Source organism: Oncorhynchus masou, chromosome 14 (assembly GCF_036934945.1).
Source record: "Oncorhynchus masou masou isolate Uvic2021 chromosome 14, UVic_Omas_1.1, whole genome shotgun sequence".
In the NCBI taxonomy this organism is placed as follows: Eukaryota; Metazoa; Chordata; class Actinopteri; order Salmoniformes; family Salmonidae; genus Oncorhynchus; species Oncorhynchus masou.
In genome coordinates this window covers 9,116,765-9,242,590 of record NC_088225.1, presented here as the reverse complement: position 1 = coordinate 9,242,590, position 125,826 = coordinate 9,116,765, and the positions used below count along the sequence as shown (strand labels likewise).

Below are 125,826 nucleotides of genomic sequence, written 5' to 3'. Positions count from 1 at the left end.
TATCTGTACAGGGCTATTCTAGAAATGATACATGCTATATTCACAATATTTAGGGATCATGAAAGAATACAAACTTTGAAGAACAATAGTTCATGTTAAATGGCTTGTCAAGAACTGTCAAGGTTGTTCATGATCCAATCTTATATTATCAGTTGAAAGGCCACCAGTGTTGACCCAGGGCCACCTCCACCTCAAGCCCAGACCTGCAATATTGGCGAACAGTGTCCCTTGTCCAAGTAACTATACATTCCAGATCTATCATATTACCCCTTTGATTATTTTTGACAGCACCAAACATTTCACAGTATCCACGTCAGTCCAGAACCGTCTCTTCTTTCAACAGACACATAATTCTGGTGTAAACTATCAAATGAATTTGTACCGCGCCATATTCCTATAACAACATTAGTGTTACGAAGACCTATTTCTTAAACATGCCGTAAGTGTTGTTCCTCCTTTTCTTTCACATATGTATTACACGTTGACTATAAAAGCTTCGTAGTCTAAAAGGACGAACTGGACATTTAGGCATCATGTTAAGGACATACAGAGTCATTTTGTAGACGATAGTGACCGTGACCAGACAGGGAGGAGAGGGGGGCTATATAGGGACACTCCTGTTGTCATGGTAAAATGGCTCTCAGGAAACTGGACAGCAAATAAGAGATGGAGATGAGTATAACAGACGGACCACACTCTGTGAATTATATTAGCATATTTCAGGTAAGTGGTTGTGTAGGTTTATTGTGTGGTTGATGTGCAGAAGAAGAAGTATAATCGAAGTTTAACACACACAGGCTCATGTCACCTACTTGCAACCATGAGTACCAGAAGGCCAGTTTTATGGAGAACATCAGCAGGGGGCACTGTGAAACCTGCATGACCCGGCAATGTCTCAATCAGTCCCTCTTGTACATTATTAGCCTAACATAGGTGCATAACAAATTTCTTCAGTTACTCTAGGTCCAATATAACCTTGGAGCAGAAAAGCGAGATCTTATTGACAGTACTGTTCATTGATTATGATCTGACATGGGGTTCAACATTCTTGTTTCAGTGTTCTCCTTTTTGTCCATTCCAATTCTGTACACAGATTCAGTCATATCCAAGTAAACACCTTACAGATGGGATGGACAATCTGAGCTGTTAACTTGAGCTTGCGGTTGACCAATGGGAGGTTACCATGGTCCTTCTCTCTCCCCTGCTGAGAGAGAGAGAGAGAGAGAGAGAGAGAGAGAGAGAGAGAGAGAGAGAGAGAGAGAGAGAGAGAGAGAGAGAGAGAGAGAGAGAGAGAGACATTGAGAAGGGCAGACACAGGAAAACCTGGCTCCCTGTAGAGGAAAGGCTGTGCAACCACTGCACCACAGCAGAACCTGAGACGGATTTGTATTTCCTGACTAAATATAAAACAATTGGAGAGTGTCATTTCCCCAAAATTTGAAACCCTTATTCAAGGTTTCAAAGACCTCTCTGATGAGAGTAGACTACCCATCCTGTTAGGGGAGGACGCAGAGAGCTGTGGGTTGGCAGCACACTACATTGCTGCCTGCCATAAGTTGAGGGACAGTGTCTGACAGACCAATCAACCTGCACATGCACTCTACTGTATGCGTATTGTTATTGTTGAATGTATGGTTATTTTGACACTTGGTTACTGTTGTCCCATTGACAATTTTATTCTCATTTTTATTTTTATATTGTAAATATCCAAAACAAGTACATTGTTACATCATGGCAATAAAGCAAATTGAGAGAGAGAGAGAGATGCGTAGTCCAGGATAGTTGGTGCTGCTATATAAGAAAGGGGGGGGGGGGGCAACTTGAGTGTGGACAGGTCCTGACCCTTATGCCAGATCAAGCCCCCATGATTACCACTACACAAAGACCCCTCTCTCAGCCATGGGATGGACAGATTCAAATGCTAAAGAGTTACTCAATCAAGTATTAATATGATCTGAATAGGGGTATTGAACAATACCTCAGAAACAATGCTCTGAATTAGTTTGAAGGTCGGAGGTCAGCATTCTCATCAAGTATCCACGCCCCATACTACATTTTTTTAGTAAGAGCACTCAATCATTTGGCCAAATTGTGTGCTTGATGGTGTAGTGTGTGTGTCCTTGTGACTGAAATCTGTTGTTTTTTTATCCTTTATTTAACCAGGCAAGTCAGTTAAGAACAAATTCTTATTTTCAATGACGGCCTGGGAACAGTGGGTTAACTGCCTGTTCAGGGGCAGAACGACAGATTTGTACCTTGTCAGCTCGGGGGTTTGAACTCGCAACCTTCAGGTTACTAGTCCAACGCTCTAACCACTAGGCTACCCTGCTCTCTGGAAGACAGTATCAAAATGTCAAAAATGAAGGTCTGTTGGAATAAGGCATTCATACTAGGCTTTACTCATACTTTCACCAAGCACTACTACTTCAAAAGGGCTTTTCCAGTCTGTGGTGATGAGGGAGATCTTGGCTGATGTAAATGTGCTTGTTGCATTTTCTATTTTTTGATTTGTTATTTCACCTTTATTTAACCAGGTAGGCCAGTTGAGAACAAGTTCTCATTTACAACTGCGACCTGACCAAGATAAAGCAAAGCAGTGCGACACAAACAACAACACAGAGTTACACATGGAATAAACAAACTTACAGTCAATAACACAATAGAAAAAAGTATATGTACAGTGTGTGCAAATGGTGTAAACATCACCAATACTTGCACACAATGTTCTTCACCCTGTCTATTTAGGTCAGAATGGTCTCCAGGTATCTCTCTCTCTCCCTCTCCCTCTCTTTCCCATTGCAGCATTAACGAGAGCCTAGCCACAAGTCTCATCTCTCCCTCAGCTCTCTCATTAAGCAGCTGCCTAATGAGCTCTGGCCCCTAGGGACTCCCAGGGTCCCCTGGTACCTGATAGCCCTTCCTGAGATACCAACCATGCTCCTACCCACAGTGTAGCTTCTTCTCTCTGAGGTCTCATGCCCGTCGTCTGGTTTTAGATGAAAAAAAGCCTTCGGACTCCAAAAAGAAAAAGAAAAAGCTTTTTATAACATTGCCGTCCAACAGGATGAGGTTTTTCTGTTTTTCTGTGAAAATGTACATTTGTCTGATTAATGCACTTCAACACCTGCAATATGCCTGCTTTCATCAGGTATTAAGTACGATGGCGGCTTACTGTGCGTGCTCTGCTTGTGTGTATGTGCGAGATAACGGCCCATAATGGGTCTGCCACCATAGACCTATGCCTCTCAAAGCAGGGAAGGAGAAAACCCAGGAGAAGGATTGTGTTCCACTGTTGATCCAGCATGAATATTTAAAGTAGCGCTGATGGAGAGGAGAGGGTACCCTTCTCTCACCTGGAGGAACTGAGGCTTCTGGGAGCTGCACACACAGCACCTGCTGTGCCTCATGGCCAATCACAATAGGCAGGCAGATGTACTGCATGTTTGATCAACAGTCTGCCGGGGACAGGTGTAGTCCCAGCTACAGTAATTACACCGCTTTTAATGAATCCCACCGATCTCTTCTGCAAGAGAGGCCACCGTTGGCAGTATCTTGATCAATGGTGTTACGGACTGGTGTGTGGCTTTTTACATCTTTTGTTTGCCTCTATCATTTCTGCAATGTATTAAAATCTGCGTGATTTTACATTTAAAATGTTGTTGTTAGTGGTTGAGAAGTGTTCCACATTATGAGCTTTGTTATTCAGTATATATACAGTATAGTCCGGTTAAAAATGTTTTGGGAATGCCAGTTACATAAAACGTTTTCAAAAGCGGAATAGTCCTTCCAGGAAGTCATTCCAACCTTTAAACAGGTCTGCTTCTACTGTCTGATCCTTGTTCTTTTCATTGGTCAATATTGACTACTGATTGTTAGTCTGATTAGTAAAAGAGAGAGATTATTGTGTTGATTATGATGATGTCCTAAGAGGAGAGCAGGTGAGAGAGATTCTCCTCCCCGTCAAATCTCCTCCAGCATACATACACACATCCCTCCATCCAGACAGCTGATTAGGGGAGCTCCCAGTGCGGTCAGCTGGCCCCAGGCCTTGGGAAGGAGGGTGTAGTGTTACCCTGTATTAACCAGTTAGGTGGCCCAGGGTGCCAGATGCCAGGCTTCATAAAACAAGGAGCAGCTAATCAAGTAAGACTCTCTTCAAGACCCAGACAATCCCTGCAATGTAAACCCACCTTCTTATTCATCAGGAAAGCTGTGAGGAGAGGGAAATAGAAAAGAGGACTGAGCATCTGCGCTTACAAACACAAACACACACACACACACACAGCACACAACTCAAATGAACACATTCATTTATTGGTGACTGCACTGATGTGGCAGAAAATACTTTCTTATAATGATCGATAGATTTGCAAGAGCTAATTCCTGAGTGGCGCAGCGGTCTAAAGCACTGCATCTCAGTGTTAGAGGCATCACTACAGGCACCCTGGTTCGAATCCAGGCTGTATCACAACTGGCTTTGATTGGGAGTCCCATAGGGCGGCGCACAATTGGCCCAGTGTCATCCGGGTTTAGCCGGTGTAGGCATAGTAAATAGTAAATAAGAATTTGTTCTTAACTGACTTGCCTGGTTAAATAATAATAATAATCAACATGCTGTGTTCTGGGGATGCAAGTTATTGACGGACCCACCTCTCCACCACTCATTCTCTTCTTTCCTCAGTCTGGTCTGGAGTGGAGGCTGTTGTTTGGTGTTCATTATTGATGATAATCCACATTCCCCATAGGGATAGAGCAGACCCACAGCAGGTGGAGGTGGGGCACTTAACCCTAATTGCTCCTGTAAGTTGCTCTGGATAAGAGCATCTGCTAAAAGACTAAAATGTAACATAAATGATGATGACTAAGGATCACCTGACCAGAGGTTCTCAAACAGACGTAAAGATGATGTTTCACCACCAGCCTGTCACCTCACCTTGGGCTGCAGGATTCTCTGACCAATTGGACCCCTCTTTTGTTTAGACATCAATGGTCAGATATCCTGCTGATGCACTGAGATTGGGAGATGTTCAAACTGGACTATCTATAGGGCCAAGGATGAGACCAAATCTAGTCAGACCAAATCTAAAGGAGACAATCCTTTCACCCCCTTTCTCAGAGGGGCCCAAGTTAATTACAGCCTCAACAGGAGAACTATCTGACAGATCTGTGACCTCTGACCTTTACCTTGCTGCCCATCAAAGCAAGAGGGCACACTGCATGACCCCAGCTGCGTGTTGGTGTATACACAGAGAGATCTAGAACATAGCTATATTAAAAATGGCATTAAGCCCATGCTGTGGTTTTATTTTCTGTCCGGAGTCCTCAGGGGTGAGACATGCTCCCACTACCGTTTCATATAAGGAATCAACTGCTTTCTGAACTTGTGAACCACCACTGCAGGACACCACAGAGGCTCTTCCATGTTCCTGGGTGAATAATAGAACAGGAATGCCACTTCCAATAATTCTTTACCACAACAGATTGGATTATCACTCATTGGGCCTATTTAGTTCCCCTCACATTAAAGAGATGCTGTTTGGGAATTAAGTGGTTTATTCATGGGTGTTATCATTCCAGCATTCCAAGTCCTTTCCTTGTATAGTTCCTTTCACACACATGCATCCTTCTACCTTCTCCTTAAATGTACTTGAAAAGTTTCAACCTGCCTCTGTTCTCAATACACTCACGATTTGAGTGAAGAAAAAACAAAGTACTGTCGTATATACTACAGTTTTCTTTTTACTACCGTATTTATACTATAGTTAACTGTAAATACCACAGAATTCACTGTAGTGTTTTTGCACAAAACACTACAGTGAATACTATAGTAAAGTCGACAAAATACTTCAGTGAATACTATAGTATTTATAGCATAGTATAGACAAAGACAGAACAGCATGTTTTAGAAACTATGCGGTATAGATGCAGTAAAGAGGTCAATGGAAGTCAACCAAAACAATGGAAATGCCATGTAAACGTGTAGTGGGAAGATGCCATGGGGGAAAAAGCCCGAATCTCCTCATTGCCCCCAGCAATATTAGCCTACATTTAGCCTATTGTTTATACATATATGTGTATTTCACGCTATATTGAGGTAAAAATGGGAGTATATCGTTTGTATGGATGTGTCACGTTCTGACCTTCGTTCTTTTGTTATGTCTTTGTTTAAGTATGGTCAGGGCGTGAGTTGGGTGGGCTGTCTATGTTAGAAAACTATGATTTGCTATTTCTGTGTTTGGCCTGGTATGGTTCTCAATCAGAGGCAGCTGTCAATCGTTGTCCCTGATTGAGAACCATATTTAGGTAGCCTGTTTTCTATTGTGTTTCGTGGGTGATTATTTTCTGTCTTTGTGTATGTCACCAAACAGGACTGTTTCGTTTCATTCTCGTTTATCGTTTTGTTGTTTTGTTCGAGTATTCATTTTCATTAAAAGGCATAATGAATACTTACCACGCTGCACCTTGGTCCTCCTCTCTTTCTCCCAACGACGAACGTTACAGGATGTCAACCCCAATATATGTTCATCTTGTCATCATCAATCATATGCATTACAGTTCAAAACAACTTTGACTACCAGCATCGATATCTGTATAGTAGCTATGGTAAAAGCTATGGTATAAGCTATGGTAAAAGCTTATACTTATGGGAGTTAGCATTTAGCAGTCACTTCTTCTAAACCTGAACAGGGACAACTTCTAAATGTTATGCAGCGAAAACAGCCAAATATATCCACATCGGACTTTAGGAACCACATCAAATTGTATTGGTCACATACATATACAGTTGAAGTCGGAAGTTTACATACACTTAGGTTGGAGTCATTGAAACTTGTTTTTCAACCACTCCACACATTTCTTGTTGACAAACTATAGGTTTGGCAAGTTGGTTAGGACATCTACTTTGTGTATGACACAAGTAATTTTTTCCAACAATTGTTTACAGACATATTATTTCACTTATAATTCACTGTATCACAATTCCAGTGGTTCAGAAGTTTACATACACTAAGTTAATTGTGCCTTTAAACAGTTTGGAAAATTGGCTTTAGAAGATTCTGATTGACATAATTTGAGTCAATTGGAGGTGTACCTGTGGATGTATTTCAAGGCCTACCTTCACTCAGTGCCTCTTTGCTTGACATCATGGGAAAATCAAAAGAAATCAGCCAAGACCACAGAAAAAACTGTAGACCTCCACAAGTCTGGTGGAGGTCTACAATGGACAATTTCCGAACACCTGAAGGTACCACGTTCATCTGTACAAACAATAGTACGCAAGTATAAACACCATGGGACCACGCAGCCGTCATACCACTCAGGAAGGAGAAGCGTTCTGTGACAGCATCATGTTGTGGGGGTGTATGTAAACTTCCCACTTCAACTGTATTTGGCAGATGTTATTGTGTGTGTAGTGAAATGCTTCTGGGTCTCTTACAAGACATCAATCATGACGGATTTGATGAATATCCACTTTTTTAAAATATAATGTGTTTAATTTTCCCCAATCCAGCTCCCTTCTATCCCTCACGGTCTGCATTCCATTGACCGCCTAACAACCTCTTAACTACAGTATTTTTTCATGTGGGAGACCACATAACTTCATAGAGGAAGTTAATGAAAGACCATTGGATATTAAACCATTATTCCCAACCATGCTTTGTCTTTGTCACGTTCGTTAGTATAGATGGATCAAGGCGCAGCGTACGTAGAGTTCCACATATTTATAGACAGTGAAACTTAGAAAAAACAAAACAATAAAGAATAAACGAAACGTGACGACAATGCAGTGCGAACATGAACAATATCCCATAACCCACAGGTGGAAAAAATGCTACTTAAGTATTAAATTAAGCCTAGAACCCCACATAGAAATAAATAACTAGACTAAAACCCCTAGTCACGCCCGACCTACTCTACCATAGAAAATACAGGCTCTCTATGGTCAGGACGTGACAGTAAGGTGCGGACTCTGACCGCAAAACCTGAAACAAAAAAGGGATAGTTAGGGGGGGTGTCTAGTGTTGGTGGCGGTTCTGGCGTGGGGCGAAGTACCCACTTGTCCGCCAGCTTCGGAGACGGCTCTGGTGCGGGACGAAGTATCCGCTCATCCTGCGGATCCAGCCAAGGCTGAACACCATGCTTAGACTGGGCATCAGCGCAGGGGAAGGCTCCAACCATGGAGCTGGAGGTTCCAGACCATTGACTGTCGCAGGAGGTTGCGGACCGTGGACCGTCTCAGGAGGTTCCGGACCGGGAACTGTCGCTGGAATTCTGGACTGGGGAGGCGCCCTGGAGGCATGATGCGTGGGGCCGGCACAGGTTGCGCCAGACTGGTGACACGCACTTCAGGGCGAGTGAGAGGAGCAGGCACAGGACATACCTGACTGGGAAGGCGCACTTCAGGGCGAGTGCGAGGAGCAGGCACAGGACGTACTGGGCTGTGGAGGTGCACTGGAGGTCTGGAGCTTAGAGCTGGCACAACGTGTTTTGGACAGATGACAACCTTCACATGGAAAGTGCGGAGAGCTGGCACAGGACGCACTGGGCTGTGAAGGCACATTGGAGACACTTTGTCAGAACCGCTACACATTGTACCGTAACGTTAACACACTTCGCACGGCAAGTGCGAGGATCTGGCACAGGACGTACTGGGCTGTGAAGACGCAGTGGAGACCTGGTGCGTATAGCCGGTATCAATTGTACTGGAACTTTAACACACTTCTCAGGACGAGTACAGGGAGCTGACTCAGGTGGCACTAAACTGACAACACGTTCCTTAGGGCAAACCCTGGATGGGTGACCAGATGCTGCTGGAAGTGGTGTTGGAGGGCCAGTAGGAGGCACTCTTTCCTCTGGTCTAAAAAATACCCCAATGCCCCAGGCCAGTGATTGGGGACACTGCCTTGTGTAGAGTGCCGTCTTTCGGATGGGACGTTAAACGGGTATCCTGACTCTCTGCGGTCATTAAAGATCCCATGGCACTTATCGTAAGAGTAGGGGTGTTAACCCCGGTGTCCTGGCTAAATTCCCAATCTGGCCATCAAACCATCACCTAATAATCCCCAGTTTACAATTGACTCATTCATCCCCCTCCTCTCCCCTGTAACTATTCCCCAGGTTGTTGCTGCAAATGACAATGTGTTCTCAGTCCAGGATCCCTTCCCATACAGGATCTCCTCCCAAGTCCAGGATCCCTTCCCATCCAGGATCTCCTCCCAAGTCCAGGATCTCCTCCCAAGTCCAGGATCCCTTCCCATACAGGATCTCCTCCCAAGTCCAGGATCCCTTCCCATACAGGATCTCCTCCCAAGTCCAGGATCCCTTCCCATCCAGGATCTCCTCCCAAGTCCAGGATCCCTTCCCATACAGGATCTCCTCCCAAGTCCAGGATCCCTTCCCATACAGGATCTCCTCCCAAGTCCAGGATCCCTTCCCATACAGGATCTCCTCCCAAGTCCAGGATCCCTTCCCAAGTCCAGGATCTCCTCCCAAGTCCAGGATCCCTTCCCATACAGGATCTCCTCCCAAGTCCAGGATCCCTTCCCATACAGGATCTCCTCCCAAGTCCAGGATCCCTTCCCATCCAGGATCTCCTCCCAAGTCCAGGATCCCTTCCCATACAGGATCCCTTCCCATCCAGGATCTCCTCCCAAGTCCAGGATCCCTTCCCATACAGGATCCCTTCCCATACAGGATCTCCTCCCAAGTCCAGGATACTTCCTCCTCCTGGGCACACTGCTTGGTCCTTTGTTGATGGGATATTCTGTTACGTTCGTTAGTATAGACGGATCAAGGCGTAGAGTTCCACATATTTATAGACAGTGAAACTTAGAAAAAACAAAACAATAAGGAATAAACAAAACGTGACGACTATGCAGTGCGACCAGGCAACTAAACATAAATAATATCCCATAACCCACAGGTGGAAAAATTGCTACTTAAGTATGATCCCCAATTAGAGACAACGATTACCAGCTGCCTCTAATTGGGAATCATACAAATCACCAACACAGAAAATTAAACCTAGAACCCCACATAGAAATAAATAACTAGACTAAAACCCCTAGTCACGCCCTGACCTACTCTACCATAGAAAATACAGGCTTTCTATGGTCAGGACGTGACAGTCTTTGAGAGAAAAAAATCCAATTTTCTTGTGTTCCTGTGAAGATTCCAGTCACAAACAGTAGACAACTTGGTCTGCAGTCTGGTTGTCAAAACAGCATGGTAAAAACAAATGATGTATTTTTCTATGTTTAGATTGTCTTTCTTTCTGGAGGATGTCATTGATCAGTCAGCCCAAGTCAGAATTGGGAATGGACCGTGGAAATGAAATGACCATGGGAATGAGATAAGTCTGTTTAACCCCTAATGTGACAGATACGAGACAGTCATCCCACTTGAAAAAAAAAAACGGATCTCTTTTGTGTGTCGAATATCAATCATGACCTTTGGTCTCCCAAAAGATTTTTAAGTAAAGCCGAGAATGTAAAAGTTGGAACTTGTCAGGATTCTCCTATCATAATGTATACAGTACAACAGTGATAATTAAAGACATATCTATAACCATGCTCAAGAGTATAGAAATATATTTAGAATGATGTTTTAAACTCAGCAGAGCTGTGCATTAGGACAGAGGTTTACTTGACTAATGCAAGGCACTATGCAGTCAGATGCAGCTCCTCATCCCCTTATCTACTCTGGTTTCACACACATCTGAAGGAGATGGATCCCCAGACGTCTCTCCGCCACACAAAGACTTCCACTTGGTTTGGATGAAGATGCAGGGAACAATGAGAAGCAATCATTCTCAGAGTGAATGGACTCTGGGGATTGGGGACCACTTGTTTAATAATAGGTATGTCAGGTTGGGACTGTTTGTATAGACGTAAAAGAAACATACACAGAACAACCCATTGAGATTTCAGTCCGTCCCCACTCTGTGTTGTGCTTTCTACTGTATATCACTGGAAAGACTAATAAAAACCAACATGATTTGTTTTGTTCATGTATTGTGTACATGAGTGAACCCATCAGTATCAGTTCACCCTTTGTTTCAGCTCCTCCTTGGCTGTCCTGTGCCCCCCAGCAGTCAGCTCCTCCTTGGCTGTCCTGTGCCCCCCAGCAGTCAGCTCCTCCTTGGCTGTCCTGTGCCCCCCAGCAGTCAGCTCCTCCTTGGCTGTCCTGTGCCCCCCAGCAGTCAGCTCCTCCTTGGCTGTCCTGTGCCCCCCAGCAGTCAGCTCCTCCTTGGCTGTCCTGTGCCCCCCAGCAGTCAGCTCCTCCTTGGCTGTCCTGTGCCCCCCAGCAGTCAGCTCCTCCTTGGCTGTCCTGTGCCCCCCAGCAGTCAGCTCCTCCTTGGCTGTCCTGTGCCCCCCAGCAGTCAGCTCCTCCTTGGCTGTCCTGTGCCCCCCAGCAGTCAGCTCCTCCTTGGCTGTCCTGTGCCCCCAGCAGTCAGCTTCTCCTTGGCTGTCCTGTGCCCCCCAGCAGTCAGCTCCTGTAATCAGCAGTACCAGGAGGACATAAAGCAGACAGGGTCAGGGTGAATTGACTGCCCTGCTTGTTCACCCTGACAGATCTGCATGTTGGGCCGACAGTGTGCCACAGTTCCTTGTTTGAATAGAGCCCCATGGTTCAGCCTGCAGGGAGATAAGTCTATCAGGGCAGCTCAGGAGGGTTGGCTTCGACACCAGACAAAACGTTTGTCCAGGGGGGGAATGTTAGATTTGAGCTCACCACCCAGCTGTACCTTCCATTAGATTGTCTAGAACGTAAACTGTCGTAAGGTCCACAAGCTGTGGTGTGGTTCAGTTTGAGTTTAAGTGATGTGCAGATTGGCCATGGACCTCAGGATGACCCAACCTACCTACACATCCAACTGGTTTATGTTTACTCAGAACTGCATAATAACACAATGGCCCCTGCATGCCCAGACCTGCTCCACCACCTCCACCTGACCTGACTCTTCCTTAACACCTGCTTCTGGGCTGCTCATGTTCAGGGTGACGATTACAAAAACATTAGACTTTCACAGACAGACCAAGTTGCACCATGGTTATTAGTCCAGTGGGTCTGGCCATTTTATGAAGATTCGACAAGCTCAGACATGCCTGAGGGAAATATATACTTTTTTTCTGTTGTGAAAGAGAAAGAGGTTACCTTCATTATAACATGGGGCAAGAGAAGGAGGGAAATGTTCAGAACGGGTCACACACACACACGCACACGCACACGCACACGCACACACACACACACACACACACACACACACACACACACACACACACACACACACACACACACACACCAAGCAAATGATTATTTTGATCCTGGAATAACTTCTCCACCATGAGTGGAATTGAATGGGCACTGCTACAATACCTCATCACGCTCTATCGCTAATGGATCCTCCTCTGGAAATGGAATTTGGATTTGTTGGGAAAAAAACTCCTTGAGGGAACTGAAAGAAATGTTTCATCTTGCAGAGATGGAAGTGTGTTCTTCTGCCCTGCTGGGTGAAGTGCTTTGTTTTGTACCATCCATTTCAGAATGAAATGAGCGACCTGGGCTTAGGCAGGCTGGTCCTCATAAGACGAAGGTTCAGTAGTGTATGGTGAGAGGGTGTAGGTAGGGGATAGAGATAGGACAGTTCATTCCTGATAGAGTAGAATAATATTTGTCTGTCTACATACATTAACAATAGATCATCCAGTATAGCTAAGCAATAAGGCACGAGGGGGTGTGGTATATGGCCAATATACCACGGCTAAGGGCTGTTCTTAGGCACAACGTATTGCAGAGTGCCTGGACACAGCCCTTAGCCGTGGTATACTGGCCATGTACCACAAATCCCGGAGGTGCCTTATTGCTATTAAAAACAACATAATTAGAGCAGTAAAAAAAAATGATTTTGGTCCTACCTGTGGTATATGGTCTGATATACTAGCGCTGTCAGCCAATCAGCATTCAGGGCTTGAACCACACAGTTTATAATGAGATTTATACAACGGGTGGGCCTGATCCTGAATGCTGATTGGTTAAAACCTATTCCAGCCAGTGTGTATTCCAGAAGTTAACACCTATTTACTCTGTTCCATCTTTTTCCTATCTTTAGGAAGATCATATAAACTACATCATGAAATAATGTATTTTTAAGTCCACTAGATTTATTTAATTAATGCATTATTTACAGCCTTTTAATGAATAATTCAATAATTCATCACCCCATTCATCACATGTACATTTAGATAAACTTACTGCCAAAGAGATGACCATCTATGCAGAAAAAGTGATTCAGTATTTTCATATTTTAACTGTATTACTTGAATCATACATAAAACATCCTTTACATAACATACCCTTACAACCATGGCTATACTAATGTTAGGTAATCCTGAGCCTTTTTAGAATATCTACTAATGGAAAGAATATAAAAAATCATCATAAAGTTTTACAGTTGAAGACTTTCAGAGTATAATGTAGCATGCTAGACAGCCAGCAAACTGTCATGGCACAACTCTGTCTTGCATTATGTCTGATCTGATTGCCCACAAAATACTGATTATGAAATTATATTATATAAATATGTGAAGAGTTCCAAAACACTATATACACACATTTTTCACATTTGTTTTTTCATCAGAAATGATTTCTTATCCTTCATGTGTGTGTAAAATATCAAATTGCCACCGGTCTAATGTCCATTGCTCATGTTTCTTGGCCGAAGCAAATCTCTTCTTCTTATTGGTGTACTTTAGTAGTGGTTTCTTTGCAGCAATTTGTGCATGAAGGCCTGATTCACACAGTCTCCTCTGAACAGTTGATTTTGAGATGTGTCTGTTACTTAAACTCAGTGAAGCATTTATCTGGGCTGCAATTTCTGAGGCTGGTAACTCTAATGAACTTATCCTCTGCAGCAGAGGTAACTCTGGGCTTTCCATTCCTGTGGCGGTCTTCATGCGAGCCAGTTTCATCATAGCGCTTGATGGTTTTTGCGACTGCACTTGAAGAAACTTTCAAAGTTCTTGACATTTTCCAGATTGACTGATCTTCATGTCTTGAATTAATGATGGACTGTCGTTTCTCTTCGCTTATTTGAGCTGTTCTTGCCATAATATGGACTTGATCTTTTACCAAATAGGGCAATCTTCTGTATACCACCCCTACCTTGTCACAACACAGCTGATTGGCTCAAACGCATTAAGAAGGAAAGAAATTTCACAAATTAACTTTTACGAAGGCACACCTGTTAATTGAAATGCATTTCAGGCGACTACCACAAGAAGCTGGTTGAAAGAATGCCAAGACTGTGCAAATCTGTTATCAAGGCAAAAGGTGGCTATTTGAAGAATATAAAATATATTTTGATTTGTTTAACACTTTTTTGGTTACTACACGATTCCATATGTGTTATTTCATAGTTTTGATGTCTTCACTATTATTCTAAAATGTAGAAAATAGTAAAAAATAAAGAAAAACCCTTGAATGAGTAGGTGTTCTAAAACTTTTGACAAGTAGTGTAAAGATTTTTTGGAATAAAACCCTTCATGTAAAACGAAGTGGTTGCTAATTAGGATAGATTTGTTTTGTTCTATAACAGACATTCAATACTACAAGAAAAACAGCATGTTTGTTTCATAGATGCAAACAATCACAAAACAAATAGAAAATGCACATTAAAAAACACAGTAAATGTGACTTAGATGTTTCTCCGGATAAATCCATAATGCTAATGTAGCAAAACAGTAGTCTATTGGTCCTCTGGCCTCCTGCTGGACTGCTTGTTCAGTATTGGGGCTGGTGCTGGGTGAGGGTGTCACATATAAGACTCTGCCGTCCCCCATGGCTGCATCTCAGTGAAGAAGCCTTCACAGAAGCTGAGACTATGGTCCAGGGTGATAGGCACTTCCTGCACCTCCTCTTTCAGCTCCTCCCAGGGGTGCCTCTGCTGCTCATCAGGAAACAGTGTCGGCTCCTCAAAGTGCTGTGGGTGGACCGCCAAAGGGAGCGGCTGCTGCAGCCCAGTCAGGTTGAGGTGTTGCTGGATCTCCTCCATGCTGTAGCAGCCCATGGTGGTCACCTCCATGTACCTGCAGGCCTGCTGGTGGTCCCGGTCAGCCCCTCCGCTGCACCACCTCCCCAGGTGCCAGGCCCGGCCTTGATCCTGCTGGGAGAGCTCCACCTTACAGCCCAGGGAGTTCAGAGCTAAGTTAATGTCTAGATCCTCAAAGTTATTGCTGCTCCCATTCAGAACATCGTCAAACACCATGGCCCAGTCTAGTTCACCCTTTAGTGCCTCTGGTTCCATGAGATCCGGTGTCAACCGTGGTGACTTATGGACTGTCTCCCACTTTGTGCCACCAAGTTTGCATCTGTTCCCAGCACCTGCTCCTCTGTGGGACACTGTGTAGTGGGCCGGGGGGAAATGCTGGTGGTACTCCTGGGTTTTTCGGTTACGGGATGATCCTTGGGTTTTGTTGTGTCTCTGGGTGTTGAAATGGATGGCTGACATCCGCTTGCGCTTGAAGACTCCATTGACAAACATGTCTGCGTACTGAGGGTCAATCTGCCAGAATCCCCCTTTTCCTGGTTCATTCTTCTGCCTGGGAACCTTCATGAAGCACTTGTTGAGTGACAGGTTATGACGGATAGAGTTCTGAGGAGAGAATAGAATGTAGTTCATGAAAAGATGAGCTAACTGACAGCAGTCTTATTAAAGATTATCTGTCATTAGTTGCTGGATCGTCATAATGTTATAACTAATGATGTATATATAAATCATTGGTTATAACATGTCAAATGTGCATCGTCAGGACAAGGTAATGAAAATTTAAGTTCAGTGTACTCCTGAATCATACAGTCCCCATCACAGAGATGCCAAGAAAATCAAACAAAGTCAATCATTTAACTTGTCTAATAAAACTACCCATTTTGAATGGTGAGCGAGCGTTGCGTCTTTTTTTGTCCAATGATGTCTTCCCATTTTTAGGTTGCATCTCTACTCACGTTTGTTGAGCACCTTCTACTTATTTCCCCCCCCCAAAAATCAAACATTAAATAACCCACGATGACATCAATGATAAACATATATAATCATGATAGGCCTAGAACATATTTTCCATACAACATCAAAATAAATACTGTATCTCTGAGGGATTAGTTGCATGCAATCACCCACCCATCTCTCTCCCCCTGTGTTGTGTACCTCTCTCAGGTTCGATCAATAATGTAGAAGACAGACTGAGTCACTAACCTGCCAGCTGGTCTCAGCGTATCTGTAGTAGCAGAAGTTCTCTGTGATCCAGTTATAGATAGCAGACAGTGTGATCTTGTTCTTCTTGCCGGCCTGCATGGCCATGCAGATCAGTGTGGCGTAGGAGTAGGGAGGCTTCACCTCGTGGTTGGTATTGAAGTCTACCTCCTCCAGGGACTTGGCTGGCACAGTGATCTGGTGGTGGTTGTTGGTCACTGTCGGTTGAAGTGAGTAGTAACTAGTCCTGTTGGCTGAGGCACTGGAGGTGATGGGGCTGCCTGCACTCTGAGGCATGCCGGAGGCTGCAGTGTCCCCAGCAGGTGGACTGGAGGGGGAGTCGGAGCCCTGAGGGTGCAGGTGGCTGGGCTGAGGCAGCTGGTACGGCTGGCAAGTGGAGCCCGGTAGGCTTTCTAGACTGACACTGACTATGGTGAAGTCCTGGAGCCATTGGAGGCTGGTGAGACTGTCATCCAGGTGCACTGCACCATTCACATTGTCTTGGTCTTCTGGGTGAAGCTTCATCCATTTCTCCTTGAATCTGGTGGCAATCTCCTGACTTCGTAGTACTGGCATTGTAAAGTGTCCCTGTTAATAAATTCCCACAAAATATTGGTGTGATCTCACTCAACTGCATTATAATCTCATAAAAATAAAAGAACAGTGGCCATTCATTCATAAAGAAGTATTAGCAAAAGCAGTACATTTACCTTGGTCTTGGTGTACTCCGCAGTACAGCTTGAATGATCAGCTCCACTGTTCTCATATGGTACCCAAACCTCTTACACGTTATTGCGATGTCTGTACAGATGGCTTGGAGAGAAACTGCTATCTAAACATGTAAAGCCAAGACTTCATTTGCAAAAGCAGCCTTTATGTTTCCACATTCGTTCAGATCCTGTCGATGTGTGATAATAATCCCACAACGGCGAGGGGCAGATCAGAACATACTGAGGGACAGACAGAAAAGACCGCCTTGAGTTTTAATAGCCCTAAACAAATAGCAGGTCGCTGATTGGCTCCGTGGTTTTCAGGTTTCGCCTTTGTTTCTACGGCTCGCTGCATGCGTGCATATACAGGGAAAATGTGTTAAATCAGCGAAAACAAACAGAATGTAATTACACAGAATATTATATGTAATATGTTTTACCTAATTAATCAGAAACAAAGTGGCTTCCGACTGTCATGAATACGTTGTGCATTCATGAATTGTAAGAAGAATGAGTTTTGATTTAAAAACTGAAGTGCAGTTTTGTTACTAAGGGTCTTCTGTAGGCTATTAGACAGTTAATGATACATAATATTTCAAATATATCCTGAATAATTGTAGATAATGAATACATCCTTAGTTAATTGTAAAACAGCCACATTTTGGAGTATTTTGTTTTTTACAACTGTGATGTGACTTTAACTACACATGGTCGATATTTGAATTGACTTTTGATTAATTCCTCGTTTTATAGACATTGAAGACATACATGTTACAATTAATGGCAATGTGTGTAGTTGAAACTGCGAGCATACTCTCTCTGGGATGAAATTGGGTAATTCTGGCTTTGACATGATATATTAGCGACATCTACTGGTTATTGTCGATGTTAGGTTCTCGAATTTGCTGTATCCGTTTTTTAATCCGTAGGTATACCCAGCTGACAGGGAAACTATGATTCCGTTAAAATGAATATGATCATTGTAGAAAACTCCATCACAGTTACTCTTTCTCTGGTCCTTAGAGTCTGGGACACAGGCTCACAAACTCTGTCTTTCTAACTCAGGGTGTCAAACTCATTTTGCCCCGCGGATCGCATTCGCGCACTCGGTCTTCGACGATGTCCGGAAGACGCACTAAAATGTCTTATATTTCCTCGCCATCAGAAATTGGACTAAAATAGTTCTCTCTCCATCATTTTTTGAATTGTATATACTCCCTGACTGTCTATCTTTAATTTAGATTATTATTAACGAGTTGGACACAGTCAAGAAACTGTATGAAGGTATTGTAGGTCCATTATTGTCTCTATATGGTTTTAGTCATACATACACTACATGACCTAAAGTATGTGAACACCTGCTCGTCAAACATCTCATTCCAAAATCATGGGCATTACTATGGAGTTGGTCACCCTTTGCTGATATAACAGCCTCCACTCTTCTGGGAATGCTTTCCACTAGATGTTGGAACATTGCTGCCGGGACTTGATTCCATTCAGCCACAAGAGCATTAGTGAGGTCGGACACTGATATTAGGAGATTAGGCCTGGCTTGCAGTAGGTGTTCCAATTCATCCCAAAGGTGTTCGATGGGTTTTTAGTCAGGGCTCTGTGCAGGTCAGTCAAGTTCTTCCACACCGATCTCAACAAACTATTTCTGTATCAACCTCGCTTTGTGGACAGGGGATTGTCATTCTGAAACAGAAAAGGGCATTCCGCAAACTGTTGCCACAACGTTGGAAGCACAGAATTGTCTAGAATATCATTGTATGCGGTATCATTAATATTTACCTTCACTGGAACTAAGTGGCCTAGCCCAAACCATGAAAACAGCCCTAGACCATTATTCCTCTTCCACCAAACTTTACAGTTGGCACTATGCATTGGGGCAGGTAGCATTCTCCTTGCATCCGCCAAACCCAGATTCATGTGTCAGACTACCAGATGATGAAGAGTGATTCATCACTCCAGAGAACGCGTTTCCACTGCTCCAGAGTCCAATGGTGACGAGCTTTACACCACTCCAGCCAATGCTTGGCATTGCGCATGATGATCTTAGGCTTGTGTGCGGCTGCTCGGGACAAACAGTTCTTGTGCTGATGTTGCTTCCAGAGGCCGTTTGGAACTCGGTAGTGAGTGTTGCAACCTTGGACAGATGATTTTTACGGGCTACACGCTTCAGCATTTGGCATTCCTGTTCTGTGAGCTTGTGTGGCCTACCACTTCGCTGCTGAGCTCCTAGATGTTTCCACTTCGCAATAACAGCACCTACAGTTGACCAGGGCAGCTATAGCAGGGCAGAAATTTGACTAACTGACTTGTTGGAAAGATGGAATCTTATGATGGTGCCACGTTGAAAGTCACTGAGCTCATCAATATGGCACTTCTATTGCCAATGTTTTGTATAGAGATTGCATGGCTGTGTGCTCGATTTTATACACCTGTCAGCAAGGAGTATGGCTGAAATAGCCAAATCCACTAATTTGAAGGGTTGTTCAGATACTTTTGTATATACAGTACCAGTCAAAAGTTTGGACACACCTACTCATTCATGGGTTTTTCTTTATTCTTACTAGTTTCTACATTGTAGAATAATAGTGAAGACATCAAAACTAAGAAATAAAACATGTGGAATCATGTAGCAACCAAAAAAGTTTAAAAAATATATAAAATATATTTTATATTCGAGATTCTTCAAAGTAGCCACCCTTTGCCTTGATGACAACTTTGCACATGCTTGGTATTCTCTCAACCAGCTTCATGAGGTAGTGTCACGTTCGTTGTAACGAGGAGACCAAGGCGCAGCGTGACATTCCTCTTATTAAAGGAAGAACACTTAAACTAACAACACAACCATGATGCTATAAACACCGGTGCTGACACGGGCAACTAATACATGGACAATAACCCACAAAATACCCAAGGAATACGGCTACCTAAATATAGTCCCCAATCAGAGACAACGATAAACAGCTGCCTCTGATTGAGAACCAATCTAGGCAACCATAGACATAAAACATCTAGACTAGAAACAACCCCATATACATACAAAAACTCTAGACAGGACAAAACATATATATCACCCTCGTCACACCCTGACCTAACCAAAATAATAAAGAAAACAAAGAATACTAAGGTCAGGGCGTGACAGGTAGTCACCTGGAATGCATTTCAATTAACAAGTGTGCCTTCTTAAAAGTTAATTTGTGGAATTTCTTTCCTTTTTAAATGCGTTTGAGCTAATCAGTTGTGTTGTGACAAGGTAGGGTTGGTATATAGAATATAGCCCTATTTGGTAAAAGACCAAGTCCATATTAAGGCAAGAACAGCTAAAATAAGCAAAGAGAAACGACAGTCCATCATTACTCTCAGACATGAAAGCCAGTCCATGCAGAAAATGTCAAGAACTTTCAAAGTTTCTTCAAGTGCAGTCGCAAAAACCATCGAGCGCTATGATGAAACTGGCTCTAATGAGGACCGCCACAGAAATGGAAGACCCAGAGTTACCACTGCTGCAGAGGATAAGTTCATTAGAGTTACCAGCCTTAGAAATTGCAGCCCAAATAAATGCTTTTTAAATTTAACTAGGCAAGTCAGTAAATAACAAATTCTTATTTACAATGACAGCCTACAGGGGTTAACTGCCTTGTTCAGGGGGAGAGCAACAGATTGTTACCTTGTCAGCTCAGGTATTCAATCCATCAACCTTTCAGTTACTGGCCCAACACTCTAACCACTAGGCTACCTGCTGCTTCACAGAGTTCAAGTAACAGACACATCTCAACATCAACTGTTCAGAGGAGACTGCGTGAATCAGGCCTTTGTGGTTTAATTGCTGCAAAGTGCAAATAAGCCTCAACTAAAGCACACCATTAAGAAGAAGAGACTTGCTTGGACCAAGAAACACGAGCCATGGACATTAGACTGGTGGAAATCTGTCCTTTGGTCTCATGAGTCGAAATGTGAGATTTTTGGTTCCAACCGTCAAGTCTTTGTCAGATCGCGGAGTAGGTGGACGCATGATCTTCGCATGTGTGGTTCCCACCATGAAGCATGGAGGAGGTGTGATGGTGCTTTGCTGGTGACACTGTCTGTGCTTTATTTAGAATTCAAGGCACACTTCACCAGCATGGATAACCCACAGCGTTCTGCAGTGATACGCCACCACATCTGGTTTCACTTAGTGGGACTAACATTTGTTTTTCAACAGCACAATGACTCAACACACCTCCAGGCGGTGTAAGGGCTATTTTGACCAAGAAGGAGAGTGATGGAGTGCTGCATTAGATGACCTGGCCTCCACAATCACCCGACCTCAATCCAATTGAGATGGTATGGGATGAGTTGGAGCGCAGAATGACGGAAAAGCAGCCAACAAGTGCTCAGCATATGTGGGAACTCCTTCAAGATTGTTGGAAAAGCATTCCTGGTGAAGCTGGTTGAGAGAATGCCACAAGTGTGCAAAGCTGTCATCAAGGCAAAGGGTGGCTAACTTTGAAGAATCTAAAATCTATTTAGAATTGTTTAACACTTTTTTGGTTACTACATTATTCCATATGTGTAATTTCATAGTCTTGATCTCTCACTATTATTCTGCTATGTAGAAAATAATAAAATCCCTTGAATGAGTAGGTGTGTCCAAACTTTTGACTGGTACTGTATATATAATATATACACATTTCATTTCAACTTGTAGGACTATGCATAGGGTGAATTTGGGAAAGAGTGGGACAAGATATAAACTGGGACAGATTAATCCTGATTCCTTTATTTCTTGGTCTGACAAAAGAACATTTAAACTATTGTTACTAAAAGCTAAATTAAATCACTTAATTGGTGACATCATGGAGGGGCAGAGAAAGCAAACAGGAAGCTCACCCCGGGAAGCACACGGTAAAATCAGTGACATGGCTTCTCTGTTTTGTTGTTTAGGTTATAAAACAGTCCTACATAATGCACTGTGCCGAATGTTGACGTAAATGTGAATACTATGTACTGGTACATCAAAATACATAAAGTTGCCAATATTATCTTTCAATTTTGAAATTGTCATGTTTGTTGTCCGGCTTTACCAACCATAGCTAGCTAAAGTAGCACAGAATGAAGTGGACTTTTCTAATGGAGGAGAGAGAACCAGTTTACATTAGGGACCACCTGTATTTAGGTTAGGCTCTGGTTCTTGTAGTACTATATCCTGTTTATTATTACTGTTATTTCTGTCATTCAGAAAGCAGGACACTTTGCGTTTTCGTCTTCTGTAACGTCTTCAGACACCTATAAAACATATCGGCCCAACATGATACATTTCTGAAATCCTCAAATGTTTCCTAATCACACAAAATTGAATCGTCATTGAAGTACAATTAGGACTATAATAATGGTGTCAAAGTCGACCAAATGCGAACTGAAAATATGGTCATGCCTCCTGTGAATATGAAATCAACAGTCGTTTTTTTTTGTGTGATTACGAAACATCTGTAGGATTTCAGAAATGTGTCAAGTGTTGGGCTAATATGTTGAATAGATGTCGAAAGAGGTTACAGAAGATGGAAATGCAAAGTGTCCCACTTTTTTCCGAATTCACCCTAAATGGTCATCACAGGTCAAGCATGAGACATGCAGTTAAAACCAGAAGTGTTCAACATTACATTTATTTAATTGTTATTCACATGCGGCTATAGGCTACACATGTAGGATCTTAATTTGAGCAAGTTTGCTACAGCAGGAAAATAATCCTGCAGCAACAGGACATTTTAATTATGTGGATTATAATGAATGGGACATTTCTGTAGGGGTTGATACATTTTTAGTTAGTGCAAATCTAGTCTGATATTTTAAAATAGAAATGACAAACTTTAGAAGCCTTTTTAAACCTTGAATACACTACAAATTGGCATTTCCTGCTGTGAAGGAAAATTCTCAGTAACAGAATATTGATCAAATGAAGATCCTACATCTGTACACAGGGACAGACAGATATTGATAGAGTTATGAATCACTAAATGTGGTGTTGTCCTGGATACCAGGTCAATAATTGTGAGAAACAAGAACAAGGCACAAGTGTATCATCAAAGTTAACATGACTCATCATTAATCAATGACACATGACATGAACAGTGTTAATCCGAAACAGATTGGATAGTTTTACACCCCTCTACAACAAAACTCACAAGCAAAAGATAACCTAATGTTTAAGATGCAATGTCTCAAGATGTTGCATAAGTAAAATGGTTGAGAAGCATTTAGTTTATTCCCCCTGGGAATTTTTTTAGAACACATACAATACAGACCATATAACAACCAAGTCTACTCATAATGTAGTTAATTTTTAGATTAAATGTATCAATATATGGATTTAACATAATTGTAATTGCTGAACAGTTGGTTTTAATAACAATTAGGTTTCTTTAAAAATATTTAACGAACCATTGAGAATGCAAAGAAATGTCATACTTTTACAGCTCTGTATATCAGCCAATGGGAATAAAAACCTCCTAGACTACGTGCTCATACAGCTGTATATCCTGAAACAGTTTCATCACAAGAACACCAAAAATGCAACAAGCAGCAGCCATATCTGTTTAGTTGAAGGCACATAGATCTATATGTATGGTGCTACATCTACAGGGAAGTCAGACACTGCAAGTCATGGAACTTGAGCAAGGCAACGACTATGCCAGGATGACAAGCCACAATATAGCTACAGAAATATGCCACGTCTACAAATAACACACTTTGTGCTATACAGTCAGCATCGCGTATTGGCTTGTTGCAGGCTCTATCTATCTTTGTGTTCAGCTGTTCGGGTGTAAAGCTGGACTCTGTCACTAAAAATCGATCAGCTAAATGTGAGATACTGTGCATGTAGCTGTAACTACTAATCGCCTTATTTGAATCCCCAGATGTTCTTCTATAATACACAAATATACAATTTTGCAAATTAATCTACACAATTTTCTAGTACAGGTACAATATATAAGATATCACATAATTCAGTATAAAAAACAAACAAATGCAGATATTTACCGTTGAAGACAACTTGAAATGAAATGCCTCAATTTGACTTGCTATGACAGGGGAATTCACCATTTCAAAGTAAAATGAATGAATCCTCAAAACCTTTAAAAAAAATGACACCATTCAATTATGTCATGTTTAGATCATGTCAAATGTCCACTGAAATGTTTCAAAGTTTGCTTTCAAAAACGTTTCATATCATACAAGCACCAAGAAATAACAGTTAAAAAAAGTTATTAGTTTAGATGAATACAACATGAATGGTATTAATGCTCTCTAAAACAATTAGTGTCAAGCAGTAATTTGAATAGAGTAAACTGAAAGTGAGTGTGCTTCTAGTACTACCATATGATGGTAGTCATACTCAACCACTGGAATCATGCAACGTCCGCCACTGCATCACAACCCCATCCAGAATGGATAAACAATTACACACTCCTAACTGTATGTATGCAAAGCAATCTAATTAAGGACTTGTTGTTTTTTATTAAGGTATAGTATGGTTTTAGTAAATCCTTGCAATGACCACCACAAACACATTTTGAATCAATGCTTGTTATGGCATGAATCGGTGACCAAAGTAGGAGAGAGGTCTTCTACAAGACCCAAGGGGACTGGATCATGGGGGAGGGATGGGCTTGGGAGGAGACCATGGCTAAGTCCCAATTATTCATCCTTTAGACTAAATGTGCACTTTCACACTCCCCGTCATGGATTTAAAAGCATTGGATTGGTGTAATTATTGACTGGAGGGAGTTTCCACCAAAGTGAATTGGGACTCAGCCAGAGAGGGAAAACCGTTGGGTCCAGAGGTTAGGGGTCAAATTGCTCATCCTCCATGTGAAGGCTACTGGGGGGACACAGGAGGGGCTGGCTGGAGCAGTTGGTACTCTGACTCTTCAGGCTCTCTGATGACCCTGTGGACACAAGGAGCATGATCCAATTAAACAAGAGGAGCTCTTACTCCAGTGAAATAAATCTAAACATTTGCATACTTATCAATACAAACTTGCTGTCTATTTGCATGATAAACAGAGTTACAACCTGCAGCAGATTATTAACCAACTGTCCTGAATCTGACAGATAGCGAGGAATCGGTTTCTCCGAAGCAACGAGACAGAAAAGCAGATAGGTAAAGACAGGACAGAGAAGTCCTACATACCACATTTATTCCTCCACACCAATAGAGCAGGCATCAGGACCTAGAGCTGGCCATAGCAAGGCCAGGTAAAGGGACAGGGCAGGGAATAAGGAAACAGAGAAGAACAAACAGCACACAGGTTAGATGCAAAGCTGGGGGACTGAAAGCCTGGGAGAATAAAGAGAAAAGGAGCCAAAAGGTATTATACGTGCAATCAAAAATGTATGTTAACAATTGGTTTGAGCCTTAAAGACATGCTCTGGTACTTTGGCAACTAGTAAGTATTTTTTAAGGTTCCTATTTTTTGCGTGTTAATGTGTAGTTCATACATAATCTATGAGCAGAACTAGCCAAGAAATCCCTAGTTTGACTGTTTTCTGGAAGCTGTGCAGCGCCATTTTCCCTACATTTACCCCCACATGGGCCAGCCCCCGAGCAATTAAAGTTTCAGCCAATGATCTTCAGCCTGCCAAGGGAGTGATGGCTAGCAACACGCACACAGTAGACAGAGAGAGACATGATGCACATATGTGACAGAGTACGCAATTTTCTGGGGCCACTTTTGGCTCGTGGGCGCTACTTTCAGAACTACTTGCTAAAAAGTATACAAAAGAACCAGAGAATATCTTTAATATCCACACAAACATACACAATTGTGCACAGATACGCGCAGGCCTGGGCCTTGTGTTATTATTAGCTTACCTGGCAGAGACAGGTCCCCTGGCGGGTCACTCTCTGTTTTAGTCAGGCTGCTGTGTTCACTGCTGTAGTCCTGAAGGATCTCTCGCTCTCCTCCAGAGTGCAGCCTGTCCTCTGTACCACCCACGACAGGAGGGAGAGACAAGGTCACAACATGCAACAAGACCTAAATGTCCTTATACTGGTTTGCAATGTACCCTGGTAGGTATTTCAAGTCATTATTTGGAGAGGTCACCTACTCAAACTTGATGTAGACTGGACCGTTAACTACGTGCATTCAGAGCATGACAGAACTCACCATCATCTGGGGAGATGGACTCCGGTACATCCTCGGCTGCAGTGGCCTCGGTGGGAGCAGGGCTGCTGGAGAGCAGTGTGTGAGGCTGGGCGTCCGACATCTCAGACAGCTTCTCCTCATCCTCCTCCTGGATGGGTGATGAGGGCGACCTCAGGGTGCTGCGGGGGTGAAACACTTACAATGAGGTGACATTGATAACAAACAAAAAAACATTTACAACCGACGTGAAGCTTTATAATATACAGACTGCACTCTGTACTGTTGTCCTAGTAAATTTATTTTCTGCAGGTTGGCAAGGCACAACAATGTCAACTGGATGGATTGCCAAGTACATGCCATATAATCAGTTTGTAGCATGGTGCTGGATACAGAAGATGACCTCGAGCAGCAGCTCACCACAACATAAGGACACTCTTTATTCTGACCCTGGGCCAAGCTGTTACACAAAATGATGAGCAATCAATCCAGAGTCAAACCCAATGTCAACAAGCAAATCCATCCAGGGCAGTTAATCTGTCAGGGCTATTAACTCCACACTAAAACTAAATCATTCAAAATGGCATATGCTCCAAGTTAGAGACAGTTCAAATCAAATGGTAATGGTGTGAAGAATTACAGTAGCAGGCAGCTGGACTGTAGAGAGCAGCACTGTGAGACTTTAGCTCACTTCAGTTCCTCCCCCTTCTTCCTAAAGTGTGCACTGATTCACCCTACCTCAAAAGATTTCAAAGCATTGGATTGGTTTAAATATTTGCTGGAGGGAGGTTCCACCATCTTCTCTTACACCTGTCCATTACTTTTAAATCCATGAGGTGGAGTGTAGTGTACGAGTGCACACTTCAGGGAGATGGTCCATCTCAGATGGAGGAGAAAGTGAACTGAGCTTGTTACTACCCTTGTGTCTCAGGATTACCTGTCAGGTGACTTGCTGACCTTGCCCTTCTGCAGGCCCCCGTCCCCGGAGTGTTCTGGGGAGCCCAGCGGCCGGCCCTCCCCTACCAGGCTCCCAGAGAAGTTAATATCATCGTAGAGGGGGGCGGGGGGGATGGAGGGGGACACAGAGTGCAGGCCGTTCAGGGCCTCCAGCAGAGAGATGGGCTCAAAGCCTGGGGGAACCGAGTCTGAGCTCTGGAGAGACGCACACGCAGAAAGACTGCTCATATCTTCACTAGTCATTCACAGTCATTTATTAAAGGCTTTGTAACTGCATCGTGATGGAGTTGAGTTTCGTTAAATACAAGTATAAAAAGAAACAATCCTTGTCACAAATTATGTCATGTATTAACAACAAATGCCTGGGTCGTGTGCCCCGTACCGAGTGCTCATCATGGTCCATGGTCTGAGCCAGTACAGGGCTGAAAGACACAGGGGACAGCGGCCCAGGCTTCTTTCTCACAGCTCTGATCTGCAGCAAGGCTCGGAAGGCTGGGGAGAGAGACAGACCAAACACTGATTACACTACACACTATCAAATGGGACTGCATCTTCACTAAAATGTCAACTTTACAGCATTTTCCTTAAATCAGCTCAGTCTACACAGGGCATTCATCTCCACGTCCATTAGGTGTCTCTCTCGCTGAGCTCTGAAACATGGCAGCCTGGCAAGTCTATTTCCTGTTAGCTAAGGCATGAAATCCCAGTTGGAAGCCTATTGGAAACAAACTAGCGTCGCTCCTTACGCAGTCTGCAGATAGGACAGTTGTTGGCCTGGTAACGCAGGGTGTCAGCACAGGAGTTGCAGAGACACAGGTGTCTGCAGGGCAGAATGATGGTGTCTCGGAGGTCTGACAGACAAACAACACACTCATTGCTGTTGTCACTGTTCTCATCCTCCGATGGCTGCAGAGAACCAAAAAACAAGAGTGTTGTTAAGAGTGATGAACATGTAGAAAAAAATAGACTACCCAAACCAACAGTCTGAAAACCTACAGCAAAATGAGACATTTCTGATAGATTCAGGTGTGGTTACACCTCTATAATGTAAAAATGTGTTGCTTTCCAACAGCCTTTGTAATTTCATGTTAAATAAATCTACTGTATGCATCTACAAAAGTTGTTCCTGGTGAGTTCTAGAACAACCTTGGTCTCTTGGTTGTTTTTGTTTTCAATTCCATAGATCTCCTGCAGCAGGTAGCTCACACGATCCACCTATAACAGAGCGCACACATGGTAACACGTGGCCAAGGACAGAGAACGATGGGAGGAACACATTGTAGCCTTATGTCCCATAGAGAATAAAGAGGACGTAAGCACACATGCTCATAAATGTATGTGTTGTAAATTAACATGTTTTTGTTATTCAGGCATTTGTATTTTGAATAATCGACTAATATAATAGAGAAGGCATGGATTAACCTGGATAAACTTACAATTTGCTTCTGCTTCAGAGGCTTGACGGAGAAACTGCCATCCACATGCTTGAAAGGATAAATGGTGTTTACTTCACATATTTCATAATGTGTGAAAACAGAACTTCATGACATCAGACGCGGGATGCAAATTTGAGTCAAATTCAAACACTGTCCTCTTCCACTCAATCGACACAATGAGTTACTTACTCTCTCAAAGGCTGCCAGCAGCACATGTGCATGTCCCAAGCAATCTGGAAAAGGACAAACACTAATTCATAAGGGATTACTGTACTCTGTGCATACAGTGTCTAATCTAGCACCTGCTATTGTGGTAGAGCGGAGAGACAGTTGCCAACTAAGTTTGTTAAGTCAGTCTTGAGGTGATATATGGAGCGCATTACATTAACATCAGCGTCAACCGTTTGGACCACCTACCATCCCCTTCATCCACCACAGCTTGGATCACCATGGGGAAAACACCCCGGTCCAGGTCAAAGTTCAGCTGTAAAGATAAAATAAATGGTGACAACAGATGAGTTTATCAACTGTGAGCTGGTGACATCACTCCACAGGATTGAGTGCTGCAGCCCAAATATACTCACATCCTCCTCCTTCCAGTCGGTGAAATCGATTTTGAAAGAAGGTAGGGAGAAATGTTGGCTCACACCCCTCTTATAGTGTACAGTCTCAGAAACCAGGGCTGGGCCCTTTGGGTTGTACCTACACAAGACAGAAACAGTGATGTCAATATCTTATCAATACAAAAACTATCAACGTTAATTTAGTATAGCGGAAATATAAGATGTTCTTTATCAGATCTCTTGTTGAGAGCTCTTTCTTCGACCACAAATAATGAAAAACAGCATTAGGCCTAACTAAAATCCATTTCCGAATTTTCCCTCTTAAATTTGTCAATGGAAAAGCTCAATAAAAAAACCATGCAAAAAAAGGCAGAAAAACACATCCATCCACTCACATAATGACCTCAGCATAAACTATTATATTAATTCCCTCTTCAAATGACATGCGTATCCATGGAGACAGGCGGTTGCTAAGGACCCATTGTATCTCTCCCAGTATGCTTTTTGGAGACTAGCATTCTATGCTGTATATTGGCCACTATCATAAGATGTTCTTATACAATGTGTCTTTAAAGTGAATAAAACAATTTCACTGCAGAAACAGAGAAAAGGCATGGATTTAATTTCAAATGAGAAATGTAAAATGCTGAATTTGATTTAGTTAGCAAGAGAGCAAGAGACAGTGGAAGAAAATATGTATTTCTAATTAGTGAATGACTTAGAAATAGCATATTGATGCTAAACATAGTCTATTATGTAAATGAAAAGGTTTCTGAATCAGACTCTTACACACATTGCCATCCCATTGGTGAATTCCTCAAAAGCTTGGCAATACAGGGTGATAGCCACACGAGCATCAGCGTCAAATGTGAACTCCACACCATACAGAACCTTTGGCTTCCCTCCTTCCTCTACTGGAGCATCAGTGTCATCTTTGTACCTAGTAGTCAAGCAGACAAACAAAACAATGGTAAGCTAGCTTTTTCAAGTGGCCAATTTCAAAAGTACATAACTTTGATACTGAAGCTATGATTAAGTTAACAACAACAAATCCCTCATGCACCACACTTATGAAAGCATGTCGATATCAAATGAAACATAGGCCTAAACAAGTACAGTGAATAGATGTTAAGCTAAGCTCAATCAGCCAGGATTCTTGACCTGAATCACTTGACAATGAAAACCACTAAGAAAAATAAACGAGGTAAGGTTAGTCTGAAGACTACTCGCTGTAGAATATGGTGGTGTTTTTCCTCACCTGACCAAGCGCAGGGAGTCCTTTCTGATATTGACCAGACTTCTCAGGGTCTTCACAGGCTCATGGGGTGCCGGGGTCACATACGGAAACTAAGCAAAGGTGAGACATGACAACTAGTCTAAGAAAAGAACAGCCCAATGCAGATACACTTCAAATGCTTTAGCCTCACCAATAACATGGGGGATGTGAATCAAGGACTACTCCTAAACTTCCACTTCAACTAATATGCCTAATAGGCTGTACATGTTACTTCTCTGTCTGCAGCTTGCAAGGTGCAAAACTTAACAACATAGCTAAGAATCTTTACCAATGTATAGCGAACTTGTAGGTCCTTACTTGTACAGGCCTATTTCCAAGGAAGTTCAGATCCATGTTTTCTCCAAATAGGTAACCCTCTGGATGTGGAGTGTCAAATTTCTCCCCTCCCATGAAAAAATGGCTGGCAAAGTAATTCCCTTAAAAAAAATAGAAGTATGTGACGAGATTAGAATCAGGATAAAATCAGGATGGAAGGCCCATCTTTAATCAGGACAATATCAGGACACTGATGTACAACTCATCTCTGCCTCATCAAATAAACATCTCACCACGACTGAATATCAACCAATTACCCATTTACAGCGTTCACGTGTAACGTTAGGCCTATAATGTTGGGAACTGATGATGTCAGTTTAACTGACGTTAGCTATAGTTCGAGTTTTAGCGTTACAATCCAAATTAATAGCTATATTTACCCGATTTCGGTGGAAATCTGTACGCAGAATTCGCCTGGATATCAATATCCTCAACGCCAGCGATTCTCCGGCTAAGAATCGACCCCATCTTCCCTTGTTGTTGCTAGCTAGCTAATTAGCTACAGACTTGGTTAACTACTAACGTTACTAGCCCCTACGCTAGTGTATTTATCGTCCAAGGGACCGTTTTGTAACACGTTTTAGACTTTCTTCGATATTACACAGCCACTTATATATATCCAACTGTGTACCTGTCAAGAATAACGATATAACCAAGGATAACTGTCCGCTAAAGAAAATAAACACAAGTTTCTAGCCAAAAGCCATCTGATGTGTGATACGTCAAACTACATGGTGTTAGGGACTTGTAGTTCTTTCTGTCACCGACCTACTTACTGATCGACCCTCCCCATCGCTCTGATTTGCGCTCTCGTGCTGCCGATCAAAGGGGCGCTCAGGACACTGAACATAGTTCATACAGTAAATATTTGGGTTTTTACTGCGGACTGTGCTGTCTTCATGGTCGATGAGAGGAAAGGCTAATGCAAGGGAGAATAACCTCAAGGACTGAGCACCAACCCAAGGGGAAAGGTTTAGAATAGCCCGCTTATGCAAATATGGATGATCTAAAGCACCAAGTTATGATAAATCAGTTCGTCCTGACTGCTGGATGCGCGGCAGACCAAGCGAAACAGCTTCTACAAGCGGCACATTGGCAGTTCGAGGTATGGGAACCTTTTCTTGTTGACAATGGGTTTGGTGCATGGAAGATAGATCAGTTACAGAGATCAGTCTGTGTCTGTTTCTCAGAGTCATTAATTAAATACATCTAATTAATACAGTAATGCCAATCATTTGTAAAATAATCTGGTTAACTTTACAACATCCCAGTAGGCTAATGCTATTATGCAATGAAAATGTAGCTAACTATGGTGTTCAGCAGCCTACTGGCACAATGTAACATTTTCACAGCATATAGTATAATATCAATTTAGGTTGTATCTGTCTGCAATAGGCTATCATATGTGTAATGCACACTGGACTGTTGCTTATTGACACATATATTTTATTTTTCAATAGACTGCATTAAGTGCCTTTTTTCAAGAAACCAATATTCCATACAGTCACCATCATCAAATGGTAAGTATAGAAAACCTACAGTATCATTGTTAACAATGAATAATTTATGTATTATTATTATTATTACATTATGATGATGATTATTGCCACATCTATGATTCTATTTATATTCATGCCCTTGTCGTCCGTGTCCGCCATGTTGTACCGACACACAAGCCTGACAAAAATAAACACACGTTGGCCACGTTGTTCATAGTGCCATGTCATGTACTGTAGCATATTACTTACTGTTTTATTTCACATGAACGGTGACATGATAGGCTGCTATGTTTCTAATACTTATAGTCGGCAAATGAAGTCATGTGAGTTATGGATGATTTGTACTGCTACTATACTTTTTCTTGAATCGAAGCCTTGAAAATGTGTCTTGTGGGAGAGGGTGGTTCCAGAAAAAGTGAACATTGTTTTAGTAAAGAAAAAAAAGGTCAAAATAAATAAATAAAATGATTTCAGTGCTACGGCACTTATGATACATACTATACAAAACATACAGTTGAAGTCGGAAGTTTAGCCAAATACATTTAAACTCAGTTTTTCACAATTCCCGACATGTAATCCGAGTAAAAATTCCCTGTTTTAGGTCAGTTGGGATCACCACTTTATTTTAAGAATGTGAAATGTCAGAATAATAGTTGAGAGAATTATTTATTTCAGTTTTTATTTCTTTCATCACATTCCCAGCGGACAGAAGTTTACATACACTCAATTAGTATTTGGTACCATTGCCTTTAAATTGTTTAACTTGGGTCAAACGTTTCTGGTAGCCTTCAACAAGCTTCCCACAATAAGTTGGGTGAAGCAAAGCACCCCAACAACACGATGCTGCCTCCCCTGTGGTTCACGGTTGGGATGGTGTTCTTCGGCTTGCCTCACCCTTTTCCCTCCAAACATAACAACGGTCATTATGGCCAAACAGTTCTATTTTTATTTAATCAGACCAGAGGACATTTCTCCAAAAAGTACGATCTTCGTCGCCATGTGCAGTTGCAAACCGTAGTCTGGCTTTTCTATGGCGTTCTTCCTTGCTGAGCGGTCTTTCAGGTTATGTCAATATTGGACTCGTTTTACTGTGGATATAGATATTTTTGTACCTGTTTCCTCCAGCATCTTCACAAGGTCCTTCACAAGGCTGTTGTTCTGGGATTGATTTGCACTTTTCACACCAAAGTACATTCATCTCTAGGAGACAGAACGCGTCTCCTTCCTGAGCGTTATGGCCTGGTCCCATGGTGTTGATACTTGCATACTATTGTTTGTACAGATGAATGTGGTACCTTCAGGCCTTTTGGAAATTGCTCCCAAGGATGAACCAGACTTGTAGAGGTCTACAATTTTTTTTCTGAGGTCTTGGCTGATTTCTTTTGATTTTCCCACGATGTCAAGCAAAGAGGCACTGTGTTTGAAGGTAGGCCTTGAAATACATCCCCAGGTACACCTCCAATTAGCCTATCAGAATCTTCTAAAGCCATGACATCATTTTCTGGAATTTCCCAAACTGTTTATTAAAGGCACTGTCAATTTATATGTGTATGTAAACTTCTGACCCACTGGAATTATGATACAGTGAATTATAAGTGAAATAATCTGTCTGTAAACAATTGTTGGAACAATTTCTTGTGTCATGCACAAAGTAGATGTCCTAATCGACTTGCCAAAACTATAGTTTGTTAACAAGAAATTTGTGGAGTGGTTGAAAAACAAGTTTTAATGACTCCAACCTAAGTGTATGTAAACTTCCGACTTCAACTGTACATACATTGTTTTTTAATGACAGTGTTAAAATCTTGACACATGTATAACAGGACATTAGCACAGTTTATTCTAGGCCATTTGTCATATAGATTTTCCATTTGGCCAATAGATTTCCTCCTTCGAAATAGCATCTGGGTTCATGAGCAATAAGAAATCAGTTTATTTAGGTCTAGAACCTAAACCTAGAACCTCTCATAACCTACCACTGGGTCTGCCATTTCCCAATGATCTCATCCTGCTCCTATTTTCAATTTTTTTTCATTTTCAAACTGATGAAAATAAACAGGATGTGGGCAGACATTAAATTAGATAAGAAGCAGTGACATTGGCAATACATCTGGCGTGGTCTGTTTACATTAGGGGTTGGCTGTCAGGCGTGGCATAAGGTTAAGTTGAGCCCCTTTCATTGACAATTGGTTGACAGGTTAACTACGGTGCAGTATTTGCCCACTGTGTTCTTAAACAGACCAGCGCAGAAAGGCCAAGCGTAGGAGAGGCCCGATGCACATGTAACATGAGGAGACATCTCAAGCTGGGGAGTGAGGTTACGAAATGAACTCTGTTACACCCACGGCTATTAAAGGAAGTGTTTTTGAAAGTGCTGTAAGGTATTGTTTCTGTTGTCAGTAGTGGTTGTGTTGTTATGAAGAGCACCGTGACCTTGGTTTAAAATGACACTTGTCACTTGAACAAGTTGACATGACAAACCAGCACCCGTATATTAATCTATCCCTGGCTGTATAATAACAACAAGGGACTGTGTTGGGTTAATTATTGACTCACTCTATGGTTGCTCATTGACCTGTTTGTGTTGGAGGTTGGTGAGATTGATTTGTTGATACAGGACACAGTAATGTAAGCTGTGTATCACGTGACACGTGATGTTTGAATTTCCTTTCGTTCATCTCGTTGGACAGTTGACCACGTACATGGAAACAGACATTGTGTAGGGTGACTGTGAGTTAGTGAAACAGCTCTGAAAAAGGTGCAGCCTCGCTAAAGACAGATTACCCATGATGCCCTCAACAATTTTATCTTGTAGATCACACGATGGAGGTCAGTGTTGAAATTCAACGTGCTTATGGGATGTTACATCCACAGATGATTACGTCCCTCATGATTGAAATGCACATAGGGGTTTTTAAGGCTCATAAGGCATAGGCTGGTGGCAATATTGTAGACGTGTGGCTTATCACAATGTCCCAGTCAATGTCTAGGATGCCAGGAGGTCTGTGGCAGTCATGAATCGAGTTAGTTAAAGAGTCTTCATAACATCGTCCAAAAGAAACAGCTTTTGTAAACTGTACTACTACCCTTGTTTTTCATATTTGGGATGGCTATTAGACGTTTAGTGTCTACATTTAGATGTGCTCTGATGCGGGATATACTTTTGAAAAGAAAATGTGTCTGTTTACAAGCCCTTTGAACAATGGTAGAGTAGACTGCCTGGTGTACAATAGCACATTTGTTTCAAATGGACAATGCTGGTTGGTAGGATGCAGGGCTTTAGTACAGTGTACAGTTTGCCATTGTTTATTCTGAGCCACAAATATGGTAAACTGACAATAAACAATAGGAAAAGGGATGAGAAAGACCACACTCTCTAAAACAAGCTCTCATGTACTGTTTCCCTGGCTGCAGCTGCTATTACAGGATCCATCCCTATCAAACAGGACTGTTTCTATAGCAACTTTGCAGCTCCAGATGAGAAAATACACGGTCGGTCTCCTGTGTGTTTATGTGTACAGAGCCAGCTGATCTGACTGAGCAGCTGCCTCACACTGAGGCCCACACCCTGTCTGTCCTTCAACACCTTTCTCCTTATACACTGCTGACCTCTTTCAATGTAAAGCAGTGGAAACTCCCACACATACCAGGCTGTCTTGTTATTGTGGTCAGATAACGGAAGGCTTTTGTATTATATGTGTTTTTCAGCTGTACAGTTTTAACTGTTTTGTAAGCAGATATAAAAATATAATTCTAAATCAAATCTTAGTGTCACGACTTCTGCCGAAGTCGGTCCCTCTCCTTGTTCGGGCGGTGTTCAGCGGTCGACGTCGCCGACCTTCTAGCCTTCACTGATAGATTTTTCATTTTCCATTGGTTTGGTCTTGTCTTCCTTCACACCTGGTTCCAATCCCATCAATTACATGTTGTGTATTTAACCCTCTGTTTCCCCTCATGTTCTTATCGGAGATAGTTTTATTGTATGTTATGTGCAAGTCATGTGTCGGTGTGCGACGGGTTTTGTACCCACTTATATAATTTTTTTGTATATTTTGTTTCTTGGAGTTTTATGAGCACTTATTAAACAACTCCGTTTATACCAAGTTCGTTTTCCTGCGTCTGACTTCCCTGCCACCGACACGCACCCATTACAGAATCTCCGACCGTAGCTATGGAGTCAGTAGGAGAGGGTACCCCGGCCATTGAGTTCGAGGAGTGTGTCCAGGAGCAGTGCTGTACAGAAACCCAGCCTAAAACCCCAAACAGCAAGCAATGCAGGTGCAGAAGCATTCCCAGCATAAGGCGCTCGTCGATTCAGGCATGGCTGGGAATTGTATTGATAGAGCTTTAGCCTATAGTTTAGGGATCCCCATTGTTCCCGTGGATATGCCCTTCCATGTTCACGCCTTCGGTAGTCGACCATTAGGGTCAGGGTTTAATTAGGGAGGTCACCGCGTCTTTGGGCATTATGACCCAGGGGGGTCATACGGAGAGAATTAGTCACTTCCTCATTGACTCTCCTGCATTTCCCATGGTGCTGGGCCGACCCTGGTTAGCTTGTCATAACCCCACTGTTTCTTGGCCACAGAGGGCTTTCACGGGGTGGTCGCGAGAGTGCTCAGGTAGGTGTTTTAGCGGTTTCCGTTGGTGTTACAATGGTGGTCCAGACCAGTTCTCCACTGTGAGCATCCCCCCTGAATATGCCGATTTGGCTCTCACCTTCTCCAAAAAGAAGGCGGCTCAATTACCACCTCATCGACGGGGCGATTGTGAGATAGACCTCCTGGTCGACGCTGCACTTCCCAGGAGTCACCTGTATCCCCTCTCACAGGTGGAGACGGAGGCTATGGAAACATATGTCTCTGAATCCGTGCGTCAGGGGTACATTCGGTCCTCCACTTCACCCGCCTCCTCAAGTTTATTTTTTGTGAAGAAGAAGGAGGGAGGTCTGCATCCACGTATTGACTATCGAGGTTTGAATCAGATCACTGTGAGGTATAGTTACCTGCTACCGCTCATAGCCACAGCGATAGAGACAATGCACGTGGCGCGCTTCTTCACCAAACTAGATCTCAGGAGCGCTTACAACCTGGTGCGTATCCGAGAGGGAGATGAGTGGAAGATGGCTCGTACTTCGCAGAGTGCTTGGTCGCCTGTTGGCGCATGACCTGTACGTCAAGGCTGAGAAATGCCTGTTCTTCCAACAGTCCGTCTCCTTCCTAGGGTATCGCATTTCTACTTCAGGGGTGGAGATGGAGAGTGACCGCATTGCAGCCGTGCGTAATTGGCCGACTCCCACCACCGTAAAGGAGTTGCAGCGGTTCTTAGGGTTTGCCAGCTAATACCGGAGGTTTATCCTGGGTTTTGGTCAGGTGGCGGCTCCCATTACCTCACTGCTGAAGGGGGCCCGGTGCGCTTGCTGTGGTCAGCTGAGGTGGACAGTGCTTTTAGTCACCTGAGGGCTCTGTTGACCTCGGCTCCCGTGTTGGCCCATCCGGATCCCTCTTTGGGGTTCATAGTGGAGGTGGATGCGTCCGAGGCTGGGATAGGAGCGGTGCTCTCTCAGCGCTCGGGTACGCCACCGAAGCTCTGCCCCTGTGCCTTTTTCTAGATGAAGCTCAGCCCGGCGGAGCGAAACTATGATGTGGGGGACCGGGAGTTGTTGGCTGTCGTAAAGGCCTTGAAGATGTGGAGACATTGGCTTGAGGGGGCTAAACACCTTTTTCTCATCTGGACTGACCACCGCAATCTGGAGTACATCCGGGCGCCGAGGAGACTGGCAAGGTGGGCCATGTTTTTCACCCGTTTTGTATTTACCCTTTCCTACAGGCCAGGCTCTCAGAACGTTAAGGCAGACGCATTGTCCCGGCTGTATGACACAATGAGCGGCCCATGGATCCCAATCCCATACTCCCGGCCTCTTGCCTGGTGGCACCGGTAGTGTGGGAGCTGGACGCGGACATTGAGTGGGCATTGCGTACAGAGCCCGCTCCCCTTCAGTGTCCGGCTGGGTGTCTGTACGTTCCATCTGCTCTCCGCGATCGGCTAATCTACTGGGCCCATACGTCACCCTCCTCTGGTCTTCCTGGTATTGGTTGGACAGTGCGCTGTCTTAGTGGGAAGTACTGGTGGCCCACTTTAGCTAAGGACGTGAGGGTTTATGTTACCTCCTGCTCGGTGTGCGCCCAGTGCAAGGCTCCTAGACACCTGCCCAGGGGTAAATTACAACCCTTACCCGTTCCACAACGGCCATGGTCGCACCTGTTGGTGGATTTCCTGACTGATCTTCCGCCTTCACAGGGTAACCCCACGATCCTGGTTGTTGTGGATCGTTTTTCTAAGTCCTGTCGTCTCCTCCCTCTGCTCGATCTCCCTACGGCCCTACAGACTGCGGAGGCTCTATTTACACGTCTTCCAGCACTACGGGGTGCCTGAGGATATAGTGTCTGATCGAGGTCCCCAGTTCACGTCGAGGGTCTGGAGGGCATTCATGGAACACCTGGGGGTCTCGATCAGCCTTACCTCAGGTTTCCACCCCGAGAGTAACGGGCAGGTGGAGAGAGTTAACCAGGATGTGGGTAGGTTCCTGAGGTCTTATTGCCAGGACCGGCCGGGGCAGTGAGCAGCGTTCGTGCCCTGGGCAGAGATGACCTAGAACTCGCTCTGCCACTCCTCCACTCCCCTTTCTCCCTTCCAGTGTGTATTGGGGTATCAGCCGGTTCTGGCTCCTTGGGAACAGAGTCAGACCGAGGCTCCTGCGGTGGAAGACTGAAAGTTGGCGCAGACCGTCACCGGGTCTGGCTCTTGACCCAAAATCTGCCCCTCCGCCTGCCCTGTCGGAAGCTGGGCCTGCGGTTTTTGGGGACATTTAAAGTCCTGAGGAGAGTGAACGAGGTATGTTACAGGTTACGGCTTCCCCCCGATTACCATATTAACCCCTCGTTCCATGTATCTCTCCTCAGGCCGGTGGTGGCTGGCCCACTCCAGGAGTCTGAGGTGTGGGAGGTTCTTCCGCCCCCTCTGGACATCGAGGGGGCCCTGGCGTACTCCGTTTGTTCCATACTGGATTCGAGACCTCAGGCGAGGGGCCTTCAGTACCTCATGGACTGGGTGGGGTATGGTCCGGAGGAGAGATGCTGGGTTCCGGTGGAGGACGTGTTGTATCCTTCTATGCTGTGAGATTTCCACTGTCTCCATCCGGATCGCCCTGCGCCTTGCCCTCCGGGTCGTCCCCGAGGTCAGTGCGGCTGGAGCCGCGTGTCAGGTGGGGGTACTGTCACAACTTCCGCCAAATTCGGTCCCTCTCCTTGTTCGGGCGGTGTTTTCGGCGGTCGACGTCACCAACCTTCTAGCCTTCACTGATCCATTTTTCATTTTCCATTGGTTTTCTCTTGTCTTCCTTCACACCTGGTTCCAATACTATCAATTACATGTTGTGTATTTAACCCTCTGTTTCCCCTCATGTACTTGTCAGAGATTGTTTTATTGTATGTTATGTGCAAGTCGTGATTTTGTACCCAATATTTTTGTATATTTTGTTTTTTGGAGTTTTATGAGCACTTATTAAACGACTCCGTTTATACCAAGTTCGTTTTCCTGCGCCTGACTTCCCGGCCACCGACACGCACCCATTACACTTAGGTAATTGTTTTATCGCCGCCATGTGTGTCAGGAAGTCTGTTATGATCACTTACAATTTATTGCTGTAATTTATTGCAATGCTATTGACTGAAGCAAATGTAGGCTACCAGTGATCTGCAAAATGCAAAATTACTTTTCTGAAGCAGCCAGCCTTATGCTAGTATGGCTGCTGCTGACCTGTTTTTTGTACAAAGACATGCTTGTCCTGAACTGAGCAATGCACATACTAGTTTTATGGTTCACTACGCATCATAAATGATTACGTTGAATAAAGGAATGTCTTGTTCCTATTGAAGCAGCTCAACGCTAATGCCTGTGGGAAATCCAATGTTTGTTCATTCATTCATTAACTCATTCATTCTTACTGCACCATAGAAACCTTAGAAATCCATGCGTGTGGGATACTCCACTAATGTTCTTATCAAGTAATAAGAATTTCTTTATTAGCCTGTGAACATCTTTTTCTTCTTATACATATTTCAGCTCTCATTAACAAAATGTAGTTAAATTGTCTGACAATCCTCCTAAAGAAATATGTTTACCGTAGTCAAAACCTGTTCAGAAGGCAAGCATGTGCCTTGGGGGGGAGGGTATCTGTTACCCCTAGTTCCACTACAAACCACATGACTGTTTGAGATATTGCATAATCTATTATGTGGTGGATATCCTGTCCACACAATGAGAAAACAGACAGTCTGGTAGCTTTCGGATGGTTGGGGTGAATCCTAACACTGGTTGCTTTGACCTTTTATGTCCTGGAAGGTACGATTCCTTTGGACCCTCTTAGGTTCTTACTCATGGAATGGTGTTTGTTTTGGCTGACCGGTCCTGTGTTTGGCAGTCACAGAGCAGTCTCCTGAGGCCTGCTCTCTGTAGTGTCAGCTGAGAGGGCAGACTCAGGGCAGGATGTAGAATTCAGTGGAAAGACAAGGGGTCAGTCTGAGGAAGTTGGGCTTCGAAGGGAAAATATTTTTCCCTTTTCGCTTCCACAACTATTATGACCAGTTTAGGGAGGACATAAGTGTCAAGATGGTAAATCAAACCAAGCTTGTCCATTAGAACTGGAGACAATGCGCCAGTAATTACAAAAGTCAGTAGTGAAATATGTAATCAGACATGCGTACAGATCGATGTTCTCTTATTAATGGTTCTCTCCTTTCTCCACAGATGCACACTCCAGCCAACACACCAGCAACACCTCCCAACTTCCCAGACGCACTGGCCATGTTCTCCCGCCTCAAGGCCTCAGAGAGCTTCAACGCCAGCAGTCCCATAGCCTCCATGGCAACCTCTCCTCCTCAGGTCAACTGGGCCATGGGCCCTTCTGCCCCAGGTCAGACCCAGCAGGGCCTGTGGACTTCTGGGCAGATGCCCTCTCAGGTGCCTCCCCCTGGGTGGCCCCAAGCCGTCACACAGCAGGCCTCCAGTGAACAGGCCAGCGTCACCATGGAGGCAGAGAGATGAGAGCACTGCAGGGGCCTCGCGATAACAAGAGGAACCAATATCGGGCAGTCTTCTTTGACAAAGTGAGAAATGAATTGTCTGCAAGGGAAAGCAGAAAACCAAGCGATGTTGTGGACATGCACTGAGGACAGAAAGGAGGAATTATGAGCATACAGCTGATGAACATTCACATGACGCCACATTGTAAAAATCTGCAGACAATTTTAGCTAAGCATACGTTTCATTTTTTTTTCATTGATCTGAAACCAGAGACAAAAGATGGACTTGTATAACAAGTGCCGAAGAAGGATCGTCTTGTTGTACACACCGATGTGTATGACAGTGTCATCATCTTTCCTTTGTCTTTCTGGAGTGGTGTCAATGGACTGGATGCCTTTGATACTGGGGGTGCACTGCATAAATAACATCATTCTTCTTGATTTTTTTAACCAGTGTAAGTGTGTGAATATCATGTGTTCTAGTATTCTAATGTGCTTAGAAACCAACTTGGATCTGCTTTTTCAAACATTGGGCAATGACTTTGACTGTCTCACTCACACAATCAAGGAACACCAGCTAGCCAATCCAACTTATGTTTAATAAGCAACTTTACAAATTGCTCCTCTTTGTATACAGTGTTTCTGTCTGCATTGAATGCTAAAGGATGTTATACTACAATCATGGTTCAGTGTTTTTTTGTATCATTTTGTTTTCAGCCACTAGTGTTCAGAAGAAAAGTGAGATAAAGGTTTTGTCAGAGCGAGACTTCTTGCTTGATATTCCAGCTGTGCACCATCTCGAAGTAGCAGACAGATGGTTTTTGATACAGTGTTGTTGTTGCTTAAGATGGAAATCAACATATTAGGGGAAAATAATAAATAGGGAAAATATATTTGAAAAAAATATAGATTTAAAACATAAAAAATAATAAGAAAACAACTGCATATTTGGTGATGCTGTCTCAGGAACTCTCGGCTCAAAAATGTTTTGTCTAGGCACCTGATCATCTTTTTATTTTGTAAAATGGAATGAATATTGCAATTGAAAGGAACTGATACATTCAGGGAAGGACTCATCCAAACGTTTTCTATTCTACTATCTGTTAATCTGATAATCACACTAGTTTTGCTTTGCACATCGGTTAATCTGAACACAAGCCTGTTCCGCAATGTTTTCCATGAGACAGCTACCACAACAATTTTGTGGATTACCAGACAATTAATTATTTTGTGTTTCTGAATAAATATTGTATCTATTACACTGCATCAGATCTTGAAGTCTGACTCTATGTATCAAATGGACATGGGGCTCTAATGGAACTATAACCCACAACATCCTGTGCTCTTTTAATATTTCCCAGATGGCAGTTTATTTCTCAGCGGATGTTGAGTCCAGTGAGTTGGTATGACGCAATCTTCAGTCACACACATCACATCAGGGAGAGATACACTGTTTAAAAAAAAAGGGGAAATGTGAAATGGTTTAAACAGATGAATGTTTGGCCTTCTCTCTCCATCCTTGGATTGTTGAAAAACCTCAGAGCAGACTGAGGAGGAGATGTTGAGTCAGAGACTGCTTGTCCTTGTAGTGTGGGATAAACAGAGACCAAACAGTGCTATGTTATGGCCACTTCCTTGTCTATGTGGTACAGATTTGTTTTTGTATGACAAACCTTTTCACCCCACTGTTCTTTCCCCCCATCTGCTTAGGAAATCAGCTCTCCCCATTTGATAGACGTTGTCTTCATTCATGTCGTCCCCTGTGTATGCTATTCAACTTCTCTCTATTTTGACTTGAGTGTTGAAGATCGTCATCAGTTCTGTGAGCGTGTTTATGCTCCAATAGTCATAACACATAGCGACATGGATTCAAACATTAACCAGAGCCTAGTTGGACTGTGCACCTATCAACCTCAAACAATTATTGTTCTTCTGCTCACATGGTGAACCTCCCTGTATTCTGTAGCTGGACAGGCCTTCTTAGAGTCTGGTACATTGTATAATGTCATGCTGACATCAGACTGATCGATCTGATCTGTCTGTACTGAGTTGACAGTGAAAGGTGAGTGGCCCCCGAGCAGTCCACCCATCCTCATAACTCCTCAAAACTCACGGGATTGGTGAGTTGTGTTGGTGTTTGTTTACACTGCAAATTGCTGCACTGTAAAACGGTAAGCAGGCTAGCACAAGATTTCCCTGCTGCGCAGAGCCTTGAAGTACTGTGAGCACAAGCTAGTTTGAGCCAAACTAAGACATGATGGTTTGGGTATACATACTGGAGATGTATTTTTAACCTGAAATAGAATAGAGGAAATGGTGAGCGCATGCGCCAGGGGAGATCAGCAATGTGACTTGCTTTTGCCCCAAAATGTGGAGAACACTCAGGCATGCAAACATAAACAACGGCTGCTCTCAAAATGCACCCCCCCTGTTCTTTCTTTCTTTCTCACCCTATTTTTCTATTTCTACTCCCCCTCCTCTCTCGGTCCCCCCAAATAACCAGCAGTAATGAGAGGTGAGTTGTGTGTCTCTTCTGACTATGACTATCCTTATATCACCTCCACTTCCCTGGCAGCAGCAGTGGGTCTCCTTTAGACCCATCCTGCTGGACCCAGTCCCCCTCTATCCCCGTCACCTCGCTGGCTGTGTTGTGTATCTGTGTTTGCAGGGTGTGACATGAATACCAGGCAGCTGCCAGGTTGGCCAGGATGATAGTGGAGCTGCCAGGAACACAAGACGAGATGGAGGAACAGAGTTACATGGCTGAAATTCCTATAATACACTGCCCCACTCTCTGCTACTCCGTACTGCTCACAATCCAACCCACCACATCCATGACCATTAGGCTTACTTCATAGTTCTTTACATGGATTTCATGCAATGTTTATGAAGCGTATGCGTTGTAGGTGGATGGGGGACAGTATTGAGTAGCTTGGATGAATAAGGTGCACAGAGTAAATTGCCTCCTACTCAGGCCCAGAAGCTAAGATATGCATATTATTTGTAGATTTGGATAGAAAACAATCTGAATTTTCTAAAACTGTTTGAATGATGTCTGTGAGTATAACAACTCATATGGCAGGCAAAAACCAGAGAAAAAAATCTAACCAGGAAGTGGGAAATCTGAGGTTTTCAAGTCTTTGCCTATCCAATACACAGTGGAAATTTGTTCTGATTGCACTTCCTAAGGCTTCCACTAGATGTCAAAGCCTTTAGAACCTTGTTTCAGGCTTCTACTGTGAAGGGGGAGCGAATAAGAGCTGTTTGAGTCAGGGGTCTGGCAGAATGCCATGAGCTCAGTCATGCGTGTGGCCGTGAGAGCTAGCTTTGTTCCTTTTCCTTTCTAAAGACAAAAGGAATTGTCCGGTTGGAATATTTTTGAAGATTTGTTAAAAACACCCTAAAGATTGATTCTATACATCGTTTGACATGTTTCTACGAACTGTAATATAACTTTTGACATTGTCTGTACTAAGTGTGCCTGCGCCTCATGAATTTGGATTTGTGAACTAAACGTGCGAACAAAAAGGAGGTATTTAGACATAAATGATGGACTTTATCGAACAAAACAAACATTTATTGTGGAACTGTGATTCCTGTGAGTGCATTCTGATGAAGATCATCAAAAGGTAAGAATATTTATAATGCTATTTCTGACTTCTGTTGACTCCACAATATGGCGGGTATGGCTTGTTTTGGTGTCTGAACCTCCGGGTGACAGTGTAGCCTAGTGGTTGGACAAGCAGCCGAAAAGTTGCAAGTTCAAATCCCCAAGGTACCAATCTGTCGTTCTGCCCCTGAACAAGGCAGTTAACCCACTGTTCATTGAAAATAAGAATTTGTTCTTAACTGACTTGCCTAATTAAATAAAAGGTCAAATAAATTTTAAAAAACTCTGATTGCATGGTGTGCTTTTTCCGCAAAGCTTCTGTTTTTTTTCCCCGACACAAGCTGACGTGATTGCTGAGATAAAAACCTACCCAAGGGTAAGCCTGGAGTGAACCCTCAAAAGCAGAAAGTGGGTGAAAGGTGATGAGGACAAAGTGGACACAGCAGCAGATGCTAGAACAAAGGGATAGGGAGGTAGAGATTACAGCAACGAGGAAGAAGAAAAAAGCTGTTTATCAAGCGTAAGCCCCTCTGCCACTATGGCATTAACATGTCGCATTTAGCCTACTGCCTAAAGGGAATGATCATATTGACACACACACACCATGAGCATCTATCGTATCTGCTGTGGGACTGCTGATTACATCTCACATTTGCTCATGCAAATGGAAGGAATAGGACTGTTCAACTCTCAAAGGATGGGGAGGGGACACTTCTTTCCACCATGACTCCCACCCTCTCCCTCTCTGTCTCTTGCCCCCCCCCCATTCCTCATTGTTACATAAGAGCACTGCAGTGTGCCCCGTCTCTCATCACACAGACTGATCTGAGAACAGAAATGTAGTGTTCCAGTGAAACGAAACAGACAGGAACACAGGTAGAGAGAAATGTCCTTTCAAAACGCTCTGGTGGGACAGACAACAATCCCTTTCATTCATTCCATTCATGCATCTGACTGACCCCTCACCCCCTTGTCTGCTGAAACAATCTCACTCTGGACACCAGTCATGCTTCAGTGTAGTAGTTGTAGCACCAGCATGCGGGTTTGGGAGAGTCCGGACAGGGAGGGTACTTTACAGCTGGTTTTGCTGGTTCAACATGTTACAGCAGCCTCTTCTTATTAGTACTAAAACATGAATTAGTAGTCTGCTGTAGTCTATGTAACTATGTCTGTTATTTTTGGATAGTGTGTCATATGTATCCTACTGCAAAACCAAACATAGTAACAACCTTCTTAATATAGCAACATCAAATCTATCTGGCAATAAACACATGGAAACTGCGATCAAATTCACCAATCACAGGGAGTGTGATAGAAAAGGAGAGGCTGGGTTGGTTGGACTCTAAACTTGGCTCAGACTATGGGATGTAAAACTTGCCAGAGAACAAGGGAGTGTCTACTCTGCCAACAGCAGTACTTTGTTGTTATAACTTGTGTGCCTGGAACTTCACTATTGTTTAAGTTTGAATGCATGGGAAAACTTACAATAGGCCAAATGACTAAAATGCAACATGTGAAACAAAACCATACAGAATGCTCTAAAAACAAATCTCAGAGGGAAAACAGCATAAAATTGTCCATATTATCTGCACCCAAGATGCGGGGGAAATAGTTGCATTTGAGTGCAGAGTTGGAGACTAAATGAGTCTTCTGAGGAGGAGACGTCTGGATATAGTTATGCATTGTGGACAGTGCTCTCTAGTGGACATTTTAGGCATGGAGCCATTGCTTCGCAACATTATACAAATTCAGGCTATATAAATAATCGCAAACCTCCACCGAGACACCTATTTCAACCATTTTCTTTATTTTGTTTATGTCTGTGTGTTGAAGTGAATGTTTGTTGTTTTGACCCCTAGCATGATGTATATAATTATTGTATCTTCAACAGAGGGCGGAATTAAGTTAAGTTTATTCTCTCTCAGGAAACAGTGGGAGTCTGGGCAATGCTAGGGCCAACGGCAACAATAGCGTAATCCTCTCTTTACATAGAGGGTTACTGTTTTCTCTAATGTGTTACTTTTACATGCACAAGTCTCCAATGTATGTTTTACAAACAGAGATCCAAGCTTTAAAATAACATGGCACTGTTCTGGTACAGGGTTGTGGGCTCAGCTGCTCTCAAGTGTCTACTGAGTATTCTAACAGTGGCTGTCTGAGAAAGACTGTAAGAGGCCATCTGGGGGTAGTGAAACTGAGAGTGCTCTGAGCCAGAGAGAAGACTCAGTGGATAGTCTGCTTCAGAGTTGCACGGTATCAGGAGGTTTTCTTTGGCTCGTACCCAAGCACTACTTCCTCTCATACTGTGCTAGGAAAGGGAGCTGGTGGTTAATAACTGTCTGTCCTGTAGGACTGAAAATATGCCTACATCTCCCAAAGAACAGGAAGGACATCTCTGACTCAGCATGCTTATTATTGAAGCAAATGGAACATTATAAGAAAGATATGAGGCTACATATCACTTTTTCAGTTCTGTACAAACAATAATTATCATGTTACTTTCAATGACAGTGATGGTCTCGGGGTAATCAATAATAAAGAAAGATCAAGATGGCTTTCAGAGTATTAGATGTTTTATTGACAAAGACAAGCAGAGACGTGTTGACGCAGGCATACATGCCAGGGCCCTTGGGAAAAAAACGAGTACAGATCTCAAGTACATTTTCTCAAAGCCTTAATTTCTTGTTGATCTCTGTTTATGCCTGGTTTTCCATCATAATATGCCTTGCATTAATTGGTAACTGTTATCAAATTCAACATATCACAACAGCTTGAGTGTAGCGTTTCAATAAACCGGTAGGTAGACCATATTTGGCTAATCTTCCAGATGACGAGCTTAATCATCACATCAATGTTGTTGACATGAGACCACAGATACAAGTAGCTTGTTAGCGGCTGGAGTGGACAACAGGGCATTCTCTCTTGACCTTGGGAGGAAACCCTTTCTATGTTAGACTCAATGGGTTCTGACAAATATTTAATTCGTTTCGGAAACAACCTGCAGGATGACCCCATATTCTATGATAAGAGACAGAAAAAGTATTTTGTTTTTCGAAAGTCCCATTGGACATCACTGCCCATTTGAGCTTACAAACAAAAACACAGAGCCATATTAATAAGAAAGACAAATCATTGTGGGTCCAGTGGCGATTTTAGCATGTAAATCTTGGTGGAGCAAAAAAATGAATAATAAATGGGATGCATGCCAGCAAAGCCACTACACAACATATGAATTGCACTATAAAGGTGACAAACGGTGCCCACACTGTTAGGGCCTACATAAAGCTGCCCAACATCTTACCACTGCTACACTTGGCTATCAGCGGAGCCTTGTCTGCCAGTGAAGCAGTTCATTCAGCCTCATTTACTGCTTTCTAAAAAAACATAGCTGATATGGCTGACTTGCTTAAACAAATGTGGTTTCCAAATACATTTGAGATGTACAAACTGTGGCATAAGGGGACGGCAAGCGGATAAGAGGCAATCCGTAATTTCGATTAAAACATTAATGAGTGAGCTAGGACAGACGTAGTCTATATAACTATTTGTTTAGCACTTTTGAAATGTACAGCAACAGAATTCAGAACATGGGTCATTCTTACAGTGTTCTCCCTGTACACCAAGTCAGAACCGTAGGATAAATAAAGGGGGCATATAAGCAGACAATGAAGGCTCTTAAAAAATGTGTTGATTACATTTTTCTAAAACAGGTTATAGGCTACATGTGCACCACCAAGACAAAACAGTTGGCGAAATTAAGAGCGGTAAATAGACCAAATTATTAGGGTGAGGCACATGGGCTACTAACAGCTTACTACACAACGTACACTTAACATTACTTTCTTAGATACAGTATACATATCTCGCTGGCATATTACATAATTTATGCAGCAGCATACAATACATTTTTGGACTCACCTTGTTGTGCTGTGCTCACTTGAACAGGAAGGTGGCACGGCAGGCCTTTCTTGGCAAATTTTGTCATCAAAGTCTGGCCTTCTCTGGATTTATGGTGCTTTCAACTGGGAACTCTGAAAAAAACAAGGTTGAATCATGATGACGTCATTGATCTTCAGGTCGTAGCTCCAGAAAGAGGCCTGAGTTCCCGACGTACAATTCCGAGTTAGATAACCATTCAAAACGTATTTCCCAGTCGGAGATCCTTTTTTCCGGAATTCCCAGTAGGCTTGAACACACTGAAGTCAAGTTTTGGCAGTTCCGAGTTAACAGATGTTTGGAGTGCGGTTCATATCACGCTTCATTGACCGCATGATTTATCATTGATCATTTTAAACTTTGAAAAGAGACACTTAATCCCAGATTCAAGACCACAGAGCCACTCCACTGAATAGCAGGCTAGTGATTGCTTTGCAACGCTTGCAGTTATCCACTGTCACTGATTCCTTCCAAACCACTCATTGTTGAATTTGCAATTCCAAACTTGTTGTGTAACGTTTATGGCCAATGGCCCATGAGCACCGATACGTTTTATCTATGATTTCTCTTCATTATTTATCTTCATATGACAAGGATTAAAAGGATTTGCCCGTAGATTGTCGACATGATTCATGATGATGCCTGAAAGGTAAGATTTTGAAAGTATGATGTTGACAGTCCAATCAAAGCTACTGTCACACGGGACTAGATGGGTGCAGGAATCAGACGCAGAGAGAGTTCCACTGAGGTTAAGTGCTTTTCTCAGGCATAACGAAATAACAAGCCCAACAGATACAGGGCGCGGGGACACACAACGAGACAACCCAAAAATCACAGGGTGCCAAGTCAAAGAAAAGAAAATCCACCACTACCTAAAATGCACACACGTAACATAAAGACAAAACAAAGGAATAAAGGTCAGAACTTGACAGCTACTGTAGCTATAATGTAATTTGACATCATTTTATCTGTGGCCAATGACCTTGAGCCTTCTTGGAAGGACACTTCTAATGTAACTCTAATGCACCCAAGGGGCTTGAATTTTCGAGGTCTACCCTTAAACTTGGTGGTGACGTACTGTCCCCACGAGTGACAGAACACTGAGCTAATCATGGCACAACTTAAGAACATTACCAAGACCTACGCTCCGTATTTTCCACTGGCTGCTCCACCACCACAGAAAGCACTGAGCTAGGCTGAAACAGCTGCATCTTGGAGCTGCTTTACTCAAGAAAGAAAAAAAAGAGACCATGTTTGTATGCGGCTTTATTAACTCAATGATTCTTTTTTTTTTTACATTGTTTGAAAACTGATGTGTGACACGTATTAAATGCCAAAATAACGATAAAAAACATTTAGGGGGGGGGGCATGCCTCTGCGAAGAGGGAACGTGACATCCTGCTACAACTCAACTCCCCGTGAAGTGAAAGAGGTATGGACTGTAGGTGTGAGTAAGGATGACAAGACAGAGAGAGTGGTACCGTTTACAAGGAATGTATTCCGTCACAAGGTAATATGGGGAAAAGGGGCTGGACGGAACCAAAGCAAAGAGAGTAAATCTCAAAGCCCCCTCTCCTATCTTACCTGCCTAACCACTACTTACCTAATTTTGCACCACCTGGTGCCCTAACCAAAATACAGGGGGTGGTCCGCCCAGGTCTTACCTAGTGTGCCTAGACAGTGAATGTACTACGGGTATATGTATGCTCACGGGCCTCTTGCCTAAACACTCCCTAGGTGCCTTCCCCTTCCCCCCTAGGAACAAATGAAACAGAATATTAAACAATTTAACAAACAAACTAAGAAACAAAGGACATCAAATAAGCTCTATCTGATAATGCAACAAACTAACACAGTACATACCAACTGCCTGTATCACTCTCAGAAACAACAAACATAATATGACCCTCAGCCATCAGCCATCAGCCTCCTCTCTCAGCCATGATCTCTCTAAATCACAATCAATCTTTCTGCAATCTCCTCCTGGCAATGATCTCTCTTCTGAACAGAACACTGATTTTTATATAGCTTCAGAAGGAATGGGTAATTGGAGACAGCTGCGTCTTGACGAGGGGGTGGGGTCAGCTCTCCAATTAGCCATGGAGTCGACCAATCAGCTGCTTGAGGGATTTCAGGAAGCAATTTCCTGAAATACACACATGCAAATACACAAACTACAACACAGAAACTGGGGATCGTAACACGCCCACCACCACGGCGGGCTGGACCGGCTTACCTGAGGAACTGTTGGGAGAATGCCAGCATTCGAGAGCCCCTTGACTCTGGATGATATGGACTGGAGACCTGATGGGAAATACATAATGTCTTTAACACATTTGAAAACAGTTTGGACATAAAGTTGGATCCCTGATCAGTTTGGATTACTTTAGGGAGTCCAAATGTAGAGAAGAGCTTCACTAGTGCCTTCACCACAGTCTTAGCCGTTATAGTACGGAGGGGAATAGCCTCTGGTTATCGAGTAGCACTCCACATTATTGTTAGTAGGAACTGGTTACCTGACCTGGTTTTCGGCAATGGACCTACACAATCAATTATCACTCTTTCTAACGGTTCCCCCACCACAGGAATCGGGCAGAGCGGCCCTCGAGGAACTGTTTGATTCACTTTCCCAGTGAGTTGACATATGTGACATGTTTTACAAAATTGGACCACGTCAGACTTCAAACATGGCCAGTTATAAGTCTTTGTGATCCCCAAATGTCCGGACCACGCCTGGTCATGGGCGAGTGACAGCACCTGCTGTCGGAACGGTGTAGGAACAACCACTTGACACACTTCACTCCAGTCATTAACCGTGTCATGAGCTTCCCATTTCCGCATCAAAACTCCTGCTTCCATAAAGTAGGCAGTCTCCTTGGTTTTAGCTTCCTCAATGGAAATTACCGAAGCAAAACACTTGCAAAGACTGGTGTCTCCCTTTTGACATTCAATCACCTTCTCGGGGGTGAATGACAAAAGAATGTAATGTAATTGGGGCGCGATTTTGCTTTCCCCTGCCTTAGTTTTTACGCGGGTAAAAACTGTCGGCATTGCAGGAGGCATACTCAGTGCATTGTCTTCTACCTCAACATTATCAAAAATGGAACTAGCCAAATCCACCACATCTCCAAGCTTGCGAGATTGTGCCCTCGTTAACACACAAGCAGGAAAAACATGGGGAAATGCTTGAACCAATTTCTCATCTGTAGTTCAGATTTTTGGGATGTCTACTACCTCTAACACAGGAGTAATGTTCCCACCAGCAATATCGTTCCCTCGTAGCAATGTGACTCATTTTACTGGCAGTGTAGACACTATGCCAACACTGAAACGTCCTGATACCAAGTCTGACACTAAGTGGACCCAGTGTAATGGTACAGGTACGGTTTGTCTCTCTATCCCCTGTAATATGACATGCGAGCCACAATAGGTTTCAGGAGACCAGGGTAAAGCATCAGTAACAATAACTGACTGCGCCGCCCCGGTGTCTCGTAAAGACTTGGATAGGCTTTTGAACAGCTTGTTCTCCAGTTAAGGAAACACAACAGGCAGAGATAAACGGAGCATAGACAGGATCCGGTTTCTCAAATGCTGAATCAATAACTCGATCCAATGGACGAGCCAAAGACTTGACTAAACCCAAACTTTTTATTTTTGGGGACGGTGACTGGGGCTGTTTCGGTTTATTTTTCAAAACTGGGCAGTCTGCAATCACGTGACACTTTTGGTGACAGTAAAAACATTAACGGATTTCATGAAAAGGCTTACGGTTGTCAAAGCGTACTCATCTGCCAACACTGCTGCCTGGGCCAATGCCACCACTTTCTGTTAATTTAAATGAACTACAATTCTATCAGGAGTGTTGCTTTTAAAGTCCTCCAACAGCATCAATTCCCAAATATCAGCAAAGGTGTTAGCTTTGCTGGCTGAACACTAGCAACTAAACAGAGACTCTTTGTCCCTAGCAAGCTCAACAAAAGTACAGTGAGATGGTTTCTTGTGGTTCCTGAAGCGCTATCTATAAGCTTCAGGTACCAACTCAAAATGCAGAGAAATAAGAATCAACTTCCGACTCTCGACATGGAGGGACTAAAGCAATATTTTTACTCACATGGAAGTGGGCTTGATGATGAGCAGCTTGTGGAGTCACACTGGAGCCAGCGTCTAGTTGTCGGATCCTCACCTCCTTGTCGGCTTCTATTTTCCTAATTTCAAGTTCAAACTGCATCTGTCTCTCTTTATCTTTTTGCTCCATTTCTAACCGAGCCAGCCTCACCTTCAGCGTAGTGGTCTCACCTGAACGACCTGAAGCAGAAGATAAAAGGGTCAAATCGGGGCAATGTAAAGGGGGTACAAGCAACTCCTTCCTCCGTCCTGTCCTCCGACTTGGCATCGGAAGGTCTACCCGTCTCCGCTCCTGAAGCCTCCCTCTCATCATCTTTCAATGAGAGAATTCGTTCTCACTAATTCCTCCCTGACTAGCACCAAAAGCTCAGCTCAGGGCTTTCTCAGGGACAAAGAATCAATAATGGTCAGCTACAGCGAAAAGGTCTACATTCTGAAACCTCACCAAACAATCGAGGGTGCTTCAGAAGAACTTGGAGATGGCTGAGGCAGCCATCTTGTACAACGCAGTCTACTGAACACACAAACTAAACAAGTCATCCAAACTCACAACCTACCATCACACCTCAATCATCAATCACAGAGAGCTCAGTGCAGCAGGGTCCGGTGGGTTTAATGGAATGATCCCGGATGAGCCCCCATTATGTTACGCACGCCTCTATGAAGAGGGAACACAACACCCTGCTACAACTCAACTCTCCTTGAAGTGAAAGAGGTATGGACTGTAGGTGCGAGTAAGGATGACAAAAGGCAGAATGTTGTACCGTTTACAAGGAATTTATTCCGTCACGGTAATATGGGGAAAAGGGGCTGGACGGAACCAAAGCAAAGAAAGTAAATGTCAAAGCCCCCCCTCTCCTATCTAACCTGCCTACCCACTACCTATCTAACTTAGCACCACCATTGTACATTTGGGTTTTGCAAAAAAATGTGGGGCTCTGAAAGACAGGTTGCCACCGTTTGGTTCATTGCTATATGTCCATAGAGTCCACAGTATGAGTCATAATACTCATAAAACCTAGTGGTCAAACAAGGAAATGGTTCCAATTGTTTTCCACCGTTCATTTTTCCCATAGGGGATTTTAAAACGCTTAAAATAAGGGCTGTGTATGATGTTTTAATAACCATGTAAATCTCTCTAGGACAAGGCGACTTTTATCAATATACTTGCCTGTATTTACCCCCCCAAAATTTAATTATAATTAGCTGCTAATGTGGCTATCATAAAGAACTACAAATGCCATGATAATCCGGACAAGACTGATGAAACGAGGAAAAGGTAAGAATATCTAAATGTAGTAATGAAAAAAAAATCGTACACATTTCTTTAAATTAACCCGTTCGCAAAGGTGCCAGCTCGAGGTGACATGCAGGAGCTTGCAGCGATTTGTAGTCTTGCACGATGTGATGCTAATTAGCATTTTCAAATCAGAGAGTAAATAGATCTGAATATATTGCTAAAAGTCACCTTATCCAAGAGAGATTTACAAACAACAAAATGTCTCACCAGGGTAAGCCTACGCGGAACACAGCCCTTATGTCCTCCATTGTACCCAAGAAAGCGAATGTAACTGAACTAAATGGCTATCGCCCCGACGGACTCACTTCTGTCATCATAAAGTGTTTTGAGAGGCTAGTTAAGGAGCACATCACCTGCACTTTATCCGACACCATGGAACCACTGAAAATTGCATAGCGCCCCAATAGATCCACGGATGATGCAATCGTCATCGCACTGCACACTGCTCAGCCTTCAACACCATAGTATCCTCCAAGCTCATCATTAAGCTTGGGGCCCTGGGTCTGAACCCCACTTTGTGCAGCTGGGTCCTGGACTTCCTGACTGGCCGCCCCCAGGTGGTGAAGGTAGGCAACAACACCTCCACGCTGATCCTCAACACAGGGGCCCCACAAGGGTATGTGCTCAGACCCTCCTGTACTCTCTGTTTACACATGACTGCATGGCCACACACACCTCCAACTCAATCATCATGTTTGCAGACGACACAACAATGGTAGACCTGATTACCAACCACGACAAGACAGCCTACAAGGAGGAGGTGAGGGCCCTGATGGAGTGGTGCTAGGAAAATAACGTGTCCCTCAACGTCAACAAAATGAAGGAGCTGATTGTGGACTTCAGGAGACAGCAGAGGGAATACGCCCCCATCACCATCAACGGGGACGCAGTGGAGAAGGTGAAAAGCTTTAGGTTCCTCAGCATACACATCACTGACAATCTGAAATGGTCCACCCACACAGACAGCGGGGTGGAGAAGTTGCAACAGCGCAAACTCACAAGGATGAAGAAATTTGGCTTGGCCCTTAAGACCCTCACAAACCTTTACAGATGCACAATTGAGAGCATCTTGTCAAGCTGTATCACCTCCTGTTATGGCAACTGCACCATCCGCAACCATAGGGCTCTCCAGAGGGTGGTGCAGTCAGCAAAACACATCACCGGGAGCACACTGCCTGCCCTTCAGGACATCTACAGCACCCAGTGTCACAGGAAGGCCAAGAAGATCATCAAGGACGCCAGCCACCTGAGCCATGGCCTGTTCACCCCGCTATCATCTAGAAGGCTAGGTCAGTACAGGTGCATCAAATTAAATGGCCATCACTAGCCGGCCTCCACCCAGTACCCTGCCCTGAACTTAGTCACTGTCACTAGCCGGCTAGCACCCGATTACTCATCCCTGCTCCTCAGAGGCTGCTGCCCAATGGACATAGACATGAAACACTGGTCACTTTAATTATGTTTACATACTGTTTAAACCATTTAATTTGTATATACTGTATTCTAGTCAAGTCCAACCTATTCAACTATTGCTGTACATGTAATATTCTATCCAAGTATTCTTCAGATATACAGTGCATTCGGAAAGTATTCAGACCTTTTGACTTTTTCCACATTTTGTTAAGTTACAGCCTTGTTCTAAAATGGATTACATGTTTTCTTTTCCCTCATCAATCTACACACAAAGTGCCCCATAATGACAAAGCAAAAACAGGTTTAATTTTTTTTTGCAAATGTATAAAAAATACTGAAATATCACATTTACATAAGTATTCGGACCTTTACTCAGTACTTTATTGAACCACCTTTGGCAGAGATTACAGCTTCGAGTCTTTTGGGGTATGTTTCTCCCATTCTTCCCTGCAGATCCTCTCAAGCTCTGTCAGGTTGGATGGGGAGCATCGCTGCACAGCCATTTTCAGGTCTCTCCAGAGATGTTGGATTAGGTTCGATTAAGTACAGCCTCTGGCTGGGCCACTCAAGGACATTCAGAGTTGTCTTGGCTGTGTGCTTATGGTCATTGTCCAGTTGGAAGGTGAACCTTCGCCTGAGGTCCTGAATGCTCTGGAGCAGCATTCAGGCCTGATTGGTGGAGTGCTGCAGACATGGTTGTCCTTCTGGAAGGTTCTCCCATATCCACAGAGGAACTCTGGAGCTCTGTCAGAGTGACCATCGGGTTCTTGATCACCTCCCTGACCAAAGACGTTTTTATTTAACCTTTTTTTTAACTAGGCAAGTCAGTTAAGAACATATTCTTATTTACAATTACGACCTACATCGGCTAAACCCAGATGATGCTGGGTCAATTGTGCGCCGCCCTATGTGACTCCCAATCATGGCCGGATGTGATACAGCCTGGAATTGAACAAGGATGTCTTTAATGACGCCTCAAGCACTGAGATGCAGTTCCTTAGAAAGCTGCGCCACTTGGGAGCCTTCTCCCCCGATTGCTCAGTTTGGCCGGGCGGGCAGCTCTAGAAAGAATCTTGGTGGTTCCAAACTTCTTACATTTAAGAATGATGAAGGCCATTGTGTTCCTGGGGACTTTCAATGCTGCAGACATTTTTTGGTACCCTTCCCCAGATCTGTGCCTCGACACAATTCTGTCTCAAAGCTCTATGGACAATTCCTTTGCCCTTATGGCTTGGTTTTTGCTCTGACATGCACTGTCAACCGTGGGACCGTATATAGACATTTCCAAATCATGTTCAATCAATTGAATTTACCACAGGTGGACTCCAATCAAGTTGTAGAAACATCTCAAGGATGATCAATAGAAACAGGATGCACCTGAGCTCAAATTCAAGCTCGTCATCAAGCTCGAGACCCTGGGTCTCGACCCCGCCCTGTGCAACTGGGTACTGGACTTCCTGACGGGCCGCCCCCAGGTGGTGAGGGTAGGTAACAACATCTCCTCCCCGCTGATCCTCAACACTGGGGCCCCACAAGGGTGCGTTCTGAGCCCTCTCCTGTACTCCCTGTTCACCCACGACTGCGTGGCCACGCACGCCTCCAACTCAATCATCAAGTTTGCGGACGACACAACAGTGGTAGGCTTGATTACCAACAACGACGAGACGGCCTACAGGGAGGAGGTGAGGGCCCTCGGAGTGTGGTGTCAGGAAAATAACCTCACACTCAACGTCAACAAAACTAAGGAGATGATTGTGGACTTCAGGAAACAGCAGAGGGAACACCCCCCTATCCACATCGATGGAACAGTAGTGGAGAGAGTAGCAAGTTTTAAGTTCCTCGGCATACAAATCACAGACAAACTGAATTGGTCCACTCACACAGACAGCATCGTGAAGAAGGCGCAGCAGCGCCTCTTCAACCTCAGGAGGCTGAAGAAATTCGGCTTGTCACCAAAAGCACTCACAAACTTCTACAGATGCACAATCGAGAGCATCCTGGCGGGCTGTATCACCGCCTGGTACGGCAACTGCTCCGCCCTCAACCGTAAGGCTCTCCAGAGGGTAGTGAGGTCTGCACAACGCATCATCGGGGCAAACTACCTGCCCTCCAGGACACCTACACCACCCGATGTTACAGGAAGGCCATAAAGATCATCAAGGACATCAACCACCCGAGCCACTGCCTGTTCACCCCGCTATCATCCAGAAGGCGAGGTCAGTACAGGTGCATCAAAGCTGGGACCGAGAGACTGAAAAACAGCTTCTATCTCAAGGCCATCAGACTGTTAAACAGCCACCACTAACATTGAGTGGCTGCTGCCAACACACTGACACTGACTCAACTCCAGCCACTTTAATAATGGGAATTGATGGGAAATGATGTAAATATATCACTAGCCACTTTAAACAATGCTACCTTATATAATGTTACTTACCCTACATTATTCATCTCATATGCATACGTATATACTGTACTCTATATCATCGACTGCATCCTTATGTAATACATGTATCACTAGCCACTTTAACTATGCCACTTTGTTTACATACTCATCTCATATGTATATACTGTACTCGATACCATCTACTGTATCTTGCCTATGCTGCTCTGTACCATCACTCATTCATATATCCTTATGTACATATTCTTTATCCCCTTACACTGTGTATAAGACAGTAGTTTAGGAATTGTTAGTTAGATTACTTGTTGGTTATTACTGCATTGTCGGAACTAGAAGCACAAGCATTTCGCTGCACTCGCATTAACATCTGCTAACCATGTGTATGTGACAAATAAATTTGATTTGATTTGATTTGAAGTCTCATAAAAATATTTCAAAAATGTCTGTCATTATCGGGTATTGTGTGTAGATTGATTGATGAGGAAATCTAACTATTTAATCCATTTTAGAATAAGGTTCTGAAAACTTTCCAAATGCACTGTGTGTGTGTACGTCCACTGTGAGGCTCTATAAACCAGCTAAGTTAACTAGCTAGTGAACATGAGTCTACTAGGCTACATATTGAACTTCAATCCCCAGTGGTACAATATATGAATTTTTGGTTAGATCAGAATAGCCAATATAATCATTGGCCTGTACAGAGAATTAGGTGAAAACCACAAGTCCAAATCCCCATCTCTATCCATGGCTTAGGAAAGGGAATATTTAGCAAGCTAGCTACTGCAGGTCATCAGCACAAACAGACACGTTTTCCTGACAATTGCAACGTTTTGCTCAGGATGTGATTTGACTGATGTGAAGCCAAATCCTAACTGGCCTCTCTTTTCCAGACCATTCAACAGTTAGATGTAGAACTCTGCAAGGAAAGAGTTCAGTTTATTCATGAAAATATCATGACCAGTATCAACAGACTTCTGACATACCCGGCAATAAAACATAAGTTGTAAGTTCAGTTACTGGCCAGCAATGTGTCGTGGACTGGGGGAGTGTGTCTATGTGAGTGCAAAACCAAACACGAAATGTAATCAGCGGATCAATCCACCAATAGATTGCCTTTTGGGTAAACTATAGCAAGTCCCAATTTAAGTAACAGGGTTGATTATAACTGGGTTAACAATTTCATATTTAAAATCAGCCATAACTCCCCTTGTGGCAGACAGAGCAAATGGAAGCTTTTTGTGTAAGCATGTCTCCCCTATTTTTCTATGGATAACAGGGTTGACAAGTTATACTCGAGTCGACGCACTCAGGTTTTCCAACACATAACACCAGAAAATGGCAAAGAAATATAGTACAACCAGCTCACCTGCTTTTTACACTATGATTCGACTATTAGATGCTCAATGTTTCTTTGGAATAAAAGTATTTCAAAAGGAATGGTTTAACCACATTAAAACAAGAGTTCAGTTAAATACAAGTATATAAATAAATAAATCAGACTTGAACTTAAAATGAGGGACAAACTTAAGTTAATCAATAATCACATGAAATAAATAACAGCCTTCAGAAATATCTGTTGAGGCATCAAAATAACTAGGGCTTTACAAGGATGGTGGAAACTTTGGAAAATGTGGGGTTAAAATCGTCCTAGAAATCAGTAAAACATGCCATGGGACATGTCAAAATGCCGATTTCTGGTACTTTAGTCAGTTTTATAGATATATAAATAAATCTCATTTATTAAATGTTATATGTGGTTTATATTAAAGGGCATGTCATTTAATATCACAGGCTTTAATAATTGAATATTGATGCACAATTTCTACTTCATTGTGGGGCTCCAGAGTGGCGCAGCAATCTAAGGCACTGCATCTCAGTGCTAGAGTTGTCACTACAGACACCCTGGTTTGAATCCAGGTTGTATCACAACCAGCTGTGATTGGGAGTTCCATAGGGTGCACAGGCCCAGCGTGTAGGCTGTCATTATAAATAAGAATTAGTTCTTAACTGACTTGCCTAGTTAAATAATAATATCGAAGTGATGCAAAAAGGCACTCTATTCATGGAAAGACCCAGGCAGTCATTGGTATAACGCAAATACCTTTCCTCTTGTGTGTATTTAGTTTCAGGCTGATTGTGTTTGTATCATTGCCACAGTGCAGGGGCCTATGTCCAGTTTCAGTTTGTTTGTATGGGAGAAAAGCCCAGGGATTAAATCAATTCAAATCTGTTACACCTCACCTCCCTTTTGACCTCCTCCTTTTTCCGCAGCAACCAGTGATCCGGGTCAACAGCATCAATGTAACAGTATAACTTTAGACCGTCCCCTCACCCATACCCGGGCGCGAACCAGGTGCAAACTATCACCAAATGATGCAATGTGATATTGGAATGAGAGTGGAGCAGAAAAGGCAGAAAACAACGGGGAAATTATGCATACGTTCTTCATGAAACACAATTTTCCACCATGGTGGAACCTTGATCCTCAATTACTTTGTTGCTCACTAATTGGATGTCAAGGTAAAGTTATAGCAACTGTCTGTGATATAATCAAACTCATCCAGACATAATGAAGTGCATGACTGAAGCTTCTCTAGATGTCCATCAAGCCTAATTGTTCTGTACTCGGATTCTAAAGCTGTTCTAATCATGCATGAGGCCTAAATGCATGTTCTGTTTGATTAAACTGTAAAGTGCAAACTCATCACCTCATCCAGGTTGCCTTGGGCTAAATACAGATAACTTAGCCAAGCTCTTATAGAGCTGTGCCAGACATTCAGATGCCATGCATTTGTTTATTCTTATTTTGTCCTACCCTTGAAAGTCCCATAATTTCCCCAGCCTAATCAGTGGTCACATCACACTCACTCATTTTATTTTTGAGCAATTTAGGATGTTGCACAACGCATTCAGCCCCCGGTGTCAGAAAATATTTGTGTTTTTTCCAGCATTCTTGTCAATGTAGCTAGTTAAGGAGGAAAATGGTGCCTTTAGAGCCTGAATGGAGGATGCTTCATGTAGAGTACCAGCCAGTCCACGGGGGACACGAGTGTATTACGGGGAATGCACATCAAGCCTAGAAGAGCGCCTCTGCACTACGCTTACAGATCACTTAACAGCTGAACAATATACGCTATCCAAGAGTCCCCATCTAACCCATTCTCAGTAAATATCCTATGTTCAAAATGTTTCTACATCAAATAGAATAACTTCAGTATTATGTTACGGGCAATGTTGACATATCCATCATACATTTAATTTTAGGCCATTAGTCTACATATGAAAAGATTAATTTCTCATCTTTGTTACGTTACTGAGTATCATCGGTGTCTACAAATGTGACACTTCTAAAAAGTGCAAGAATGTGTGTGAAACAGACACAAATAATGCATCGTCATACCCAGAGCAGTAGGTTGCTGGCACAGTCTGCAGCACCCATCCTCACCCTACTGGGCAACACCCATCCTCACCCTACTGGATTCAGAAATCCAATGTCTACTGTTCACAGATAATCTGCTACTTCTGTCCCCAACCAAGGAGTGCTTACTGCAGCACCTTGATCTTCTGCATAGATTGTCAGACTTTGGCCCTGACAGTGAACCTCAGTAAGACAAAAATAATGGTGTTCCAGAAATGGTCTAGTTGCCTGGATAATAAATATAAATTCTATCCTGACACCATTGCCCTAGAGCAGTGGTTCCCAACCAGGGATACTAGGACCTGAGGGGGTACTTCAGGCAGAGAAAAATTCAGTTGGTGGTAAAATAAATGAAAAGGTCGGAAACCACTGCCCCAGAGCACACAAACTATAATTACCTCAGCCTAAACATCAACACCACAGGTAACTTCCACAAGGCTGTGAACGATCTAAGAGATAAGGCATGGAGGGCCTTCTACTCCATCAAAAGGAACTTAAAACTCAACATCCCAATTAGGATCTGGCAACAACAAAAATACGTCAATCAGTTATAGAACTAATTGCACTCTATGGTTTTGAGGTCTGAACTCACCAACCAAAAATTCGCAAAATGAAAAAGACCAAAATGAGAATCAGCAAAAAAACAAACAGGTATAAATAAAACACAGGTATAAATACACAGGGGATCATGGGGAAGATGGGTGACACAATCACAAAGACAGGTGAAACACCTACAGAAGAGTCCCCTCAGCCAGCTGGTTCTGTTCACAAACATACCCCCCAGGATAGCAACACAATTTGACCCAAACAAATTATGAGAAAGCAAAAAGATAACTGTTTGACACACTGGAAAGAATCAACCAAAAAAAATGGAGCAAATTGGAACGCTATCTGGCCCTAAACAGAGAGTACACAGTGGCAGAATACCTTATCACGGTGACTGATCCAAAATTAAGAAAAACCTTGACTATGTACGTTACAGACTCAGTGAGCATGGCCTTGATACTGATAGAGGCTGCCATAGTCAGACTTGGATCTTGAGAGAAGACAGGCTGTGTGCCCACAACAAAAATTGGTGGAAACTGAGCTGCACTTCCTAACCTCCTGCCAAATTTATGGCCACATTAGATACATATTTCACACAAAACCACAAAGAATTTGAAAACAAATCAAGCATTGATAAACTCATACAGCAGTGTGCAATCAAAGCAGTGAGATTTGTTGCCGTTGCCATGTGAAAAGGGCAACCAGTGGAGCACAAACAACGTTGTAAATACTATTTCACTTGCTTTGGCAATGTAAACACGTTTCCCATGCCAATAAAGCGCATTTGAATTGAACTGATTTCTTTCCGAGTTTTGAACGCTGCATCTTTCTAGAGTTCCGACTTTCCGACCTGAAGCTCGCCGGCGTCGTGATTTGATCTCGTTTTTTTCGCCGAATTCCCAATTGTCTTGAAAGCACCACAAGAGGCGGATGTTGAGTAGATGAATGATAAACAGACGAGCTAACAGTTGCCATCATTTGACTTCCCGACAAACAGGCTTGTGATATAGCTGTCGTCATCACCTAATTCCAATTGTGTGTAAGAGACAACACATCAGGTAAATTCCGTGTAGAGATAGCTAGCAGATTGCATCTCAAATATTGTTTCCTAGTTAACGTAACGTAGCTAGCTAACGTTAATCTCCGTTTAGTTTTAAACTGATGTTACTCAATGTGAGTTAGCTAACGTTACATGTAACTTGACTGCTCTTTTGAAATGTGTTCTATTTTCACTGATGAAAATAATAGCTAGCTAGATACCTAACTATCTAGTTGAACTAGCTACAGTAGCAACTATACTAACTAGGCAGACAGTTGTATAACGCTAGCTAGCTGATGTAAACGTCCAGTCAAATCGAGGCTTCTCTCACGTCAACAAGTCCTAAATGCAGTAACGACTAGCTAGCTAGCTAAGATAGCAATTTATGTTTGATTTAAACTGTGTCGATGTCTAGATAGCTAGCTACATTGCGTAAAGAGTGTTTGTCTGGTGGGTTGAGCGGATCATCTATGTAAATAAAGTTACTGGAGCAAGAGGATTCAGGAAAAGGATGGATGAAGCTTTCTAGAAAGTTGCCTCTCACTAGAGAGCCCTATGCTGGTGTTGTTGTATGTCACCCCCCCTGATTCAGTTCCACATGACAAAATAGTGTAGTTGATCTTCTTTATTTTTAGGTAAATTATTGAAAATGATGATGGCTCATTCATATTCTACTTAAACATAAATTGGCAATGACACTTTTTTTGTATCATCACCATCATTGATCCTCAATGGCTTTGTTGGAATTCAGTGTAATGTTATAACAAATGAAGGCCCGTTTCAACTGTTTGTGACCAAATCAAGCTCATCCAGACATAATGAAGTGCATGACTGATGCGTCTCTGGATGTCCCTTAAACCTAAGTGTTCTGTACTCTAATTCTGAATTTCTGATGCTGTTGTAATGTATGACGCTTAAATGCTTACTTTCCAGTTTAATCAAACAGCGCAAGTGCAAATTCATGGCCTTCTCTAGGTTGTCTTGGGCACAATACGGGTATTAACTTAGCCTAGCTCTTATAGAATGGTGACCTACATTCAGATGCCATGCATGCATTTGTAAATTTTTATTTCTATCATACCCTGGACATCCCTGTCATTTCCCCAGCTTAATCAGTCTTCACATCACACTCACTAACTGGTTTGATAGCTCTCCTCTGCCTTAGATTACCCAGTCATTTGACAGGCTTATTTCTATTGCGCTGTCTGGCATTCTGACTGTTTGTTTTGGAGCAGGCAGGCCAGCCTCTTAATCAGTTTATGTTCAAATTAGAGACTCCCTGACATGCATGGTGATCTCTCACAGGCATGGTCAGCTGACCTGGGAAAGTGAAGCCTAGTAGGCCAAAGTATGGATGGCAGGTCTGGACAGCTGGTGGCATAGCAGTGTCCTGCTCCCAAGGCTAGGCTGTGTTTGTTTTCAGACACATGTAGTAGTCAGGTGAGGATTATGTTATTGTAGAGTCTGTTAGGCTAATCTGTAGCCAAGTTAATTGCGCTGCATTGCTGAGATGACATATGAGTCTGTAATACCAACATGTTTCAAGCAGACCACCATAGTCTGTTGTGCCCAAGAACACTAAGGTAACCTGCCTAAATGACTACCGACCTGTAGCACTCACGTCTGTAGCCATGAAATGCTTTGAAAGGCTGGTCATGGCTCACATCAACACCATTATCCAAGAAACCCTAGACCCACTCCAATTTGCATACTGCCCCAACAGATCCACAGATGATGCAATCTCTATTGCACACCACACTGCCCTTTCACACCTGAACAAAAGGAACACCTATGTGAGAATGCTATTCATTGACTACAGCTCAGCATTTAATACCGTAGTGCCCTCAAAGCTCATCACTAATCTAAGGACCCTGGGACTAAACACTTCCCTCTGCATATGGATCCTGGACTTCCTGATGGGCCGCCCCTAGGTGGTAAGGGGAGGTAACAACACATCCGCCACGCTGATCCTCAACACGGGGGCCCCTCAGGGGTGCATGCTCAGTCCCATACTGTACTCCCTGTTCACTCATGACTGCACGGCCAGGCACTACTCCAACACCATCATTTAAGTTTGCTGATGACACAACAGTGGTAGGCCTGATCACCGACAACGATGTGACAGCCTATAGGGAGGAGGTCAGAGACCTGGCTATGTGGTGCAAGGGCAACAACCTCTTCCTCAACATGATCAAGACAAAGGAGATGATTGTGGACTACAAGAAAAGTAGGACCAAGCACGCCCCTATTGTCATCAATGGGGCTGTAGTGGAGCAGATTGAGAGCTTTAAGTTCCTTGGGGTCCACATCGCCAACAAACTAACACGGTCCAAGCATACCAAGACAGTCGTGAAGGGGGCACAACAAAACATATTCGCCCTCAGGAGAATGAAAAGAGTTGGCATGGGTCCTCAGATCCTCAAAAAGGTTTTACAGATGCACCATCGAGAGCATCCTGACGGGTTGCATCACTGCCTGGTATGGCAACTGCTTGGCCTCCAACTGCAAGGCACTACAGAGGGTAGTGTGTACAGCCCAGTACATCACCAGGGCCAAACTTCCTGCCATCCAGGACCTCTATACCAGGAAGGCCATAAAAATTGGCAAAGACTCCAGCCACCCCAGTCATAGACTGTTCTCTCTTCTACCGCATGGCAAGCGGTACCGGAGCACCAAGTCTAGGTCCTAGAGGCTTCTAAATAGCTTCTACCCCCAAGCCATAAAACTCCTGAACAGTTAATCAAATGTCTACCCAGACTATTTGCATTGCCCCCGCACATTGACCCCGTTTCCCGGTACCCCCTGTATATAGCCCCGCTATTGTTATTTACTGCGGCTCTTAAATGATGTGTTATTCTCTCTCTTTTTTTGTGTGTGTATTTTCTTTAAATTGCATTGTTGGTTAAGGGCTTGTAAGTAAGCATTTCATGGTAAGGTCTACTACACCTGTTGTATTCGGTGTATGTGACAAATAACATTTGATATCTTGTTCTTAACTGTTCCAATAATGTCCGCTCCTCCTGTGTCGTTTGGCCAGTCAATCTCCTTTATGCTGAAGTGAATTGTAGGACTATAGAGCTAAATTTCTCGTTGACATAGGCTAAGTTGGTTACATCAGACAGCTTTGCTGCTCCATTTTTGTGGCAATGTGCTTGTTTTATGTAAAGGCTACTGCGATTGTCTTGGGTAAGTGCTTGTGTTGTCAGGTGAATGAATTGAAGTCATAGGAATGCCATGATGCAGTCGACTGTGATTAATGGGCAGGCATGGGTTCGTATCTTGGAGACTAAATGTTATTGCGCCAATGTTTGAGAGAAGCAAGTTGTCTATAATTAACCTAGCACTTGTTAATGGCTGCATACTGTCAGTGTTTTTCATTTGCCTGAGAAAGTAGCAATTGCAATTTACAAATAGGACCACATGCAATAAACTTGTCTTTTTTCTCTCCCTTTTTTCTTATAGGCTGTTGGACCTGACAGAAGAGCAGGCTCTGTAGGTGGAAACTCCCCACTGTCATCATCAGGTAATCATGACTAATGTCCCTTCTCCCCTTCTCTTCACTCTGCTTCCATGGGTTCTGTTTTTCTGTAAATATTGGTGGCTTTAGGAGGTCATTTCTGTTTTAATGTCAGACTGCCAACTCATTGCTAAACTCCCTAATGTTTGCTGTCGTGAGTGTGTTAGATGATAAACATTAGTATTATTTATTATCCTAACACACATTTAGGTAAAGGGTGGATTGAAAGCAATTGCCATTGTTTTTGACTTAAATCCCTGCAAATGTAATATTCTAGAGGCCTCAGAGGCAGTAGCCTAGCCCTAGCCTAAACCCAGCGTTATCCAGCAATACTGTTGAATGTTGTCTGCATCCATCATATTTATCATACCAATTCACTTGATTGAAAAGATCTAGGGTCTACCAAGACAAGTTAATACTGTGACAAAAATGTCAGATAAGTTCATTTATTTGAATACGTCAGTAGCTGAAGTGCGAGGCAGCTGCTGTATCATGTAGTGTTTGGGTGTTGAACTGACTGTCAGTGAACTGATAGGCCTGTGTGTGTTCTTCTCACAGAGTGGCTGATCGAGTCCAAGGCCAGTGGTGAGTGGAGCTTCTACCCCAGGCCCCTCCCCATCCAGAGGTCCAGTCAGCATGTCCAGCGACCCCCCTCCTCCCTACCCCGGAGGTCCCAGCGCCCCTCTTATCAAGGAGAAGAATGGACAGCCAGCCATTCCGGGTACAATTATTCTAGAACTGTCTCTCTCTCTTGTGTATGATGTGGAGGAAAAAAACATTTAGTTTGGGACAAGACTACAAAAAGAGACATTTTTTAAGAGACTATTTTACAAATGGACAGATGTCCAGGGTAGGAACCACGCACAGGCATACCTGGGAACTTCAAAATACCATTTGGTTTCTTCGACTGGGCTGCTGATTTAGTATTTGCACTGTAGCTGACTAGCTGTAGGGAAACTGGTGTGAATTTGCATAATTGCCTCTAAATGCCTCCCATATCAGCTCTTGTGTGGCTGGTTAGAGAAAGGCCTAGAGAAACATCACCAAGGAAACCTTGAAAGTAGGCCCTGTCTGTGAACAAATCTTTCTTTGTCTGGGCTCCCCCTCCACCGCAGGTTTCCTTACAACAAAATACCAGCCGTGGGAATGTGATCAACAAAGTGTATTTGTTACAAACTACGTAACAAATCCTTGAGAATTGTAAAGCTATGAAAAATAACTATTCTGGCCTGAGTAACAGATGATGATGCATGTTCTTAATAATGGGCCAATGCCTTACTTGATTTAAGCCCAACGTAAGTCATGTTTCTTCAATCAATCATTGCTGTGAGAGCTCACTAATAAATCCTTCTTGTTTGTCTGTGTTTTCTCTCCCAGGCTCGGCGGTCCCTGTATCGACGAGTCCTCCTCAGGGACACCCCCTGCCTCCAGACTATGGCCCTCCACCCTACGAGGCCACACTACAGCCAGGCTTCTTGCCGCCACACGTCCCAGGAGATGGGGCCATGCCCATACCACATGGTAGGCATACACTGGTCTACAGAGGGAATTAAATAAGATGGGTGACTCTAAATGCATACCCGTGTTTGGCATAGCACCTGTATACAGAACATAAACAGTACATACCGCCTTGTGTTTCTACCCTACAGGTGGCTTCTACCCTCCGCCAGGTCACTTTGGCCCGGGGCAGTTTGGCCCGGGGCAGTTTGGCCCGGGGCAGTTTGGCCCGGGGCCCATTCAATTTGGGCCTGTGGCAGGTCAGACGGCTCACACGGTGCTGGTACCCCCTGGGACAGCTACCACAGTGACCGTGCTACAGGGGGAGATATTCCAGACAGCACCCGTACAGACTGTGTGTCACCACTGCCAGCAGCCCATCATCACCCGCATCAACCACAGCGTGGGCCTCATGAACGCTGTCTTCTGCCTCTTCTGCTTCTTTGTTGGGTAAGAGGGAGAATTGGTGTACTACATTGTGTAGAGGTTATGTAACGGATAACCAACAAGTGGAAAATAATAAACGACGTGGAAGGTGTGTTCCACAACATTATTTTCCAGAGAACGCATAAAGCCCAGAGTTGATAATCTCTTTCACATCATGGCTATAATTGAACACATTTGCTGCTAGAAATGTGGTCATTTGCAGGTAGAAATGTGTTCAACATCCACTGAAGTAGCTAACAAGTTTACTAGATACAGTGCCTTCAGAAAGTATTCATACCCCTTGACTTATTCAATATTTTGTTGTTACAGCCTGAATTAAACATTTATTAAATGTGTTGTTTGTATTCTCACCCATTTGGCCAGCAGCATACCACTGCTGGCTTGCTTCTGAAGCTAAGCAGGGTTGGTCCTGGTCAGTTCCTGGATTGGGAGACCAGATGCTGCTGGAAGTGGTGTTGGAGGGCCAGTAGGAGGCACTTTTTCCTCTGGTCTAAACAATATCCCAATGCCCTGTGTTGGGTGCCGTCTTTCAGATGGAACGTTAAACGGGTGTCCTGACTCTCTGAGGTCATTAAAGATCCCATGGCACTCATCGTAAGAGTAGGGGTGTTAACCCCGTTGTCCTGTGCTTATTCCCAATCTGGCCGTCAAACCATCACAGTCACCTAATAATCCCCAGTTTACAATTGGCTCATTCATCACCCTCTTCTCCCCTGTAACTCCAGGTCGTTTCTGCAAATGAGAATGTGTTCTCAGTCAACTTACCTGGTAAAATAACGGATAAATAAAATAAAAAGATCTACACATAATGACAAAGTGAAAACATGTTTTTAGAAATGTTAGCAAATTTATAAAAAATGAATATATAATATTGAATTTACATGAGTAATCACACCACTGAGTCAATACCTTGTAGATTACAGCTGAGTCTTTCTGGGTAAGTCACACCTGGATTGTGCAACATTTGCCCATTTTTATTATTTTCTAAATTCTTCAAACTCTGTCAAATTGGTTGTTGATCTTTGCGAGACCACCATTTTTGTCTCCCACTGTCTGGTGGAAAGCAGACTGAACCAGGTTTTCCTCTAGGATTTTGCCTATGCTTAGCTCCATTCTGTTTATTTTTATCCTGAAACTCCCCAGTCCTTAATGACTACAAGAATACCCATAACATGATGGACCACCACTATGCTTGAAAATATGGAGAGTGGTACACAGTAACTTTTTTTCTGCAACACAAAGTGTTAATTGTTTTGCCACATTTTTGCAGTATTAATTTAGTGCCTTGTTGCAAACAGGATGCATGTTTTGGAATATTTTTTTATTCTGTACAGGCTTCCTCTTCTTCACTGTGTCACTTAGGTCAGTATTGTGGAGTAACTACAATGTTGTTGCTCCATCCTCATAGCCATTAAACTCTAACTGTTTTAATGTCACCATTTGCTTCATGGTGAAATCCCTGAGCGGTTTCCTTCCTCTCCGGCAATTGAGTTAGGAAGGACGCCTATATCTTTATAGTGACTGGGTGTGTTGATGCACCATCCAAAGTGTAATTAATAACTTCACCATGCTCAAAGGAATATTTAATGTCTGCTTTTTTTTGGACCCATCTACCAATAGGTGCCCTTCTTTGAGAGGCATTGGAAAACCTCCTTGGTCTTTTGTGTTTGAAATTCACTGCTCGACTGAGGGACCATACAATTATCTGTATGTGTGGGCAGTGGCGATTTTAGCATGTAATTCTTGGTGGATCAAATTTTTTTTTTTGGGGGGGGGGTGCAAGCCAGCAAAGCCACAACACTAAACAATAAATTAATTGCACTATAACGGTGACAAATGGTGTCCACAAACTGTTAGGGCCTACATAAAGCTGTCCTAACAGCAGAGTCCCAACAGCAGTCCCAACACCTTAACACTGCTACACCTGGCTACCAGCGGAGCCTTGTCTGGCAGTGAAACAGCTCATTCAGCCTCATTTACTGCCTTAAAAAAACATAGCTGTTTTGGCTGACTTGCTTAAACAAATGTGGTTTCTACTGACAATTGAGATGTACAAACTGTGGCATAAGGGGACGATAAGCGGATAAGAGACAATCCGTAATTTCGATTAAGACATTATTCAGCGCGCTAGGACAGATGTAGTCAATATAACTATTTGTTCAGCACTTTTGAAATGTACAGCGGCAGAATTCAGAACATCTCTCTGTACACCAAGTCAGAACCGTAGGATAAATAAAGGGCACATAAGCAGACAATGAAAGGTCTTACAATATTCAATGATTACATTTCTCTAAAACAGTAGTCTACATGTGCACCACAAAGTCAGAGCAGTAGGTGAAATAGGGTGAGGCACATGGGCTACTACACAAGCTTACTACACAACATACACTTAGTATTACTTTCTTAGCTAATGTATACATATCTCCCTGGCATATTACATAATTTATGCAGCAGCATACAAGACATTTGTGGACTTACCTTATTGTGCTGTGCTCACTTCAACAGGAAGGTGGCGCAGCGGTCCTTTTGTGGGCAAATTTTGTCATCAAAGTCTGGCATTCTCTGGATTTATGTTGCTTCAAGACAACTGTGAATTTGGGAAAAGAAACTAGGTTGAATTATGCTTACGTCAGTGATCTTCAGGTCGTAGCTCTAGAAAGAGGCCCGAGTTCCTGACTTACAATTCCGAGTTGGATGACCGTTTAAAACTTATTTCCACAGCCGGAGCTCGTTCCCCCCCCCCAGAGTTCCTAGTTGTCTTGAACTCACTGAAGTCAGATTTCCAAGTTAAGTTGTTTTGAGTGCGGCAGAAATCATGTTGGATGGACAGCATGGCCAATGTTGAATATTTATAATTTTAAGCTTGGAAAAGAGACCCTTAAACCCAGACTTGGACCACAAAGCCATTCCGCTGAATAGCAGGCTAGTGATTGCGTTGCAATACTGGAAGTTATAGACTGATTCCTTCCAAACCACTCATTGTTGAATTTGCGATTTCCAACTTGTTGTGTAATGTTTATGCCAATTGGCCGATGAGCACCGATACATTTTATCTATTATTTCTCTTCATATGACAAGGATTTGCAAGTAGGTCGTCAACTTGATTGAGGATGATTACTAGCGAAGATTTTAAAAAGTATGATGCTGACTTGATCAGTCCAATCAAAGCTACGGTAGATATAACGTGATTTGATGTAATTTTATCTGTGGCCAATGACCTTGAGCCTTCTTGGATGGGCACTTCTGATGTAACTCTATGGCAGCACCCAAGAGGCTTACATTTTCGAGCCCTACCCTTAGATTTGGCAGTGACGTGGTGTCCCCATGAGTGACAGAATGCTGAGCCAATCACGGTGCAACTCGGGAACATTACCATTACAAGTCACCACTGTGTGTGGGGGGGTACAAAAGACGAGGTAGTCATTCAAAAATCATGTTAAACAGTTGCACACAGTGAGTCCATGCAACTTTATATGTGACTTGTTAAGCGACATTTTACTCTTGAACTTATTTAGTCTTGCCATGACAAAGGGGTTGAGTATTTATTGACTCAACTTTTCATTTTTTAAATTAAAAGCTCTTCGGGATCGGTGTCACTAAACCGGGACGGTTGTTGCTAATGTGACTAGGATGACGTAAGTAACAGCCAACTTTCCAGGACATAGACATGTCTTATATGGGCAAAAAGCATAAATTATTGTTAAGCTAACTGTATTGCCCAATTTACAGTAGCTATTACATGCGAGTGCATGGAGAGTGCAAAACAACAATGCTTTTATCACAGCAACAAAGTATTTCCTTTCAAATGGTACCAATAATATGCCTATCCTTGCTTCAGGTCCTGAGCTGCAGGCAATTAGATTTGGGTATGTCATTTTAGGTGAAACTTTGGAGAGAAAAAAAGGGTACGATCTGTTCATTTTGTAAAATAAAAAAACATCATTCCACTTTGACATTATGGGGTATTGTGTGTAGGCCAGTGATGACAAAATCTCAATTGAATCCAATTTAAGTTCAGGCTGTAACATAGCAAAATCTGGAAAAAGTCTAGGGGTGTGAATGCTTTCTGAAGACACTGTAACGAGAGTAGTTTCCTTGGTAACCAAACAGACTTGCTAGTATAGCTAACCAAAGCATCAGTTCTGCTTGCTGTTATGAAATTCGAATGCAACAATGCCAATAATGTTTTCAATTTAAACGTTTGCTTTCAAAAGCAGCTCAAGCATAGAACATATAAGAATGAAGTAGCCATTGAATTCTACCACGCCTCATAAGGAAATAATGCACGCTATAGAATGACCTTCAAGCCAATCAGAAACGAGTATTCAACAATGCCATGGTATAAACACAGAATAATATACTACGGAAGGAAATATTTGATTTCCGCCCAAACACCACAGAATGAAATGAAGGAGAGCAGCGGGATGTTAATAAGACTTGATTTATGGTCTGTATTCTCTGGTGGTTTGTTTTTATATTTTCTTTTTCTCTCCTCTACCACAGGTGTGATCTGGGCTGCTGCTTGATTCCCTGTCTGATCGATGATCTCAAGGATGTGATACACACCTGCCCCTACTGCAAGGGCTACATCTACACATACAAGCGTATCTGCTAACCACCAACAGACAGACACGTGTACAGTGGGGCAAAAAAGTATTTAGTCAGCCACCAATTGTGCAAGTTCTCCCACTTAAAAAGATGAAGAGGCTTGTAATTCATCATAGGTACACTTCAACTATGACAGACAAAATGAGAAAAAAAAATCCAGAAAATCACATTGTAGGATTTTTAATGAATTTATTTGCAAATTATGGTGGAAAATAAGTATTTGGTCACCTACAAACAAGCAAGATTTCTGGCTCCCACAGACCTGTAACTTCTTATTTAAGAGGCTCCTCTGTCCTCCACTTGTTACCTGTATTAATGGCACCAGTTTGAACTTGTTATCAGTATAAAAGACACCTGTCCACAACCTCAAACAGTCACACTCCAAACTCTACTATGGACCAAAGACCTGTCAAAGGACACCAGAAACAAAATTGTAGACCTGCACCAGGCTGGGAAGACTGAATCTGCAATAGGTAAGCAGCTTGATTTGAAGAAATCAACTGTGGGAGCAATTATTAGGAAATGGAAGACATACAAGACCACTGGTAATCTCCCTTGATCTGGGGCTCCACGCAAGATCTCACCCGGTGGGGTCAAAATGATCACAAGAACGGTGAGCAAAAATCCCAGAACCACACGGGGGGACCTAGTGAATGACCTGCAGAGAGTTGGGACCAAAGTAACAAAGCCTACCATCAGTAACACACTATGCCGCCAGGGACTCAAATCCTGCAGTGCCAGACGTGTCCCGCTGCTTAAGCCAGTACATGTCCAGGCCTGTCTGAAGTTTGCTAGAGAGCATTTGGATGATCCAGAAGAAGTTTGGGAGAATGTCATATGGTCAGATGAAACCAAAATATAACTTTTTGGTAAAAACTCAACTCGTCGTGTTTGGAGGACAAAGAATACTGAGTTTAATCCAAAGAACACCATACCTACTGTGAAGCATGGGGGTGAAAACATCATGCTTTGGGGCTGTTTTTCTTGAAAGGACGACTGTTCCGTGTAAAGGAAAGAATGAATGGGGTCATGTATCGTGGGATTTTGAGTGAAAACCTCCTTCTATCAGCAAGGGCATTGAAGTTGAAACATGGCTGGGTCTTTCAGCATGACAATGATCCCAAACACACCGCCCGGGCAACGAAGGAGTGGCTTCGTAAGAAGCATTTCAAGGTCCTGGAGTGGCTTAGCCAGTCTCCAGATCTCAACCCCATAGAAAATCTTTGGAGGGAGTTGAAAGTCCGTGTTGCCCAGCAACAGCCCCAAAACATCATTCCTGCTCTAGAGGAGATCTGCATGGAGGAATGGGCCAAAATACCAGCAACAGTGTGTGAAAACCTTGTGAAGTCTTACAGAAAACATTTGACCTCTGTCATTGCCAACAAAAGGATATATAACAAAGTATTGAGAAACTTTTTTTATAGACCAAATACTTATTTTCCACCATTTCCAAATAAATTCATTAAAAATCCTACAATGTGATTTTCTGGATTTTTTTCCTTCTCATTTTGTCTGTCATAGTTGAAGTGTACCTATGATGAAAATTACAGGCCTCATCTTTTTAAGTAGAATAACTTGCACAAAAACTTGCACAGAAACTTGCACAATTGACTAAATACTTTTTTTGCCCCACTGTATATATATATATATCTTATGCACACATTAACTCACAGCTCCTCATGGTTGTAGTTGCAGCCTATGTTCTTTCTTCAACATTTGCTCAGTGTGTCGTGCTTCATTTAGCCCTCCTAACTTTACCCTCACTTTCTAAAGCACTGACTTGTTCACACTCACTATATTTACTGTATATCATAGGAGGCTGGTGGGTGGAGCTGTAAGAGGACAGGCTCATTGTAATGGCTGGAATGGAATCCATGGAACGGAGTCCAACACGTTGCCCATGTGTTTGATTTGTTTGGTACTATTCCATTCCAGCCATTACAATGAGCCTGTCCTCCTATAGCTCCTCCCACCAGCCACCTCTGCTATATTTATTGTCCAGACTCACTTACCTAGCTATGTACAGGCATTTCGATAAGTGCTAGATAGACACATCACACAGGACTGAACCTGATCTAAAAACAGAAACTTATAACAATTGAGAAAAGATGAGTTGTAGACACGGTACATCTTGCATACTTTATAAATAAAATTATTTGGTTACAGGAAGGCTTTGAATTTGACATTTATGGATCAAACTTGAGGGGTAGAGAAAGGTCACACTTTGGGAAAGCTGTAAACATTTGTCACTTTAATCAAAATTGTCAGCCATCATCAGCAATTGCAGGGTCAGTATTTTTGTTTTTGTAATTATTTAATGTAATTTAACATGTTAATATTGAGGACAAGGAAGGTTACGTCCATGTCTGAGACCTACTTTATGTTTATGTTCTAATCACCCTGTTTGTCCTACAACCTTAATGTATATCCATTTCCAATGTTACAAGGAAATAACCATGTATCAGATTTGTTAGGACAAACTCGAGTCGGTAAGACTGAGTTAATTTCAGTTGTTCTCACTTAAGTGAGAGAAGTATGTGTTACTGTCTTTTTAAATCCTCTGTGCTTTAGTCACTTGATGTCCAGTGATTTTTGCTCGAGCTGTTACACAATAATGCCAGTCATGTCCATATTAATGTATTCAATTTTGTTAATGAAGAAAATGTGTGCTTGTATTGCAAATGTACAAGTTACCATGTGAAATGTCATACATTCATAAAACCATAATTGCCATGACTTTACTGTAGTTTTTATTTATTTAAGTGGTTTAGACTGCCATTCAGTTAGATAATTTATAGCCTTGCTTGCCAAGCTTCGTTATCATTAAGACCCAACTGGTAAGGAGACTAGCTAGTTTTTGACTTTTGTCAACAACTTGGACTATGTCATATTAAGGATAATTTACATGTGGCTTGGTGTCAAATTAAGTGTGTGAGTGAACCTGATCTTTACTCATAATCCTGTACTTTCCACAAACACATCACCTGTCACTGATACAGGGCTACATTGAGCTTCAACATCCATGCAGTCACCAAGCACCATAACCATGCACATGTCAGAGACCGAGATTTTCTAGATGATCTATCAGTCCACACTGAAAAAAACAGGTTTCCTTGTATTTTTCCATATAGGAAGGAAACGAAGTGAAGCCGACCTGGCTGGCAGTGTCCAATCCGCTCTGCTGGAGGGGCACATTAGAATGATGAAGCGCTCTGCATGATATCACTGCCATTTTGTGCACTCATCCTCTCTCAGGCCATATGTCCAGTCTGTCACGAGGCCAATGTGTGTCAATCTGTGCTGCTGGCCCACACTACTCTGTCCTGCCCAATCCAAAACAGATGATCCTTTCACTGGTCATGTCTGTCAGTTGATGTTCAGAGGGAACCATTAAAGTAGAGTTTTCCCTCGTCAGTGTTTTACTACCTTTTTTTGATGGGTTACATCATTTCTTTAATGATAAACAGAATGTCCTTCACATTCAACCTCATCTCAAATACATTCCTTCGTATTCAGCATTTCTGTGCATAAACCTGCTAAATCATCTATTCAAGCAAAGTTAAGGTCTCAACGCCACAATCTGCTCTTTCTCTTTAGTGTTCCTTGTCTAGCTTTGATCACTATTGCTCTGATGCATGTTAGTCTGATATGCCATAGAGATACAGGTGTACAAAAGCAAGTTTATCACCAAGTCTTGCCTGAAATAATGTAATCTCGAATGCAGATTCAAGTGATGTTATCATCTGCTTCATATTAACGTGTTCGATCCAGTCCAATGTATGGTATGCAAAATATTTTGTCTGCTTCATTTGAGTCTCGTCTCCTCTCAATACACCAATAACCAGCATGCTTATATACAGTAAACACTGACGGCAGGTGGGGTATGTCTGCATGTACACGCATTCTTATGGACACGTTTCACAGGCTGGTCTCTTAACTTTGTACGCTCTTGAATCTTCTACATGCAGTGTGAAGTGGCTTGAGGCTGTGTAAGAACATGTAGTAAAAGCAGAGTTTAAGGATTGTATTTAACTTTGAACACAATGAATGTCTTTGTAGTTGGTCTGTTTCCCCCTCAAAAAAATAAATAATTGTCTAATGTACATGTACATCTAAATGATGAGTTGGGTCATTACTGTTGCATACAGTGCAGTTATTTTAACAAAACAAACCAGTATTTGTGATGTTATTAGTAATTTCATCAGATAGTCATACTCTTTCAATCCAAAAACACAAAGTAATTTTTATAGTATGTAAAACAAATCTATGAGAAATACAATAATGACTCCAACAATGGATTCTGGCCATTTGGCAACTACTCAAACACAAATCATGCATCTTCAACTATAAATTGGAAGTGCAATTGACTTCTGAATGTAATAGGAAACACAAAGAGAAGTTAACTAATCACAATGCTAAATAAAGCAAGGACATACTCTTGTGTATAAAACATATTTGGTAGAAGTGTATATTACATCAACTCTTGCTACTTTTTCACCAACAAGCTCAGCGCCAATGGTGTGGTCAACTTGTAGCCATGTGGTCCAGTCTGTTTGTGCTATTAGCAAACTCCTATCTGTTTATTCACTGTTATGCCAAAGCTGTCTGGCATGACAACAGAAGATTTGGCTACAGCACATACACTATAAAACCAGGTTAGCTGACTCAACTAGTGTTCTCAAGTAGAGATCCAATTGAACACCAGTTTAGTCTCTCCAGCGATGTCCACACTCATAATTGCAGCATTTGTAGAATGTTGTCATCGGTTCATCTGCAGATCTTGTCTGAATCTGCATGAAGAATGCTCGGGGGTGCTCACACTTGGGACATTTTTCTAAAGAACACAAATATGAGGGTTAGAGTAAATGCATACCTGGCAATAAGTAACAGTGAATATGGGCCATTGTGACCACCTGTCCTCTATAGGTCTAGTGGTGGACACAGGAGGCTGGGTAAATCTAATCCAACTATGCCATCTGCCAGCCTTTGGGCTACAATCCAGCCCGTGTTCTATCATTTTAGGCGTGGATGACCAGTGACCACATACTGATTGAAATGTTAGCTAAATTATGCAGGTGATTTGGTAATTTACCTGGCGTGGAATCCACATTTTCCCAGGCTGCAGCTCCACCAAGCACATCATCAACCTCTTTCAGTTTGGGATACTTCCTGTTGTTTACCTATGGGAAAGATAAACATGTTAATGTATCAATACGTTTTAAAATGACACATTGTAAGAGAGAACACATGGCAGACATCAGTTACTTGGCAATAAGTCTAGGAATTAAGTAAAAGTTAGTTTTACCTTCCTAGTAATGTTATGCACGTACGGACATGTGTTGCAGGCGAATCGATAGCACTTCTGTCCTTCCTCTACAATCAACACATTCCCACATGTTGGACAAAACAGAAGCATATTCTTTTGACTAAATTGGCCAGAACCGATCTCACAATGTAGCTAAGTTTATACATCTATTTCAATCATTTAGCGAAATGATAAAAAATCCTGACAGCGTTGTTGACCTCCACTCTCTTGTGAAACGTTGTTACATCTAAAAAGGTTCGGTAAGAAACAACATTTGCTATTTCTTTATGGTTCCTTCTTAAAATAATTCTAATTTATACTCAAAGTGAACTATATTGTATTATATTAGAAAAAGAGCCCTAGAAATGGAACAATGATGATAGAAATAGCAGTATCCCAAATCGGTACAAGTCAGAACCTCCACTAAGGCTAGTTTGACTCCGGTATGTTGTGAGTGACGTACATGCCGGTCGCGAAATGTTTTAGCATGGATTGCAGAGATTCAGACTTTCCAAATATACTTTATTTGTATGCTACAGTTTAGGTATGTTTTAGTAATCGCGTAATATATATTTTACTGTACACGTTGATCAATAGAGTATGAGGTGTGAAAATATGTTTATCTAACTAGCTAATCTTACATGAAATAGCTAGCTAGCTAACATAAACTGGTCAGCAACTTTAGCTACAAAATCCTATTCACAGTGTAAATGATGGGGGAGGAGACCCAGTCCCTTCACCTGGATGAGGGACTGTCTGTAAAGGAAGAGGAGTTAGGACAGGCAGAGGGAAAGATGAACCAAGTGGAGGTTGAACAACCAGAGGAGGTTGAAGAGGAAGATGAGGAGGATGAAGAAGCATTACCACACTCTGAATTCCTGGACATCTTTGAAGAAGGACTGGCTCGCCTTGTACAGGACCCTCTACTCTGTGACCTTCCTATTCAGGTTGGTGACCTAATCCATACGGGTGAAATGTATCTATTTGATGATGTAAAGTCCTCCAGCCTAACCAATGTCTCACTGCTGCCTGCGATTCCTGCAGGTGACTCTGGAGGAGGTGAATTCCCAGGTTGCTCTGGAGTATGGCCAAGCCATGACTGTCCGTGTATGCAAAGCGGATGGCGAAGTAATGCGTGAGTTTCTGACTGTTTCTTAGTAGAATACCATATTTCTGTTCTATTTGAGCAGGTCAAATGAATGATACTGTGTGTGTGTAAGTGACATTCCAATGTGTGTTGGTCAGCTATAGTGGTGGTGCAGAATGCCTTGGTGCTGGATTTGAAGAAAGCCATTCAGAGGTTCATGGAGCTGAAACAGCAACGGGAGGGTGGGGTGAAGCATGTCAGCTGGTAACAAAATGTCCCCAGTTGGTCAAATTTTTTGTTTGTCTACTATTCTTGTGGGAAATTCTTGTCCCCACAACTATAGTTATACACACACACACACACACTCACAGTTGTGCTTTTCGTGTGCAGGAGATACGTATGGAGAACCTTTCATCTCATATTTCAAGGGGAGAAGCTTGATGATGACAAAATGAAACTAAAGGAGTAAGTTGCAATCAAACACCATTGTGATTATGGAGTATATTACATAATGCTTTTGTTAACTGAAAACAACATTTCTTGTATTGTTTTATTGTCAGTTATGGGATCAGAAACCGAGATGAGGTGACATTCATGAAGAGACTGAGGAAGAAGTGAAACGGAGGTACAGTAGTCTTCTGAACTACGATCTCATCTGAAAGATGTTAACAAGCAAAGTGGTACCATTGTAATGATGACTGTAAAACTAATACAATTTTATGGCCGTATGAACGAGAGAAGCTATTGGAAAATACCACTGTCTTATGTGCCTGTGGCATTTTCCATTATAATAAGATAATACTCATTTCGAAAAGGACTTAACATTTGTATTTCTTGCACTCCCCATGGGAGTATAACACTGGCAACCCTTTTAAATATATATTTTATGTTTATAATATTATTGATAATACATTGAGTTGAACAATGAATAACGCTGCTCTATGTGCTTCCAACTTCAGATCTCACTACCGTGTGGAGTCCTGCCGACCCTGTGAGTTGACTGCTCAGTCCCCATTGCTTCAGACCTCTATGTTTCAACCTGGAGATGTACAGCAACTATAGTCATACACTGACATGACTCAGTTGATGTCTAAAAGGTTTTTCAATGGACATCTCAAATGTTTTTTTTTACATGTCGTAGATATGATTGTGTGGAATGTTTCGTACGGGCTCAATTGTTTATTGTTTGGACATATTCTCTTGTCGTTTTGTACAGTAAAATTGTGCCACTCCAAATATGAATAAAGGCTACAGTGCAACCAAACACCCCTGAAATATCACCTAATTACAGTGAACATGTTTTACAATTTTATCTGCCGTTAAATAATTTAACCAGACCTGGGTGTGCCGCCTGGTCTAACAGTGAGAGTACAACCACAATATGTAAATATCTCCTGTAGGTAGTCCTTGTTGAAAACAAGCAAAATATTTCACTATTTCCTGGCGTACATAGAGGAGCATCACAGTTCCCACAGCACAATCTGGGAGCAACCAGTGAAACCAGGTAAAAATCTATATTGTCTCATTACAGTAACCATTTAATTTGCAGCAGCTAAGAGAAAATGTGAAATATATTTTGTATCTTTGAAATCTTGTTTTTTAGTCATGTTGGGTCACATCAATCTGTCTGACTTGTACAAACAGAACGTGATCTCCTTACATTAGTTTGTCTCGGTATGAAGTATTTGTAGATGTGCAAGGTTGATGCTTACATTGATACATAAAGTTAGCGCGGTGTCTTTTGGCTTATCATCCAAGTTGTATAACAGGAATAAATCGAATTGATCTGAATGTGTCTAACTTCATGACCCAATCATCTGAAGAAATGGAATTGTTGGCCTAACACTATATAGTTCTGGGCGACTGGCATGCATTTCAGACCGGACTACCTGATTGGTGGCATTGACTGGTGGTGGGTTGAAATGTTACACCTTTGTGATGTCTGATGCTGGTGGTTCTTTTCAGCTCCCAGGATGTCTGGCTCTTCTGAGCACAGGGAGCTGGATAGGATCTCCATGGAGATGAACCAACTGTCATTCAGGAGGCAGCAACTAATCGATCGCAGGAACATGCTGACCATACTGCAGGAGTTCAGAAACCGCACCAACCACAGTAGCACAGGTAAAGAGGAAATTCACTGTCAAGAAACGCTATTATTGAGTAAATGCACATGGCAGGAATGGATGTGATGTGGCCTCTAGCTATGACCCAGCTGGGCTGATGTGTTCTATCACTGACCCCCTCTGAGACATGTATTACCTCTCTTTGTCCAGCAGATGGCTCCAAGGAGCAGACTGAGATTCAATACCTTGATAAGGAACTGCAGGAGCTGTCTGAGAAGAAGAGAGAGCTGCAGGAAAGGCAAGATAACATTCTCCATTCCAAGGACCAAATAAAAGGTGTGTCTACTTAACCTCTGTTATGGTGATACTGTTCTCACACAGCACTCTCTTAATACTCCCATTCTGGCGGCAGGGTAGCCTAGTGGTTAGTGTTGGACTAGTAACCAAAAGGTTGCAAGTTCAAATCCCCGAGCTGACAAGGTACAAATCTGTCGTTCTGCCCCTGAACAGGCAGTTAACCCACTATTCCTAGGCCGTCATTGAAAATAAGAATTTGTTCTTAACTGACTTGCCTAGTAAAATAAAGGTTAAAAAAATAAAATTAATGGTCTCCCTTTAATGTCCTTTGCAGAGTGCATCATCAGTCAGGGGGGCGTATCTGTTCTCCCTGACCTCTCTGTTGTCTTTGTTGAAGCTCCACCCTCTATACCAGGTGAGTTACTTGGACTGAGAGTCAAATGAGTTGTGAACTTGTTCATTTGTGGATTATTTCAAGCAGTTCCCCCATTTTGCTACAATTATTTTCCTGGCCTGCTTAGATCAAAGGCTAGTCCTATAGATGAGTGATGTCATATGGTCAAATAAAATTTGATTTGATTTGGTCACAACTACACTCCCTCCATAGCTCCAGAGGTCATCCTGGACATCCAGAAACTTCCTCCCTGCTCAGCTCAGACCCAGTGCCCACAGTGTCGAGAGTTCATCACCACAGAGATTGTCACTTCAATAGGCAATGTGGCCTGTCTGGTCTGTGTCACAATGTCTGTACTTGGGTGAGTTGACCTGCACTGTCTTACAGCTGTGTTACTACCAATTGTCTGCCATCTTTGAATGGACAGGAGGTCGACAATGAGGTGTTTTCAACTCTATGCTTCATCTAGAGTTGGAGGGAGTAGGATATTTCGGTTAACAAAGGTGCTTTTTGGAGACTGCATTCCAGATATTTGTTTCCTGCAGTACTATGCAAATTTCAGTTTGGAACAAAAGCCAGTGCCTTTGGGCTAGTGTCATATCTGATAATCACATCACCTGATGGAATGCAAAGTTTAACACTATCCTTTCTGGTCTATTCTCATTCAGCTGTGTGGCTGGCTGCTGCCTTATCCCTTTCTGCATTGATAACTTCAAAGATGTCACGCATAGATGTCCTAAGTGTCGAAGTCCAATAATCACCATCAAAAAGCTCTGAGGTAAGGGCCCACATGTACACAGAGACTAATAAACAGGTCTCAGACTGGGCTTGGACATCTCCTCTTGTGATGATGAGGCATCTACCTTGAATCTGAGGTGACCCATTTGGGGTTCACTAGACACCCTGTCCCATCCTGCAGGTATAGGACAGCAGTGGATGAGGAGGAAATGGACAATGAATGTTGAATGGAGCCAAGCCATAGTGAAACATGTTCTGCTGAGTGAGAAGACACAAAAATTGACACAAAAATCCTAAATTCCCAACAACTGTACTGTGGTCAGTGTCACTCCCACCACTCCTGTGATGTCGTCATCCTGTACATTTTAAGTTAGTATGTATTGCATTGTTCTTGGAATAAAATGTCTTCATCGATGCAATTTATTAGAGAAACTACATTAAATTGTTTATTTAAATTTTTTTTATTTTATTGACCTGCAAAAAGCCTGTGTGAATTGTAAAACAGAGGAAAATAGTGTTTCAAGGTCTGTAAACTCTAAAGCTGCATGTGACTTATCCAAGCCTAGTGGTGGCTGTGTTTAGGAACTCCTGGGTAAACAAAAAGTCACATGATAGGGTTGTTTTATTTACTAAACACAACTGAATGATTTTCACACACAATGTACATGACCATTTATTGACACAAAACAGCTATATATATATATACACACACATTATGGGTATACAGTAGTACGCATACAGTATACACCAAACAGTCTTAATACAAAAGAGCTTAGATGTGCTACGTTTGTATAAAATGTATGAAAAGAGCTCATGTGCTACGTTTGTAAAAATAAAATAAAATGCATGACAAAATATATACACAATGTGCAAAATGTATGGCATACTATGTATCAATACACTATTGCAAGGAAAGGGGCTATACTAGTATAGTACAAATAAAATTACTTCTGATTCCAGCTCATTCTCCCTTTCTGTAGTTTGGACACATGATCAATGGGGCACTGATGCGCAGACAAAAACAACGTTGTACACAAAGACCAATCAGGAGCAGGCAATGTTTTTTTTGATTAGCTACCCATTTTTATCCACTCACAGTGTAAACTGTTTGTTTTTCTAACAGAAATGTGTGACATTGAGGCTCTTAAAGGCCCTGTGCATTCAAACACATTTAGTGTTTCCTGTGTTATATACACTTGAGTGTACAGAACATTAGGAACAGCTTCCTAACATTGCGTTGCACCCTCCTTTCCCCCCCAAAACAGCCTCAATTCGTCGGCGCATGGACTACAAGGTGTTGAAGTGTTCCACAGGGATGCTGGCCCATGTTTACGCCAATGCTTGCTTCTCACAGTTGTCTCAAGTTGGCTGGATGTTCTTTTTGGGGGTGGACCATTCTTGATACACATGGGAAACTGTTGAGCATGAAAAACCCCCAGGTGTGCCTGGCACCTACTACCATACCTTGTTCAAAGGCACTTCAATCTTTTCTCTTGCCCATTCACCCTCTGAATGGCACACATACACAATCCATGTCTCAATTGTCTCAAGGATTTAAAAAAAATCGTTCTTTAACCTGTCTCCTCCCCTTCATCTACACTGATTGAAGTGGATTTAACAGGAGACATCAATAAGAGATCATAGTTTCCACCTGGATTCACCTGTAAAGAGCAGGTGTTTTGTACACTGTGTGTTTCAGCACTATGAGGTTGGAATAATACTGTGAAAATGATGATAATGCCCTTTCAGTCTTTAGAGCTGTTTAAAAAGGCTGCCTGAAATTTCAGCCTGTTTACGTGGGATGAAGTTTTGGTTTGCCAGGCGGTAAATTAGTTAATAGACCAATAAGAAAGAGTTCCAAACCTCTGCCAACATCAGCTAGTTTTCAGTTTTCCCCTCCCTACTCAGATCACTCCCAGACAGTCATAGTAAAATTATTGCTAGAGAAATTGCTATTTTCTAAAAAGCTGTTTTAGTTACATTTTGATTGTTTTCACTAAAAATTATCACAGTAAGGTACTTCATTGTTACTCAGAAATTATTTGATATTGAGATAAAAAAAAATGGCTTTAAGTAGGACCTTTAAGTAATTTTCTTTGGTAGGGGACAGACAGGTAGGCTAGAATTGATCCAAACCATTGAAATGACATTTCTTTAGCACGGTCTGCAATGTATTTCTAAGGAATGCTTATGCTGTCGATGGTGCGTCAAACTTTATCATGCCGAATAGTGTTTTAAAGCTTCTTCCATTTTTGGAGGGGCTCTACCAAATTGCAGAAAGGTTTCTGTGTTTCTAAATGCAGTTATCCGTTGCGTAGCTCAGACTGCTTGAACAAGAAGACTGCCAACTTTTGTAAAGTCAACCCGTCTGTAACCTCCTCTGCCTTAACCCATTTCAACCCCGTCGGTTTCAACACTTCAAATGCTTTCACGTTTTATCTTTGGCCAGTATATGTCACTGTAATTAAATGTTTAACTACATGTGTACGATTGCAATAATCATGTAGGATTTTGACCTGAACAAATACTTGGGAGTGAGTAGTGAAAACCAAGGCTATTACATCAGTGTGGAGATAATTTTAATACCCATCTGTTGGTAGTGATGGTACATATGGATCACACACTGCTGTGTTTTGAAAGGTTGCCTCTTGATGTGAGTGACTGGAATCTCAACCCTACATAATCTGCTGGACTAAGGCTTCATGAATAGAGACACATTAGGCCTACTAAATGATACAATAACGATGCTTACATTTGAACCTGCAAGACTATAGCCACATATATTTCTAAGCTGATCACAAAAGCACAAGACAGCCTTGAACCACCTCTGCTGATTCACTATGACTCCCTGGCTTGTCAAACTGAATGATGTCAACTTGTTCTCGGTATGTCAGCCAACTAAGGTCAGACGGTATATTGAAGAGAGCGATTGAAATGCCGAGGGGAATTTACAGGCTATATTTCTGCCAGTTCCTAGAGTCAAAACAAGCAAAAGCGATATGCAACACAGATGTGCAGTGCACACACAAGACACCAGCTCTACACACCAGCTCTAGCTCAGGTGCAATGCATGTCACACATAAACAAGTAGGATTCAGCTGATCTGTACATTGGGATAAATCCACTCCAGACTTGACAATAGGGTTGAGAGAGAGAACATTTTCAAAGGCTCTTTTGTCGATAATATAAAGGACATAGGCATGTGCCTGGCAAGCTACAGCAGTGCTGGGGGGGGGTGCTCTGCCACCTATTGTGACCCCATGGACACTAAGGCAAAGCACGTTGCAGTTTGGTAAATAAACTCACATTGGCCCTACTCTCCCCCACATAAGAATAGAGTAAGAACAACAGCTTCTAAAAATGTGATGCCTCTCAACTTCTAATTCTGATGAATTCAAGAATTCTCAGGCCGACAGCTCTCGTATTGTCAACCAATGATACTAAATGTGGGTTTCATGCACTCACTGTTTGATCTTACATGATATAAGGCTGCTTACTGTTAACTCACTTCAAGTAGTCTCCAGCTTCGTTTGAGTGACAACACAATCCGTCATCACGCTGTGTACTCTTTGGAAAGTCTTTAGTTGAATTAAGTGAAAGCAACACCTTGAAAATAGCAAGATATTTGGCAAATGGTCTTATAAGGCATAATGCAATATGTGCAGTGTTTTAGCATCCAATTCCCTTCTGTGATGGGAATCGCATGGGGGCACTGAGTAAAGCAAAGGCAGTTATTTGAAAGCCATAATGCTAAGCTAATACCACATTCCAATAGGTCATATACATACATACATACATACATACATACATACATACATACATACATACATACATACATACATACATACATACATACATACATACATACATACATACATACATACATATACGTACATACAGGACTGTAATACAGCTGCCTTAGTGATGTATGCAGCAGAGCAGACAGACTACTGCTACTGTAGACATAGGCTTATAATATATACAATCTCTCTGCGCTGTCTGTCAAATGTGACACGAAAGTCAGTCAGTAGCCATGCCACTGGCGCAGTCAGAACCAGGTGTGAAATTCTCCGTAACACCTGGGTCAACATCTGTTTCCACTAGCGAGTTCTCATCCTATCTACTGTAACGCCATTTCAGGAGAGACCACCCTTCCTCAGACCAGGTCCTCTTCTGAAAGAGATCACAGGGGGGAGACCAACCTCTTCATACCATTGATCTATACCACAGCCCAGCGGGGGCTTAGCCTTCCTTAGAATGAGTGGCTGTTACGAGGGACGATATCTCAGAGGGAAACAGCTACACTGTATATCCAGTGAGGAAGGAGGGTCCTGCCTCTAGCACTCTGATTTGCTCAGAGCAGTGAGATCCACCATCAGTGCTGCTGTAGCCCTGCACAGAACTTCCCACAGGGACTCAAGGCCAGCAGCACTGCACTCTCCTCCCCCACCTCCACAGGAGAAGGAGTGTGCTCTCCGTCTCACTTATCAGTATGTGTGTGTCTCTCCCTGACAGGCCTCTGTCTGAATAGGCCTGTTTGGTGGGGTGGGGGGGGGTCACATTGACAACCCTTAGTCCCAGTGTAGCTGCAGGTCATGGGAATCCAGGAAGTCAGAGGAGAAGACCCCAGACGGGGTAAGGCCCAGTGGGTTGAGCCCCCCCGTCGGCCCGGGCATGGTCAGGTCCAGCCACTCCATGTTGTCCAGGTTGGTGTGGTCCAGGTGGTAGCTGGATGGGGGTGCACTGACATTGTTGAACTCGGTGGTGTCCGTGTCCATGGGGGAGTGGGGCGAGTGCTCCAGCAGTTGACTGTGCAGCTCTTCCATCAACCTCAGTGTCCGGGGCTCAGTCTCCCCCTTCAGCGTGCCTTCCAGAAAGGCCTCCAGCTGGTTGTCTATGGCCAGGGCTGTCAGGCTGGGTGGGGCCGGGGGGTTAAGGGTGGGGGCGGACGGGCGGGCCACCAGGATCTGGGGCGGGGGGCGGGATAGCACCGTGTTGAAGGGCAGGGTGGTTACGCTGGCGGTCACAGGAAGCAGCTTGTCTGGAAAGGAAGGGTCCTGTCTGATGAATGAGGAGATTTCTGTAGAAGAAAAGAACATGGGAAGATGATGGATTCATGGCCAGGGAGGGACTCAGCTGTCGTAACGGAGAGGAGGAGACCCCAACCATAGTCAAGTATTTTTCTCACCTCCACTCTCGATCAACACGTCAAACAGGTCGTCCATGTGCTGACTGGTTGCAGTAGGCACCTGCATAGACAAAAAAGACCAGTCAATACCTGCCTCAACGCCTAACAGACCTAGCAGGTCAGTCCAGTGTGTTGTAGGAGGGAGTTAGAAAAGCTCTATTACCTGTGCAGCAGTCTGCATTCTGCGCGTCTGTTTAACAGCCTCTTCGTAGCGTGGCGGGTCCTTACTCTTGGGGACATGGTTTGAGAAGTTGGGCTGGCAGGCAGAGGGGGACTGATGGACAGACGAAACAATGAGATCTAATCCCTATAAGCTCTAAACAACCTATGTGGTTCACATTTTCAACACAACTAAATGAATACATGTAGATATAATGCAGTATTTAAACAATACCTTGTTTGTTGAACCATTGGGGACTGCTTGGTTGGACGAGGCCCTGGCAGGGGACCTGCTCCCTGGGGAGGTGTTTAGGAAACACTGGTGGATCTCTGTCTGACCTGGGCCTGCTCTGAACTGGAACCCAGACCCTGAGGTGGTGGTGGTGCACAGTGGGACTGTCGTCTGTAGAGGAATGATGAACGGTGGTTCACACCGTGGTACACACTCTCTCTGCGGCAGATAAATACTGGTCAACTGTAGTAGTACACACTCTCTCTGGGGCAGATAAATACTGGCCAACTGTAGTAGTACACACTCTCTCTGCTGCAGATAAATACTGGTCAACTGTAGTAGTACACACTCTCTCTGGGGCAGATAAATACTGGTCAACTGTAGTAGTACACACTCTCTCTGGGGCAGATAAATACTGGTCAACTGTAGTAGTACACACTCTCTCTGCGGCAGATACATACTGGTCAACTGTAGTAGTACACACTCTCTCTGGGGCAGATAAATACTGGTCAACTGTAGTAGTACACACTCTCTCTGGGGCAGATAAATACTGGTCAACTGTAGTAGTACACACTCTCTCTGGGGCAGATAAATACTGGTCAACTGTAGTAGTACACACTCTCTCTGGGGCAGATAAATACTGGTCAACTGTAGTAGTACACACTCTCTCTGGGGCAGATAAATACTGGTCAACTGTAGTAGTACACACTCTCTCTGGGGCAGATAAATACTGGTCAACTGTAGTAGTACACACTCTCTGGAGCAGATAAATACTGGTCAACTGTAGTAGTACACACTCTCTCTGGGGCAGATAAATACTGGTCAACTGTAGTAGTACATACTCTCTTTGGGGCAGATAAATACTGGTCAACTGTAGTAGTACACACTCTCTCTGGGGCAGATAAATACTGGTCAATTGTAGTAGTACACACTCTCTCTGGGGCAGATAAAAACTGGTCAACTGTAGTAGTACACACTCTCCCTTAGAAGGCACACAGTGGTTAGACAGGGTACACACTCTTTCTGGGAGGAATAAAAAAGTGTATTATTATGTAGTAGCACACAATCTCTAGGGACACAATAAAAGGCATGGGGTATCAGTGCAGTGCAACACAAAGCAGTGTGTTTCTGGGTGTGAGAGCACTCTTCAATGAGTGTTGTGCTGCAGTTGCTGTTGCTAATTCTGTCTGGCTGTTGATTTGGCCCAGTGCAGCTCTGCAGACCTGGATTCAAATGGTATTTGACATCTTTCAATTAAGTAGTGTTTGCTTGAGCTTGCATTTGAGTGACAGATGGACAGAGTGTACACTTTTGGGACTATTCAATTGGTTTATTTTTTGTCAGGCAGGCCCAGTCAAGCACAGCTTAAGTATTTGAAGGAAAACAAATTTGCACCCAGGTCTGGTCCTATAGAGACTAGAGCAGACAGCGTAGTCTAGTGTGCTGTCTGCCTGGCCGTCAGTCAGCACCTGCTCCAGTAACCGGAGCTTAGACAGGCTCCGGCCCTCCTTTTGATGTGACTAGGAGAGGAATTCATCACCCTGGCCAGGCCTGCTATTACCTTGGCAACACACTAGATAAATCACCCAGAGAAGAGAATATTAAAGAAGTTGGAGAGGGAGACTCTCTGCTTTCAAAACACGGCTAATGCCCTAATAAATGTGATTAGGCCGGCCCATCACAATAGAATGTAACCAGTGATTTATAAAGTGTCTCTGGAAATGGTGTTATCCCAGAAAAAAGGGCACAAAAATAGGATGTGCAATTTATTCAGCGGAATAATTCATCCACAGACAGCAATTTATTTAGTTATGGTTTGGTGCAGCACACAGCCCTTGGAGAGTACTATAACGAGTACTATAACACAATACACAGAGACACTACAATACAGGTGGGTAAAATGGTGTCTGCAGACAGTAGCTTGGGGAATATCCCACTCTAAATATGGGATTGTAGTAAATTAAACCATATATTCTCACCTGTGGCATGGGTTGGGTCTGGGTGGTGTGTTGTTGTTGGTGGGGTGCTGTGGCCTCTATTTTCTGGATGTGGCCTGGAGCTGTAGTGCTAACTGTGGTCTGCAGGACCGGCTCTCTGACCTGCAGCTTAATGCTGTTGTTCGGTAGCTGGATGGTGGCTGTGCTGGTGGGCAGGGAGACAGGCAGCGGGATCTGTGTTCCAGACTGGCCAGACAGCGAGGTCTTAGGCTGGGGCTGTCTGAGGACCTGAGGCACCTGCTGGTGGCTGATGAAGAACTGAGGCAGGGGGGACGTCTGTACCTGGCCTGAGCTGGGCTCCTCCTGTTTCACCACTGCTAGTGGGCTATGTGTAGAGGCAGAGCAGTTTGAGGCAGCCCTGCCCTCTTCTTTGACCTGGGCCAAGGCCATGTGGGCTGGAGGGCTGGGCTGACCCCTCTTCTCCCCCTCTAGCTGCATCTTCAGCTCCTCCACCAGCCTCTGCTCCTGCTCCAGCTTCCTCATCAGCTCCTCGATCTGACGCTCCTTCTCGTGCAGTCGCTGGTCCTTCTCTGAGGTTCTGGACTCCATTGGGCTGTCCTCCAGGCTGCCTTGGTGGGGAGACGACCCAGAACGAGTGGGCCGAGCTGGGGAAAGAGCTCCTGGCATCCCAGCCTCCTCCATGCCCAGGCTGGAGACCTCCGAGGGCACGGGGGACACAGGAGGTGTGGAGCTCATGCTCTCAGGCTGTGGGGCCCTTGTGTGGCCTGTCAGCTCCATGGCAGTGGCAGCCTGGCTGCTGGGGATCTCCTGATAAGGCTTTAGTCTCTCTATCAGGTCAGTCTTGGTGCCAGACACCGGAAGACCTCGCAGTTTCAGCTCCATCTTCAGCTCAGCTACCTACCGGCCAGGGATAATGAACAGTCATGAGTCATCATAACAAAAGACAAGCCCGCTCACTAAATCTCCATACAACATGTCACTGCCTAGGGGCTGTGCTCTGCCCTTTAATATATCTATCATATAGTGAAAATCTATGTTTGTACGGAGCAGGAATGACCTTCACCTTCATTTCGTCCAGGTTGGCAGGCAGGACACCAGGCTTGCGGTTTGTCAGAGTCTGGTTAGACCGTGCTGGGGCAGCGCTGGGTAGAGAGACCATGATGGGACTGGACAGACTGCTGCCACTCAGAGACATGTTGGAGCAGCTGTTCTGACCCTCCATCGACCTGTAGGAACACAGACAACGGGAGGAGGGTTTAGTGTTCGGATAGGAGAAAGAGTTTCCTGTATGTCCCATCATTCGTAATCAACAGTCTCCGTCCCGGACAATGCACACCGGAATAATATATATATCTAAGCCAAACAGAAGCTGTGCAGGAAACAGATGTGGCAGATTACATCACTATTATCCAGGTGTGGATTTATTCTGTTAGGGTGGATTGTTTGCTTGAATCACATTGTTCAAAGGAAACAATGTTTGCCTTCCAGGTGTAGTGATGATGTACTAACCTCCCTCAACACAAAGCTGTCATTCAATAAAACTGCAACTAGAATGTGAGGGTTAGCCACACTATTTGGCCTACAGTATGCAAGCTGCGGTAACACATAACATCCCAATGTCCTTTTTACAGTGGGACATACTTGAGTGGGGCAGGCAGGATGGTCTGGTAGTTATAATGCTGCTGCTGCTGGCTCAGTATCTGCAGCTGGAGGAACTGCTGCTGCTGATGCAGGAGCCTGGCGTAGGCTGAGTCCATGGGGGCCTCGTTGGCCTCCTGTTTCTGGTCCGGGGGGATGTACTGATGGTACTTTAGCTTCTTCACCCGCGGCTTGGGATCCTTATTCTTTTTACCGCGGCTCTTGTCATTGGGTGTCTTTGGTTGGCTTTGCTGCACAGGGGAAAAGAGGAACGGTTACTATCCGGAAGGAGCAGTGAAATGTTTTCACTGAAAACTTCAAAGGTTCATCTCACTGAGTGGATTGTGGACCTATTTAGTGATCTAAAGCCTGTTCTGACGGTTATGGATAACGTCTAAACATCTTGCCAGTATTGTAAAGCTTGTACATGAAATTGTGCCTATTTCACGCTGTAGTATCAAATGAATAGGTGGGACATTGTGATAACGTCCAGTGAGAAAGACAGGATGGGGAAATGGAATGTGGAAAGGGATGTGGGGTGACCCTTATTGTTCAGTAACTAAATTACAGGATACACATTAAATGGCTTGGCATTTGAGAGGTAGATGCAAGCCATAAAAAATATCATAACACCAATTGAAGTTGGTTTATGCAAACACACAGCCCCGAATGTGTTCCTCCCTGTTCTTCAACACGGGAGGGGCAGAGCTCAGAAAATATTAATTTGCTTTGAGTATAAAGGATTGTGACAAATGCCCAAGTTATTGCTTTTACTCCCTTGCTTCCACCCTTTATGCCCTGAAGGCTAAGAGAAAGCCTGTCACTTAACCTTAATTGAAGACTGAGAGCGGCTGGCAGTATAAGCCCATGGATTTGTGGAAAAACATCTCCAGGCCTTGTTGTGCTTTGAACCACATTTGAATTGGCCGAACCATCAGTTTCGACTGGTCTCTGCCTGCACTGACGGGCTCTTTCACTGTGACCGAACACAGTCCCAGTGTTTGTCCTCCTCTGACTTCTTATCTCTGATTACAGTTCCAAAGGAAGTAGCATGAAAACCACAGCAGATCAGAGAGAGAGAGTCAAATATCAGAGGTGACTTTCATGTTTATGGGGTATGTAGGAAAAGCTTGCTCAGCTAACTGGGATCAAAAAGGAACCAAAACATCATCATTGCTAAAATAAATAGCTTTCTGTACCAAGAGACATAAAAGTTTGGTTATAGCTTTAACGTGCTCAGCTAAACGCTATAAACAAATGTATGTTTAATATTTGCATTGAATGTACATATTTGCACATTGCCATGATTTACCATACCTTTACCATAAGGTTCAAGTACTCCCCATCATGTGATATGACGGACGTCACTTTCTTTCAAGTTTGTGGCTCACCTTTACTAACATGGGCCCTGGCTTTGGAGGGACAACAATGGCGATTGGCTGAGGCGTGGTCACCAGGCGATTGTTCTGATGCTCATTGGTGGAGACATGAGAGAAGTTGAAGAAATCTGTTGTGGACTGGGAGGTAGGTGGGCAGTGCTAAGATAAAGAGACAGATAGAAACCACATGGCCCGTTCAGTAAGGAGGGGAACAGAGGCCTGTAAATCCCCCTCCCACACTGAGCCACAAGGGCAGAGCTGGATAAAGACTAACAAAAGATGGATGTCATCTAACAGAAAAAAAACAGGAGGCAAATAATATTTTCTAGCAAGCAGAATTTGATATTCAACAGGCAGGTGCACTGGGAGACTATTATTTAGGCCCAAAATATAGAAACAAAATATTTACACTGTTACTGATACCATAACAACACAATTTAAGATGGGTATTTATAGGTGGTGAAGTATGGCGATGGGACCTACCTGCATGGTGATGGAGCTGGTCGGTGGGGAGTTGGAGAGGGCAATAGGGGCTTCTGTGACCCTGGGGGTCCTGGGGGAGGGTGAGGGAGCAGAGGAGCTCTGGGACTCCTGGCTGGCCGGCTGCTCTGGGGACAGGGCATCGCCGCTGTCCTCGTCAAAGTTGTACACATCCAGTGTTTTCGTCTTGGGGAAGTCATTCTCCACCTCACCGTCTACGGGATCTGCAACGTAACACGTGCAAAAAAAACAGCTTATTAATTACAAGTAGACAAATGGAGAGAGGTTTGTACGAAGTTGTTTCTCATGGTAGTCACTGGAAATGTCTCAGTGCTGTGTTAGTCGTAATAGGCACTTTCAGAAATCTACACTATACAAATATGCAGAGAGTGGGAGTTGAATGAGTTACTTCGCCCTTAGCCTGGAAATAATAATGTATAAAGTCAAGAGTGTTCTCTACCGGTGACGCCGTCCTTGACGAGGCTGGGTTCCACAGGCAGAATGTTCTTGACCACCAGCTCCATGGGGCCGGGTCGCTGGGCCAGCTTCTCATTGAGGTCATCAGCCAGCCTGGCTCTCTTCAGCATCATCTGAGTGGCCTGCAGTGAGGGCTCCACATGGGTCTCTGTGGAACAGACAGCAAGTCATCAGTAACTGCTAGTCTACCTAGAACTCACAACAGTACTGTTCTACTACTGTGTGTCTCACAGTGGAGACTGTATCAGACAACTGATTAACATCTCAAGTTGTGAATATTTAATGTCCTATGGATTATATCCAATAGGGAGGGGTACAATTTCACAGGATCCTTCTCTTCCATCATCTCTCTTCTGAGAGCTAACTTGGCCAGCTAAACGTACATATACTTTCTGTTGGTAGCTGAGTATGCTTCGTATCATCTGTATTCTCTACAGCCTATCCTAAAGCATACAGTACATGGCAGTGAGGTTACCTTGCAGGATGTGCATGCGGACCAGCTCTGAACGTTCAGGTCTACTGCGAATTTTGTGCTTCAAGAAGTTCTCAGTCTGTAAGAAAACAACATAAAACTACATTTAATCGAGATGATATGGAATGGCATATGTATGTGATAATGTGTGTTTATCTCAATGAAGTATAATGAACACTAGTGCGAGTGAGATGAGTTTGTGAGGTCTTACCCTGGACCTCTGCAGGCTGCGGATCTGTTCGTGGAAGGCAGCAGGGCATTTCAGTGCTATGGGAGGGAAGATCAACATCATGTACAGTGAGCTCCAAAAGTATTGGAACAGTGACAATGTTTTGCTGTTTTGTCTCTGTATGACATGATACAATGTACAGACTGTCAGCTTTCATTTTTAGGGTATTTTCATCCAGATCTGGTGAACCTTTCAGAAATTACAGGAGTTGTTGTACATAGTCCCCCCCTTTTAGTAGACCAAAAGTATTGGGACATATTCACTTATGTGTTTTAAAGTAGTCAAAAGTGTATTATTTGGTCCCATATTCATAGTACACAATGAATACATCAAGCTTGTGACTACAAACTTGTTGGATGCATTTTCTGTATGTTTTGGTTGTGTTTCAGATTATTTTGTGCCCAATTATTGTTAATCGAGGGCGGCAGGTAGCCAAGTGGTTAGAGTGTTGGGCCAGTAACCAAAAGGTTGCTAGATCGAATCCCCGAGCTGATAAGGTAAACATCTGTCGTTCTGCCCTTGAACAAGGCAGTTAACCCACTGTTTCTAGGCCGCCGTTGTAAATAAGAATTTGTCCTAAACTGACTTGCCGAGTTAAATAAAGGTATAAAAAAAGATAATTGAATATGTTTCTAAACACTTCTATATTAATGTGGATGCAACCATTAGTACGGATAATCATGAATGAATAATGGTGAGTGAGAAAGTTACAGACACACAAATATCATACCCCCAAGATATGCTAACCTCTCACCATTATACTTCTGTAACATTTTCACTCATTATTATTTATGATTCATTCAGGATTATCCGTAATCATGGTAGAATCAACATTAATGTAGAAGCATTTAGAAACATATTTTATTCTTATTTACAATAAAAGTGACTGCAAAATGACACAATACATTATTTACCATTTATTTCTATTGGGCACAAAATAATCTGAAACACAACCCACAACCAAAACAAACAGCAAATGCATCCAAAAAGTTTGCATCCAAAACCTTTGGAGCTCAGTGTAACTACCCATAACTTCTAATGTGTAAAAGTCAACTCGTCCTCTTCAAAGTTCATATTTGAGACATGATGTAGTTGTACTTGATGACAAGCTGACGACAACAAGGGAGAGACAATAATGTGTGTTATTTCTTTGGAAGAGAGGATGACTTTGCTACTACACAATAGCTGATGGGAGTAGGACAGGATGTCTCTGAATGCTCCACTCATCCAACTAGTGAGACAGTCAGGCCGAGACTTTGATCTCGTCAGACACACTTATCCTGCTGTTGGCACGGCACGGCTACACCCATTAGTCACCTCTAGCTAACACAATCCCTGTTTGCTCTCTACACACACACACACTGAGGTCTGAACACACACTGACCAGTGGTTCTTCTTAGTCAGAGGGAGTGCGTCAAACTCAGAGGAGCAGAGCTAAGCATTCCTGAGCGTCACCTAAGCCCTGGCCTGCATACCTATTGTAAGTCCTCTGTGTAGGAGAACCAGAGCGATTCACCCAGTGTCGCTGGCTGGGAGGCTCCTGTGTTACCTGTGCTAGAGCCGCAGTGGGGGTTACTGACCTCCTGCGCAGGCCCTGTCGCTGACTCATACAGCTCTGATTGTGGAGCCTAATAAGAGGAGCTTAGAGTCCACATGGAGGAGGCCTCTTAGGGCTGGACAAGACAAAGACAGAGCACACTCCCAGCACTGAGAGGTCTCTGGTCTGGGGCTCCTGCAGCTCTAGCCTCAAATCACTTAGCTGCACCACTGTTCTCTCTCTCTCTGTGTCTGTCTGCTGTCTGATTTCTTATCAGTCTGTCTGCTCTAGTCTGCAACCCACTGGCTCCCAGAGAGACTGGTCCAGTAAGGGCAGCAAGAGGAAGGATTGTGCTCCTCTTTGCTGACTTTGAGAGCCGGGTGTGGATGTTTTCAGTATGCCTTTTGGTTTCTGGTATGCCACTGGCCACCGATGTATGCCTCACTGTGGCTTACGACCCTGGGCCATTCAGAGTATTTATTTATTCTACAAACATCATGACGAGGTTGTGGTGGAGGGTGGTCGAGACATCAGTGGTGGCAGAATTCCACTCCTGTATGGTTGTCATAATAGTAGCAAATCAGACAGCACTTAGTTCAATCTATGGTATTAATTTAGGTAATAATTATATGATATTTTCTGAGAGCTTTCTGGAACCAAGACCCACTTTAATGACTGTGGTGTGGGTGCAGTTATACTTGTTCTACATGCCAGACCAATAACCTTAACCCTGGTAGAGGTGAGTTACAGTATATTAAATCCTTGGTGGTTTGAGAGTGGCGGTGCCCTATGCTCAGTGGTTATACTCACGTGGCATGATGCCCTGCTCCACTAGCTGCTCACGGGTGCGTCTCTGCTGCAGGCGGCGCTGGAGGACTGTGGGAGAGAAGCAGAGATAGGTTAGAGGTCAATCTATGCCCAACTAGCCTGGACCCAGATCTGTTTGTGCCATCACGCCAATGACCATAGGATTTAGCAAGACAGTCTAATTCGACTCACATAATGGACAACTTTTACATTTTAGCAACTTTTAAACAGCTTACTACTTTTTAACTACTTAGCTAGCATGTCAGCTAACCCTAACCCCTTACCCTAACTCCTAACCTTAATCCCTAGCCTAGCTAACATTAGCCACCTAGCTAACTTTAGCCACAACAAATTGGAATTCCTTATAAAGAACATTGTGTACTGGACACGATTTTTTATGAAGAAGAAAACAGTGTCATGGACCCGAAAAAATTGATGAGTCACCAATTTGTGTTGACACGCCACGTCATAGCCCAGCCAGAACAAAACAGGAAGCCCTGTTCCTCCACCTAAGACATCCTATAGAGACAGCCTACAGACTTTCTCCATGGTTAACCTACCAGACAACTAGCAATAACACTCTTCTTGACACTTTACTTTCGAGCGATGACATGGGCTTTACAAGCTCTCTTCAAATAAAGTGAAGACAAGGACATACTGAGGACAGACTGGAATGCAAATGCAGAGGTAACTTTACATAGATGTTCAACATGAAATACAAACATAGATAGACACAGGCAAGGGATGAGTCTTTCTCAACAAACCCTGAAGACTAATTACAGGGCAATGTTCATATGTCCGAGTCACCTCCGAGTTGGAGATGATGTCCTCCCAGGACTGAGTGAACTCGGTCTCTTTTATAAGTGCCACTCCATAAAAAGTGAGATGTGTCGTCTTGTTTTGGAGCAGTAAGCACTGATCCATGAAGTCCTTGCAACATAAAAAGACAAGAAGGACTCTTATGCAGGAGGCTCCAAAGCCTTGGACGGCACCCAATGTTATTTTTCCATCATAATAAACTGCAGTGCGGGCCCAGTTTACACATGTATAAACAGGCGAGTGTGGACGTGTTATTTCAGTGGAATAACAGTGATCCTCAGCAAAAATATTTGAAGAGGAAGGTGACGGTTGATGGTGTCAAACGACGCGGCGCTGTGAAGAACGTTGGGGCCCTTATCGTCACCAAGGCACTGTGTTCATAGTGAGGTCGGACTGCTGCTGGAGTAGACTGCTCATTGGCTATGGCCAGATGGTCAATGCACAGTCAAACACACACATACACACTAAACACTACATACTACATACACACCCAGGCCTGCTCTGCTCTAGTCCCCTGGGACAGTCACTGCGTCTGACCAGGCCAACGTGACTCACTCCAGCTAAAATAAACTGGGCAGCTGTGAGAAGAAGGCCTGGGAACCATGGAGTCTGGAGGTGGCATGGGGGTGGGGGCCGGGACTGGACTGGAACCCAAAGCATTGTACAGAGTGGGGGGGACCCGCTCCCACTGGTGGACAGAGGAGCACAGAGAGTCCCAGGGAGCCACAAGGCAGGGGAGCAACTGAGTCCATTCTCAGAGACCCCCATAACTTTAACAAGCCCCCCTGCGCCTCCAGGGCTAAGAACATTGTGTTCCTGCTCCCTATCCATGGTTCCCATTACACGTTCACACCAGGGTCAGGTTAGCGTTTTTTGTCATGAATCTTGTTCTGGAGGAAGTTCTACAGTGGCCACTAGCTGGAACAGCCACAAAGACATCAAATCAGATTTTGACCCTAACTTTAACCACACTGCTAAACCTAATGCCTAACCCTAACTTTAAATTAACAACAAAAAGCTTGTGTTTGTTTCCATTCATTTTTACAAAATTGTGACTTTGCAGCTGGCCTATCTAAGGGGAAAATCGCTCAGTGCTGCCTCCAGGACAAGATTCATGACAATACACGTCAACCTGCACACCAGCGGGGCACCAACACAGAAAGATCATTCTGGAAGATAGGAGAGAATTACCATTGGTTGGTTTCAATATTCATGTTACCCACTTTAACTCGACTGGAAAAGAATGCTAAAGGATAATTGACGATTTTTGAGAACAATACTGCCATTTCAAGTTGTTATTCTTGACATCAACGTGGCAGTACAGCCCATGCCTGAGGCGCTCCTTACATTTGTTTGGCTGATGCCAATAGTGCTGTTCTCAGTGAACCCTGTGTGATGCAAGTCGGCTGTAGTCCCCTGTTCTCCAGCACAACATAAACGGAGGTACTTCAAAAACCTCAGAGTGTACATAGGCTTTACTAAAATCCCTGTCTCCTGATTCTATGTTTGTCTCAACACAACTCATCTCTGGACAAAGTCTACCATTAGATCTCTTGGCCTGACTTTTTCCTAGAAACACTCTGCGTAAATATAAAAGAGAATCTGTTTTGTTATGGCTACACTGTTATAGAGACAGTCGGACACTGACATAAGCTATGTTGACATTACTACGGGAAATATACAGTATTCTCCTTGCAGCTCAGCTGTGCTCCGTGGTCTTGCAAATGCTCATTCTCTTGATGAGTCAGTTTGATGTACTCTCATAGATCGATGAGGAATAAAACATTGGCAATAAATTCAAACCAGATCCATCCAACTCATCCAAGCATGATTCTACACCCATGACCCGAGGGGACACAATACCTTTTAAATATGACTTACATTGAAGCCAGGTAATAGTCATATCACCTTTTCTTTACACACCAAGTTGTTCTTTGAAACACCTCATACTATCAGGAGTAGATCACGAACAGAATGTGGAGCTACAGCATTTCCAGGTTTAGCATTTCACTGGGGGCTATTCTCCCCAGACAACATACTGTACAGCATATCGTTCAGGAAAAGGTACTAACTAAGTGGTGACATCATGCTTAGCTGGTGCTGAGGGTAACACTGAGCTTTGCAGTTATTTGTCATCATAAGAAGTGAACACAGAGTCCTGGGTTTAAGGATCCTAATAATATGATACGCTATATAAACCCACCTCCCTAGTCCCCTCCCTCATTCTGGCCTCATCTCCTCCCTCATTTTGACTTTGTTTGTTTCTAATGGAAAACAACAACTCTTTACACTATATTGTGGTGCTGTTAATCCAGTCTCAAACTGATGCTGGACATCATTTAATAGCTATTCGCTCTGTAATGCCCTATCATTTCCTGGTGGGGCTCTCTGTCTCTGTCCTAGCCCAGCGTCAAGGTGTTATCATCAATTAATCAGTACAGATTACCCTGACATCACTGCCGTGGGTCAAGTTGATCAAGGCCCATAAGTAGCTGTATATTTCATTCAAGGTAAATCACGTTGACTGAAAAGCAGACCTAAACCCATAAAGACATACACATTTCACTGTAACTCCATTATTTTACTGAGAACTTTAACAACTATTTGCCTTCGAGTGAGAATATACTGTAGTTAAAAAGTCAGAAAACACACAACATTTTTGGAGACAACCGTAGTGGAAACCAAAATGGAAACTGATTTATGTTGATACTGGGCTTCATGCCAACAACGTAGTGATGCTACCGAGCAGAGAGAGGAAGAAAGAGTGAAAAGGTAAGTGATAGAAAGACAGAGTGAAAGAATGAGGAGGGAGAAAAGGAAAGACAGAGAGAGACAGGGGCTTCTGATTTAAATTTACCCCTGCAGACGGCGGGGGTCTCCACGTCGAGGCACGCCATAGAGGAGGAGAGAGCCGAGTCGCTTAGCGGCCGGGTCTGGAGTCCCATGGAGTGATCAGGGCAGTGAGGAACGAGGACCAGCATGAGGGTTTAGTAATGAGGGAAAACACCCAGCTAGGAGTGTATGGTAAGAGAACTGCTTCTCACAGTCTGGTACGTACAGTCCCTCCCACTCTCTCTCTCTCCAGTCTCTCCAATCTCTCTCTGCCTGTCTTTGTGTTGGTCTCAGCGGGAGCGAGTGTGCGCTCACTCATGCTCTGGCTGGGCTCAGCCAGTAAGAGTCAGGAGGAGGAGGGAACACAGACAGACAAGCCACTGTTAACCCCTGCTGGGTCACTCTGCTCAGCTCTCAGTGCTCTGCTCTTTCAACACTAGCCTCATTAGAACTAAATACAATGAGTCAAGCAACTTTAATTATCGAAACAACAGAGAACAATACAACCTTTTGACCAAACCAACTGCTGTCCTAAAAGTCTATAAAAGTAAGTCATACTTTCAACCAAATCATGTAGAATGCTAACTACATGCATGTATTGAAATGTAATTTTAACTTCTAAAGTCTCACTGAACTGAAGGACTTCTTGTGTCTTTCTTGTCCCAAAACCATTGAGTATTTGTGACTTTTGAGTGAGAGGATGAAAAGCTCCATGAGAAAACGAGCCGGGAGTTTTTTTTTCATACCATGTTGTGTCACTGGATAAGAATGACAAAAACAAAACATGCTGAGGCCCATGGGACATCGATGTTTATCTTTGTCACTTTTCCCAGTTGTAAAGTGTATTTCTGACATTTAGAATTTTTTTGTTAGTTCTATCATTTCAATTTCATTATTTCGACTACATCACTACACTCAAAGCACAAGCACATGACATTAATACAATCTTATCTATTTTTTTCATTTGTGTAGACCCGACCGTAGCTGTTGCTGACTAATATTGATATAAGGGAAAAGTATCAATATTTTATTTTGGATTTCAAACAAAATAGATTAAATGTAAACATTAGAAATAGGAGGTGGTTGCATTCAACCCTGTCTTCTTCACAATGTTGTCTACGAGAACATATATCAATCTGGTCTCTGTGTCCGAGAACAAACAACAGCAAAGAGAAATATCACCCACCCAGAGGAGACTTCTAAAGGGACAACAGGGATGAGAGAACACCGAAGAGTGATAACAGATGAATAGGTGGTCATTTTCAGCCGGTTAGCATTCACATACAGGAAGTATGAGTCATACGCTTGAAGTCCAGACATGTGTGTCCCTCCCTACTCCCTAACACTGCAGGTTAAAGGGCAGAGGGCAGCCAACATGAACTGGCATGCTGCTTCTATTTCCATTCCAATCCATTTCGCCCCTGGTATATTTCACCCATGTCAATGTTCAAGGGCGACTTGGGAACACTCCTTATCTAATACTATAAAATGACACAACTGCAAACTGAATGTCTAGATAAACAGCTGTAGTCATATTATGACACTAACAAAGATACAGACCCCGAAAGGAAAATGACTGGCCGGCACCATGTGTTCAAATGGATTAGGAATGCTGCTTAAACGAAAGCAAGCCCCTTTATAGAGCCGGTTCTGATCCTGATTCTAGCCCCCATCATCACATCATCAACAAGCCGTAGAGTGCAACACATTTGAGTTTTTCCAGTGTCTGTCTCCTGGGCAGTAAGGTTGGGGTGAACAGTGGTCTCCACCCCATACTCTCCATTCCTGACTGTGCCCTCTCTAGGGACTGGGAAAATGTCAGGCTACCACTCGGGGTGGGTGAGTGTCAGCCTGCCCACCAGATACTGCCCCAGTGCTACCCCTCACTCTGGTTCACATGCCAGAGGAATATTTCCAGACTGAGGTTCTGGCTGTGGTTGTGAGAACTAGAGGGTTAGGAGAGTGAGATAACAGAGGAGATCTTAAGATACCGAAGGTCCACATTTTCAAGAAAAAAATGCACTGGGAAATATTAGCAAGGAATTCATCATTAGTGAAAAGTTAAACGAGAGGCTCAACCCGTTCATTGACTTTTTTTTAAGTCTGTTAATCCGAATCTGCTTCTAATTTATCATATTTCACTCATTAATAACGCCCACCTAAAAAGCTGATATTCTGAGAGCAACCAACAAACAAAACACTTAGCAGCCCAAGGAGAGGACTGACTTTGGGACTTGATGTCAGGAACCGTTCAAGCTGCGATTATGTGTTGGCTTCCAGATGCAATTCCAGTCTAATTCCCCACTTCTCTCCACAAACAAATCTCTCCGGAGTGGAGAGGAGTTTGTTTTCTCACTGTCAGGGTAGGCTCGCTCTCTGATGGATGACGTAGAAACCACAGTCTCTGGGTTCATTTCAATCAGATTTCCTTGATTTTTCAGAGCCTCAGAGCTTCAATGCATTTTGAGGAGGCAAGGCGAGAGGATGCAAGGAATCAAGTACAATTGATTCACCCACTGTGTTTTCACCACTTATCCTCCTGAGACTACGTATGCAATTACAAAATTAAAATTAGGTATGCAAAGTGTTAATTACTAACTTTAGAAGCCTTTTTAAACCTCAAATACACTATTCAATTAGCAGCCAAGTTTGCATTTCCTGCTGGGCAGGAAATTTCCTGCGACAAACAGGGTGATCAAAGTAAGATCCTACATCAGTAAATAACAATATATAGGCTCGGCCGTAGAGTGCCATTTCAGATGCATGCCCTAGGTCAGGGCTGCCCAACCCTCTTCCTGGAGATCTACCTTCCTGTGGGTTTTCAGTCCAACCCTAATTTAACACACCTGATTCTACTAATTAGCTGCTCAACAAGACCTTAACTAGCTGAATCGGATTAGCTAAATTAGGGTTGGACTGAAAACAGTAGATTTCCAGGAAGAGAGTTTGGTAGCGCTGCCCTAGGTGATTGACCTATGTGACTGAATGGTCTACTACTCACCGTTCTTACGCTCTTTGAGAGGCGGCAGGCTGGGACTGGTCTGCATAGTCAGATCCTCCAGCTCGTGGGTTACTGCCTCGCTCTGGAGGCTGGGCACCAGCAGCGCCAGCTGCAGGCTGAAGTCCCCCTCCACTCCCAGACTCCCCTGGGGCTCCATGCTGCAGCCTCAGCACTCCTCAGGAGGAGGAGCTAGGCCAGGTCTCCTGGAAACCAGCAGGGCAGATAGAGCTGCTGTTGTCAGTTGTTGCTGGGGAGATGGGAACATTGTGTCATTTTACAGCAGGAGTTATTAACCATGTGACAAACTTGGCTGCCAATTGAATCATTTCATTTACTTCTAACAGTTGATCGCATGGAGATCACTATGGAACTGAAGCAGAAGGGAGCTTGACAATGAAGTTAAAGATTCATGTGCCACGTTAACATTTAATCAGAAGCTGGTCAATAAGAATCACGCTAAAAGCCGAATTACTTATTTTAACAGATGAATGTACCAGATGTAAAAGGTCTTAGAATATTGTACGGTTCTAATGAGTAATATATTTCCCAAGTTTTGTATTGCATTGGATTCCATTTCCCTTTTGGTCTTACTACCAACACTTCATCAACCCATATTCTGGATGTACTATTTACTATAGAAAAGGTCATGTCCACAAGACATATCTCAGCTTTACTGTCAGGCCAAGAACTGATCAACCCCATCTGATGCAGCCTAAGATTCCAATCTGTCCAAACCAAGATTGGCTTTGATTGAAGTTAGAGGAAGCCTGTGATCTCTGGTGAACCGCAGCCTTTCTCATTCCTCTGAGAACAGAGAGTAAGTCTGCTGCTCATCAACAGACAGCTTTCTATCAATAGTGCAGACATTAGCACCTGCCAGAGAAACTCCCTCAGGGATGCTTAAAAAAAAAGAAATCCTTTATCTAACCAGGCAAGTCAGTTAAGAACAAATTCTTATTTACAATGACAGCCTACCAGGGAACAGTGGTTTAACTGCCTTGTTCAGGGTCAGAATGACAGATGTTTAACTTGTCAGCTCGGGGATTCAATCTAGCAACCTTTCGGTTACTGGCCCAATGCTCTAACCACTAGGCTACCTGCCGCCCCAATGCTGTCAGAATATTGACGAGACAAACCTTGCCTGCAGTGCAGCTAAATCCTGACTTCTCCTCTTTCCCAGCGTTACCTTACCAAAATGTTATACCACCGTGTACCACCCACCTTATCCCTCTGACTACTTTCAAACGGCATCACCTTGACCTTAGCTATTCATCCTCTCCTCCTGCAACCGACAACCTTCATCTACCCTGCTAACTTCACTTTGCCTGCTAGAACAGCTGCTATAGCTTCTGCCCCTGGCTCACATCATTAGCATTTCTACAGGACCTTCTTACATCCCAGCTCCAGCCAAGGGACAGATGGACGTAAAACCATATGTTCTACACAAGTCTTTCTGTGGCTCTTATCCCAGAGTAAGAGTGTGATAAGGAGTGTGTAGACAGCATTGTAGAGTTTAGGCTGGGCACAAGGCGTGTAGAGCCAGACGTTCAGATCTAAATATGCTATGTAGAACAAACATTCCTCTCGTATGTGTTGAATAAGAAATAACGTTGGCTCTATGCATGGAATTTCTATCCGTAACGTTGGAGAATGTTTTACAACTGAACGTGGCCCTGTTCGATGTCTGCCAGTGACAGATGCTGAATGTGCAACGTGAGGCAGACTGTGGTGCAGATCCAGGCTGCTTAGAAATGGAACCATCATTGGTCTGTTTCAGGAGAACAACTACAGAGGGGATTCAGGTGTACACAACATTACCCTTCAAGTGCCAGAGAGTAATATAAAATGGCCTTACCCTATAGCTGCTACAGTGTCTGGCTTCTGAAACCTGTCGTCCAAAAGCAGAAACACAAGACGTCTGAGCTGCAGGGCACCTTCCATCTCTAAAACAAACTCCAGCTGTGTTAAAACTGAGACGGATCTTTGTTGTTTGTTCTTCTTCGTGCATTCCGGTTTCAGTGCTGAAGATAGTCTTGGTAGACTCCCACTGGGAGCTGGCAGACCGGGAGGAGAATGAGACGTGGCTACGGACAATGACAGCATTCTGGGCCCAGTACTCCCATCTCAGCGTGCACTCAGCACAGCTCCTCATGAGTAAGAAAAGCAACTGTTTAGCACATCTCAGCATTAGACTAGGTCATTATGGTTCTTCTCTTGAATTCACACCACTAGTACAGAAAATATTTTTTCAATGTCAGAGAGTGCAAGCGATGAAAGAATGTGAATATTTATGTCAGCTTGACGTGTAAACTGATGCTTGGAGATACATATCGAAGTAAGTGTGCTTTTTTTTTTATTTTGATGAGGGGGGGAAATATTTATTTAAAAAATCTTAATAATTGAAGTGATATAATATATGGGATGTCAAAACCAGTTATTTCTAGCACTTTGTACCAGACAGATGTGCCACTTCCCCTATCACCCATTTGAATGTCCTATTTCAGATAGTGATGCAATAAAACATATCAGAAACACTTTCCTCATATAATAGTCAATTCCATCGCAGCGTACGCAAAGACTACAGTTTGCTGATTGATTTATGCAACACAATGGGTTAAATCGCAGAGATAACAAAACTATGAAATGATGTGCCATGGAGCCAAACATATCATCCTTCCATCCCCTCCGTCCCAACCCAGAATCTACTCTCTCTCTCTCTCTCTCTATAATGTGCTCCAGCATCCCAGAGGATGGAGTGGCACCAGTCCCATTTCTCCCGTCTGTCTCTCAGGGTGTTACGCTGGGTAAAAAGAGAACCAGCTGTGTTGCAGGATGACTCTGGATAAAGACAAAGTCCAAAATGGAAATATTGTTATTTATCTACAACACACATATAAATCTCCATAGTCCTTTGGTATGAGTAGCAGTGCCAGAAAACGTCAGAATAGAAGACGGACAAAGATAGTTTTACACAATGAGGTCTGTGCTCTCTACCACACGAGGCACATTATCAAGATGGGCAAAACAAATGAGAAAGCAGCTACTTAACTCAGTTGATATACGGTACAACTAGGAGAGGGTTCGTTTGCAGCTAGGAGAGGGTTTGTTTGCAGCTAGGAGAGGGTTTGTTTGCAACTAGGAGAGGGTTTGTTTGCAGCTAGGAGAGGGTTTGTTTGCAGCTAGGAGAGGGTTTGTTTGCAGCTAGGAGAGGGTTTGTTTGCAGCTAGGAAAGGGGTTGTTTGCAGCAAGGAGAGGGTTTGTTTGCAGCTAGGAGAGGGTTTGTTTGCAGCTAAGAGAGGGTGTGTTTGCAGCTAGGAAAGGGTTTGTTTGCAGCTAGGAGGGGTTTGTTTGCAGCTAGGAGAGGGTTTGTTTGCAGCTAGGAGAGGGTTTGTTTGCAGCTAGGAGAGGGGTTGTTTGCAGCTAGGAGAGGGGTTGTTTGCAGCTAGGAGAGGGGTTGTTTGCAGCTAGGAGAGGGTTTGTTTGCAGCTAGGAGAGGGTTTGTTTGCAGCTAGGAAAGGGGTTGTTTGCAGCAAGGAGAGGGTTTGTTTGCAGCTAGGAGAGGGTTTGTTTGCAGCTAAGAGAGGGTGTGTTTGCAGCTAGGAAAGGGTTTGTTTGCAGCTAGGAGGGGGTTTGTTTGCAGCTAGGAGAGGGTTTGTTTGCAGCTAGGAGAGGGTTTGTTTGCAGCTAGGAGAGGGGTTGTTTGCAGCTAGGAGAGGGGTTGTTTGCAGCTAGGAGAGGGGTTGTTTGCAGCTAGGAGAGGGGTTGTTTGCAGCTAGGAGAGGGGTTGTTTGCAGCTAGGAGAGGGGTTGTTTGCAGCTAGGAGAGGGGTTGTTTGCAGCTAGGAGAGGGGTTGTTTGCAGCTAGGAGAGGGGTTGTTTGCAGCTAGGAGAGGGGTTGTTTGCAGCTAGGAGAGGGGTTGTTTGCAGCTAGGAGAGGGTTTGTTTGCAGCTAGGAGAGGGGTTGTTTAGAGCTAGGAGAGGGTTTGTTTGCAGCTAGGAGAGGGTGTGTTTGCAGCTAGGAGAGGGTTTATTTTACAGCTAGGAGAGGGTTTGTAATGCGATCCCTGGACTCATTGCCAAGACTAATGTCAGCTTTCAGTGTGCTGTTGATCTTTGATCGATACTCAAATCCCAATGCTTCTTAGTTTACACTCTCAGTCAGCTAAAGTACACGCATTAGTGTTGTTTACAACCAGGGCTGTGCAGGAGATGAAGGACTGCCTCTCTCTTCACTTGAGATGCTCTGGCTGGCCAAATAAACCAGACTTATCGGCGATTCATGTAAATAAAGATAAAGCGTCTCCAAACTCAGGCTGAGTTCCATTATTAACACGATACAGTCTTTTATATGCAAAGAATTTATCGCTCTGCAATGCATCAGCCTGCCTGGCTGTATTCAGCTAGCCAAGTGTGCACCAAGCCAACAACGTCAGGTGCACCTTTGGCTAGGATGGACGTGTACTGTCTAGATGAATCCTCTTGGTACATGGTCTGTGGTACTCTGCAGGTCTGTTAAATATAGTCTAGCTCTCAAGCCAGTCCTGTTCCTTAGATAGCTTGTCGTTGGCCAAAGACAGACCAGGAACCATGCCATGCCATAACTATGGGGCGTTCTGGCTCCTTGAACAACCAGATGTAGATCATATCAATTGGAATAGCCTGGGTTTTTGTTTGGATAAACTTGCAAACCTTGCGAGAGTTGTTTACTGGATTCCTTTCAATGAAAAATCTGTCATTAGTAATTTCTACCAAAATGTACACATCACTCATCATGAAATAAAATGAACATGAGAAGAGGAGAGAAGAATGTAGCTCTTCAACTGACCTGCCACATCCTTTCCAGACAATTGCCAGAACAAACATGACATTTTCAGTGGATGCCATACTGATGGGTCTAACCTTTCAGTTAGGAAGCAACTTCAACACAACACAACACTTCATCACTGAGATGGCTGTGCAGACATGTACCGTTCCTGCATACCAATAACGGCTCATTAAACTTACAGTATGTGCAGGGCCATAAGCCCCATTACGTTTTTCCTGTACTGCATACTAGGTTTTTCTCCTGGCTGATGCCATATGTTGTCATGACGAGAAAACATTTACACTATGACTTATATTGATCTCATTGGACTGTTGACCCTATGTCCTAAATTATCTTTCACAATGTCCATTTCCACTTCTTTTCCCCCAAAAGAGAATGCCTTTAGACATCAAAGCCTTTTCAGTGTCAAATCCTGAGTGTTGAGTCCAAAAAAGTGTGTAACTACAGAGTTACATCTAGTGAAGTGTTCTCAGGTTACAGTACAACGGACCAAATCAAGATGAGACCAGATTCAGCAATTAACATGGTCACTTTAGCTTACAACGCATAAGAAGAACCACAGTATAAACAGCCAGCAATAACATGGTTGACAAACCCTTATAAGACACTCAAACTGATTTAAGGCACCACAAGCAGGCTATGGTTTCTCATTAGAGAGACCAAACACTGAAGCAATCCTCTGTCTTCTCCCGAAGGTACATGACGTGTGCTCTAACCAAGTTCAGATGCACTGTGGCAGATAGAATCTGCTGCTCATGCCTCTGCATCACACTGGTGTTTGCTATGAAACAAAGACTTGCTTTAAGTGAGTGAGAGAAAGAGTGAGAGAGAGAGAGAGAGTGTGAGAGAAAGAGTGAGAGAGAGAGAGAGTGTGAGAGAAAGAGTGACAGAGTGAGAGAGAGAGAGAGAAAGAGTGAGAGAAAGAGTGAGAGAGTGAGAGAGTGAGAGAGAGAGAGAGAGAGAGAGAGAGAGAGAGAGAGAGAGAGAGAGAGAGAGAGAGAGAGAGAGAATGTAGAGCATGGCTAAGACACCCACATGTCAATGTGATCTGGCGACAGGTACCCACATGTGAAGAGAGTTAGTAGGTCTTGCCACAGCTCTAAGCCCAATTCTGGGCAAATAAAATAAAGGGACTTGTTTTTGGCTACATAAACCACCTGGCATGTTGATACAACCAAGATAAATGCCTAGTTGGATCAAGGCCTGACTGCCTAGCTAGAACACATGAGCATAGAGTGTCAGGGTTGAGTGTTTGGGCTGATTGATTGCAGGTCATAAAACATTGAGATTACAAGCCCGTAGCCTAGTGTTATTCATTATTGAGAGAGGTCTGCGTAGTTGGCACAGTTTGACCCTGTCTGTCAGTCCAGGAATGAGGTGTATCGCTTTCCACCTGGTTTTAGATGTTATCTCAGAGGCCAAGCCATGGATCTGACACTGTAGGAATACTATCTCAGAGGGAATAGACTTGCTAGCTTAGCCATTGGTGATTACAGTGCCTCGACATTACAGTGGACTCTGTAAATCCAGACACTTGTATTTATTATAATGATAAAGATTGTACTACCACGGGGAGCATGCTGATACAATTCAGTAACTTTGGCTCTTGGTTTTCACAGAGGAATCTCCCCTATACCGACTACCTTCCCATTCCTGCTGCTCTGCTCTCCACCCCCTGCTAGGCTCTCTGCAGCGCAGCGCACATGGTGGGAAAGCCAGAGGGAAATCCCTGTAGGCCTCTGACTTCTCTTTGAAGGCCATGAAGGCTGTGCGACACGCAGGCAGCTGCCAAGAAGAGTCTATGGAAAGGCAATCCTCTGGCTGTGTTGGGTCACATCATCTTCAACACACACACATGGATGCATGCACGCACACTTACATACACATACACACACATGCACGCACAATCAGATCACACACACACATGACCACGCACTCACACAGGGATGGGCAAAAGTGACACACGGATCACTGTAAAGTACCTCAGCTGGATTGCTGCTGTCACATTTATATTTATTGCAAACGATGATAATGAGATACTGAACCCAATGCCTGGACATAAAATCAGTCAATACAATACTACTACTGGTGAGAAAGACGGCCACACACACTCCTGGTCATTAAATACACACCACTGTGTATTTAATCTGCCAAATATTTGAGTGTAATAATTGAAGTGAGCCACTGTTCTATATTCGACATTTCTATTCTATTACTTTCTTCATAGAACAAACCACAGAGGAGCAGTAGATGGCGCTGCAGTGCGTTAGCTGGAGTGAGTCACTTCGAATTCCTTAACTGATGTTGTTGGAAGCCAATTACATGCCATTTTCAAGAATGTTCTGTTCCTAACCCTGGCAGTGCCTTTATTTTATGTTTTATTCAAAATGACTGATCCCTAAAGGAAAGGAAACTCCAGCCATGTGTCACCATTGTTATTTCGGTAATTTATCTTTTTTTTTTCCGAACCCAACCTCTATGATGATGTTTGGGTTTAACTTGATTTTGAAAAGGCATTAAGGAAAGTATATTATCAATTAAAAATAAACACATATTGGATTATAAGAAGCCCTTTAAAGTAAATTGAGTAAATGTTCAATCCCCCATTGATGATTTACCACAGTGGTAGAGGGGGAGAATATTTATACGGGGTGAGAAAACCTTGAGGTGTTATCTGGGCTTACCTGTGACAGTACGAGAGGGAGCAAGGAGAGGACACTGTCTGGCAGTGCTGCTGTACAACTCAATAGGTCATGGCGCTGCCTTCCAAACTGGAACACAAAGAAAATATTTTTTTTGCAATGAATGCCCTTCCCAATCACATTTTGTGGTAGAGGCACAGTGGCTGTGAAATGAGACTCCCATCACTTCAACAATGACAACAAATATCCTCTAAAAAAGGAAATGATAGATTAACATGTAAACCAGATTGAGACTTGTTTGTCCGCTTGAAAGTTTGCATCTCATTGAAGTGGGTTGCCGTGGTGACGCTAATTGGTGAGCAGAGTGCAGTGTTGGTTGGGGCTAAACAATAACAGGACAGGTATTTATAGATCAGTGGCTCTTCACTGGAGTGGCAGCCTTAAGATATGGAAAACAGGCACGCTGAAGCCATAGGGTCCAGCTGCGACTTCATCTCCCAGAGCAGTCATCCCTCAGGGTCTCTATGCTGCCCCCTACTGATATGCAGTAGCACTGTGTGGGTAAAATCACTGGGGCGACTTCATCTCCCAGAGCAGTCATCCCTCAGGGTCTCTATGCTGCCCCCTACTGATATGCAGTAGCACTGTGTGGGTAAAATCACTGGGGCGACTTCATCTCCCAGAGCAGTCATCCCTCAGGGTCTCTATGCTGCCCCCTACTGATATGCAGTAGCACTGTGTGGGTAAAATCACTGGGGCGACTTCATCTCCCAGAGCAGTCATCCCTCAGGGTCTCTATGCTGCCCCCTACTGATATGCAGTAGCACTGTGTGGGTAAAATCACTGGGGCGACTTCATCTCCCAGAGCAGTCATCCCTCAGGGTCTCTATGCTGCCCCCTACTGATATGCAGTAGCACTGTGTGGGTAAAATCACTGGGGCGACTTCATCTCCCAGAGCAGTCATCCCTCAGGGTCTCTATGCTGCCCCCTACTGATATGCAGTAGCACTGTGTGGGTAAAATCACTGGGGCGACTTCATCTCCCAGAGCAGTCATCCCTCAGGGTCTCTATGCTGCCCCCTACTGATATGCAGTAGCACTGTGTGGGTAAAATCACTGGGGCGACTTCATCTCCCAGAGCAGTCATCCCTCAGGGTCTCTATGCTGCCCCCTACTGATATGCAGTAGCACTGTGTGGGTAAAATCACTGGGGCGACTTCATCTCCCAGAGCAGTCATCCCTCAGGGTCTCTATGCTGCCCCCTACTGATATGCAGTAGCACTGTGTGGGTAAAATCACTGGGGCGACTTCATCTCCCAGAGCAGTCATCCCTCAGGGTCTCTATGCTGCCCCCTACTGATATGCAGTAGCACTGTGTGGGTAAAATCACTGGGGAAGCCATATTTGCGCATTGGGACAGTGATATATAGACCTAAAGGCAGAGACAATAGGAAGACACAGTGGCAGAATAAATTCAACCAGGAATCCAACCCACAACTCTGACGATGAAAGCGCCATGCCCTACCAACTAAGTCGCACAGATTACATTTATTCTTAGACTACATTACACTTTTAATCAAGACAATTTGGTTTCATGAAAGTGCAATAATCCGTAACTATGAGCGTTAGTTAATTTATGTTCCTGTAATCAGCATACCCAGGGTGCGTGTCTGTCCCACTGAGTAACTTGATGCCTAGTTATGACATTACTTACGAGCACATGACAATATTCCTCTTCCCATAGATGCCTGAGGCAGATGATTTTCCTTCTGTAAATTACGACTAAGAGGCAGATGCGGGTGTAAACATGTCTAGACAATGGGCTGCCTGTATGACTCAAGATCTGACCTCTTCCTGACACAACAACTCTGCTATCTCAGCAGGGGTTTGCTTCTGTGTAACCCACAAGGCCTACTGGCAGTGGATTGGTTTCACAATAGTGTAGAAATCAATACTTGTCCCCTATAGATTCTTCAAAATACACATGATGCCAACACTAAATCTTTGTCCCTTTGAACTGACACAGCATATCTATTTCATAGGTTCCTTGTGTGCCACAAGGTTAAACCCCTAGTGAGCATGAGGCCACCTCTGTTGGGGCCGAGGCAACAGCTCAAAGCCTGCCTTGCCCGAGTTCACTTGCGGTCCTCTGAATTGGGATGTACTGTGTCACCACCTAGGGCAGAAAGTGAGCCACATAGTGCACATGACTAAGCATTGAGTGTCATCGTAGTAAGAATTCCACCCTATCCTGGGGGTTAAAAGTGTCCTCATGGATCCATGGTCTATTGTGTTTGTCCTCGTGGTTTGTGTAGATGCAATTTGATGCTAAGTGGCTGAGCCATGTCAAATCCGATTACAATGCAGACTCATTTGAGACTTGTTGGGACACATCTGTAGAAAAGAACTAACAGACATGGGAGGCTAAGCCTGTGATCTGCTTGTTATCTGGATCATTCATGAGAAGACACAGAGTGGTGAGATAAAAAAAAAATCATTATGTCCTATCAGGAAATAGTAATGCTTAAAAGCAGTTCAGCACAACAGGAGTTAGAACAGTTGAAATTGAAAAATATGCAGTGGTGACGGAAAGAGGATTGTGAGGAATGGGAAAAAACTAGAATGTATGTGGAATAGAGAAAAAAATGGTATGTTACCACATTACACATTTATAACTTTGAACCTCAATAAACACTCACTGACTCACCACCAGTAAACCAGAGGAGGTCAACTGTATGGCTAAAAATAGCTGATAGTACTCGCCAAAAAAAGCTGGAAAACATACAGGAAAAAAAGCCTCCTTTTCCATGTGTGCTTAGGCCATATTGGTCTCACCACACTCAGAACTGCACAAAAGAAAATAGTGTGAGACTGACTACTGCAGCACTGCAGAAAGAGGGAGACTTCCTCATCCTTAACTCTTCTTCCCCACCCCCCAAAATTCCCCCATTTCAAACACCGTAACTTTCCCATAAGTCTAATAAATTCTCCAGTGGCCATGACTGAGAACTTCACACATGGCGTCTGACCCTCCCACTTCCCCTCCTGGACCCAGGGCCCAGGCTGCGGAGCGGGCCGCTGCACTCAGCATTGGGTCAGTGGAGGAGGGGGCGGCTGGACCAGCCGACCGCAGACAGAAATAGCCTTCCGCTTGGCCATTGGCATGTTGGGACTCATGGCGTGGGCCTGGGAGGAGGGAGGGAGTATCTGTTTTGGTCTACAATCACAGTTGGGGAGTACTGCTCTGCTTTCCAGATGGCAAGTTTCCATTCAAACAATGTTACTAGTCCAACTAAAATAACCTATGAGGCAGATACTACTGCAATGGCACAGATATACTACACAACACAATGACCTGTGGTCCAATATTACCAAATGGGGATGTAGCCTATACTTCTTGATATTTTACTATTTCAAATTCTAGTATTTACATTTCCTTCAAAAAGGATTCAGATTTCATACTTATTCCACATTTTGTTGTGTTACAGCCTGAATTAAAATGGGATTAAATCTTCTTCTTTTTTACTCATCCTCTACACACAACACCCCATAATGACAAAGTGAAAACGTGTTTTTAGAAATGTTTGCAAATGTATTGAAAATGAAATACAGAATGATCTCATTTAAATAAGTATTCACATCCCTGAGTCAATACATGTTAGATAGAACCCCCTTTGCAGTGATGACAGCTGTGATTTTTTTCTGGGTAAGAACTGGATTGTACAGTATTTGCCCATTATTCTTATTAAACTCGTCAAGCTCTGTCAAGTTGGTTGTTGATCATTGCTACAGCCATTTTAAAGTCTTACCATAGATTTGAATGCTGATTTCAGTCAAAACTGTAACAAGGTCACTCAGGAATATTCTATGTTGTTTTTGTATGCATCTCCGGTGCATATTTGGCCTTTAGTTTTAGGTTATTGTCCTACTGAAAGGTCAATTTATCTCCCAGTGTCTGTTGACAGCAGACTGAACCAGATTTTGCATGTGCTTAGCTCTATTCTGTTTCTTTTTATTAAAAAAACAAGCTTTGCCGACGACAAGCATATCCACAACATGATGCAGCCACAACCATGCTTGAAAATATGGAGAGTGGTCCTCAGTGATGTGTTGTGTTGTATTGTATTTGCCACAAACATAATGCTTTGCATTTAAGTTTATTTCCTTGCACCATTTTTTGCAGTATTACTTTAGTGCCTTGTTGCAAACAGGATGCATGTTTTGGAATATTTGATTCTGTACGGGCTTCCTTCTTTTCACTCTGTCAATTAGCTTAGTATTGTGGAGTAACTACAATGTTGTTGATCCGTCCTCAGTTTTCTCCTATCACAGCCATTACACGATGTACCTATTTTAAAGTCACCACTGGCCTGATGGTGAAATCCCTGAACGGTTTCCTTCCTCTGGGTGTGTAGTGACTGGGTGTATTCATACATCATCATCATCCATAACTTCACCATGCTCAAAGGGATATGCAATGTCTATTTTCTTTGTTTTACCCATCTACCAATAGCTGACCTTCTTTGCCCAGGCATTGGAAAACTTCCTTGGTCTTTGTGGTTGAATCTGTGTTTGAAATTGATTACTCGACAGGGACCTTACAGATCATTTTATGTGTGGGGTACAGAGATGAGGTAGTCATTCAAAAATCAAAACTATTATTGCACACAGAGTGGGTCCATGCAACATTTGTACTCCTGAACTTATTTAGGCTTGCCATAACAAAGGGGTTGATTATTTATTGACTCAATACATTTCAGATTTTTATCTTTAATGAATTAGTAAACATTTCTAAAAACACAATTATAATTTGACATTATGGGGTATTGTGTGTAGGCCAATGAAACAAAATGTAAATGTAATACACTTTAAATTCTGGCTGTAACTATATATACACTACATGACCAAAAGTATGTGGACACCTGCTCGTCGAACATCTCATTCCAAAATCATTAATATGGAGTCGGTCCTCCCTTTGCTGCTATAACAGCCTCCACACTTCTGGGAAGGCTTTCCACTAGATCTCAAGAAACCATTTCTTTATGGACCTCACTTTGTGCACGGGGCATTGTCATGCTGAAACAGGAAAAGGCCTTCTCCAAATAGTTTGCACAAAGTTGGAAGCACAGAATCATCTAGAATGTCATTGTATTCTGTAGTGTTAAGATTTCCCTTTACTGGAACTAAGTGGCCTTCCCCAAACCATGAAAAACAGCCCCAGACTATTATTCCTCCTCCACCAAACTTCACAGTTGGCACTATGCATTGGGGCAGGTAGCGTTCTCCTGGTATCCACCAAACCTAGATTCGTCTGTCGGACTGCCAGATGGTGAAGATTGATTCCTCACTCCAGAGAACGCGTTTCCACTGCTCCAGAGTGCAATGCCAGTAAGCTTTACACCAGTCCAGCTGACGTTTGGCATTGTGCATGGTGATCTTAGGCTTGTGTGCGGCTGCTTGGTCATGGAATCCCATTTCATGAAGCTCCCGACAAACAGTACTTGTGCTGACGTTGCTTTCAGAGGCAGTTTGGAGCTCGGTAGATGATTTTTATGCACTATGCGCTTCAGCACTTGGCGGCCCCATTCTGTGAGCTTGTGTGGCCAACCACTAAGCCATTGTTGCTCCTATACGTTTCCACTTCACAATAACAGCACTTACAGTTGACCGGGGCAGCTCTAGAAGGGCTTAAATTTGACCAACTGACTTGTTGGAAAGGTGGCATCCTATGACGGTCCATGTTGAAAGTCACTGAGCTCTTCAGTAAGGCCATTCTACTGCCAATGTTTGTCTATGGAGATTGCATGGCGGTGTGCTTGATTTGATATACAGTGGGGAGAACAAGTATTTGATACACTGTCGATATTGCAGGTTTTCCTACTTACAAAGCATGTTGAGGTCTGTAATTTTTATCATAGGTACACTTCAACTGTGAGAGACGGAATCTATTTTTTTAAATAACATTGTATGATTTTTAAGTAATTAATTAGCATTTTATTGCATGACATTAGTATTTGATCACCTACCAACCAGTAAGAATTCTGGCACTCACAGACCTGTTAGTTTTTCTTTAAGAAGCCCTCCTGTTCTCCACTCATTACCTGTATTAACTGCACCTGTTTGAACTCGTTACCTGTATAAAAGACACCTGTCCACACACTCAATCAAACAGACTCCAACCTCTCCACAATGGCCAAGACCAGAGAGCTGTGTAAGGACATCAGGGATAAAATTGTAGACCTGCACAAGGCTGGGATGGGCTACAGTACAATAGGCAAGCAGCTTGGTGAGAAGGCAACAACTGTTGGCGCAATTATTAGAAAATGGAAGAAGTTCCAGATGACGGTCAATCACCCTCGGTCTGGGGCTCCATGCAAGATCTTACCTCGTGGGGCATCAATGATCATGAGGAAGGTGAGGGATCAGCCCAGAACTACACGGCAGGACCTGGTCAATGACCTGAAGAGAGCTGGGACCACAGTCTCAAAGAAAACCATTAGTAACATTAAAATCCTGCAGCGCACGCAAGGCCCCCCTGCTCAAGCCAGCGCATGTCCAGGCCCGTCTGAAGTTTGCCAATGACCATCTGGATGACCCAGTGGAGGAATGGGAGAAAGTCATGTGGTCTGATGAGACAAAAATAAATAGCTTTTTGGTCTAAACTCCACTCGCCGTGTTTGGAGGAAGAAGAAGGATGAGTACAACCCCAAGAACACCATCCCAACCGTGAAGCATGGAGGTGGAAACATCATTCTTTGGGGATGCTTTTCTGCAAAGGGGACAGGACGACTGCACCGTATTGAGGGGAGGATGGATGGGGCCATGTATCATGAGATCTTGGCCAACAACCTCCTTCCCTCAGTAAGAGCATTGAAGATGGGTCGTGGCTGGGTCTTCCAGCATGACAACGACCCGAAACACACAGCCAGGGCAACTAAGGAGTGGCTCCGTAAGAAGCATCTCAAGGTCCTGGAGTGGCCTTGCCAGTCTCCAGACCTGAACCCAATAGAAAATCTTTGGAGTGAGCTGAAAGTCCGTATTGCCCAGCGACAGCCCCGAAACTTGAAGGATCTGGAGAAGGTCTGTATGGAGGAGTGGTCCAAAATCCCTGCTGCAGTGTGTGCAAACCTGGTCAAGAACTACAGGAAACATATGATCTCTGTAATTGCAAACAAAGGTTTCTGTACCAAATATTAAGTTCTGCTTTTCTGATGTATCAAATACTTATGTCATGCAATAAAATGCTAATTAATTACTTAAAAATCATACAATGTGATTTTCTGGAATTTTGTTTTAGATTCCGTCTCTCACAGTTGAAGTGTACCTATGATAAAAATTACAGACCTCTACATGCTTTGTAAGTAGGAAAACCTGCAAAATTGGCAGTGTATCAAATACTTGTTCTCCCAACTGTACCTGCTAGGAATTAGGAAACGGTGTGGCTGAAATAGCCAAATCCACTAATTTGAAAGGGTGTCCAAGTACTTTTGTATATATAGGGTATATAGGAAGGAATACCTAGGATAGGATAAGTAATCCTTCTCACCACCCCCCCCCCTTAATGATTTAGATGCACTATTGTAAAGTGGCTGTTCCACTGGATGTCAGAAGGTGAATTCACCAATTTGTAAGTCGCTCTGGATAAGAGCGTCTGCTAAATGACTTAAATGTAAATGTATATATACATGTGTGTGTATATATATATATATTTCAAACATTTAAAAGTAGCAATGGAGACAAGATGCTAGTGTAAAACATTTTCATAGTGCGAGGACAAAATGAACATCTGTCTCTTGAAAGAAAGTTGTTTCTTCGAAGGCCAAAGAGGCCATGGAGAGCAGAGACCCATCCCCAGGGGCCTTAATGTGTTTGTGAGTGGACAGAGTGCTGCTGACCCTAAGTGTCCTTTGTATAACCCAATCACCAGCCTGCAATCCCGCTAACTCAGTGGGAAATGCGTTCAATTCCCTGCTCATCACTAGCACTCACTGCCCTTAGATTGACATGCTGTTCATGTTACTGAAATTGATGCTGTGCCATGGAAATGTAATGCCGGGAATCAGGTCTAACTGCATAGGGAATCGGGATCAACCGGGAACATTCCACTGGAGGGTAGTATCTCAAGAGGTGGGAACATGTTATTCAAACAAATCACTGGAACCGACATTCCACTCAACCCAAATAAAAATGAGGAACAAATGTTTGTCGTGACTATCTGAATCATGTTCACACAGAAAACATGTTGCTCTTGTATTATTCATATTACATTCAAGTCTGTCCGCATGGGCCCAACAAAGTGCTGTATACACTTACGATTCCCCAGAACAGATTAGGAATAACATTTATTCATTGGAATAAATGGTAACAATAACAGCGCCAGAACAGTGTAACAGGCCTCCTGCCTGAATACGGACAGACAGCACAGCAGGACTGAGAAAACACAACCCAGAACACCAAGGAACCACCATGTCTGGCCTGCCCTCTCCCTGCGCTGTGCTGCCTCACTATGAATACACAGAGATGGGTAGTATTTCTGTTACATGTATTTGAAATACACAATTAAGTATTTTGTCATTTGAATTACACTGGATTACACTAAATTAACTAAATATACACTGAGTGTACAAAACATTAAGAACACCTGCTCTATCCATGACATAGACTAACAAGGTGAATCCAGGTGAAAGCTATATTCCCTTATTGACGTCCACTTCAATAAAATTCACTTCAATCGGAGTAGATGAAGGGGAGGAGACAGGTTAAATAATTATTTTTAAGCCTTGAGACAATTGAGACATGGATTGTGTATGTGTGCCATTCAAAACGTGAATGGGCAAGACAAAATATTTAAGTGCTTTTGAACGGGATATGGTAGTAGCTGTCAGGTGTGAGTGTGTCAAGAACTGCAACGCTGCTGGATTTTTCATGCTCAAGAGTTTCCCGTGTGTATCAAGAATGGTCCACCACCCAAAGAACATTCAGCCAACTTGACACAACTGTTGGAAGCATTGGAGTCAATATGAGCCAGCAACCCTTTGAAATGCTTTCCTCACGTTGTAGAGTCCATGCCCTGACAAATTGAGGCTGTTCTGCAGACAAAGGGGGCACAACTCAATATTAGGAATTTTTATGTCCTAAGCTCTAAGTTCCTCAGTGCAACACATCACTAAGAATCTATCATGGGCCAAACACACCAACACAGTTGTGAAGAGGGTACGACAGGTGGCTGAAAATATTTGGCATGGGACATCAGATCCTCAAAAAGTTCTACAGCTGCACAATCAAGAGCATCTTGACTGACTGCATCACCGCTTGGTATGGCAACTGCTTGGCATCCAACCGCAAGTCACTACAGAGGGTAGTGCGTATCACCCAGTGCATCACTTCGGTCGAGCTCCCTGCCATCCAGGACCTCTATACAGTGGTTCTTCCTTTAAAAGTGGCGGCGTACTGTAGCACAGCTTGCAGGGTGCCGCAGAATTCTATGGCACGTTATTTAAGTGTCAGCCATTGTTGCCCGAATGACACAATTTACCACAATATGCCACCATCTACCACAAAATGGTAGCGTCATAAGTTCAAAACTTTTAAAGGAAGAACCACTGTACCAGATGGTGTCAGAAGAAGGCCCAAAGTCTCCAGTATCCCCAAGCCACAGACTGTTCTCTCTGCTACCGCACGGCAAGTGGTACCAATGCACCAGGTCTAGGTCCAAAAGGCTTCTTAATAGCTTCTACCCCCAAGAAATAAGACTCCTGAACAGCTAATCAAAGGGCTACCCAGACCTCTCTTTTACGCTGCTGCTACTCTCTGTTATTATCTATGCATAGTCATTTTAACTCTACCTACATGTACATATTACCTCAATTACCTCGACTAACCGGTGCCTACACACATTGACTCTGTACCGGTACCCCCTGTATATAGCCTCGCTATTGTTATTTTACTGCTGCTGTTAAATTATTCGTCACTTTTATTTGACATTTTTACTTAACACTTATTTTTCTTAAAACTGCATTGTTGGTTAAGGGCTTGTAAGTAAGCATTTCACTGTAAGTTCTACACCTGTTGTATTCGGTGTATGTGATAAATACAATTTGATTCGATTTCTATCTTATATTTTACTCTGCATTGTTGGAAATGGACTCTCGATGCAAACTTAACTTCTCACCAGCCCTGCAAAAACACTGCAGCATGAACTACTGAACGAGTGTGAGAACATTGATGCTGTCCAGGCTAGCTGCTTCAATAAACAGACTTTAAATATACAACTTTGCCCTTTCGTAGACCCTTGTAAAACTGCATTGTAAACACACTTCTTCCATTAGTTCCAATGGGCTCATTTCATATTGCCAGATACACCAACATTGACAGAAAACGGTAGCAGAGAAAAAAAGGAGTGTGCAATTTTCCAGGTGGTCTGCCCTTCAAGAGTTTGTCATTGATTTGACAATTTACTTTGTATAGCATTGCATCTGCAACAGTGCAACAGAGATGAAATAAATGATGAAAGGAAGTTTATGACAGTGGACAGTCATGTAACATACATGTATTCCTTCTCTCTCAAATTCAACAGAAAATGCAGAACACACAGCACCTCTCGCTCCCTCTCTCCCTCTCTCTGCATTCATTGGCTGTCATCTCCCCAGAGCTGATTGACTTCCTGCCTCCACTTTGGAAAACAGAAAAGTTACCCTGATTACAACCGTTTCCTTCCTCCATCCCTCACAGTGCTGCTGGCTCAGATGGATACATGATTTCCTCAGGCCCTACACCCACAGTAGCATCCATGTGCATCATACAGTGGGGAAAGGGTGCTGGGAGAGCAATCTGGCTCAATCTAGAAACTGTTTTCCCTTGAGAGACGCTTATGGTTACATGGGTTTGTTTGGTGAGTGGGATTTCAAAACGAATGAAGTGTGGAAAGACTTCAAATATATGTTGTGTTTGTTGACAGTGTTAAGCAGCATATGAACGCCCAGAGCTTTAACAGAACATCTGGGAGCATATTGATGTTGTGAACTCTCATGCTGACCTCTGTGATACTGAACAAGATCAACAGGTGTTTAAAAACATAATAACCCAAAAGCTTACACATGTTCATGACCTTGAGCGGCACATATTTTCAGCATTTGGAGTTAATCCTTAAAGTGTCAGTCAGCGGTAGAAACAATAAGGAACTAGAAACAGAGCTGCCATGTCTAGCAACATCATCTTGATTTGATTTGACAATAACAAAGCGCGGTTCCCCACCTCTAGTTCGGTAAAAAGTTACGGGATGGGGCTGGGAAAATGTAACTTCTCTCAAATTCATAGACATAGCTATGGACTCAACGACTGACAATACATTATATCAAAATGATCGTTTTAACCATGTTTGTTTACCTTTTCTTTGTTTACAAATGTTGGAGTAAAAAAACACGCTTATATTTTGGGTTCCGATGTGGTATGACAGTTGAACTAAGCTCATGAAGCACTAACAAGTTATATTCTTCTAGAATCATTGCGTACATATCATGCATTTATAAGTCAAAAATGGATGCAGCGACTGCTGATTGCGCCTTTTAACATTTAAAAGACTTCATCATATAAGAACACTACATCTAATCTAATCTAGCTCAAATCACCCCACTACGAGCTGTACTTACTTGGTGACAAATGCACGTCTGGGGCTATTGTCAAGTAGATAGACACTATTTCAAAATGTCAGGTGTGTTCATCACTTATTATTGCACCGTTACAATGCATCACCAAATCAACCGGTGGCAGTGATGCATTTTGAAACAGCCATGAAAAACAGTGACAGTAGAATTATTGAAACATTGACATGCAAAACTTACCGATTTTCCTTTGAGTTCGTTGGTATTTGTCTCTTTGGAACGGAATAGTCGCTTGTTTGAGATGATTAATAAATAAATATCTATTTATTTTTCTTCGGTGAAAGTGAAATTGTTGGTCTTGGAAAAAGATGGCTGCTCCTCGGCTGGAGTCGATGATGTAATCTGAATTTAACCCTTTGATGTGTTCAATGGATAGTGTTGAATCCTGTTCCGTCTCATTCGGAGTTCAATATAGCCTTCATAATTGTTTTAAAATCACTGCATCATTTGTAAATGTTTGATATACAGTCAGGTCCATAATTATTGGCACCCTTGATAAAGATGAGCAAAAAAATCTGTATAAAATAAAAAAAAGTTAAAAAGATCCCTACCGCCTCTGATCTGGTGGACTCACTAAACACATGCTTCGTTTGTAAATTATGTCTTGTTGGAGGGTGCCCCTAGCTATCTGTAAATAAATAAAAACAAGAACTGTATGCCGTCTGGTTTCCTTAATATAAGGAATTTAAAATTATTTATACTTTTACTTTCACTTTTGATACTTAAGTACATTTTATTAATTACATTTACATTTGATACTGAAGTATATTTAAAACCAAATTCTTTTAGACTTTTACTCAAGAAGTATTTTACTTGGTGACTCACTTTTACTTGAGACAGAGCAAACTGGCTTTAACCAGAATAGAAAGAGGTGTGGGTGGGTCCGGTGCACAACTGAGAAAGAGGACAAGTACATTAGAGTGTCTTATCCTCAACTGGCAGCTTCATTAAATAGTACCCGCAAAACACCAGCCTCAACTTCAACAGTGAAGAGGCGACTCCGGGATGCTGGCCTTCTAGTCAGAGTTCCTCTGTCCAGTGTCTTGTGTTCTTTTGCCCATCTTAATCTTTTCTTTTAATTGGCCAGTCTGAGATATGGCTTTTTCTTTGCAACTCTGCCTAGAAGTACAGCATCCCGGAGTTGCCTCTTCACTATTGACATTGAGACTGGTGTTTTGTGGGTGCTATTTAATGAAGATGCCAGTTGATGACTTGTGAGGGGTCTGTTTCTCAAACTAGAGACTCTAATGTATTTGTAGTCTTGCTGAGTTGTGCACCGGGGTCTCCCACTCTTTCTATTCTGGTTAGAGCCAGTTTGAGCTGTTCTGTGAAGGGAGTAGTACACAGCGTTGTACAAGATCTTCAGATTCTTGGCAATTTCTCACATGGAATAGCCTTCATTTCTCCGAACAAGAATAGACTGACGAGTTTCAGAAGAAAATGTTTTTGTTTCTGGCCATTTTGAGCCTGTAATCGAACCAATAAATGCTGATGCTCCAGATACTCAACTAGTCTAAAGAAGGGCAGTTTTATTGCTTCTTTAATCAGAACAACAGTTTTCAGCTGTGCTAACATAATTGCAAAAGGGTTTTCTAATGATCAATTAGCCTTTGAAAATGAACTTGGATTAGCTAACACAACATGTCATTGGAACACAGGAGTGATGGTTGCTGATAATGGGCCTCTGTATGCCTATGTAGATATCCCATTAAAAATCAGCCATTTCCAGCTACAATAGTCATTTACAACATTAGCAATGTCTACACTGTATTTCTGATCAATTCGATATTATTATAATGGGAAAAAAATGTGCTTTCTTTAAAAAATAAGGAAATTTGAGCCCGCGGCATAGCCTAGTGGTTAGAGCATTGGACTAGTAACCAAAAAGTTGCAAGATCAATTCCCGAGCTGACAAGGTACAAATCTGTTGTTCTGCCCCTGAACAAGGCAGTTTACACACTGTTCCTAGGCCGTCATTGAAAATAAGAATTTGTTCTTAACTGACTTGCCTAGTGAAATAAATTTCTCAGTGACCCCAAACTTTTGACCTGAAAGGTAGTGTATGTGAATTGATATCAGAACACAGAATGTGAACAGACAATGAATGTTTATTTGACAGGTTTATCAGTTTTTAATTGAGAGGTTTCCAGTTTGGCACAGCATTTATCATATGTGCAATGTAATTCTTATAAAACACTAATCCAATAGCTCCCATTAATTAATAGTATGAAAACAACTATTTTTGATCAAATAACTAGAATAAATCAGTATTTGATCCACTATTTATTGATGACAATATTGTTGCATCACTTATTTCAGACCATTGATGCCCTACTCAGAAGTTTAGAGGCCATCAAAAACTAAAATGTTCTTTATACTATACTGCCATCTAGTGTGAGTTACCAGGTTGCTAATGAAAAATACTCCTGGAATATTTATTTGACCTATTTAACTAGGCTAGTCAGTTAAGAACAAATTCTTATTTTCAGGGTTAACTGCATTGTTCAGGGG

General features: G+C 43.2%; 8 protein-coding genes across 17 annotated transcripts; 4 read left to right on the top strand and 4 right to left on the bottom strand.

The window, feature by feature from the left end:
* Positions 1-14,487: 14,487 nt before the first annotated feature.
* LOC135553703 (forkhead box protein J1-B-like) lies at positions 14,488-17,400 on the bottom strand. Its single transcript, XM_064985656.1, has 3 exons — positions 16,957-17,400; positions 16,250-16,834; positions 14,488-15,652 (listed from the first exon to the last, which is right to left on the bottom strand). The coding sequence occupies exons 2-3, from the start codon at positions 16,820-16,822 to the stop codon at positions 14,813-14,815; spliced, it is 1,413 nt and encodes a 470-aa protein (XP_064841728.1). The 5' UTR covers positions 16,823-16,834; positions 16,957-17,400; the 3' UTR covers positions 14,488-14,812.
* Positions 17,401-22,591: 5,191 nt separating this feature from the next.
* Positions 22,592-31,377, bottom strand: LOC135554122 (probable E3 ubiquitin-protein ligase MGRN1). Of its 2 annotated transcripts, XM_064986194.1 has the most exons (16): positions 31,036-31,377; positions 30,638-30,756; positions 30,302-30,390; positions 29,837-29,983; positions 29,065-29,182; positions 28,898-28,964; positions 28,670-28,713; positions 28,481-28,528; positions 28,191-28,259; positions 27,791-27,950; positions 27,427-27,536; positions 27,025-27,239; positions 26,112-26,269; positions 25,817-25,927; positions 25,136-25,181; positions 24,802-24,890 (listed from the first exon to the last, which is right to left on the bottom strand). In XM_064986194.1, exons 1-15 carry the CDS (start codon positions 31,121-31,123, stop codon positions 25,141-25,143), a joined length of 1,584 nt encoding a protein of 527 aa, XP_064842266.1. In that variant the 5' UTR covers positions 31,124-31,377; the 3' UTR covers positions 24,802-24,890; positions 25,136-25,140. The 2 variants fall into 2 exon arrangements, with proteins under 2 accessions (XP_064842265.1, XP_064842266.1); XM_064986193.1 differs by lacking the exon at positions 25,136-25,181 and having other exon boundaries at positions 22,592-24,890.
* Positions 31,378-31,472: 95 nt separating this feature from the next.
* Positions 31,473-42,508, top strand: LOC135554121 (UBA-like domain-containing protein 1). Of its 2 annotated transcripts, XM_064986191.1 has the most exons (4): positions 31,473-31,760; positions 32,116-32,175; positions 39,117-39,418; positions 40,963-42,508. In XM_064986191.1, exons 1-4 carry the CDS (start codon positions 31,706-31,708, stop codon positions 41,257-41,259), a joined length of 714 nt encoding a protein of 237 aa, XP_064842263.1. In that variant the 5' UTR covers positions 31,473-31,705; the 3' UTR covers positions 41,260-42,508. The 2 variants fall into 2 exon arrangements, with proteins under 2 accessions (XP_064842263.1, XP_064842264.1); XM_064986192.1 differs by lacking the exon at positions 39,117-39,418 and having other exon boundaries at positions 31,477-31,760.
* A 20,334-nt stretch (positions 42,509-62,842) lies between these two features.
* Positions 62,843-75,833, top strand: LOC135554116 (cell death-inducing p53-target protein 1-like). The gene is made up of 6 exons (XM_064986183.1): positions 62,843-63,047; positions 66,491-66,551; positions 67,104-67,266; positions 67,923-68,066; positions 68,195-68,492; positions 72,993-75,833. The coding sequence occupies exons 3-6, from the start codon at positions 67,182-67,184 to the stop codon at positions 73,102-73,104; spliced, it is 639 nt and encodes a 212-aa protein (XP_064842255.1). The 5' UTR covers positions 62,843-63,047; positions 66,491-66,551; positions 67,104-67,181; the 3' UTR covers positions 73,105-75,833.
* A 1,273-nt stretch (positions 75,834-77,106) lies between these two features.
* On the bottom strand, positions 77,107-78,836 carry polr3k (polymerase (RNA) III (DNA directed) polypeptide K). The gene is made up of 3 exons (XM_064986189.1): positions 78,403-78,836; positions 78,190-78,277; positions 77,107-77,931 (listed from the first exon to the last, which is right to left on the bottom strand). The coding sequence occupies exons 1-3, from the start codon at positions 78,511-78,513 to the stop codon at positions 77,804-77,806; spliced, it is 327 nt and encodes a 108-aa protein (XP_064842261.1). The 5' UTR covers positions 78,514-78,836; the 3' UTR covers positions 77,107-77,803.
* A 20-nt stretch (positions 78,837-78,856) lies between these two features.
* LOC135554118 (U11/U12 small nuclear ribonucleoprotein 25 kDa protein-like) lies at positions 78,857-80,753 on the top strand. Of its 2 annotated transcripts, none has more exons than XM_064986188.1 (6): positions 78,857-79,349; positions 79,447-79,537; positions 79,654-79,753; positions 79,880-79,954; positions 80,050-80,114; positions 80,449-80,753. In XM_064986188.1, exons 1-5 carry the CDS (start codon positions 79,113-79,115, stop codon positions 80,105-80,107), a joined length of 561 nt encoding a protein of 186 aa, XP_064842260.1. In that variant the 5' UTR covers positions 78,857-79,112; the 3' UTR covers positions 80,108-80,114; positions 80,449-80,753. The 2 variants fall into 2 exon arrangements, with proteins under 2 accessions (XP_064842260.1, XP_064842259.1); XM_064986187.1 differs by having other exon boundaries at positions 78,858-79,349; positions 79,648-79,753.
* Positions 80,754-80,836: 83 nt separating this feature from the next.
* LOC135554117 (uncharacterized) lies at positions 80,837-83,516 on the top strand. 3 transcript variants are annotated; one of them, XM_064986186.1, is made up of 6 exons: positions 80,837-80,993; positions 81,455-81,610; positions 81,766-81,888; positions 82,184-82,264; positions 82,457-82,604; positions 82,912-83,516. In XM_064986186.1, the coding sequence occupies exons 2-6, from the start codon at positions 81,463-81,465 to the stop codon at positions 83,018-83,020; spliced, it is 609 nt and encodes a 202-aa protein (XP_064842258.1). In that variant the 5' UTR covers positions 80,837-80,993; positions 81,455-81,462; the 3' UTR covers positions 83,021-83,516. The 3 variants fall into 3 exon arrangements, with proteins under 3 accessions (XP_064842258.1, XP_064842256.1, XP_064842257.1); XM_064986184.1 differs by having other exon boundaries at positions 81,763-81,888; XM_064986185.1 differs by lacking the exon at positions 80,837-80,993 and having other exon boundaries at positions 81,008-81,610; positions 81,763-81,888.
* Positions 83,517-83,641: 125 nt separating this feature from the next.
* Positions 83,642-123,653, bottom strand: LOC135554115 (myocardin-related transcription factor B-like). 5 transcript variants are annotated; one of them, XM_064986182.1, is made up of 17 exons: positions 123,496-123,653; positions 111,698-111,784; positions 106,045-106,077; positions 104,190-104,392; positions 97,541-97,606; positions 95,176-95,231; positions 94,968-95,043; positions 94,476-94,640; positions 94,019-94,239; positions 93,548-93,694; positions 92,160-92,407; positions 91,582-91,744; positions 90,540-91,415; positions 88,564-88,731; positions 88,333-88,443; positions 88,170-88,230; positions 83,642-88,061 (listed from the first exon to the last, which is right to left on the bottom strand). In XM_064986182.1, the coding sequence occupies exons 4-17, from the start codon at positions 104,344-104,346 to the stop codon at positions 87,553-87,555; spliced, it is 3,024 nt and encodes a 1,007-aa protein (XP_064842254.1). In that variant the 5' UTR covers positions 104,347-104,392; positions 106,045-106,077; positions 111,698-111,784; positions 123,496-123,653; the 3' UTR covers positions 83,642-87,552. The 5 variants fall into 5 exon arrangements, with proteins under 5 accessions (XP_064842254.1, XP_064842250.1, XP_064842251.1 ...); XM_064986178.1 differs by lacking the exon at positions 106,045-106,077 and having other exon boundaries at positions 88,564-88,779; positions 104,190-104,436; XM_064986179.1 differs by lacking the exon at positions 106,045-106,077 and having other exon boundaries at positions 88,564-88,779.
* Between the last annotated feature and the right edge of the window lie 2,173 nt (positions 123,654-125,826).

What these genes read in the sequence shown, in the direction of transcription:
- LOC135554117 (XM_064986184.1), top strand. Translation starts at nt 81,463, where the DNA reads ATGTCTGGCTCTTCTGAGCACAGGGAGCTGGATAGGATCTCCATGGAG. An exon ending in TTCCAAGGACCAAATAAAAG is followed by an intron (nt 81,889 to 82,183) that starts GTGTGTCTACTT and finishes TGTCCTTTGCAG; the next exon opens with AGTGCATCATCAGTCAGGGG. An exon ending in AGCTCCACCCTCTATACCAG is followed by an intron (nt 82,265 to 82,456) that starts GTGAGTTACTTG and finishes CTCCCTCCATAG; the next exon opens with CTCCAGAGGTCATCCTGGAC.
- LOC135554116 (XM_064986183.1), top strand. Translation starts at nt 67,182, where the DNA reads ATGTCCAGCGACCCCCCTCCTCCCTACCCCGGAGGTCCCAGCGCCCCT. An exon ending in TGGACAGCCAGCCATTCCGG is followed by an intron (nt 67,267 to 67,922) that starts GTACAATTATTC and finishes TTTCTCTCCCAG; the next exon opens with GCTCGGCGGTCCCTGTATCG. An exon ending in CTCTTCTGCTTCTTTGTTGG is followed by an intron (nt 68,493 to 72,992) that starts GTAAGAGGGAGA and finishes CCTCTACCACAG; the next exon opens with GTGTGATCTGGGCTGCTGCT.
- LOC135554122 (XM_064986193.1), bottom strand. Translation starts at nt 31,123, where the DNA reads ATGGGGTCGATTCTTAGCCGGAGAATCGCTGGCGTTGAGGATATTGAT. An exon ending in TTCACCAATGGGATGGCAAT is followed by an intron (nt 29,183 to 29,836) that starts GTGTGTAAGAGT and finishes TGTCTTGTGTAG; the next exon opens with GTACAACCCAAAGGGCCCAG. An exon ending in CCGACTGGAAGGAGGAGGAT is followed by an intron (nt 28,965 to 29,064) that starts GTGAGTATATTT and finishes TTATCTTTACAG; the next exon opens with CTGAACTTTGACCTGGACCG.
- LOC135553703 (XM_064985656.1), bottom strand. Translation starts at nt 16,822, where the DNA reads ATGCCAGTACTACGAAGTCAGGAGATTGCCACCAGATTCAAGGAGAAA. An exon ending in ACGCTGAGACCAGCTGGCAG is followed by an intron (nt 15,653 to 16,249) that starts GTTAGTGACTCA and finishes TTCTCTCCTCAG; the next exon opens with AACTCTATCCGTCATAACCT.
- LOC135554121 (XM_064986191.1), top strand. Translation starts at nt 31,706, where the DNA reads ATGCGCGGCAGACCAAGCGAAACAGCTTCTACAAGCGGCACATTGGCA. An exon ending in CGGCACATTGGCAGTTCGAG is followed by an intron (nt 31,761 to 32,115) that starts GTATGGGAACCT and finishes ATTTTTCAATAG; the next exon opens with ACTGCATTAAGTGCCTTTTT. An exon ending in ACAGTCACCATCATCAAATG is followed by an intron (nt 32,176 to 39,116) that starts GTAAGTATAGAA and finishes ATCTCTCCTCAG; the next exon opens with GCCGGTGGTGGCTGGCCCAC.
- LOC135554115 (XM_064986178.1), bottom strand. Translation starts at nt 104,346, where the DNA reads ATGGAGCCCCAGGGGAGTCTGGGAGTGGAGGGGGACTTCAGCCTGCAG. An exon ending in GCAGCCTGCAGAGGTCCAGG is followed by an intron (nt 95,044 to 95,175) that starts GTAAGACCTCAC and finishes GTTTTCTTACAG; the next exon opens with ACTGAGAACTTCTTGAAGCA. An exon ending in GAATGCAGACTGCTGCACAG is followed by an intron (nt 88,231 to 88,332) that starts GTAATAGAGCTT and finishes TTGTCTATGCAG; the next exon opens with GTGCCTACTGCAACCAGTCA.
- polr3k (XM_064986189.1), bottom strand. Translation starts at nt 78,513, where the DNA reads ATGCTTCTGTTTTGTCCAACATGTGGGAATGTGTTGATTGTAGAGGAA. An exon ending in TGCATAACATTACTAGGAAG is followed by an intron (nt 78,278 to 78,402) that starts GTAAAACTAACT and finishes TCTTTCCCATAG; the next exon opens with GTAAACAACAGGAAGTATCC. An exon ending in AAATGTGGATTCCACGCCAG is followed by an intron (nt 77,932 to 78,189) that starts GTAAATTACCAA and finishes TGTGTTCTTTAG; the next exon opens with AAAAATGTCCCAAGTGTGAG.
- LOC135554118 (XM_064986187.1), top strand. Translation starts at nt 79,113, where the DNA reads ATGATGGGGGAGGAGACCCAGTCCCTTCACCTGGATGAGGGACTGTCT. An exon ending in AGCGGATGGCGAAGTAATGC is followed by an intron (nt 79,538 to 79,647) that starts GTGAGTTTCTGA and finishes TGTGTTGGTCAG; the next exon opens with CTATAGTGGTGGTGCAGAAT. An exon ending in GGGGTGAAGCATGTCAGCTG is followed by an intron (nt 79,754 to 79,879) that starts GTAACAAAATGT and finishes TTTCGTGTGCAG; the next exon opens with GAGATACGTATGGAGAACCT.